We start from the raw sequence: 144,179 nt of genomic DNA, 5'->3' as shown, positions 1-144,179 counted from the left end.
TGAATTTGCAAGATAGAAGCTGCCCACAAACTCTATCAGAGATAAAGAAGTGACTACTTGTCAATGGAGAAGGCCACTTGAGCCTTGTTGGAATTTAACCTGGGTTTCTCATGCCTATGTTCAAACTGTTGGCTGGCTGGTAAAGTCAGAGTCAAACCCACAAATACATAGAAACTATCAGATCTAAAGAATATTTGTTTGCTTCCTTCAAAACCCAAAGACACTCTTCGCATCTGCTGTATTATTTGCTAATTTTATGTCCAGGAATTTTTCTTACATTTGATCTTAAATGTCCAGCAAAACCCTTAAGCCCACATAAGCTATGAAGACTGCTTCAGGAGACATAAGAACAGTGATAAAATGAACAACCTACTGGCTTTGTAAAATTAAAAGTGAATTTGCAAGATAGAAGCTGCCCACAAACTCTATCAGAGATAAAGAAGTGACTACTTGTCAATGGAGAAGGCCACTTGAGCCTTGTTGGAATTTAACCTGGGTTTCTCATGCCTATGTTCAAACTGTTGGCTGGCTGGTAAAGTCAGAGTCAAACCCACAAATACATAGAAACTATCAGATCTAAAGAATATTTGTTTGCTTCCTTCAAAACCCAAAGACACTGTTCGCATCTGCTGTATTATTTGCTAATTTTATGTCCAGGAATCTTTCTTCAATTTGATCTAAAATGTCCAGCAAAAACCTTAAGCCCACATTAGCTATGAAGACTGCTTCAGGAGACATAGGAACAGTACTAAAATGAACAACCTACTGGCTTTGGAAAATTAAAAGTGAATTTGCAGGCTAGAAGCTGCCCACAAACTCTATCAGAGATAAAGAAGTGACTAAATATCAATGGAGAAGGCCACTTGAGCCTTGTTGGAATTGAACCTGGGTCTCCCATATGGGAGAACTAGTGCTCTAACCCCTAGACTACAGCTGATGTGTTGAAGAAAGGCTGCCAAAATCTGGTTCTGTCTATTGCTGCCTATGTACAAACTGTTGGCTGGCTGGTAAAGTCAGAGTAAAACCCACAAATACATAGAAACTATCAGATCTAAAGAAGATTTGTTTGCTTCTTTCAAAACCCAAAGACACTGTTTGCATCTGCTGTATTATTTGCTAATTTTATGTCCAGGAATCTTTCTTAAATTTGATCTAAAATGTCCAGCAAAAACCTTAAGCCCACATCAGCTATGAAGACTGCTTCAGGAGACATAGGAACAGTACTAAAATGAACAACCTACTGGCTTTGGAAAATTAAAAGTGAATTTGTAGGCTAGAAGCTGCCCACAAACTCTATCAGAGATAAAGAAGTGACTACTTGTCAATGGGGAAGGCCACTTGAGCCTTGTTGGAATTGAACCTGGGTCTCCATATGGGAGAACTAGTGGTCTAACCACTAGACTACAGCAGATATGTTGAAGCCAGGCTGCCAAAATCTGGTTCTGTCTACTGCTGCCTATGTACAAACTGTTGGCTGGCTGGTAAAGTCAGAGTCAAACCCACAAATACATGAAAACTATCAGATCTAAAGAATATTTGTTTGCTTCCTTCAAAACCCAAAGACACTGTTCGCATCTGCTGTATTATTTGCTAATTTTATGTCCAGGAATTTTTCTTACATTTGATCTTAAATGTCCAGCAAAACCCTTAAGCCCACATAAGCTATGAAGACTCCTTCAGGAGACATAAGAACAATACTAAAATGAACAACCTACTGGCTTTGGAAAATTAAAAGTGAATTTGCAAGATAGAAGCTGCCCACAAACTCTATCAGAGATTAGGGATGGCTTCCACGAAACTGACGTTTCGACACTGTGTCGAGATCCCGAAGCGTAAATGTTTCGAAACACTGCTCCGAAATGTGATTCGAAACACCCATGTCACGTGATGAAGTGATTAGAAACACCAAGCGGTGCATTTCACAAGTATTTCGAAAGGTGGCGTACCTGTCGAATCTGCTTCGAATCTTAAACTGACAGGGTAGGAAACAAAACTGACAATACCTGCGTTTTTGGCAAGATCAAATACTATAAATTACTGAAAATAAGTAATTTTTCCTCATAGGTATGTAACACTTAGGCTACTTACAAAAAATGCATGCCAGCAACAAGTGTCCCTTGTGTGAGAATGAGAATGTTTTTAAAGGCTGGAGAATTTATATGTAAAAAAGTAGCTGGTTGAGTTTATCAACACAGAACAATTTATATATTTGAATAAAGATCTTTATATGTAAACAATGTGGCATATTATGGCTTGATATATTTTATGAATCTCTTATTATTTATTTGGTATATCTCTATTCTATTATTTTTTTTTCATTAAATAGACCCGAATAGCCTATAGTTATCGACAATTGTGAGCCTAAAAGCTCATGTAGTTGTCAAACAGATGTTAAAACAACAACAAAAACCATTTTATTATGATGACGTAGCGCATGCATTTCCCAGGTTCGATCCTAAGATCTACGCATGAGAGTCGAGAGCACTATCCACTCTCCCATTCTATCACTTGTGTGTCAATCAAACAACATGTGGGATACAATTAGTCAGCGCTCGTCTAAAATCTTGTCAAGGCTGCTTCATGTAAAGACATGCAAACGACCGCTAGGTGTCACTGTGGAGGCGGTTTCGGATTGATGTTTCGAAGCCTCGAAACATACGGCACAATTGATTCAACTGTTTCAGTGTTTCACGAAGCCTCGCTCTGCCCACCACTATCAGAGATAAAGAAGTGATTAATTGTCAATGGAGAAGGCCACTTGAGCCTTGTTGGAATTGAACCTGGGTCTCCCATATGGGAGAACTAGTGCTCTAACCCCTAGACTACAGGCTGCCAAAATCTGTTTCTGTCTATTGCTGCCTATCTACAAACTGTTGGCTGGCTGGTAAAGTCAGAGTAAAACCCACAAATACATAGAAACTATCAGATCTAAAGATTTGTTTGCTTCTTTCAAAACCCAAAGACACTGTTTGCATCTGCTGTATTATTTGCTAATTTTATGTCCAGGAATCTTTCTTAAATTTGATCTAAAATGTCCAGCAAAAACCTTAAGCCCACATCAGCTATGAAGACTGCTTCAGGAGACATAGGAACAGTACTAAAATGAACAACCTACTGGCTTTGGAAAATTAAAAGTGAATTTGCAGGCTAGAAGCTGCCCACAAACTCTATCAGAGATAAAGAACTGACTACTTGTCAATGGGGAAGGCCACTTGAGCCTTGTTCGAATTGAACCTGGGTCTCCATATGGGAGAACTAGTGCTCTAACAACTAGACTACAGCAGATGTGTTGAAGCCAGGCTGCCAAAATCTGGTTCTGTCTACTGCTGCCTATGTACAAACTGTTGGCTGGCTGGTAAAGTCAGAGTCAAACCCACAAATACATGAAAAAATATCAGATCTAAAGAATATTTGTTTGCTTCCTTCAAAACCCAAAGACACTGTTCGCATCTGCTGTATTATTTGCTAATTTTATGTCCAGGAATTTTTCTTACATTTGATCTTAAATGTCCAGCAAAACCCTTAAGCCCACATAAGCTATGAAGACTGCTTCAGGAGACATAGGAACAGTACTAAAATGAACAACCTACTGGCTTTGGAAAATTAAAAGTGAATTTGCAAGATAGAAGCTGCCCACAAACTCTATCAGAGATAAAGAAGTGTCTACTTGTCAATGGAGAAGGCCACTTGAGCCTTGTTGGAATTTAACCTGGGTTTCTCATGCCTATGTTCAAACTATTGGCTGGCTGGTAAAGTCAGAGTCAACCCCACAAATACATAGAAACTATCAGATCTAAAGAATATTTGTTTGCTTCCTTCAAAACCCAAAGACACTGTTCGCATCTGCTGTATTATTTGCTAATTTTATGTCCAGGAATCTTTCTTCAATTTGATCTAAAATGTCCAGCAAAAACCTTAAGCCCACATTAGCTATGAAGACTGCTTCAGGAGACATAGGAACAGTACTAAAATGAACAACCTACTGAATTTGGAAAATTAAAAGTGAATTTGCAGGCTAGAAGCTGCCCACAAACTCTATCGGAGATAAAGAAGTGACTAATTTTCAATGGAGAAGGCCACTTGAGCCTTGTTGGAATTGAACCTGGGTCTCCCATATGGGAGAACTACTGCTCTAACCCCTAGACTACAGCAGATGGGTTGAAGCCAGGCTGCCAAAATCTGGTTCTGTCTATTGCTGCCTATGTACAAACTGTTGGCTGGCTGGTAAAGTCAGAATCAAACCCACAAATACATGAAAACTATCAGATCTAAAGAATATTTGTTTGCTTCATTCAAAACCCAAAGACACTGTTGGCATCTGCTGTATTATTTGCTAATTTTATGTCCAGGAATCTTTCTTCAATTTGATCTAAAATGTCCAGCAAAAACCTTAAGCCCACATCAGCTATGAAGACTGCTTCAGGAGACATATGAACAGTACTAAAATGAACAACCTACTGGCTTTGGAACATTAAAATTGAATTTGCAGGCTAGAAGCTGCCCACAAACTCTATCAGAGATAAAGAAGTGCCTACTTGTCAATGGGGAAGGCCACTTGAGCCTTGTTGGAATTGAACCTGGGTCTCGCATATGGGAGAACTAGTGCTGTAACCACTATACTACAGCAGATGTGTTGAAGGCAGGCTGCCAAAATCTGGTTCTGTCTATTGCTGCCTATCTACAAACTGTTGGCTGGCTGGTAAAGTCAGAGTAAAACCCACAAATACATAGAAACTATCAGATCTAAAGAAGATTTGTTTGCTTCTTTCAAAACCCAAAGACACTGTTTGCATCTGCTGTATTATTTGCTAATTTTATGTCCAGGAATCTTTCTTAAATTTGATCTAAAATGTCCAGCAAAAACCTTAAGCCCACATCAGCTATGAAGACTGCTTCAGGAGACATAAGAACAGTGATAAAATGAACAACCTACTGGCTTTGGAAAATTAAAAGTGAATTTGCAAGATAGAAGCTGCCCACAAACTCTATCAGAGATAAAGAAGTGACTACTTGTCAATGGAGAAGGCCACTTGAGCCTTGTTGGAATTTAACGTGGGTTTCTCATGCCTATGTTCAAACTGTTGGCTGGCTGGTAAAGTCAGAGTCAAACCCACAAATACATAGAAACTATCAGATCTAAAGAATATTTGTTTGCTTCCTTCAAAACCCAAAGACACTCTTCGCATCTGCTGTATTATTTGCTAATTTTATGTCCAGGAATTTTTCTTACATTTGATCTTAAATGTCCAGCAAAACCCTTAAGCCCACATAAGCTATGAAGACTGCTTCAGGAGACATAAGAACAGTGATAAAATGAACAACCTACTGGCTTTGTAAAATTAAAAGTGAATTTGCAAGATAGAAGCTGCCCACAAACTCTATCAGAGATAAAGAAGTGACTACTTGTCAATGGAGAAGGGCACTTGAGCCTTGCTGGAATTGAACCTGGGTCTCCCATATGGGAGAACTACTGCTCTAACCCCTAGACTACAGCAGATGTGTTGAAGCCAGGCTGCCAAAATCTGGTTCTGTCTATTGCTGCCTATGTACAAACTGTTGGCTGGCTGGTAAAGTCAGAGTCAACCCCACAAATACATAGAAACTATCAGATCTAAAGAAGATTTGTTTGCTTCTTTCAAAACCCAAAGACACTGTTTGCATCTGCTGTATTATTTGCTAATTTTATGTCCAGGAATCTTTCTTAAATTTGATCTAAAATGTCCAGCAAAAACCTTAAGCCCACATCAGCTATGAAGACTGCTTCAGGAGACATAGGAACAGTACTAAAATGAACAACCTACTGGCTTTGGAAAATTAAAAGTGAATTTGCAGGCTAGAAGCTGCCCACAAACTCTATCAGAGATAAAGAAGTGACTACTTGTCAATGCGGAAGGCCACTTGAGCCTTGTTGGAATTGAACCTGGGTCTCCATATGGGAGAACTAGTGCTCTAACCACTAGACTACAGCAGATGTGTTGAAGCCAGGCTGCCAAAATCTGGTTTTGTCTACTGCTGCCTATGTACAAACTGTTGGCTGGCTGGTAAAGTTAGAGTCAAACCCACAAATACATGAAAAAATATCAGATCTAAAGAATATTTGTTTGCTTCCTTCAAAACCCAAAGACACTCTTCGCATCTGCTGTATTTTTTGCTAATTTTATGTCCAGGAATTTTTCTTACATTTGATCTTAAATGTCCAGCCAAACCCTTAAGCCCACATAAGCTATGAAGACTGCTTCAGGAGACATAAGAACAGTGATAAAATGAACAACCTACTGGCTTTGGAAAATTAAAAGTGAATTTGCAAGATAGAAGCTGCCCACAAACTCTATCAGAGATAAAGAAGTGACTACTTGTCAATGGAGAAGGCCACTTGAGCCTTGTTGGAATTTAACGTGGGTTTCTCATGCCTATGTTCAAACTGTTGGCTGGCTGGTAAAGTCAGAGTCAAACCCACAAATACATAGAAACTATCAGATCTAAAGAATATTTGTTTGCTTCCTTCAAAACCCAAAGACACTCTTCGCATCTGCTGTATTATTTGCTAATTTTATGTCCAGGAATTTTTCTTACATTTGATCTTAAATGTCCAGCAAAACCCTTAAGCCCACATAAGCTATGAAGACTGCTTCAGGAGACATAAGAACAGTGATAAAATGAACAACCTACTGGCTTTGGAAAATTAAAAGTGAATTTGCAAGATAGAAGCTGCCCACAAACTCTATCAGAGATAAAGAAGTGACTACTTGTCAATGGAGAAGGCCACTTGAGCCTTGTTGGAATTTAACCTGGGTTTCTCATGCCTATGTTTAAGCTGTTGGCTGGCTGGTAAAGTCAGAGTCAAACCCACAAATGCATAGAAACTATCAGATCTAAAGAATATTTGTTTGCTTCCATCAAAACCCAAAGACACTGTTCGCATCTGCTGTATTATTTGCTTATTTTATGTCCAGGAATCTTTCTTCAATTTGATCTAAAATGTCCAGCAAAAACCTTAAGCCCACATTAGCTATGAAGACTGCTTCAGGAGACATAGGAACAGTACTAAAATGAACAACCTACTGGCTTTGGAAAATTAAAAGTGAATTTGTAGGCTAGAAGCTGCCCACAAACTCTATCAGAGATAAAGAAGTGAATAATTGTCAATGGAGAAGGCCACTTGAGCCTTGTTGGAATTGAACCTGGGTCTCCCATATGGGAGAACTAGTGCTCTAACCACTAGACTACAGCAGATGTGTTGTAGCCCGGCTGCCAAAATCTGGTTCTGTCTACTGCTGCCTATGTACAAACTGTTGGCTGGCTGGTAAAGTCAGAGTCAAACCCACAAATACATGAAAAAATATCAGATCTAAAGAATATTTGTTTGCTTCCTTCAAAACCCAAAGACACTCTTTGCATCTGCTGTATTATTTGCTAATTTTATGTCCAGGAATTTTTCTTACATTTGATCTTAAATGTCCAGCAAAACCCTTAAGCCCACATAAGCTATGAAGACTGCTTCAGGAGACATAAGAACAGTGATAAAATGAACAACCTACTGGCTTTGGAAAATTAAAAGTGAATTTGCAAGATAGAAGCTGCCCACAAACTCTATCAGAGATAAAGAAGTGACTACTTGTCAATGGAGAAGGCCACTTGAGCCTTATTGGAATTTAACCTGGGTTTCTCATGCCTATGTTCAAACTGTTGGCTGGCTGGTAAAGTCAGAGTCAAACCCACAAATACATAGAAACTATCAGATCTAAAGAATATTTGTTTGCTTCCTTCAAAACCCAAAGACACTGTTCGCATCTGCTGTATTATTTGCTAATTTTATGTCCAGGAATCTTTCTTCAATTTGATCTAAAATGTCCAGCAAAAACCTTAAGCCCACATTAGCTATGAAGACTGCTTCAGGAGACATAGGAACAGTACTAAAATGAACAACCTACTGGCTTTGGAAAATTAAAAGTGAATTTGCAGGCTAGAAGCTGCCCACAAACTCTATCAGAGATAAAGAAGTGACTAAATGTCAATGGAGAAGGCCACTTGAGCCTTGTTGGAATTGAACCTGGGTCTCCCATATGGGAGAACTAGTGCTCTAACCCCTAGACTACAGCTGATGTGTTGAAGAAAGGCTGCCAAAATCTGGTTCTGTCTATTGCTGCCTATGTACAAACTGTTGGCTGGCTGGTAAAGTCAGAGTAAAACCCACAAATACATAGAAACTATCAGATCTAAAGAAGATTTGTTTGCTTCTTTCAAAACCCAAAGACACTGTTTGCATCTGCTGTATTATTTGATAATTTTATGTCCAGGAATCTTTCTTAAATTTGATCTAAAATGTCCAGCAAAAACCTTAAGCCCACATCAGCTATGAAGACTGCTTCAGGAGACAGAGGAACAGTACTAAAATGAACAACCTACTGGCTTTGGAAAATTAAAAGTGAATTTGTAGGCTAGAAGCTGCCCACAAACTCTATCAGAGATAAAGAAGTGACTACTTGTCAATGGGGAAGGCCACTTGAGCCTTGTTGGAATTGAACCTGGGTCTCCATATGGGAGAACTAGCGGTCTAACCACTAGACTACAGCAGATATGTTGAAGCCAGGCTGCCAAAATCTGGTTCTGTCTACTGCTGCCTATGTACGAACTGTTGGCTGGCTGGTAAAGTCAGAGTCAAACCCACAAATACATGAAAACTATCAGATCTAAAGAATATTTGTTTGCTTCCTTCAAAACCCAAAGACACTGTTCGCATCTGCTGTATTATTTGCTAATTTTATGTCCAGGAATTTTTCTTACATTTGATCTTAAATGTCCAGCAAAACCCTTAAGCCCACATAAGCTATGAAGACTGCTTCAGGAGACATAAGAACAGTGATAAAATGAACAACCTACTGGCTTTGGAAAATTAAAAGTGAATTTGCAAGATAGAAGCTGCCCACAAACTCTATCAGAGATAAAGAAGTGATTAATTGTCAATGGAGAAGGCCACTTGAGCCTTATTGGAATTTAACCTGGGTTTCTCATGCCTATGTTCAAACTGTTGGCTGGCTGGTAAAGTCAGAGTCAAACCCACAAATACATAGAAACTATCAGATCTAAAGAATATTTGTTTGCTTCCTTCAAAACCCAAAGACACTGTTCGCATCTGCTGTATTATTTGCTAATTTTATGTCCAGGAATCTTTCTTCAATTTGATCTAAAATGTCCAGCAAAAACCTTAAGCCCACATTAGCTATGAAGACTGCTTCAGGAGACAGAGGAACAGTACTAAAATGAACAACCTACTGGCTTTGGAAAATTAAAAGTGAATTTGTAGGCTAGAAGCTGCCCACAAACTCTATCAGAGATAAAGAAGTGACTACTTGTCAATGGGGAAGGCCACTTGAGCCTTGTTGGAATTGAACCTGGGTCTCCATATGGGAGAACTAGCGGTCTAACCACTAGACTACAGCAGATATGTTGAAGCCAGGCTGCCAAAATCTGGTTCTGTCTACTGCTGCCTATGTACAAACTGTTGGCTGGCTGGTAAAGTCAGAGTCAAACCCACAAATACATGAAAACTATCAGATCTAAAGAATATTTGTTTGCTTCCTTCAAAACCCAAAGACACTGTTCGCATCTGCTGTATTATTTGCTAATTTTATGTCCAGGAATTTTTCTTACATTTGATCCTAAATGTCCAGCAAAACCCTTAAGCCCACATAAGCTATGAAGACTGCTTCAGGAGACATAAGAACAATACTAAAATGAACAACCTACTGGCTTTGGAAAATTAAAAGTGAATTTGCAAGATAGAAGCTGCCCACAAACTCTATCAGAGATAAAGAAGTGATTAATTGTCAATGGAGAAGGCCACTTGAGCCTTGTTGGAATTGAACCTGGGTCTCCCATATGGGAGAACTAGTGCTCTAACCCCTAGACTACAGGCTGCCAAAATCTATTTCTGTCTATTGCTGCCTATCTACAAACTGTTGGCTGGCTGGTAAAGTCAGAGTAAAACCCACAAATACATAGAAACTATCAGATCTAAAGATTTGTTTGCTTCTTTCAAAACCCAAAGACACTGTTTGCATCTGCTGTATTATTTGCTAATTTTATGTCCAGGAATCTTTCTTAAATTTGATCTAAAATGTCCAGCAAAAACCTTAAGCCCACATCAGCTATGAAGACTGCTTCAGGAGACATAGCAACAGTACTAAAATGAACAACCTACTGGCTTTGGAAAATTAAAAGTGAATTTGCAGGCTAGAAGCTGCCCACAAACTCTATCAGAGATAAAGAACTGACTACTTGTCAATGGGGAAGGCCACTTGAGCCTTGTTCGAATTGAACCTGGGTCTCCATATGGGAGAATTAGTGCTCTAACAACTAGACTACAGCAGATGTGTTGAAGCCAGGCTGCCAAAATCTGGTTCTGTCTACTGCTGCCTATGTACAAACTGTTGGCTGGCTGGTAAAGTCAGAGTCAAACCCACAAATACATGAAAAAATATCAGATCTAAAGAATATTTGTTTGCTTCCTTCAAAACCCAAAGACACTGTTCGCATCTGCTGTATTATTTGCTAATTTTATGTCCAGGAATTTTTCTTACATTTGATCTTAAATGTCCAGCAAAACCCTTAAGCCCACATAAGCTATGAAGACTGCTTCAGGAGACATAGGAACAGTACTAAAATGAACAACCTACTGGCTTTGGAAAATTAAAAGTGAATTTGCAAGATAGAAGCTGCCCACAAACTCTATCAGAGATAAAGAAGTGTCTACTTGTCAATGGAGAAGGCTACTTGAGCCTTGTTGGAATTTAACCTGGGTTTCTCATGCCTATGTTCAAACTGTTGGCTGGCTGGTAAAGTCAGAGTCAACCCCACAAATACATAGAAACTATCAGATCTAAAGAATATTTGTTTGCTTCCTTCAAAACCCAAAGACACTGTTCGCATCTGCTGTATTATTTGCTAATTTTATGTCCAGGAATCTTTCTTCAATTTGATCTAAAATGTCCAGCAAAAACCTTAAGCCCACATTAGCTATGAAGACTGCTTCAGGAGACATAGGAACAGTACTAAAATGAACAACCTACTGAATTTGGAAAATTAAAAGTGAATTTGCAGGCTAGAAGCTGCCCACAAACTCTATCGGAGATAAAGAAGTGACTAATTTTCAATGGAGAAGGGCACTTGAGCCTTGCTGGAATTGAACCTGGGTCTCCCATATGGGAGAACTACTGCTCTAACCCCTAGACTACAGCAGATGTGTTGAAGCCAGGCTGCCAAAATCTGGTTCTGTCTATTGCTGCCTATGTACAAACTGTTGGCTGGCTGGTAAAGTCAGAGTCAACCCCACAAATACATAGAAACTATCAGATCTAAAGAAGATTTGTTTGCTTCTTTCAAAACCCAAAGACACTGTTTGCATCTGCTGTATTATTTGCTAATTTTATGTCCAGGAATCTTTCTTAAATTTGATCTAAAATGTCCAGCAAAAACCTTAAGCCCACATCAGCTATGAAGACTGCTTCAGGAGACATAGGAACAGTACTAAAATGAACAACCTACTGGCTTTGGAAAATTAAAAGTGAATTTGCAGGCTAGAAGCTGCCCACAAACTCTATCAGAGATAAAGAAGTGACTACTTGTCAATGCGGAAGGCCACTTGAGCCTTGTTGGAATTGAACCTGGGTCTCCATATGGGAGAACTAGTGCTCTAACCACTAGACTACAGCAGATGTGTTGAAGCCAGGCTGCCAAAATCTGGTTTTGTCTACTGCTGCCTATGTACAAACTGTTGGCTGGCTGGTAAAGTTAGAGTCAAACCCACAAATACATGAAAAAATATCAGATCTAAAGAATATTTGTTTGCTTCCTTCAAAACCCAAAGACACTCTTCGCATCTGCTGTATTTTTTGCTAATTTTATGTCCAGGAATTTTTCTTACATTTGATCTTAAATGTCCAGCCAAACCCTTAAGCCCACATAAGCTATGACGACTGCTTCAGGAGACATAAGAACAGTGATAAAATGAACAACCTACTGGCTTTGGAAAATTAAAAGTGAATTTGCAAGATAGAAGCTGCCCACAAACTCTATCAGAGATAAAGAAGTGACTACTTGTCAATGGAGAAGGCCACTTGAGCCTTGTTGGAATTTAACGTGGGTTTCTCATGCCTATGTTCAAACTGTTGGCTGGCTGGTAAAGTCAGAGTCAAACCCACAAATACATAGAAACTATCAGATCTAAAGAATATTTGTTTGCTTCCTTCAAAACCCAAAGACACTCTTCGCATCTGCTGTATTATTTGCTAATTTTATGTCCAGGAATTTTTCTTACATTTGATCTTAAATGTCCAGCAAAACCCTTAAGCCCACATAAGCTATGAAGACTGCTTCAGGAGACATAAGAACAGTGATAAAATGAACAACCTACTGGCTTTGGAAAATTAAAAGTGAATTTGCAAGATAGAAGCTGCCCACAAACTCTATCAGAGATAAAGAAGTGACTACTTGTCAATGGAGAAGGCCACTTGAGCCTTGTTGGAATTTAACCTGGGTTTCTCATGCCTATGTTTAAGCTGTTGGCTGGCTGGTAAAGTCAGAGTCAAACCCACAAATGCATAGAAACTATCAGATCTAAAGAATATTTGTTTGCTTCCATCAAAACCCAAAGACACTGTTCGCATCTGCTGTATTATTTGCTAATTTTATGTCCAGGAATCTTTCTTAAATTTGATCTAAAATGTCCAGCAAAAACCTTAAGCCCACATTAGCTATGAAGACTGCTTCAGGAGACATAGCAACAGTACTAAAATGAACAACCTACTGGCTTTGGAAAATTAAAAGTGAATTTGCAGGCTAGAAGCTGCCCACAAACTCTATCGGAGATAAAGAAGTGACTAATTGTCAATGGAGAAGGCAACTTGAGCCTTGTTGGAATTGAACCTGGGTCTCCCATATGGGAGAACTAGTGCTCTAACCCCTAGAATACGACAGATGTGTTGAAGCCAGGCTGCCAAAATCTGGTTCTGTCTATTGCTGCCTATCTACAAACTGTTGGCAGGCTGGTAAAGTCAGAGTAAAACCCACAAATACATAGAAACTATCAGATCTAAAGAAGATTTGTTTGCTTCTTTCAAAACCCAAAGACACTGTTTGCATCTGCTGTATTATTTGCTAATTTTATGTCCAGGAATCTTTCTTAAATTTGATCTAAAATGTCCAGCAAAAACCTTAAGCCCACATCAGCTATGAAGACTGCTTCAGGAGACATAGGAACAGTACTAAAATGAACAACCTACTGGCTTTGGAAAATTAAAAGTGAATTTGCAGGCTAGAAGCTGCCCACAAACTCTATCAGAGATAAAGAAGTGACTACTTGTCAATGGGGAAGGCCACTTGAGCCTTGTTGGAATTGAACCTGGGTCTCCATATGGGAGAACTAGTGCTCTAACCACTAGACTACAACAGATGTGTGGAAACCAGGCTGCCAAAATCTGGTTCTGTCTACTGCTGCCTATGTACAAACTGTTGGCTGGCTGGTAAAGTCAGAGTCAAACCCACAAATACATGAAAACATATCAGATCTAAAGAATATTTGTTTGCTTCCTTCAAAACCCAAAGACACTGTTCGCATCTGCTGTATTATTTGCTAATTTTATTTCCAGGAATTTTTCTTACATTTGATCTTAAATGTCCAGCAAAACCCTTAAGCCCACATAAGCTATGAAGACTGCTTCAGGAGACATAAGAACAGTGATAAAATGAACAACCTACTGGCTTTGGAAAATTAAAAGTGAATTTGCAAGAGAGAAGCTGCCCACAAACTGTATCGGAGATAAAGAAGTGACTAATTGTCAATGGTGAAAGCCACTTGAGCCTTGTTGGAATTGAACCTGGGTGTCCCATATGGGAGAACTAGTGCTCTAACCCCTAGACTACAGCAGATGTGTTGAAGCCAGGCTGCCAAAATCTGGTTCTGTCTATTGGTGCCTATCTAAAAACTGTTGGCTGGCTGGTAAAGTCAGAGTAAAATCCACAAATACATAGAAACTATCAGATCTAAAGAAGATTTGTTTGCTTCCTTCAAAACCCAAAGACACTGTTTGCATCTGCTGTATTATTTGCTAATTTTATGTCCAGGAATTTTTCTTACATTTGATCTTAAATGTCCAGCAAAACCCTTAAGCCCACATAAGCTATGAAGACTGCTTCAGGAGACATAGGAACAGTGATAAAATGAACAACCTACTGGCTTTGGAAAATTAAAAGTGAATTTGCAAGATAGAAGCTGCCCACAAACTCTATCAGAGATAAAGAAGTGTCTACTTGTCAATGGAGAAGGCCACTTGAGCCTTGTTGGAATTTAACCTGGGTTTCTCATGCCTATGTTCAAACTGTTGGCTGGCTGGTAAAGTCAGAGTCAACCCCACAAATACATAGAAACTATCAGATCTAAAGAATATTTGTTTGCTTCCTTCAAAACCCAAAGACACTGTTCGCATCTGCTGTATTATTTGCTAATTTTATGTCCAGGAATCTTTCTTCAATTTGATCTAAAATGTCCAGCAAAAACCTTAAGCCCACATTAGCTATGAAGAATGCTTAAGGAGACATAGGAACAGTACTAAAATGAACAACCTACTGGCTTTGGAAAATTAAAAGTGAATTTGCAGGCTAGAAGCTGCCCACAAACTCTATCAGAGATAAAGAAGTGTCTACTTGTTAATGGAGAAGGCCACTTCAGCCTTGTTGGAATTTAACCTGGGTTTCTCATGCCTATGTACAAACTGTTGGCTGGCTGGTAAAGTCAGAGTCAACCCCACAAATACATAGAAACTATCAGATCTAAAGAAGATTTGTTTGCTTCTTTCAAAACCCAAAGACACTGTTTGCATCTGCTGTATTATTTGCTAATTTTATGTCCAGGAATCTTTCTTAAATTTGATCTAAAATGTCCAGCAAAAACCTTAAGCCCACAACAGCTATGAAGACTGCTTCAGGAGACATAGGAACAGTACTAAAATGAACAACCTACTGGCTTTGGAAAATTAAAAGTGAATTTGCAGGCTAGAAGCTGCCCACAAACTCTGTCAGAGATAAAGAAGTGACTACTTGTCAATGGGGAAGGCAACTTGAGCCTTGTTGGAATTGAACCTGGGTCTCCCATATGGGAGAACTAGTGCTCTAACCCCTAGAATACAACGGATGTGTTGAAGCCAGGCTGCCAAAATCTGGTTCTGTCTATTGCTGCCTATCTACAAACTGTTGGCAGGCTGGTAAAGTCAGAGTAAAACCCACAAATACATAGAAACTATCAGATCTAAAGAATATTTGTTTGCTTCCTTCAAAACCCAAAGACACTGTTCGCATCTGCTGTATTATTTGCTAATTTTATGTCCAGGAATCTTTCTTAAATTTGATCTAAAATGTCCAGCAAAAACTTTAAGCCCACATTAGCTATGAAGACTGCTTCAGGAGACATAGGAACAGTACTAAAATGAACAACCTACTGAATTTGGAAAATTAAAAGTGAATTTGCAGGCTAGAAGCTGCCCACAAACTCTATCGGAGATAAAGAAGTGACTAATTTTCAATGGAGAAGGCCACTTGAGCCTTGTTGGAATTGAACCTGGGTCTCCCATATGGGAGAACTACTACTCTAACCCCTAGACTACAGCTGATGTGTTGAAGAAAGGCTGCCAAAATCTGGTTCTGTCTATTGCTGCCTATGTACAAACTGTTGGCTGGCTGGTAAAGTCAGAGTAAAACCCACAAATACATAGAAACTATCAGATCTAAAGAAGATTTGTTTGCTTCTTTCAAAACCCAAAGACACTGTTTGCATCTGCTGTATTATTTGCTAATTTTATGTCCAGGAATCTTTCTTAAATTTGATCTAAAATGTCCAGCAAAAACCTTAAGCCCACATCAGCTATGAAGACTGCTTCAGGAGACATAGGAACAGTACTAAAATGAACAACCTACTGGCTTTGGAAAATTAAAAGTGAATTTGTAGGCTAGAAGCTGCCCACAAACTCTATCAGAGATAAAGAAGTGACTACTTGTCAATGGGGAAGGCCACTTGAGCCTTGTTGGAATTGAACCTGGGTCTCCATATGGGAGAACTAGTGGTCTAACCACTAGACTACAGCAGATATGTTGAAGCCAGGCTGCCAAAATCTGGTTCTGTCTACTGCTGCCTATGTACAAACTGTTGGCTGGCTGGTAAAGTCAGAGTCAAACCCACAAATACCTGAAAACTATCAGATCTAAAGAATATTTGTTTGCTTCCTTCAAAACCCAAAGACACTGTTCGCATCTGCTGTATTATTTGCTAATTTTATGTCCAGGAATTTTTCTTACATTTGATCTTAAATGTCCAGCAAAACCCTTAAGCCCACATAAGCTATGAAGACTGCTTCAGGAGACATAAGAACAATACTAAAATGAACAACCTACTGGCTTTGGAAAATTAAAAGTGAATTTGCAAGATAGAAGCTGCCCACAAACTCTATCAGAGATAAAGAAGTGATTAATTGTCAATGGAGAAGGCCACTTGAGCCTTGTTGGAATTGAACCTGGGTCTCCCATATGGGAGAACTAGTGCTCTAACCCCTAGACTACAGCGGATGTGTTGAAGCCAGGCTGCCAAAATCTGTTTCTGTCTATTGCTGCCTATCTACAAACTGTTGGCTGGCTGGTAAAGTCAGAGTAAAACCCACAAATACATAGAAACTATCAGATCTAAAGATTTGTTTGCTTCTTTCAAAACCCAAAGACACTGTTGGCATCTGCTGTATTATTTGCTAATTTTATGTCCAGGAATCTTTCTTAAATTTGATCTAAAATGTCCAGCAAAAACCTTAAGCCCACATCAGCTATGAAGACTGCTTCAGAGACATAGGAACAGTACTAAAATGAACAACCTACTGGCTTTGGAAAATTAAAAGTGAATTTGCAGGCTAGAAGCTGCCCACAAACTCTATCAGAGATAAAGAAGTGACTACTTGTCAATGGGGAAGGCCACTTGAGCCTTGTTGGAATTGAACCTGGGTCTCCCATATGGGAGAACTACTGCTCTAACCCCTAGACTACAGCAGATGTGTTGAAGCCAGGCTGCCAAAATCTGGTTCTGTCTATTGCTGCCTATGTACAAACTGTTGGCTGGCTGGTAAAGTCAGAATCAAACCCACAAATACATGAAAACTATCAGATCTAAAGATTATTTGTTTGCTTCATTCAAAACCCAAAGACACTGTTGGCATCTGCTGTATTATTTGCTAATTTTATGTCCAGGAATCTTTCTTAAATTTGATCTAAAATGTCCAGCAAAAACCTTAAGCCCACATCAGCTATGAAGACTGCTTCAGGAGACATAGGAACAGTACTAAAATGAACAACCTACTGGCTTTGGAAAATTAAAAGTGAATTTGCAGGCTAGAAGCTGCCCACAAACTCTATCAGAGATAAAGAAGTGACTACTTGTCAATGGGGAAGGCCACTTGAGCCTTGTTGGAATTGAACCTGGGTCTCCATATGGGAGAACTAGTGGTCTAACCACTAGACTACAGCAGATATGTTGAAGCCAGGCTGCCAAAATCTGGTTCTGTCTACTGCTGCCTATGTACAAACTGTTGGCTGGCTGGTAAAGTCAGAGTCAAACCCACAAATACATGAAAACTATCAGATCTAAAGAATATTTGTTTGCTTCCTTCAAAACCCAAAGACACTGTTCGCATCTGCTGTATTATTTGCTAATTTTATGTCCAGGAATTTTTCTTACATTTGATCTTAAATGTCCAGCAAAACCCTTAAGCCCACATAAGCTATGAAGACTGCTTCAGGAGACATAAGAACAATACTAAAATGAACAACCTACTGGCTTTGGAAAATTAAAAGTGAATTTGCAAGATAGAAGCTGCCCACAAACTCTATCAGAGATAAAGAAGTGATTAATTGTCAATGGAGAAGGCCACTTGAGCCTTGTTGGAATTGAACCTGGGTCTCCCATATGGGAGAACTAGTGCTCTAACCCCTAGACTACAGCGGATGTGTTGAAGCCAGGCTGCCAAAATCTGTTTCTGTCTATTGCTGCCTATCTACAAACTGTTGGCTGGCTGGTAAAGTCAGAGTAAAACCCACAAATACATAGAAACTATCAGATCTAAAGATTTGTTTGCTTCTTTCAAAACCCAAAGACACTGTTTGCATCTGCTGTATTATTTGCTAATTTTATGTCCAGGAATCTTTCTTAAATTTGATCTAAAATGTCCAGCAAAAACCTTAAGCCCACATCAGCTATGAAGACTGCTTCAGAGACATAGGAACAGTACTAAAATGAACAACCTACTGGCTTTGGAAAATTAAAAGTGAATTTGCAGGCTAGAAGCTGCCCACAAACTCTATCAGAGATAAAGAAGTGACTACTTGTCAATGGGGAAGGCCACTTGAGCCTTGTTGGAATTGAACCTGGGTCTCCCATATGGGAGAACTACTGCTCTAACCCCTAGACTACAGCAGATGTGTTGAAGCCAGGCTGCCAAAATCTGGTTCTGTCTATTGCTGCCTATGTACAAACTGTTGGCTGGCTGGTAAAGTCAGAATCAAACCCACAAATACATGTAAACTATCAGATCTAAAGATTATTTGTTTGCTTCATTCAAAACCCAAAGACACTGTTGGCATCTGCTGTATTATTTGCTAATTTTATGTCCAGGAATCTTTCTTAAATTTGATCTAAAATGTCCAGCAAAAACCTTAAGCCCACATCAGCTATGAAGACTGCTTCAGGAGACATAGGAACAGTACTAAAATGAACAACCTACTGGCTTTGGAAAATTAAAAGTGAATTTGCAGGCTAGAAGCTGCCCACAAACTCTATCAGAGATAAAGAAGTGACTACTTGTCAATGGGGAAGGCCACTTGAGCCTTGTTGGAATTGAACCTGGGTCTCCATATGGGAGAACTAGTGCTCTAACCACTAGACTACAACAGATGTGTGGAAACCAGGCTGCCAAAATCTGGTTCTGTCTACTGCTGCCTATGTACAAACTGTTGGCTGGCTGGTAAAGTCAGAGTCAAACCCACAAATACATGAAAACATATCAGATCTAAAGAATATTTGTTTGCTTCCTTCAAAACCCAAAGACACTGTTTGCATCTGCTGTATTATTTGCTAATTTTATGTCCAGGAATTTTTCTTACATTTGATCTTAAATGTCCAGCAAAACCCTTAAGCCCACATAAGCTATGAAGACTGCTTCAGGAGACATAGGAACAGTGATAAAATGAACAACCTACTGGCTTTGGAAAATTAAAAGTGAATTTGCAAGATAGAAGCTGCCCACAAACTCTATCAGAGATAAAGAAGTGTCTACTTGTCAATGGAGAAGGCCACTTGAGCCTTGTTGGAATTTAACCTGGGTTTCTCATGCCTATGTTCAAACTGTTGGCTGGCTGGTAAAGTCAGAGTCAACCCCACAAATACATAGAAACTATCAGATCTAAAGAATATTTGTTTGCTTCCTTCAAAACCCAAAGACACTGTTCGCATCTGCTGTATTATTTGCTAATTTTATGTCCAGGAATCTTTCTTCAATTTGATCTAAAATGTCCAGCAAAAACCTTAAGCCCACATTAGCTATGAAGAATGCTTAAGGAGACATAGGAACAGTACTAAAATGAACAACCTACTGGCTTTGGAAAATTAAAAGTGAATTTGCAGGCTAGAAGCTGCCCACAAACTCTATCAGAGATAAAGAAGTGTCTACTTGTTAATGGAGAAGGCCACTTCAGCCTTGTTGGAATTTAACCTGGGTTTCTCATGCCTATGTACAAACTGTTGGATGGCTGGTAAAGTCAGAGTCAACCCCACAAATACATAGAAACTATCAGATCTAAAGAAGATTTGTTTGCTTCTTTCAAAACCCAAAGACACTGTTTGCATCTGCTGTATTATTTGCTAATTTTATGTCCAGGAATCTTTCTTAAATTTGATCTAAAATGTCCAGCAAAAACCTTAAGCCCACAACAGCTATGAAGACTGCTTCAGGAGACATAGGAACAGTACTAAAATGAACAACCTACTGGCTTTGGAAAATTAAAAGTGAATTTGCAGGCTAGAAGCTGCCCACAAACTCTGTCAGAGATAAAGAAGTGACTACTTGTCAATGGGGAAGGCAACTTGAGCCTTGTTGGAATTGAACCTGGGTCTCCCATATGGGAGAACTAGTGCTCTAACCCCTAGAATACAACGGATGTGTTGAAGCCAGGCTGCCAAAATCTGGTTCTGTCTATTGCTGCCTATCTACAAACTGTTGGCAGGCTGGTAAAGTCAGAGTAAAACCCACAAATACATAGAAACTATCAGATCTAAAGAATATTTGTTTGCTTCCTTCAAAACCCAAAGACACTGTTCGCATCTGCTGTATTATTTGCTAATTTTATGTCCAGGAATCTTTCTTAAATTTGATCTAAAATGTCCAGCAAAAACTTTAAGCCCACATTAGCTATGAAGACTGCTTCAGGAGACATAGGAACAGTACTAAAATGAACAACCTACTGAATTTGGAAAATTAAAAGTGAATTTGCAGGCTAGAAGCTGCCCACAAACTCTATCGGAGATAAAGAAGTGACTAATTTTCAATGGAGAAGGCCACTTGAGCCTTGTTGGAATTGAACCTGGGTCTCCCATATGGGAGAACTACTACTCTAACCCCTAGACTACAGCTGATGTGTTGAAGAAAGGCTGCCAAAATCTGGTTCTGTCTATTGCTGCCTATGTACAAACTGTTGGCTGGCTGGTAAAGTCAGAGTAAAACCCACAAATACATAGAAACTATCAGATCTAAAGAAGATTTGTTTGCTTCTTTCAAAACCCAAAGACACTGTTTGCATCTGCTGTATTATTTGCTAATTTTATGTCCAGGAATCTTTCTTAAATTTGATCTAAAATGTCCAGCAAAAACCTTAAGCCCACATCAGCTATGAAGACTGCTTCAGGAGACATAGGAACAGTACTAAAATGAACAACCTACTGGCTTTGGAAAATTAAAAGTGAATTTGTAGGCTAGAAGCTGCCCACAAACTCTATCAGAGATAAAGAAGTGACTACTTGTCAATGGGGAAGGCCACTTGAGCCTTGTTGGAATTGAACCTGGGTCTCCATATGGGAGAACTAGTGGTCTAACCACTAGACTACAGCAGATATGTTGAAGCCAGGCTGCCAAAATCTGGTTCTGTCTACTGCTGCCTATGTACAAACTGTTGGCTGGCTGGTAAAGTCAGAGTCAAACCCACAAATACATGAAAACTATCAGATCTAAAGAATATTTGTTTGCTTCCTTCAAAACCCAAAGACACTGTTCGCATCTGCTGTATTATTTGCTAATTTTATGTCCAGGAATTTTTCTTACATTTGATCTTAAATGTCCAGCAAAACCCTTAAGCCCACATAAGCTATGAAGACTGCTTCAGGAGACATAAGAACAATACTAAAATGAACAACCTACTGGCTTTGGAAAATTAAAAGTGAATTTGCAAGATAGAAGCTGCCCACAAACTCTATCAGAGATAAAGAAGTGATTAATTGTCAATGGAGAAGGCCACTTGAGCCTTGTTGGAATTGAACCTGGGTCTCCCATATGGGAGAACTAGTGCTCTAACCCCTAGACTACAGCGGATGTGTTGAAGCCAGGCTGCCAAAATCTGTTTCTGTCTATTGCTGCCTATCTACAAACTGTTGGCTGGCTGGTAAAGTCAGAGTAAAACCCACAAATACATAGAAACTATCAGATCTAAAGATTTGTTTGCTTCTTTCAAAACCCAAAGACACTGTTTGCATCTGCTGTATTATTTGCTAATTTTATGTCCAGGAATCTTTCTTAAATTTGATCTAAAATGTCCAGCAAAAACCTTAAGCCCACATCAGCTATGAAGACTGCTTCAGAGACATAGGAACAGTACTAAAATGAACAACCTACTGGCTTTGGAAAATTAAAAGTGAATTTGCAGGCTAGAAGCTGCCCACAAACTCTATCAGAGATAAAGAAGTGACTACTTGTCAATGGGGAAGGCCACTTGAGCCTTGTTGGAATTGAACCTGGGTCTCCCATATGGGAGAACTACTGCTCTAACCCCTAGACTACAGCAGATGTGTTGAAGCCAGGCTGCCAAAATCTGGTTCTGTCTATTGCTGCCTATGTACAAACTGTTGGCTGGCTGGTAAAGTCAGAATCAAACCCACAAATACATGAAAACTATCAGATCTAAAGATTATTTGTTTGCTTCATTCAAAACCCAAAGACACTGTTGGCATCTGCTGTATTATTTGCTAATTTTATGTCCAGGAATCTTTCTTAAATTTGATCTAAAATGTCCAGCAAAAACCTTAAGCCCACATCAGCTATGAAGACTGCTTCAGGAGACATAGGAACAGTACTAAAATGAACAACCTACTGGCTTTGGAAAATTAAAAGTGAATTTGCAGGCTAGAAGCTGCCCACAAACTCTATCAGAGATAAAGAAGTGACTACTTGTCAATGGGGAAGGCCACTTGAGCCTTGTTGGAATTGAACCTGGGTCTCCATATGGGAGAACTAGTGCTCTAACCACTAGACTACAACAGATGTGTGGAAACCAGGCTGCCAAAATCTGGTTCTGTCTACCGCTGCCTATGTACAAACTGTTGGCTGGCTGGTAAAGTCAGAGTCAAATACATGAAAACATATCAGATCTAAAGAATATTTGTTTGCTTCCTTCAAAACCCAAAGACACTGTTCGCATCTGCTGTATTATTTGCTAATTTTATTTCCAGGAATTTTTCTTACATTTGATCTTAAATGTCCAGCAAAACCCTTAAGCCCACATAAGCTATGAAGACTGCTTCAGGAGACATAAGAACAGTGATAAAATGAACAACCTACTGGCTTTGGAAAATTAAAAGTGAATTTGCAAGAGAGAAGCTGCCCACAAACTGTATCGGAGATAAAGAAGTGACTAATTGTCAATGGTGAAAGCCACTTGAGCCTTGTTGGAATTGAACCTGGGTGTCCCATATGGGAGAACTAGTGCTCTAACCCCTAGACTACAGCAGATGTGTTGAAGCCAGGCTGCCAAAATCTGGTTCTGTCTATTGGTGCCTATCTAAAAACTGTTGGCTGGCTGGTAAAGTCAGAGTAAAATCCACAAATACATATAAACTATCAGATCTAAAGAAGATTTGTTTGCTTCCTTCAAAACCCAAAGACACTGTTTGCATCTGCTGTATTATTTGCTAATTTTATGTCCAGGAATTTTTCTTACATTTGATCTTAAATGTCCAGCAAAACCCTTAAGCCCACATAAGCTATGAAGACTGCTTCAGGAGACATAGGAACAGTGATAAAATGAACAACCTACTGGCTTTGGAAAATTAAAAGTGAATTTGCAAGATAGAAGCTGCCCACAAACTCTATCAGAGATAAAGAAGTGTCTACTTGTCAATGGAGAAGGCCACTTGAGCCTTGTTGGAATTTAACCTGGGTTTCTCATGCCTATGTTCAAACTGTTGGCTGGCTGGTAAAGTCAGAGTCAACCCCACAAATACATAGAAACTATCAGATCTAAAGAATATTTGTTTGCTTCCTTCAAAACCCAAAGACACTGTTCGCATCTGCTGTATTATTTGCTAATTTTATGTCCAGGAATCTTTCTTCAATTTGATCTAAAATGTCCAGCAAAAACCTTAAGCCCACATTAGCTATGAAGAATGCTTAAGGAGACATAGGAACAGTACTAAAATGAACAACCTACTGGCTTTGGAAAATTAAAAGTGAATTTGCAGGCTAGAAGCTGCCCACAAACTCTATCAGAGATAAAGAAGTGTCTACTTGTTAATGGAGAAGGCCACTTCAGCCTTGTTGGAATTTAACCTGGGTTTCTCATGCCTATGTACAAACTGTTGGCTGGCTGGTAAAGTCAGAGTCAACCCCACAAATACATAGAAACTATCAGATCTAAAGAAGATTTGTTTGCTTCTTTCAAAACCCAAAGACACTGTTTGCATCTGCTGTATTATTTGCTAATTTTATGTCCAGGAATCTTTCTTAAATTTGATCTAAAATGTCCAGCAAAAACCTTAAGCCCACAACAGCTATGAAGACTGCTTCAGGAGACATAGGAACAGTACTAAAATGAACAACCTACTGGCTTTGGAAAATTAAAAGTGAATTTGCAGGCTAGAAGCTGCCCACAAACTCTGTCAGAGATAAAGAAGTGACTACTTGTCAATGGGGAAGGCAACTTGAGCCTTGTTGGAATTGAACCTGGGTCTCCCATATGGGAGAACTAGTGCTCTAACCCCTAGAATACAACGGATGTGTTGAAGCCAGGCTGCCAAAATCTGGTTCTGTCTATTGCTGCCTATCTACAAACTGTTGGCAGGCTGGTAAAGTCAGAGTAAAACCCACAAATACATAGAAACTATCAGATCTAAAGAATATTTGTTTGCTTCCTTCAAAACCCAAAGACACTGTTCGCATCTGCTGTATTATTTGCTAATTTTATGTCCAGGAATCTTTCTTAAATTTGATCTAAAATGTCCAGCAAAAACTTTAAGCCCACATTAGCTATGAAGACTGCTTCAGGAGACATAGGAACAGTACTAAAATGAACAACCTACTGAATTTGGAAAATTAAAAGTGAATTTGCAGGCTAGAAGCTGCCCACAAACTCTATCGGAGATAAAGAAGTGACTAATTTTCAATGGAGAAGGCCACTTGAGCCTTGTTGGAATTGAACCTGGGTCTCCCATATGGGAGAACTACTACTCTAACCCCTAGACTACAGCTGATGTGTTGAAGAAAGGCTGCCAAAATCTGGTTCTGTCTATTGCTGCCTATGTACAAACTGTTGGCTGGCTGGTAAAGTCAGAGTAAAACCCACAAATACATAGAAACTATCAGATCTAAAGAAGATTTGTTTGCTTCTTTCAAAACCCAAAGACACTGTTTGCATCTGCTGTATTATTTGCTAATTTTATGTCCAGGAATCTTTCTTAAATTTGATCTAAAATGTCCAGCAAAAACCTTAAGCCCACATCAGCTATGAAGACTGCTTCAGGAGACATAGGAACAGTACTAAAATGAACAACCTACTGGCTTTGGAAAATTAAAAGTGAATTTGTAGGCTAGAAGCTGCCCACAAACTCTATCAGAGATAAAGAAGTGACTACTTGTCAATGGGGAAGGCCACTTGAGCCTTGTTGGAATTGAACCTGGGTCTCCATATGGGAGAACTAGTGGTCTAACCACTAGACTACAGCAGATATGTTGAAGCCAGGCTGCCAAAATCTGGTTCTGTCTACTGCTGCCTATGTACAAACTGTTGGCTGGCTGGTAAAGTCAGAGTCAAACCCACAAATACATGAAAACTATCAGATCTAAAGAATATTTGTTTGCTTCCTTCAAAACCCAAAGACACTGTTCGCATCTGCTGTATTATTTGCTAATTTTATGTCCAGGAATTTTTCTTACATTTGATCTTAAATGTCCAGCAAAACCCTTAAGCCCACATAAGCTATGAAGACTGCTTCAGGAGACATAAGAACAATACTAAAATGAACAACCTACTGGCTTTGGAAAATTAAAAGTGAATTTGCAAGATAGAAGCTGCCCACAAACTCTATCAGAGATAAAGAAGTGATTAATTGTCAATGGAGAAGGCCACTTGAGCCTTGTTGGAATTGAACCTGGGTCTCCCATATGGGAGAACTAGTGCTCTAACCCCTAGACTACAGCGGATGTGTTGAAGCCAGGCTGCCAAAATCTGTTTCTGTCTATTGCTGCCTATCTACAAACTGTTGGCTGGCTGGTAAAGTCAGAGTAAAACCCACAAATACATAGAAACTATCAGATCTAAAGATTTGTTTGCTTCTTTCAAAACCCAAAGACACTGTTTGCATCTGCTGTATTATTTGCTAATTTTATGTCCAGGAATCTTTCTTAAATTTGATCTAAAATGTCCAGCAAAAACCTTAAGCCCACATCAGCTATGAAGACTGCTTCTGAGACATAGGAACAGTACTAAAATGAACAACCTACTGGCTTTGGAAAATTAAAAGTGAATTTGCAGGCTAGAAGCTGCCCACAAACTCTATCAGAGATAAAGAAGTGACTACTTGTCAATGGGGAAGGCCACTTGAGCCTTGTTGGAATTGAACCTGGGTCTCCCATATGGGAGAACTACTGCTCTAACCCCTAGACTACAGCAGATGTGTTGAAGCCAGGCTGCCAAAATCTGGTTCTGTCTATTGCTGCCTATGTACAAACTGTTGGCTGGCTGGTAAAGTCAGAATCAAACCCACAAATACATGTAAACTATCAGATCTAAAGATTATTTGTTTGCTTCATTCAAAACCCAAAGACACTGTTGGCATCTGCTGTATTATTTGCTAATTTTATGTCCAGGAATCTTTCTTAAATTTGATCTAAAATGTCCAGCAAAAACCTTAAGCCCACATCAGCTATGAAGACTGCTTCAGGAGACATAGGAACAGTACTAAAATGAACAACCTACTGGCTTTGGAAAATTAAAAGTGAATTTGCAGGCTAGAAGCTGCCCACAAACTCTATCAGAGATAAAGAAGTGACTACTTGTCAATGGGGAAGGCCACTTGAGCCTTGTTGGAATTGAACCTGGGTCTCCATATGGGAGAACTAGTGCTCTAACCACTAGACTACAACAGATGTGTGGAAACCAGGCTGCCAAAATCTGGTTCTGTCTACTGCTGCCTATGTACAAACTGTTGGCTGGCTGGTAAAGTCAGAGTCAAACCCACAAATACATGAAAACATATCAGATCTAAAGAATATTTGTTTGCTTCCTTCAAAACCCAAAGACACTGTTCGCATCTGCTGTATTATTTGCTAATTTTATTTCCAGGAATTTTTCTTACATTTGATCTTAAATGTCCAGCAAAACCCTTAAGCCCACATAAGCTATGAAGACTGCTTCAGGAGACATAAGAACAGTGATAAAATGAACAACCTACTGGCTTTGGAAAATTAAAAGTGAATTTGCAAGAGAGAAGCTGCCCACAAACTGTATCGGAGATAAAGAAGTGACTAATTGTCAATGGTGAAAGCCACTTGAGCCTTGTTGGAATTGAACCTGGGTGTCCCATATGGGAGAACTAGTGCTCTAACCCCTAGACTACAGCAGATGTGTTGAAGCCAGGCTGCCAAAATCTGGTTCTGTCTATTGGTGCCTATCTAAAAACTGTTGGCTGGCTGGTAAAGTCAGAGTAAAATCCACAAATACATAGAAACTATCAGATCTAAAGAAGATTTGTTTGCTTCCTTCAAAACCCAAAGACACTGTTTGCATCTGCTGTATTATTTGCTAATTTTATGTCCAGGAATTTTTCTTACATTTGATCTTAAATGTCCAGCAAAACCCTTAAGCCCACATAAGCTATGAAGACTGCTTCAGGAGACATAGGAACAGTGATAAAATGAACAACCTACTGGCTTTGGAAAATTAAAAGTGAATTTGCAAGATAGAAGCTGCCCACAAACTCTATCAGAGATAAAGAAGTGTCTACTTGTCAATGGAGAAGGCCACTTGAGCCTTGTTGGAATTTAACCTGGGTTTCTCATGCCTATGTTCAAACTGTTGGCTGGCTGGTAAAGTCAGAGTCAACCCCACAAATACATAGAAACTATCAGATCTAAAGAATATTTGTTTGCTTCCTTCAAAACCCAAAGACACTGTTCGCATCTGCTGTATTATTTGCTAATTTTATGTCCAGGAATCTTTCTTCAATTTGATCTAAAATGTCCAGCAAAAACCTTAAGCCCACATTAGCTATGAAGAATGCTTAAGGAGACATAGGAACAGTACTAAAATGAACAACCTACTGGCTTTGGAAAATTAAAAGTGAATTTGCAGGCTAGAAGCTGCCCACAAACTCTATCAGAGATAAAGAAGTGTCTACTTGTTAATGGAGAAGGCCACTTCAGCCTTGTTGGAATTTAACCTGGGTTTCTCATGCCTATGTACAAACTGTTGGATGGCTGGTAAAGTCAGAGTCAACCCCACAAATACATAGAAACTATCAGATCTAAAGAAGATTTGTTTGCTTCTTTCAAAACCCAAAGACACTGTTTGCATCTGCTGTATTATTTGCTAATTTTATGTCCAGGAATCTTTCTTAAATTTGATCTAAAATGTCCAGCAAAAACCTTAAGCCCACAACAGCTATGAAGACTGCTTCAGGAGACATAGGAACAGTACTAAAATGAACAACCTACTGGCTTTGGAAAATTAAAAGTGAATTTGCAGGCTAGAAGCTGCCCACAAACTCTGTCAGAGATAAAGAAGTGACTACTTGTCAATGGGGAAGGCAACTTGAGCCTTGTTGGAATTGAACCTGGGTCTCCCATATGGGAGAACTAGTGCTCTAACCCCTAGAATACAACGGATGTGTTGAAGCCAGGCTGCCAAAATCTGGTTCTGTCTATTGCTGCCTATCTACAAACTGTTGGCAGGCTGGTAAAGTCAGAGTAAAACCCACAAATACATAGAAACTATCAGATCTAAAGAATATTTGTTTGCTTCCTTCAAAACCCAAAGACACTGTTCGCATCTGCTGTATTATTTGCTAATTTTATGTCCAGGAATCTTTCTTAAATTTGATCTAAAATGTCCAGCAAAAACTTTAAGCCCACATTAGCTATGAAGACTGCTTCAGGAGACATAGGAACAGTACTAAAATGAACAACCTACTGAATTTGGAAAATTAAAAGTGAATTTGCAGGCTAGAAGCTGCCCACAAACTCTATCGGAGATAAAGAAGTGACTAATTTTCAATGGAGAAGGCCACTTGAGCCTTGTTGGAATTGAACCTGGGTCTCCCATATGGGAGAACTACTACTCTAACCCCTAGACTACAGCTGATGTGTTGAAGAAAGGCTGCCAAAATCTGGTTCTGTCTATTGCTGCCTATGTACAAACTGTTGGCTGGCTGGTAAAGTCAGAGTAAAACCCACAAATACATAGAAACTATCAGATCTAAAGAAGATTTGTTTGCTTCTTTCAAAACCCAAAGACACTGTTTGCATCTGCTGTATTATTTGCTAATTTTATGTCCAGGAATCTTTCTTAAATTTGATCTAAAATGTCCAGCAAAAACCTTAAGCCCACATCAGCTATGAAGACTGCTTCAGGAGACATAGGAACAGTACTAAAATGAACAACCTACTGGCTTTGGAAAATTAAAAGTGAATTTGTAGGCTAGAAGCTGCCCACAAACTCTATCAGAGATAAAGAAGTGACTACTTGTCAATGGGGAAGGCCACTTGAGCCTTGTTGGAATTGAACCTGGGTCTCCATATGGGAGAACTAGTGGTCTAACCACTAGACTACAGCAGATATGTTGAAGCCAGGCTGCCAAAATCTGGTTCTGTCTACTGCTGCCTATGTACAAACTGTTGGCTGGCTGGTAAAGTCAGAGTCAAACCCACAAATACATGAAAACTATCAGATCTAAAGAATATTTGTTTGCTTCCTTCAAAACCCAAAGACACTGTTCGCATCTGCTGTATTATTTGCTAATTTTATGTCCAGGAATTTTTCTTACATTTGATCTTAAATGTCCAGCAAAACCCTTAAGCCCACATAAGCTATGAAGACTGCTTCAGGAGACATAAGAACAATACTAAAATGAACAACCTACTGGCTTTGGAAAATTAAAAGTGAATTTGCAAGATAGAAGCTGCCCACAAACTCTATCAGAGATAAAGAAGTGATTAATTGTCAATGGAGAAGGCCACTTGAGCCTTGTTGGAATTGAACCTGGGTCTCCCATATGGGAGAACTAGTGCTCTAACCCCTAGACTACAGCGGATGTGTTGAAGCCAGGCTGCCAAAATCTGTTTCTGTCTATTGCTGCCTATCTACAAACTGTTGGCTGGCTGGTAAAGTCAGAGTAAAACCCACAAATACATAGAAACTATCAGATCTAAAGATTTGTTTGCTTCTTTCAAAACCCAAAGACACTGTTTGCATCTGCTGTATTATTTGCTAATTTTATGTCCAGGAATCTTTCTTAAATTTGATCTAAAATGTCCAGCAAAAACCTTAAGCCCACATCAGCTATGAAGACTGCTTCAGAGACATAGGAACAGTACTAAAATGAACAACCTACTGGCTTTGGAAAATTAAAAGTGAATTTGCAGGCTAGAAGCTGCCCACAAACTCTATCAGAGATAAAGAAGTGACTACTTGTCAATGGGGAAGGCCACTTGAGCCTTGTTGGAATTGAACCTGGGTCTCCCATATGGGAGAACTACTGCTCTAACCCCTAGACTACAGCAGATGTGTTGAAGCCAGGCTGCCAAAATCTGGTTCTGTCTATTGCTGCCTATGTACAAACTGTTGGCTGGCTGGTAAAGTCAGAATCAAACCCACAAATACATGAAAACTATCAGATCTAAAGATTATTTGTTTGCTTCATTCAAAACCCAAAGACACTGTTGGCATCTGCTGTATTATTTGCTAATTTTATGTCCAGGAATCTTTCTTAAATTTGATCTAAAATGTCCAGCAAAAACCTTAAGCCCACATCAGCTATGAAGACTGCTTCAGGAGACATAGGAACAGTACTAAAATGAACAACCTACTGGCTTTGGAAAATTAAAAGTGAATTTGCAGGCTAGAAGCTGCCCACAAACTCTATCAGAGATAAAGAAGTGACTACTTGTCAATGGGGAAGGCCACTTGAGCCTTGTTGGAATTGAACCTGGGTCTCCATATGGGAGAACTAGTGCTCTAACCACTAGACTACAACAGATGTGTGGAAACCAGGCTGCCAAAATCTGGTTCTGTCTACCGCTGCCTATGTACAAACTGTTGGCTGGCTGGTAAAGTCAGAGTCAAATACATGAAAACATATCAGATCTAAAGAATATTTGTTTGCTTCCTTCAAAACCCAAAGACACTGTTCGCATCTGCTGTATTATTTGCTAATTTTATTTCCAGGAATTTTTCTTACATTTGATCTTAAATGTCCAGCAAAACCCTTAAGCCCACATAAGCTATGAAGACTGCTTCAGGAGACATAAGAACAGTGATAAAATGAACAACCTACTGGCTTTGGAAAATTAAAAGTGAATTTGCAAGAGAGAAGCTGCCCACAAACTGTATCGGAGATAAAGAAGTGACTAATTGTCAATGGTGAAAGCCACTTGAGCCTTGTTGGAATTGAACCTGGGTGTCCCATATGGGAGAACTAGTGCTCTAACCCCTAGACTACAGCAGATGTGTTGAAGCCAGGCTGCCAAAATCTGGTTCTGTCTATTGGTGCCTATCTAAAAACTGTTGGCTGGCTGGTAAAGTCAGAGTAAAATCCACAAATACATATAAACTATCAGATCTAAAGAAGATTTGTTTGCTTCCTTCAAAACCCAAAGACACTGTTTGCATCTGCTGTATTATTTGCTAATTTTATGTCCAGGAATTTTTCTTACATTTGATCTTAAATGTCCAGCAAAACCCTTAAGCCCACATAAGCTATGAAGACTGCTTCAGGAGACATAGGAACAGTGATAAAATGAACAACCTACTGGCTTTGGAAAATTAAAAGTGAATTTGCAAGATAGAAGCTGCCCACAAACTCTATCAGAGATAAAGAAGTGTCTACTTGTCAATGGAGAAGGCCACTTGAGCCTTGTTGGAATTTAACCTGGGTTTCTCATGCCTATGTTCAAACTGTTGGCTGGCTGGTAAAGTCAGAGTCAACCCCACAAATACATAGAAACTATCAGATCTAAAGAATATTTGTTTGCTTCCTTCAAAACCCAAAGACACTGTTCGCATCTGCTGTATTATTTGCTAATTTTATGTCCAGGAATCTTTCTTCAATTTGATCTAAAATGTCCAGCAAAAACCTTAAGCCCACATTAGCTATGAAGAATGCTTAAGGAGACATAGGAACAGTACTAAAATGAACAACCTACTGGCTTTGGAAAATTAAAAGTGAATTTGCAGGCTAGAAGCTGCCCACAAACTCTATCAGAGATAAAGAAGTGTCTACTTGTTAATGGAGAAGGCCACTTCAGCCTTGTTGGAATTTAACCTGGGTTTCTCATGCCTATGTACAAACTGTTGGCTGGCTGGTAAAGTCAGAGTCAACCCCACAAATACATAGAAACTATCAGATCTAAAGAAGATTTGTTTGCTTCTTTCAAAACCCAAAGACACTGTTTGCATCTGCTGTATTATTTGCTAATTTTATGTCCAGGAATCTTTCTTAAATTTGATCTAAAATGTCCAGCAAAAACCTTAAGCCCACAACAGCTATGAAGACTGCTTCAGGAGACATAGGAACAGTACTAAAATGAACAACCTACTGGCTTTGGAAAATTAAAAGTGAATTTGCAGGCTAGAAGCTGCCCACAAACTCTGTCAGAGATAAAGAAGTGACTACTTGTCAATGGGGAAGGCAACTTGAGCCTTGTTGGAATTGAACCTGGGTCTCCCATATGGGAGAACTAGTGCTCTAACCCCTAGAATACAACGGATGTGTTGAAGCCAGGCTGCCAAAATCTGGTTCTGTCTATTGCTGCCTATCTACAAACTGTTGGCAGGCTGGTAAAGTCAGAGTAAAACCCACAAATACATAGAAACTATCAGATCTAAAGAATATTTGTTTGCTTCCTTCAAAACCCAAAGACACTGTTCGCATCTGCTGTATTATTTGCTAATTTTATGTCCAGGAATCTTTCTTAAATTTGATCTAAAATGTCCAGCAAAAACTTTAAGCCCACATTAGCTATGAAGACTGCTTCAGGAGACATAGGAACAGTACTAAAATGAACAACCTACTGAATTTGGAAAATTAAAAGTGAATTTGCAGGCTAGAAGCTGCCCACAAACTCTATCGGAGATAAAGAAGTGACTAATTTTCAATGGAGAAGGCCACTTGAGCCTTGTTGGAATTGAACCTGGGTCTCCCATATGGGAGAACTACTACTCTAACCCCTAGACTACAGCTGATGTGTTGAAGAAAGGCTGCCAAAATCTGGTTCTGTCTATTGCTGCCTATGTACAAACTGTTGGCTGGCTGGTAAAGTCAGAGTAAAACCCACAAATACATAGAAACTATCAGATCTAAAGAAGATTTGTTTGCTTCTTTCAAAACCCAAAGACACTGTTTGCATCTGCTGTATTATTTGCTAATTTTATGTCCAGGAATCTTTCTTAAATTTGATCTAAAATGTCCAGCAAAAACCTTAAGCCCACATCAGCTATGAAGACTGCTTCAGGAGACATAGGAACAGTACTAAAATGAACAACCTACTGGCTTTGGAAAATTAAAAGTGAATTTGTAGGCTAGAAGCTGCCCACAAACTCTATCAGAGATAAAGAAGTGACTACTTGTCAATGGGGAAGGCCACTTGAGCCTTGTTGGAATTGAACCTGGGTCTCCATATGGGAGAACTAGTGGTCTAACCACTAGACTACAGCAGATATGTTGAAGCCAGGCTGCCAAAATCTGGTTCTGTCTACTGCTGCCTATGTACAAACTGTTGGCTGGCTGGTAAAGTCAGAGTCAAACCCACAAATACATGAAAACTATCAGATCTAAAGAATATTTGTTTGCTTCCTTCAAAACCCAAAGACACTGTTCGCATCTGCTGTATTATTTGCTAATTTTATGTCCAGGAATTTTTCTTACATTTGATCTTAAATGTCCAGCAAAACCCTTAAGCCCACATAAGCTATGAAGACTGCTTCAGGAGACATAGCAACAGTACTAAAATGAACAACCTACTGGCTTTGGAAAATTAAAAGTGAATTTGCAGGCTAGAAGCTGCCCACAAACTCTATCGGAGATAAAGAAGTGACTAATTGTCAATGGAGAAGGCAACTTGAGCCTTGTTGGAATTGAACCTGGGTCTCCCATATGGGAGAACTAGTGCTCTAACCCCTAGAATACGACAGATGTGTTGAAGCCAGGCTGCCAAAATCTGGTTCTGTCTATTGCTGCCTATCTACAAACTGTTGGCAGGCTGGTAAAGTCAGAGTAAAACCCACAAATACATAGAAACTATCAGATCTAAAGAAGATTTGTTTGCTTCTTTCAAAACCCAAAGACACTGTTTGCATCTGCTGTATTATTTGCTAATTTTATGTCCAGGAATCTTTCTTAAATTTGATCTAAAATGTCCAGCAAAAACCTTAAGCCCACATCAGCTATGAAGACTGCTTCAGGAGACATAGGAACAGTACTAAAATGAACAACCTACTGGCTTTGGAAAATTAAAAGTGAATTTGCAGGCTAGAAGCTGCCCACAAACTCTATCAGAGATAAAGAAGTGACTACTTGTCAATGGGGAAGGCCACTTGAGCCTTGTTGGAATTGAACCTGGGTCTCCATATGGGAGAACTAGTGCTCTAACCACTAGACTACAACAGATGTGTGGAAACCAGGCTGCCAAAATCTGGTTCTGTCTACTGCTGCCTATGTACAAACTGTTGGCTGGCTGGTAAAGTCAGAGTCAAACCCACAAATACATGAAAACATATCAGATCTAAAGAATATTTGTTTGCTTCCTTCAAAACCCAAAGACACTGTTCGCATCTGCTGTATTATTTGCTAATTTTATTTCCAGGAATTTTTCTTACATTTGATCTTAAATGTCCAGCAAAACCCTTAAGCCCACATAAGCTATGAAGACTGCTTCAGGAGACATAAGAACAGTGATAAAATGAACAACCTACTGGCTTTGGAAAATTAAAAGTGAATTTGCAAGAGAGAAGCTGCCCACAAACTCTATCAGAGATAAAGAAGTGACTACTTGTCAATGGAGAAGGCCACTTGAGCCTTGTTGGAATTTAACCTGGGTTTCTCATGCCTATGTTCAAACTGTTGGCTGGCTGGTAAAGTCAGAGTAAACCCCACAAATACATAGAAACTATCAGATCTAAAGAATATTTGTTTGCTTCCATCAAAACCCAAAGACACTGTTCGCATCTGCTGTATTATTTGCTAATTTTATGTCCAGGAATCTTTCTTCAATTTGATCTAAAATGTCCAGCAAAAACCTTAAGCCCACATTAGCTATGAAGACTGCTTCAGGAGACATAGGAACAGTACTAAAATGAACAACCTACTGGCTTTGGAAAATTAAAAGTGAATTTGCAGGCTAGAAGCTGCCCACAAACTCTATCAGAGATAAAGAAGTGAATAATTGTCAATGGAGAAGGCCACTTGAGCCTTGTTGGAATTGAACCTGGGTCTCCCATATGGGAGAACTAGTGCTCTAAGCACTAGACTACAGCAGATGTGTTGTAGCCCGGCTGCCAAAATCTGGTTCTGTCTACTGCTGCCTATGTACAAACTGTTGGCTGGCTGGTAAAGTCAGAGTCAAACCCACAAATACATGAAAAAATATCAGATCTAAAGAATATTTGTTTGCTTCCTTCAAAACCCAAAGACACTCTTTGCATCTGCTGTATTATTTGCTAATTTTATGTCCAGGAATTTTTCTTACATTTGATCTTAAATGTCCAGCAAAACCCTTAAGCCCACATAAGCTATGAAGACTGCTTCAGGAGACATAAGAACAGTGATAAAATGAACAACCTACTGGCTTTGGAAAATTAAAAGTGAATTTGCAAGATAGAAGCTGCGCACAAACTCTATCAGAGATAAAGAAGTGACTACTTGTCAATGGAGAAGGCCACTTGAGCCTTATTGGAATTTAACCTGGGTTTCTCATGCCTATGTTCAAACTGTTGGCTGGCTGGTAAAGTCAGAGTCAAACCCACAAATACATAGAAACTATCAGATCTAAAGAATATTTGTTTGCTTCCTTCAAACCCAAAGACACTGTTCGCATCTGCTGTATTATTTGCTAATTTTATGTCCAGGAATCTTTCTTCAATTTGATCTAAAATGTCCAGCAAAAACCTTAAGCCCACATTAGCTATGAAGACTGCTTCAGGAGACATAGGAACAGTACTAAAATGAACAACCTACTGGCTTTGGAAAATTAAAAGTGAATTTGCAGGCTAGAAGCTGCCCACAAACTCTATCAGAGATAAAGAAGTGACTAAATGTCAATGGAGAAGGCCACTTGAGCCTTGTTGGAATTGAACCTGGGTCTCCCATATGGGAGAACTAGTGCTCTAACCCCTAGACTACAGCTGATGTGTTGAAGAAAGGCTGCCAAAATCTGGTTCTGTCTATTGCTGCCTATGTACAAACTGTTGGCTGGCTGGTAAAGTCAGAGTAAAACCCACAAATACATAGAAACTATCAGATCTAAAGAAGATTTGTTTGCTTCTTTCAAAACCCAAAGACACTGTTTGCATCTGCTGTATTATTTGATAATTTTATGTCCAGGAATCTTTCTTAAATTTGATCTAAAATGTCCAGCAAAAACCTTAAGCCCACATCAGCTATGAAGACTGCTTCAGGAGACAGAGGAACAGTACTAAAATGAACAACCTACTGGCTTTGGAAAATTAAAAGTGAATTTGTAGGCTAGAAGCTGCCCACAAACTCTATCAGAGATAAAGAAGTGACTACTTGTCAATGGGGAAGGCCACTTGAGCCTTGTTGGAATTGAACCTGGGTCTCCATATGGGAGAACTAGCGGTCTAACCACTAGACTACAGCAGATATGTTGAAGCCAGGCTGCCAAAATCTGGTTCTGTCTACTGCTGCCTATGTACAAACTGTTGGCTGGCTGGTAAAGTCAGAGTCAAACCCACAAATACATGAAAACTATCAGATCTAAAGAATATTTGTTTGCTTCCTTCAAAACCCAAAGACACTGTTCGCATCTGCTGTATTATTTGCTAATTTTATGTCCAGGAATTTTTCTTACATTTGATCTTAAATGTCCAGCAAAACCCTTAAGCCCACATAAGCTATGAAGACTGCTTCAGGAGACATAAGAACAATACTAAAATGAACAACCTACTGGCTTTGGAAAATTAAAAGTGAATTTGCAAGATAGAAGCTGCCCACAAACTCTATCAGAGATAAAGAAGTGATTAATTGTCAATGGAGAAGGCCACTTGAGCCTTGTTGGAATTGAACCTGGGTCTCCCATATGGGAGAACTAGTGCTCTAACCCCTAGACTACAGGCTGCCAAAATCTGCTTCTGTCTATTGCTGCCTATCTACAAACTGTTGGCTGGCTGGTAAAGTCAGAGTAAAACCCACAAATACATAGAAACTATCAGATCTAAAGATTTGTTTGCTTCTTTCAAAACCCAAAGACACTGTTTGCATCTGCTGTATTATTTGCTAATTTTATGTCCAGGAATCTTTCTTAAATTTGATCTAAAATGTCCAGCAAAAACCTTAAGCCCACATCAGCTATGAAGACTGCTTCAGGAGACATAGGAACAGTACTAAAATGAACAACCTACTGGCTTTGGAAAATTAAAAGTGAATTTGCAGGCTAGAAGCTGCCCACAAACTCTATCAGAGATAAAGAACTGACTACTTGTCAATGGGGAAGGCCACTTGAGCCTTGTTCGAATTGAACCTGGGTCTCCATATGGGAGAACTAGTGCTCTAACAACTAGACTACAGCAGATGTGTTGAAGCCAGGCTGCCAAAATCTGGTTCTGTCTACTGCTGCCTATGTACAAACTGTTGGCTGGCTGGTAAAGTCAGAGTCAAACCCACAAATACATGAAAAAATATCAGATCTAAAGAATATTTGTTTGCTTCCTTCAAAACCCAAAGACACTGTTCGCATCTGCTGTATTATTTGCTAATTTTATGTCCAGGAATCTTTCTTCAATTTGATCTAAAATGTCCAGCAAAAACCTTAAGCCCACATTAGCTATGAAGACTGCTTCAGGAGACATAGGAACAGTACTAAAATGAACAACCTACTGAATTTGGAAAATTAAAAGTGAATTTGCAGGCTAGAAGCTGCCCACAAACTCTATCGGAGATAAAGAAGTGACTAATTTTCAATGGAGAAGGCCACTTGAGCCTTGTTGGAATTGAACCTGGGTCTCCCATATGGGAGAACTACTGCTCTAACCCCTAGACTACAGCAGATGTGTTGAAGCCAGGCTGCCAAAATCTGGTTCTGTCTATTGCTGCCTATGTACAAACTGTTGGCTGGCTGGTAAAGTCAGAGTCAACCCCACAAATACATAGAAACTATCAGATCTAAAGAAGATTTGTTTGCTTCTTTCAAAACCCAAAGACACTGTTTGCATCTGCTGTATTATTTGCTAATTTTATGTCCAGGAATCTTTCTTAAATTTGATCTAAAATGTCCAGCAAAAACCTTAAGCCCACATCAGCTATGAAGACTGCTTCAGGAGACATAGGAACAGTACTAAAATGAAAAACCTACTGGCTTTGGAAATATAAAAGTGAATTTGCAGGCTAGAAGCTGCCCACAAACTCTATCAGAGATAAAGAAGTGACTACTTGTCAATGCGGAAGGCCACTTGAGCCTTGTTGGAATTGTACCTGGGTCTCCATATGGGAGAACTAGTGCTCTAACCACTAGACTACAGCAGATGTGTTGAAGCCAGGCTGCCAAAATCTGGTTTTGTCTACTGCTGCCTATGTACAGACTGTTGGCTGGCTGGTAAAGTTAGAGTCAAACCCACAAATACATGAAAAAATATCAGATCTAAAGAATATTTGTTTGCTTCCTTCAAAACCCAAAGACACTCTTCGCATCTGCTGTATTTTTTGCTAATTTTATGTCCAGGAATTTTTCTTACATTTGACCTTAAATGTCCAGCAAAACCCTTAAGCCCACATAAGCTATGAAGACTGCTTCAGGAGACATAAGAACAGTGATAAAATGAACAACCTACTGGCTTTGGAAAATTAAAAGTGAATTTGCAAGATAGAAGCTGCCCACAAACTCTATCAGAGATAAAGAAGTGACTACTTGTCAATGGAGAAGGCCACTTGAGCCTTGTTGGAATTTAACCTGGGTTTCTCATGCCTATGTTCAAACTGTTGGCTGGCTGGTAAAGTCAGAGTCAAACCCACAAATACATAGAAACTATCAGATCTAAAGAATATTTGTTTGCTTCCTTCAAAACCCAAAGACACTCTTCGCATCTGCTGTATTATTTGCTAATTTTATGTCCAGGAATTTTTCTTACATTTGATCTTAAATGTCCAGCAAAACCCTTAAGCCCACATAAGCTATGAAGACTGCTTCAGGAGACATAAGAACAGTGATAAAATGAACAACCTACTGGCTTTGTAAAATTAAAAGTGAATTTGCAAGATAGAAGCTGCCCACAAACTCTATCAGAGATAAAGAAGTGACTACTTGTCAATGGAGAAGGCCACTTGAGCCTTGTTGGAATTTAACCTGGGTTTCTCATGCCTATGTTCAAACTGTTGGCTGGCTGGTAAAGTCAGAGTCAAACCCACAAATACATAGAAACTATCAGATCTAAAGAATATTTGTTTGCTTCCTTCAAAACCCAAAGACACTGTTCGCATCTGCTGTATTATTTGCTAATTTTATGTCCAGGAATCTTTCTTCAATTTGATCTAAAATGTCCAGCAAAAACCTTAAGCCCACATTAGCTATGAAGACTGCTTCAGGAGACATAGGAACAGTACTAAAATGAACAACCTACTGGCTTTGGAAAATTAAAAGTGAATTTGCAGGCTAGAAGCTGCCCACAAACTCTATCAGAGATAAAGAAGTGACTAAATGTCAATGGAGAAGGCCACTTGAGCCTTGTTGGAATTGAACCTGGGTCTCCCATATGGGAGAACTAGTGCTCTAACCCCTAGACTACAGCTGATGTGTTGAAGAAAGGCTGCCAAAATCTGGTTCTGTCTATTGCTGCCTATGTACAAACTGTTGGCTGGCTGGTAAAGTCAGAGTAAAACCCACAAATACATAGAAACTATCAGATCTAAAGAAGATTTGTTTGCTTCTTTCAAAACCCAAAGACACTGTTTGCATCTGCTGTATTATTTGATAATTTTATGTCCAGGAATCTTTCTTAAATTTGATCTAAAATGTCCAGCAAAAACCTTAAGCCCACATCAGCTATGAAGACTGCTTCAGGAGACAGAGGAACAGTACTAAAATGAACAACCTACTGGCTTTGGAAAATTAAAAGTGAATTTGTAGGCTAGAAGCTGCCCACAAACTCTATCAGAGATAAAGAAGTGACTACTTGTCAATGGGGAAGGCCACTTGAGCCTTGTTGGAATTGAACCTGGGTCTCCATATGGGAGAACTAGCGGTCTAACCACTAGACTACAGCAGATATGTTGAAGCCAGGCTGCCAAAATCTGGTTCTGTCTACTGCTGCCTATGTACAAACTGTTGGCTGGCTGGTAAAGTCAGAGTCAAACCCACAAATACATGAAAACTATCAGATCTAAAGAATATTTGTTTGCTTCCTTCAAAACCCAAAGACACTGTTCGCATCTGCTGTATTATTTGCTAATTTTATGTCCAGGAATTTTTCTTACATTTGATCTTAAATGTCCAGCAAAACCCTTAAGCCCACATAAGCTATGAAGACTGCTTCAGGAGACATAAGAACAATACTAAAATGAACAACCTACTGGCTTTGGAAAATTAAAAGTGAATTTGCAAGATAGAAGCTGCCCACAAACTCTATCAGAGATAAAGAAGTGATTAATTGTCAATGGAGAAGGCCACTTGAGCCTTGTTGGAATTGAACCTGGGTCTCCCATATGGGAGAACTAGTGCTCTAACCCCTAGACTACAGGCTGCCAAAATCTGCTTCTGTCTATTGCTGCCTATCTACAAACTGTTGGCTGGCTGGTAAAGTCAGAGTCAACCCCACAAATACATAGAAACTATCAGATCTAAAGAATATTTGTTTGCTTCCTTCAAAACCCAAAGACACTGTTCGCATCTGCTGTATTATTTGCTAATTTTATGTCCAGGAATCTTTCTTCAATTTGATCTAAAATGTCCAGCAAAAACCTTAAGCCCACATTAGCTATGAAGACTGCTTCAGGAGACATAGGAACAGTACTAAAATGAACAACCTACTGGCTTTGGAAAATTAAAAGTGAATTTGCAAGATAGAAGCTGCCCACAAACTCTATCAGAGATAAAGAAGTGTCTACTTGTCAATGGAGAAGGCTACTTGAGCCTTGTTGGAATTTAACCTGGGTTTCTCATGCCTATGTTCAAACTGTTGGCTGGCTGGTAAAGTCAGAGTCAACCCCACAAATACATAGAAACTATCAGATCTAAAGAATATTTGTTTGCTTCCTTCAAAACCCAAAGACACTGTTCGCATCTGCTGTATTATTTGCTAATTTTATGTCCAGGAATCTTTCTTCAATTTGATCTAAAATGTCCAGCAAAAACCTTAAGCCCACATTAGCTATGAAGACTGCTTCAGGAGACATAGGAACAGTACTAAAATGAACAACCTACTGGCTTTGGAAAATTAAAAGTGAATTTGCAGGCTAGAAGCTGCCCACAAACTCTATCAGAGATAAAGAAGTGACTACTTGTCAATGCGGAAGGCCACTTGAGCCTTGTTGGAATTGAACCTGGGTCTCCATATGGGAGAACTAGTGCTCTAACCACTAGACTACAGCAGATGTGTTGAAGCCAGGCTGCCAAAATCTGGTTTTGTCTACTGCTGCCTATGTACAAACTGTTGGCTGGCTGGTAAAGTTAGAGTCAAACCCACAAATACATGAAAAAATATCAGATCTAAAGAATATTTGTTTGCTTCCTTCAAAACCCAAAGACACTCTTCGCATCTGCTGTATTTTTTGCTAATTTTATGTCCAGGAATTTTTCTTACATTTGATCTTAAATGTCCAGCAAAACCCTTAAGCCCACATAAGCTATGAAGACTGCTTCAGGAGACATAAGAACAGTGATAAAATGAACAACCTACTGGCTTTGGAAAATTAAAAGTGAATTTGCAAGATAGAAGCTGCCCACAAACTCTATCAGAGATAAAGAAGTGACTACTTGTCAATGGAGAAGGCCACTTGAGCCTTGTTGGAATTTAACGTGGGTTTCTCATGCCTATGTTCAAACTGTTGGCTGGCTGGTAAAGTCAGAGTCAAACCCACAAATACATAGAAACTTTCAGATCTAAAGAATATTTGTTTGCTTCCTTCAAAACCCAAAGACACTCTTCGCATCTGCTGTATTATTTGCTAATTTTATGTCCAGGAATTTTTCTTACATTTGATCTTAAATGTCCAGCAAAACCCTTAAGCCCACATAAGCTATGAAGACTGCTTCAGGAGACATAAGAACAGTGATAAAATGAACAACCTACTGGCTTTGGAAAATTAAAAGTGAATTTGCAAGATAGAAGCTGCCCACAAACTCTATCAGAGATAAAGAAGTGACTACTTGTCAATGGAGAAGGCCACTTGAGCCTTGTTGGAATTTAACCTGGGTTTCTCATGCCTATGTTTAAACTGTTGGCTGGCTGGTAAAGTCAGAGAAATTTGCTTAGAAACTATCAGATCTAAAGAATATTTGTTTGCTTCCATCAAAACCCAAAGACACTGTTCGCATCTGCTGTATTATTTGCTAATTTTATGTCCAGGAATCTTTCTTCAATTTGATCTAAAATGTCCAGCAAAAACCTTAAGCCCACATTAGCTATGAAGACTGCTTCAGGAGACATAGGAACAGTACTAAAATGAACAACCTACTGGCTTTGGAAAATTAAAAGTGAATTTGCAGGCTAGAAGCTGCCCACAAACTCTATCAGAGATAAAGAAGTGAATAATTGTCAATGGAGAAGGCCACTTGAGCCTTGTTGGAATTGAACCTGGGTCTCCCATATGGGAGAACTAGTGCTCTAAGCACTAGACTACAGCAGATGTGTTGTAGCCCGGCTGCCAAAATCTGGTTCTGTCTACTGCTGCCTATGTACAAACTGTTGGCTGGCTGGTAAAGTCAGAGTCAAACCCACAAATACATGAAAAAATATCAGATCTAAAGAATATTTGTTTGCTTCCTTCAAAACCCAAAGACACTCTTTGCATCTGCTGTATTATTTGCTAATTTTATGTCCAGGAATTTTTCTTACATTTGATCTTAAATGTCCAGCAAAACCCTTAAGCCCACATAAGCTATGAAGACTGCTTCAGGAGACATAAGAACAGTGATAAAATGAACAACCTACTGGCTTTGGAAAATTAAAAGTGAATTTGCAAGATAGAAGCTGCCCACAAACTCTATCAGAGATAAAGAAGTGACTACTTGTCAATGGAGAAGGCCACTTGAGCCTTATTGGAATTTAACCTGGGTTTCTCATGCCTATGTTCAAACTGTTGGCTGGCTGGTAAAGTCAGAGTCAAACCCACAAATACATAGAAACTATCAGATCTAAAGAATATTTGTTTGCTTCCTTCAAAACCCAAAGACACTGTTCGCATCTGCTGTATTATTTGCTAATTTTATGTCCAGGAATCTTTCTTCAATTTGATCTAAAATGTCCAGCAAAAACCTTAAGCCCACATTAGCTATGAAGACTGCTTCAGGAGACATAGGAACAGTACTAAAATGAACAACCTACTGGCTTTGGAAAATTAAAAGTGATTTTGCAGGCTAGAAGCTGCCCACAAACTCTATCAGAGATAAAGAAGTGACTAAATGTCAATGGAGAAGGCCACTTGAGCCTTGTTGGAATTGAACCTGGGTCTCCCATATGGGAGAACTAGTGCTCTGACCCCTAGACTACAGCTGATGTGTTGAAGAAAGGCTGCCAAAATCTGGTTCTGTCTATTGCTGCCTATGTACAAACTGTTGGCTGGCTGGTAAAGTCAGAGTAAAACCCACAAATACATAGAAACTATCAGATCTAAAGAAGATTTGTTTGCTTCTTTCAAAACCCAAAGACACTGTTTGCATCTGCTGTATTATTTGATAATTTTATGTCCAGGAATCTTTCTTAAATTTGATCTAAAATGTCCAGCAAAAACCTTAAGCCCACATCAGCTATGAAGACTGCTTCAGGAGACAGAGGAACAGTACTAAAATGAACAACCTACTGGCTTTGGAAAATTAAAAGTGAATTTGTAGGCTAGAAGCTGCCCACAAACTCTATCAGAGATAAAGAAGTGACTACTTGTCAATGGGGAAGGCCACTTGAGCCTTGTTGGAATTGAACCTGGGTCTCCATATGGGAGAACTAGCGGTCTAACCACTAGACTACAGCAGATATGTTGAAGCCAGGCTGCCAAAATCTGGTTCTGTCTACTGCTGCCTATGTACGAACTGTTGGCTGGCTGGTAAAGTCAGAGTCAAACCCACAAATACATGAAAACTATCAGATCTAAAGAATATTTGTTTGCTTCCTTCAAAACCCAAAGACACTGTTCGCATCTGCTGTATTATTTGCTAATTTTATGTCCAGGAATTTTTCTTACATTTGATCTTAAATGTCCAGCAAAACCCTTAAGCCCACATAAGCTATGAAGACTGCTTCAGGAGACATAAGAACAATACTAAAATGAACAACCTACTGGCTTTGGAAAATTAAAAGGGAATTTGCAAGATAGAAGCTGCCCACAAACTCTATCAGAGATAAAGAAGTGATTAATTGTCAATGGAGAAGGCCACTTGAGCCTTGTTGGAATTGAACCTGGGTCTCCCATATGGGAGAACTAGTGCTCTAACCCCTAGACTACAGGCTGCCAAAATCTGCTTCTGTCTATTGCTGCCTATCTACAAACTGTTGGCTGGCTGGTAAAGTCAGAGTAAAACCCACAAATACATAGAAACTATCAGATCTAAAGATTTGTTTGCTTCTTTCAAAACCCAAAGACACTGTTTGCATCTGCTGTATTATTTGCTAATTTTATGTCCAGGAATCTTTCTTAAATTTGATCTAAAATGTCCAGCAAAAACCTTAAGCCCACATCAGCTATGAAGACTGCTTCAGGAGACATAGGAACAGTACTAAAATGAACAACCTACTGGCTTTGGAAAATTAAAAGTGAATTTGCAGGCTAGAAGCTGCCCACAAACTCTATCAGAGATAAAGAACTGACTACTTGTCAATGGGGAAGGCCACTTGAGCCTTGTTCGAATTGAACCTGGGTCTCCATATGGGAGAACTAGTGCTCTAACAACTAGACTACAGCAGATGTGTTGAAGCCAGGCTGCCAAAATCTGGTTCTGTCTACTGCTGCCTATGTACAAACTGTTGGCTGGCTGGTAAAGTCAGAGTCAAACCCACAAATACATGAAAAAATATCAGATCTAAAGAATATTTGTTTGCTTCCTTCAAAACCCAAAGACACTGTTCGCATCTGCTGTATTATTTGCTAATTTTATGTCCAGGAATCTTTCTTCAATTTGATCTAAAATGTCCAGCAAAAACCTTAAGCCCACATAAGCTATGAAGACTGCTTCAGGAGACATAAGAACAGTGATAAAATGAACAACCTACTGGCTTTGGAAAATTAAAAGTGAATTTGCAAGATAGAAGCTGCCCACAAACTCTATCAGAGATAAAGAAGTGACTACTTGTCAATGGAGAAGGCCACTTGAGCCTTGTTGGAATTTAACCTGGGTTTCTCATGCCTATGTTCAAACTGTTGGCTGGCTGGTAAAGTCAGAGTCAAACCCACAAATACATAGAAACTATCAGATCTAAAGAATATTTGTTTGCTTCCTTCAAAACCCAAAGACACTCTTCGCATCTGCTGTATTATTTGCTAATTTTATGTCCAGGAATTTTTCTTACATTTGATCTTAAATGTCCAGCAAAACCCTTAAGCCCACATAAGCTATGAAGACTGCTTCAGGAGACATAAGAACAGTGATAAAATGAACAACCTACTGGCTTTGTAAAATTAAAAGTGAATTTGCAAGATAGAAGCTGCCCACAAACTCTATCAGAGATAAAGAAGTGACTACTTGTCAATGGAGAAGGCCACTTGAGCCTTGTTGGAATTTAACCTGGGTTTCTCATGCCTATGTTCAAACTGTTGGCTGGCTGGTAAAGTCAGAGTCAAACCCACAAATACATAGAAACTATCAGATCTAAAGAATATTTGTTTGCTTCCTTCAAAACCCAAAGACACTGTTCGCATCTGCTGTATTATTTGCTAATTTTATGTCCAGGAATCTTTCTTCAATTTGATCTAAAATGTCCAGCAAAAACCTTAAGCCCACATTAGCTATGAAGACTGCTTCAGGAGACATAGGAACAGTACTAAAATGAACAACCTACTGGCTTTGGAAAATTAAAAGTGAATTTGCAGGCTAGAAGCTGCCCACAAACTCTATCAGAGATAAAGAAGTGACTAAATATCAATGGAGAAGGCCACTTGAGCCTTGTTGGAATTGAACCTGGGTCTCCCATATGGGAGAACTAGTGCTCTAACCCCTAGACTACAGCTGATGTGTTGAAGAAAGGCTGCCAAAATCTGGTTCTGTCTATTGCTGCCTATGTACAAACTGTTGGCTGGCTGGTAAAGTCAGAGTAAAACCCACAAATACATAGAAACTATCAGATCTAAAGAAGATTTGTTTGCTTCTTTCAAAACCCAAAGACACTGTTTGCATCTGCTGTATTATTTGCTAATTTTATGTCCAGGAATCTTTCTTAAATTTGATCTAAAATGTCCAGCAAAAACCTTAAGCCCACATCAGCTATGAAGACTGCTTCAGGAGACATAGGAACAGTACTAAAATGAACAACCTACTGGCTTTGGAAAATTAAAAGTGAATTTGTAGGCTAGAAGCTGCCCACAAACTCTATCAGAGATAAAGAAGTGACTACTTGTCAATGGGGAAGGCCACTTGAGCCTTGTTGGAATTGAACCTGGGTCTCCATATGGGAGAACTAGTGGTCTAACCACTAGACTACAGCAGATATGTTGAAGCCAGGCTGCCAAAATCTGGTTCTGTCTACTGCTGCCTATGTACAAACTGTTGGCTGGCTGGTAAAGTCAGAGTCAAACCCACAAATACATGAAAACTATCAGATCTAAAGAATATTTGTTTGCTTCCTTCAAAACCCAAAGACACTGTTCGCATCTGCTGTATTATTTGCTAATTTTATGTCCAGGAATTTTTCTTACATTTGATCTTAAATGTCCAGCAAAACCCTTAAGCCCACATAAGCTATGAAGACTCCTTCAGGAGACATAAGAACAATACTAAAATGAACAACCTACTGGCTTTGGAAAATTAAAAGTGAATTTGCAAGATAGAAGCTGCCCACAAACTCTATCAGAGATTAGGGATGGCTTCCACGAAACTGACGTTTCGACACTGTGTCGAGATCCCGAAGCGTAAATGTTTCGAAACACTGCTCCGAAATGTGATTCGAAACACCCATGTCACGTGATGAAGTGATTAGAAACACCAAGCGGTGCATTTCACAAGTATTTCGAAAGGTGGCGTACCTGTCGAATCTGCTTCGAATCTTAAACTGACAGGGTAGGAAACAAAACTGACAATACCTGCGTTTTTGGCAAGATCAAATACTATAAATTACTGAAAATAAGTAATTTTTCCTCATAGGTATGTAACACTTAGGCTACTTACAAAAAATGCATGCCAGCAACAAGTGTCCCTTGTGTGAGAATGAGAATGTTTTTAAAGGCTGGAGAATTTATATGTAAAAAAGTAGCTGGTTGAGTTTATCAACACAGAACAATTTATATATTTGAATAAAGATCTTTATATGTAAACAATGTGGCATATTATGGCTTGATATATTTTATGAATCTCTTATTATTTATTTGGTATATCTCTATTCTATTATTTTTTTTTCATTAAATAGACCCGAATAGCCTATAGTTATCGACAATTGTGAGCCTAAAAGCTCATGTAGTTGTCAAACAGATGTTAAAACAACAACAAAAACCATTTTATTATGATGACGTAGCGCATGCATTTCCCAGGTTCGATCCTAAGATCTACGCATGAGAGTCGAGAGCACTATCCACTCTCCCATTCTATCACTTGTGTGTCAATCAAACAACATGTGGGATACAATTAGTCAGCGCTCGTCTAAAATCTTGTCAAGGCTGCTTCATGTAAAGACATGCAAACGACCGCTAGGTGTCACTGTGGAGGCGGTTTCGGATTGATGTTTCGAAGCCTCGAAACATACGGCACAATTGATTCAACTGTTTCAGTGTTTCACGAAGCCTCGCTCTGCCCACCACTATCAGAGATAAAGAAGTGATTAATTGTCAATGGAGAAGGCCACTTGAGCCTTGTTGGAATTGAACCTGGGTCTCCCATATGGGAGAACTAGTGCTCTAACCCCTAGACTACAGGCTGCCAAAATCTGTTTCTGTCTATTGCTGCCTATCTACAAACTGTTGGCTGGCTGGTAAAGTCAGAGTAAAACCCACAAATACATAGAAACTATCAGATCTAAAGATTTGTTTGCTTCTTTCAAAACCCAAAGACACTGTTTGCATCTGCTGTATTATTTGCTAATTTTATGTCCAGGAATCTTTCTTAAATTTGATCTAAAATGTCCAGCAAAAACCTTAAGCCCACATCAGCTATGAAGACTGCTTCAGGAGACATAGGAACAGTACTAAAATGAACAACCTACTGGCTTTGGAAAATTAAAAGTGAATTTGCAGGCTAGAAGCTGCCCACAAACTCTATCAGAGATAAAGAACTGACTACTTGTCAATGGGGAAGGCCACTTGAGCCTTGTTCGAATTGAACCTGGGTCTCCATATGGGAGAACTAGTGCTCTAACAACTAGACTACAGCAGATGTGTTGAAGCCAGGCTGCCAAAATCTGGTTCTGTCTACTGCTGCCTATGTACAAACTGTTGGCTGGCTGGTAAAGTCAGAGTCAAACCCACAAATACATGAAAAAATATCAGATCTAAAGAATATTTGTTTGCTTCCTTCAAAACCCAAAGACACTGTTCGCATCTGCTGTATTATTTGCTAATTTTATGTCCAGGAATTTTTCTTACATTTGATCTTAAATGTCCAGCAAAACCCTTAAGCCCACATAAGCTATGAAGACTGCTTCAGGAGACATAGGAACAGTACTAAAATGAACAACCTACTGGCTTTGGAAAATTAAAAGTGAATTTGCAAGATAGAAGCTGCCCACAAACTCTATCAGAGATAAAGAAGTGTCTACTTGTCAATGGAGAAGGCCACTTGAGCCTTGTTGGAATTTAACCTGGGTTTCTCATGCCTATGTTCAAACTATTGGCTGGCTGGTAAAGTCAGAGTCAACCCCACAAATACATAGAAACTATCAGATCTAAAGAATATTTGTTTGCTTCCTTCAAAACCCAAAGACACTGTTCGCATCTGCTGTATTATTTGCTAATTTTATGTCCAGGAATCTTTCTTCAATTTGATCTAAAATGTCCAGCAAAAACCTTAAGCCCACATTAGCTATGAAGACTGCTTCAGGAGACATAGGAACAGTACTAAAATGAACAACCTACTGAATTTGGAAAATTAAAAGTGAATTTGCAGGCTAGAAGCTGCCCACAAACTCTATCGGAGATAAAGAAGTGACTAATTTTCAATGGAGAAGGCCACTTGAGCCTTGTTGGAATTGAACCTGGGTCTCCCATATGGGAGAACTACTGCTCTAACCCCTAGACTACAGCAGATGGGTTGAAGCCAGGCTGCCAAAATCTGGTTCTGTCTATTGCTGCCTATGTACAAACTGTTGGCTGGCTGGTAAAGTCAGAATCAAACCCACAAATACATGTAAACTATCAGATCTAAAGAATATTTGTTTGCTTCATTCAAAACCCAAAGACACTGTTGGCATCTGCTGTATTATTTGCTAATTTTATGTCCAGGAATCTTTCTTCAATTTGATCTAAAATGTCCAGCAAAAACCTTAAGCCCACATCAGCTATGAAGACTGCTTCAGGAGACATATGAACAGTACTAAAATGAACAACCTACTGGCTTTGGAACATTAAAATTGAATTTGCAGGCTAGAAGCTGCCCACAAACTCTATCAGAGATAAAGAAGTGCCTACTTGTCAATGGGGAAGGCCACTTGAGCCTTGTTGGAATTGAACCTGGGTCTCGCATATGGGAGAACTAGTGCTGTAACCACTATACTACAGCAGATGTGTTGAAGGCAGGCTGCCAAAATCTGGTTCTGTCTATTGCTGCCTATCTACAAACTGTTGGCTGGCTGGTAAAGTCAGAGTAAAACCCACAAATACATAGAAACTATCAGATCTAAAGAAGATTTGTTTGCTTCTTTCAAAACCCAAAGACACTGTTTGCATCTGCTGTATTATTTGCTAATTTTATGTCCAGGAATCTTTCTTAAATTTGATCTAAAATGTCCAGCAAAAACCTTAAGCCCACATCAGCTATGAAGACTGCTTCAGGAGACATAAGAACAGTGATAAAATGAACAACCTACTGGCTTTGGAAAATTAAAAGTGAATTTGCAGGCTAGAAGCTGCCCACAAACTCTATCAGAGATAAAGAAGTGACTAAATGTCAATGGAGAAGGCCACTTGAGCCTTGTTGGAATTGAACCTGGGTCTCCCATATGGGAGAACTAGTGCTCTAACCCCTAGACTACAGCTGATGTGTTGAAGAAAGGCTGCCAAAATCTGGTTCTGTCTATTGCTGCCTATGTACAAACTGTTGGCTGGCTGGTAAAGTCAGAGTAAAACCCACAAATACATAGAAACTATCAGATCTAAAGAAGATTTGTTTGCTTCTTTCAAAACCCAAAGACACTGTTTGCATCTGCTGTATTATTTGATAATTTTATGTCCAGGAATCTTTCTTAAATTTGATCTAAAATGTCCAGCAAAAACCTTAAGCCCACATCAGCTATGAAGACTGCTTCAGGAGACAGAGGAACAGTACTAAAATGAACAACCTACTGGCTTTGGAAAATTAAAAGTGAATTTGTAGGCTAGAAGCTGCCCACAAACTCTATCAGAGATAAAGAAGTGACTACTTGTCAATGGGGAAGGCCACTTGAGCCTTGTTGGAATTGAACCTGGGTCTCCATATGGGAGAACTAGCGGTCTAACCACTAGACTACAGCAGATATGTTGAAGCCAGGCTGCCAAAATCTGGTTCTGTCTACTGCTGCCTATGTACAAACTGTTGGCTGGCTGGTAAAGTCAGAGTCAAACCCACAAATACATGAAAACTATCAGATCTAAAGAATATTTGTTTGCTTCCTTCAAAACCCAAAGACACTGTTCGCATCTGCTGTATTATTTGCTAATTTTATGTCCAGGAATTTTTCTTACATTTGATCTTAAATGTCCAGCAAAACCCTTAAGCCCACATAAGCTATGAAGACTGCTTCAGGAGACATAAGAACAATACTAAAATGAACAACCTACTGGCTTTGGAAAATTAAAAGTGAATTTGCAAGATAGAAGCTGCCCACAAACTCTATCAGAGATAAAGAAGTGATTAATTGTCAATGGAGAAGGCCACTTGAGCCTTGTTGGAATTGAACCTGGGTCTCCCATATGGGAGAACTAGTGCTCTAACCCCTAGACTACAGGCTGCCAAAATCTGCTTCTGTCTATTGCTGCCTATCTACAAACTGTTGGCTGGCTGGTAAAGTCAGAGTAAAACCCACAAATACATAGAAACTATCAGATCTAAAGATTTGTTTGCTTCTTTCAAAACCCAAAGACACTGTTTGCATCTGCTGTATTATTTGCTAATTTTATGTCCAGGAATCTTTCTTAAATTTGATCTAAAATGTCCAGCAAAAACCTTAAGCCCACATCAGCTATGAAGACTGCTTCAGGAGACATAGGAACAGTACTAAAATGAACAACCTACTGGCTTTGGAAAATTAAAAGTGAATTTGCAGGCTAGAAGCTGCCCACAAACTCTATCAGAGATAAAGAACTGACTACTTGTCAATGGGGAAGGCCACTTGAGCCTTGTTCGAATTGAACCTGGGTCTCCATATGGGAGAACTAGTGCTCTAACAACTAGACTACAGCAGATGTGTTGAAGCCAGGCTGCCAAAATCTGGTTCTGTCTACTGCTGCCTATGTACAAACTGTTGGCTGGCTGGTAAAGTCAGAGTCAAACCCACAAATACATGAAAAAATATCAGATCTAAAGAATATTTGTTTGCTTCCTTCAAAACCCAAAGACACTGTTCGCATCTGCTGTATTATTTGCTAATTTTATGTCCAGGAATCTTTCTTCAATTTGATCTAAAATGTCCAGCAAAAACCTTAAGCCCACATTAGCTATGAAGACTGCTTCAGGAGACATAGGAACAGTACTAAAATGAACAACCTACTGAATTTGGAAAATTAAAAGTGAATTTGCAGGCTAGAAGCTGCCCACAAACTCTATCGGAGATAAAGAAGTGACTAATTTTCAATGGAGAAGGCCACTTGAGCCTTGTTGGAATTGAACCTGGGTCTCCCATATGGGAGAACTACTGCTCTAACCCCTAGACTACAGCAGATGTGTTGAAGCCAGGCTGCCAAAATCTGGTTCTGTCTATTGCTGCCTATGTACAAACTGTTGGCTGGCTGGTAAAGTCAGAGTCAACCCCACAAATACATAGAAACTATCAGATCTAAAGAAGATTTGTTTGCTTCTTTCAAAACCCAAAGACACTGTTTGCATCTGCTGTATTATTTGCTAATTTTATGTCCAGGAATCTTTCTTAAATTTGATCTAAAATGTCCAGCAAAAACCTTAAGCCCACATCAGCTATGAAGACTGCTTCAGGAGACATAGGAACAGTACTAAAATGAAAAACCTACTGGCTTTGGAAATATAAAAGTGAATTTGCAGGCTAGAAGCTGCCCACAAACTCTATCAGAGATAAAGAAGTGACTACTTGTCAATGCGGAAGGCCACTTGAGCCTTGTTGGAATTGTACCTGGGTCTCCATATGGGAGAACTAGTGCTCTAACCACTAGACTACAGCAGATGTGTTGAAGCCAGGCTGCCAAAATCTGGTTTTGTCTACTGCTGCCTATGTACAGACTGTTGGCTGGCTGGTAAAGTTAGAGTCAAACCCACAAATACATGAAAAAATATCAGATCTAAAGAATATTTGTTTGCTTCCTTCAAAACCCAAAGACACTCTTCGCATCTGCTGTATTTTTTGCTAATTTTATGTCCAGGAATTTTTCTTACATTTGACCTTAAATGTCCAGCAAAACCCTTAAGCCCACATAAGCTATGAAGACTGCTTCAGGAGACATAAGAACAGTGATAAAATGAACAACCTACTGGCTTTGGAAAATTAAAAGTGAATTTGCAAGATAGAAGCTGCCCACAAACTCTATCAGAGATAAAGAAGTGACTACTTGTCAATGGAGAAGGCCACTTGAGCCTTGTTGGAATTTAACCTGGGTTTCTCATGCCTATGTTCAAACTGTTGGCTGGCTGGTAAAGTCAGAGTCAAACCCACAAATACATAGAAACTATCAGATCTAAAGAATATTTGTTTGCTTCCTTCAAAACCCAAAGACACTCTTCGCATCTGCTGTATTATTTGCTAATTTTATGTCCAGGAATTTTTCTTACATTTGATCTTAAATGTCCAGCAAAACCCTTAAGCCCACATAAGCTATGAAGACTGCTTCAGGAGACATAAGAACAGTGATAAAATGAACAACCTACTGGCTTTGTAAAATTAAAAGTGAATTTGCAAGATAGAAGCTGCCCACAAACTCTATCAGAGATAAAGAAGTGACTACTTGTCAATGGAGAAGGCCACTTGAGCCTTGTTGGAATTTAACCTGGGTTTCTCATGCCTATGTTCAAACTGTTGGCTGGCTGGTAAAGTCAGAGTCAAACCCACAAATACATAGAAACTATCAGATCTAAAGAATATTTGTTTGCTTCCTTCAAAACCCAAAGACACTGTTCGCATCTGCTGTATTATTTGCTAATTTTATGTCCAGGAATCTTTCTTCAATTTGATCTAAAATGTCCAGCAAAAACCTTAAGCCCACATTAGCTATGAAGACTGCTTCAGGAGACATAGGAACAGTACTAAAATGAACAACCTACTGGCTTTGGAAAATTAAAAGTGAATTTGCAGGCTAGAAGCTGCCCACAAACTCTATCAGAGATAAAGAAGTGACTAAATGTCAATGGAGAAGGCCACTTGAGCCTTGTTGGAATTGAACCTGGGTCTCCCATATGGGAGAACTAGTGCTCTAACCCCTAGACTACAGCTGATGTGTTGAAGAAAGGCTGCCAAAATCTGGTTCTGTCTATTGCTGCCTATGTACAAACTGTTGGCTGGCTGGTAAAGTCAGAGTAAAACCCACAAATACATAGAAACTATCAGATCTAAAGAAGATTTGTTTGCTTCTTTCAAAACCCAAAGACACTGTTTGCATCTGCTGTATTATTTGATAATTTTATGTCCAGGAATCTTTCTTAAATTTGATCTAAAATGTCCAGCAAAAACCTTAAGCCCACATCAGCTATGAAGACTGCTTCAGGAGACAGAGGAACAGTACTAAAATGAACAACCTACTGGCTTTGGAAAATTAAAAGTGAATTTGTAGGCTAGAAGCTGCCCACAAACTCTATCAGAGATAAAGAAGTGACTACTTGTCAATGGGGAAGGCCACTTGAGCCTTGTTGGAATTGAACCTGGGTCTCCATATGGGAGAACTAGCGGTCTAACCACTAGACTACAGCAGATATGTTGAAGCCAGGCTGCCAAAATCTGGTTCTGTCTACTGCTGCCTATGTACAAACTGTTGGCTGGCTGGTAAAGTCAGAGTCAAACCCACAAATACATGAAAACTATCAGATCTAAAGAATATTTGTTTGCTTCCTTCAAAACCCAAAGACACTGTTCGCATCTGCTGTATTATTTGCTAATTTTATGTCCAGGAATTTTTCTTACATTTGATCTTAAATGTCCAGCAAAACCCTTAAGCCCACATAAGCTATGAAGACTGCTTCAGGAGACATAAGAACAATACTAAAATGAACAACCTACTGGCTTTGGAAAATTAAAAGTGAATTTGCAAGATAGAAGCTGCCCACAAACTCTATCAGAGATAAAGAAGTGATTAATTGTCAATGGAGAAGGCCACTTGAGCCTTGTTGGAATTGAACCTGGGTCTCCCATATGGGAGAACTAGTGCTCTAACCCCTAGACTACAGGCTGCCAAAATCTGCTTCTGTCTATTGCTGCCTATCTACAAACTGTTGGCTGGCTGGTAAAGTCAGAGTCAACCCCACAAATACATAGAAACTATCAGATCTAAAGAATATTTGTTTGCTTCCTTCAAAACCCAAAGACACTGTTCGCATCTGCTGTATTATTTGCTAATTTTATGTCCAGGAATCTTTCTTCAATTTGATCTAAAATGTCCAGCAAAAACCTTAAGCCCACATTAGCTATGAAGACTGCTTCAGGAGACATAGGAACAGTACTAAAATGAACAACCTACTGGCTTTGGAAAATTAAAAGTGAATTTGCAAGATAGAAGCTGCCCACAAACTCTATCAGAGATAAAGAAGTGTCTACTTGTCAATGGAGAAGGCTACTTGAGCCTTGTTGGAATTTAACCTGGGTTTCTCATGCCTATGTTCAAACTGTTGGCTGGCTGGTAAAGTCAGAGTCAACCCCACAAATACATAGAAACTATCAGATCTAAAGAATATTTGTTTGCTTCCTTCAAAACCCAAAGACACTGTTCGCATCTGCTGTATTATTTGCTAATTTTATGTCCAGGAATCTTTCTTCAATTTGATCTAAAATGTCCAGCAAAAACCTTAAGCCCACATTAGCTATGAAGACTGCTTCAGGAGACATAGGAACAGTACTAAAATGAACAACCTACTGGCTTTGGAAAATTAAAAGTGAATTTGCAGGCTAGAAGCTGCCCACAAACTCTATCAGAGATAAAGAAGTGACTACTTGTCAATGCGGAAGGCCACTTGAGCCTTGTTGGAATTGAACCTGGGTCTCCATATGGGAGAACTAGTGCTCTAACCACTAGACTACAGCAGATGTGTTGAAGCCAGGCTGCCAAAATCTGGTTTTGTCTACTGCTGCCTATGTACAAACTGTTGGCTGGCTGGTAAAGTTAGAGTCAAACCCACAAATACATGAAAAAATATCAGATCTAAAGAATATTTGTTTGCTTCCTTCAAAACCCAAAGACACTCTTCGCATCTGCTGTATTTTTTGCTAATTTTATGTCCAGGAATTTTTCTTACATTTGATCTTAAATGTCCAGCAAAACCCTTAAGCCCACATAAGCTATGAAGACTGCTTCAGGAGACATAAGAACAGTGATAAAATGAACAACCTACTGGCTTTGGAAAATTAAAAGTGAATTTGCAAGATAGAAGCTGCCCACAAACTCTATCAGAGATAAAGAAGTGACTACTTGTCAATGGAGAAGGCCACTTGAGCCTTGTTGGAATTTAACGTGGGTTTCTCATGCCTATGTTCAAACTGTTGGCTGGCTGGTAAAGTCAGAGTCAAACCCACAAATACATAGAAACTTTCAGATCTAAAGAATATTTGTTTGCTTCCTTCAAAACCCAAAGACACTCTTCGCATCTGCTGTATTATTTGCTAATTTTATGTCCAGGAATTTTTCTTACATTTGATCTTAAATGTCCAGCAAAACCCTTAAGCCCACATAAGCTATGAAGACTGCTTCAGGAGACATAAGAACAGTGATAAAATGAACAACCTACTGGCTTTGGAAAATTAAAAGTGAATTTGCAAGATAGAAGCTGCCCACAAACTCTATCAGAGATAAAGAAGTGACTACTTGTCAATGGAGAAGGCCACTTGAGCCTTGTTGGAATTTAACCTGGGTTTCTCATGCCTATGTTTAAACTGTTGGCTGGCTGGTAAAGTCAGAGAAATTTGCTTAGAAACTATCAGATCTAAAGAATATTTGTTTGCTTCCATCAAAACCCAAAGACACTGTTCGCATCTGCTGTATTATTTGCTAATTTTATGTCCAGGAATCTTTCTTCAATTTGATCTAAAATGTCCAGCAAAAACCTTAAGCCCACATTAGCTATGAAGACTGCTTCAGGAGACATAGGAACAGTACTAAAATGAACAACCTACTGGCTTTGGAAAATTAAAAGTGAATTTGCAGGCTAGAAGCTGCCCACAAACTCTATCAGAGATAAAGAAGTGAATAATTGTCAATGGAGAAGGCCACTTGAGCCTTGTTGGAATTGAACCTGGGTCTCCCATATGGGAGAACTAGTGCTCTAAGCACTAGACTACAGCAGATGTGTTGTAGCCCGGCTGCCAAAATCTGGTTCTGTCTACTGCTGCCTATGTACAAACTGTTGGCTGGCTGGTAAAGTCAGAGTCAAACCCACAAATACATGAAAAAATATCAGATCTAAAGAATATTTGTTTGCTTCCTTCAAAACCCAAAGACACTCTTTGCATCTGCTGTATTATTTGCTAATTTTATGTCCAGGAATTTTTCTTACATTTGATCTTAAATGTCCAGCAAAACCCTTAAGCCCACATAAGCTATGAAGACTGCTTCAGGAGACATAAGAACAGTGATAAAATGAACAACCTACTGGCTTTGGAAAATTAAAAGTGAATTTGCAAGATAGAAGCTGCCCACAAACTCTATCAGAGATAAAGAAGTGACTACTTGTCAATGGAGAAGGCCACTTGAGCCTTATTGGAATTTAACCTGGGTTTCTCATGCCTATGTTCAAACTGTTGGCTGGCTGGTAAAGTCAGAGTCAAACCCACAAATACATAGAAACTATCAGATCTAAAGAATATTTGTTTGCTTCCTTCAAAACCCAAAGACACTGTTCGCATCTGCTGTATTATTTGCTAATTTTATGTCCAGGAATCTTTCTTCAATTTGATCTAAAATGTCCAGCAAAAACCTTAAGCCCACATTAGCTATGAAGACTGCTTCAGGAGACATAGGAACAGTACTAAAATGAACAACCTACTGGCTTTGGAAAATTAAAAGTGATTTTGCAGGCTAGAAGCTGCCCACAAACTCTATCAGAGATAAAGAAGTGACTAAATGTCAATGGAGAAGGCCACTTGAGCCTTGTTGGAATTGAACCTGGGTCTCCCATATGGGAGAACTAGTGCTCTGACCCCTAGACTACAGCTGATGTGTTGAAGAAAGGCTGCCAAAATCTGGTTCTGTCTATTGCTGCCTATGTACAAACTGTTGGCTGGCTGGTAAAGTCAGAGTAAAACCCACAAATACATAGAAACTATCAGATCTAAAGAAGATTTGTTTGCTTCTTTCAAAACCCAAAGACACTGTTTGCATCTGCTGTATTATTTGATAATTTTATGTCCAGGAATCTTTCTTAAATTTGATCTAAAATGTCCAGCAAAAACCTTAAGCCCACATCAGCTATGAAGACTGCTTCAGGAGACAGAGGAACAGTACTAAAATGAACAACCTACTGGCTTTGGAAAATTAAAAGTGAATTTGTAGGCTAGAAGCTGCCCACAAACTCTATCAGAGATAAAGAAGTGACTACTTGTCAATGGGGAAGGCCACTTGAGCCTTGTTGGAATTGAACCTGGGTCTCCATATGGGAGAACTAGCGGTCTAACCACTAGACTACAGCAGATATGTTGAAGCCAGGCTGCCAAAATCTGGTTCTGTCTACTGCTGCCTATGTACGAACTGTTGGCTGGCTGGTAAAGTCAGAGTCAAACCCACAAATACATGAAAACTATCAGATCTAAAGAATATTTGTTTGCTTCCTTCAAAACCCAAAGACACTGTTCGCATCTGCTGTATTATTTGCTAATTTTATGTCCAGGAATTTTTCTTACATTTGATCTTAAATGTCCAGCAAAACCCTTAAGCCCACATAAGCTATGAAGACTGCTTCAGGAGACATAAGAACAATACTAAAATGAACAACCTACTGGCTTTGGAAAATTAAAAGGGAATTTGCAAGATAGAAGCTGCCCACAAACTCTATCAGAGATAAAGAAGTGATTAATTGTCAATGGAGAAGGCCACTTGAGCCTTGTTGGAATTGAACCTGGGTCTCCCATATGGGAGAACTAGTGCTCTAACCCCTAGACTACAGGCTGCCAAAATCTGCTTCTGTCTATTGCTGCCTATCTACAAACTGTTGGCTGGCTGGTAAAGTCAGAGTAAAACCCACAAATACATAGAAACTATCAGATCTAAAGATTTGTTTGCTTCTTTCAAAACCCAAAGACACTGTTTGCATCTGCTGTATTATTTGCTAATTTTATGTCCAGGAATCTTTCTTAAATTTGATCTAAAATGTCCAGCAAAAACCTTAAGCCCACATCAGCTATGAAGACTGCTTCAGGAGACATAGGAACAGTACTAAAATGAACAACCTACTGGCTTTGGAAAATTAAAAGTGAATTTGCAGGCTAGAAGCTGCCCACAAACTCTATCAGAGATAAAGAACTGACTACTTGTCAATGGGGAAGGCCACTTGAGCCTTGTTCGAATTGAACCTGGGTCTCCATATGGGAGAACTAGTGCTCTAACAACTAGACTACAGCAGATGTGTTGAAGCCAGGCTGCCAAAATCTGGTTCTGTCTACTGCTGCCTATGTACAAACTGTTGGCTGGCTGGTAAAGTCAGAGTCAAACCCACAAATACATGAAAAAATATCAGATCTAAAGAATATTTGTTTGCTTCCTTCAAAACCCAAAGACACTGTTCGCATCTGCTGTATTATTTGCTAATTTTATGTCCAGGAATCTTTCTTCAATTTGATCTAAAATGTCCAGCAAAAACCTTAAGCCCACATTAGCTATGAAGACTGCTTCAGGAGACATAGGAACAGTACTAAAATGAACAACCTACTGAATTTGGAAAATTAAAAGTGAATTTGCAGGCTAGAAGCTGCCCACAAACTCTATCGGAGATAAAGAAGTGACTAATTTTCAATGGAGAAGGCCACTTGAGCCTTGTTGGAATTGAACCTGGGTCTCCCATATGGGAGAACTACTGCTCTAACCCCTAGACTACAGCAGATGTGTTGAAGCCAGGCTGCCAAAATCTGGTTCTGTCTATTGCTGCCTATGTACAAACTGTTGGCTGGCTGGTAAAGTCAGAGTCAACCCCACAAATACATAGAAACTATCAGATCTAAAGAAGATTTGTTTGCTTCTTTCAAAACCCAAAGACACTGTTTGCATCTGCTGTATTATTTGCTAATTTTATGTCCAGGAATCTTTCTTAAATTTGATCTAAAATGTCCAGCAAAAACCTTAAGCCCACATCAGCTATGAAGACTGCTTCAGGAGACATAGGAACAGTACTAAAATGAAAAACCTACTGGCTTTGGAAATATAAAAGTGAATTTGCAGGCTAGAAGCTGCCCACAAACTCTATCAGAGATAAAGAAGTGACTACTTGTCAATGCGGAAGGCCACTTGAGCCTTGTTGGAATTGTACCTGGGTCTCCATATGGGAGAACTAGTGCTCTAACCACTAGACTACAGCAGATGTGTTGAAGCCAGGCTGCCAAAATCTGGTTTTGTCTACTGCTGCCTATGTACAGACTGTTGGCTGGCTGGTAAAGTTAGAGTCAAACCCACAAATACATGAAAAAATATCAGATCTAAAGAATATTTGTTTGCTTCCTTCAAAACCCAAAGACACTCTTCGCATCTGCTGTATTTTTTGCTAATTTTATGTCCAGGAATTTTTCTTACATTTGACCTTAAATGTCCAGCAAAACCCTTAAGCCCACATAAGCTATGAAGACTGCTTCAGGAGACATAAGAACAGTGATAAAATGAACAACCTACTGGCTTTGGAAAATTAAAAGTGAATTTGCAAGATAGAAGCTGCCCACAAACTCTATCAGAGATAAAGAAGTGACTACTTGTCAATGGAGAAGGCCACTTGAGCCTTGTTGGAATTTAACCTGGGTTTCTCATGCCTATGTTCAAACTGTTGGCTGGCTGGTAAAGTCAGAGTCAAACCCACAAATACATAGAAACTATCAGATCTAAAGAATATTTGTTTGCTTCCTTCAAAACCCAAAGACACTCTTCGCATCTGCTGTATTATTTGCTAATTTTATGTCCAGGAATTTTTCTTACATTTGATCTTAAATGTCCAGCAAAACCCTTAAGCCCACATAAGCTATGAAGACTGCTTCAGGAGACATAAGAACAGTGATAAAATGAACAACCTACTGGCTTTGTAAAATTAAAAGTGAATTTGCAAGATAGAAGCTGCCCACAAACTCTATCAGAGATAAAGAAGTGACTACTTGTCAATGGAGAAGGCCACTTGAGCCTTGTTGGAATTTAACCTGGGTTTCTCATGCCTATGTTCAAACTGTTGGCTGGCTGGTAAAGTCAGAGTCAAACCCACAAATACATAGAAACTATCAGATCTAAAGAATATTTGTTTGCTTCCTTCAAAACCCAAAGACACTGTTCGCATCTGCTGTATTATTTGCTAATTTTATGTCCAGGAATCTTTCTTCAATTTGATCTAAAATGTCCAGCAAAAACCTTAAGCCCACATTAGCTATGAAGACTGCTTCAGGAGACATAGGAACAGTACTAAAATGAACAACCTACTGGCTTTGGAAAATTAAAAGTGAATTTGCAGGCTAGAAGCTGCCCACAAACTCTATCAGAGATAAAGAAGTGACTAAATATCAATGGAGAAGGCCACTTGAGCCTTGTTGGAATTGAACCTGGGTCTCCCATATGGGAGAACTAGTGCTCTAACCCCTAGACTACAGCTGATGTGTTGAAGAAAGGCTGCCAAAATCTGGTTCTGTCTATTGCTGCCTATGTACAAACTGTTGGCTGGCTGGTAAAGTCAGAGTAAAACCCACAAATACATAGAAACTATCAGATCTAAAGAAGATTTGTTTGCTTCTTTCAAAACCCAAAGACACTGTTTGCATCTGCTGTATTATTTGCTAATTTTATGTCCAGGAATCTTTCTTAAATTTGATCTAAAATGTCCAGCAAAAACCTTAAGCCCACATCAGCTATGAAGACTGCTTCAGGAGACATAGGAACAGTACTAAAATGAACAACCTACTGGCTTTGGAAAATTAAAAGTGAATTTGTAGGCTAGAAGCTGCCCACAAACTCTATCAGAGATAAAGAAGTGACTACTTGTCAATGGGGAAGGCCACTTGAGCCTTGTTGGAATTGAACCTGGGTCTCCATATGGGAGAACTAGTGGTCTAACCACTAGACTACAGCAGATATGTTGAAGCCAGGCTGCCAAAATCTGGTTCTGTCTACTGCTGCCTATGTACAAACTGTTGGCTGGCTGGTAAAGTCAGAGTCAAACCCACAAATACATGAAAACTATCAGATCTAAAGAATATTTGTTTGCTTCCTTCAAAACCCAAAGACACTGTTCGCATCTGCTGTATTATTTGCTAATTTTATGTCCAGGAATTTTTCTTACATTTGATCTTAAATGTCCAGCAAAACCCTTAAGCCCACATAAGCTATGAAGACTCCTTCAGGAGACATAAGAACAATACTAAAATGAACAACCTACTGGCTTTGGAAAATTAAAAGTGAATTTGCAAGATAGAAGCTGCCCACAAACTCTATCAGAGATTAGGGATGGCTTCCACGAAACTGACGTTTCGACACTGTGTCGAGATCCCGAAGCGTAAATGTTTCGAAACACTGCTCCGAAATGTGATTCGAAACACCCATGTCACGTGATGAAGTGATTAGAAACACCAAGCGGTGCATTTCACAAGTATTTCGAAAGGTGGCGTACCTGTCGAATCTGCTTCGAATCTTAAACTGACAGGGTAGGAAACAAAACTGACAATACCTGCGTTTTTGGCAAGATCAAATACTATAAATTACTGAAAATAAGTAATTTTTCCTCATAGGTATGTAACACTTAGGCTACTTACAAAAAATGCATGCCAGCAACAAGTGTCCCTTGTGTGAGAATGAGAATGTTTTTAAAGGCTGGAGAATTTATATGTAAAAAAGTAGCTGGTTGAGTTTATCAACACAGAACAATTTATATATTTGAATAAAGATCTTTATATGTAAACAATGTGGCATATTATGGCTTGATATATTTTATGAATCTCTTATTATTTATTTGGTATATCTCTATTCTATTATTTTTTTTTCATTAAATAGACCCGAATAGCCTATAGTTATCGACAATTGTGAGCCTAAAAGCTCATGTAGTTGTCAAACAGATGTTAAAACAACAACAAAAACCATTTTATTATGATGACGTAGCGCATGCATTTCCCAGGTTCGATCCTAAGATCTACGCATGAGAGTCGAGAGCACTATCCACTCTCCCATTCTATCACTTGTGTGTCAATCAAACAACATGTGGGATACAATTAGTCAGCGCTCGTCTAAAATCTTGTCAAGGCTGCTTCATGTAAAGACATGCAAACGACCGCTAGGTGTCACTGTGGAGGCGGTTTCGGATTGATGTTTCGAAGCCTCGAAACATACGGCACAATTGATTCAACTGTTTCAGTGTTTCACGAAGCCTCGCTCTGCCCACCACTATCAGAGATAAAGAAGTGATTAATTGTCAATGGAGAAGGCCACTTGAGCCTTGTTGGAATTGAACCTGGGTCTCCCATATGGGAGAACTAGTGCTCTAACCCCTAGACTACAGGCTGCCAAAATCTGTTTCTGTCTATTGCTGCCTATCTACAAACTGTTGGCTGGCTGGTAAAGTCAGAGTAAAACCCACAAATACATAGAAACTATCAGATCTAAAGATTTGTTTGCTTCTTTCAAAACCCAAAGACACTGTTTGCATCTGCTGTATTATTTGCTAATTTTATGTCCAGGAATCTTTCTTAAATTTGATCTAAAATGTCCAGCAAAAACCTTAAGCCCACATCAGCTATGAAGACTGCTTCAGGAGACATAGGAACAGTACTAAAATGAACAACCTACTGGCTTTGGAAAATTAAAAGTGAATTTGCAGGCTAGAAGCTGCCCACAAACTCTATCAGAGATAAAGAACTGACTACTTGTCAATGGGGAAGGCCACTTGAGCCTTGTTCGAATTGAACCTGGGTCTCCATATGGGAGAACTAGTGCTCTAACAACTAGACTACAGCAGATGTGTTGAAGCCAGGCTGCCAAAATCTGGTTCTGTCTACTGCTGCCTATGTACAAACTGTTGGCTGGCTGGTAAAGTCAGAGTCAAACCCACAAATACATGAAAAAATATCAGATCTAAAGAATATTTGTTTGCTTCCTTCAAAACCCAAAGACACTGTTCGCATCTGCTGTATTATTTGCTAATTTTATGTCCAGGAATTTTTCTTACATTTGATCTTAAATGTCCAGCAAAACCCTTAAGCCCACATAAGCTATGAAGACTGCTTCAGGAGACATAGGAACAGTACTAAAATGAACAACCTACTGGCTTTGGAAAATTAAAAGTGAATTTGCAAGATAGAAGCTGCCCACAAACTCTATCAGAGATAAAGAAGTGTCTACTTGTCAATGGAGAAGGCCACTTGAGCCTTGTTGGAATTTAACCTGGGTTTCTCATGCCTATGTTCAAACTATTGGCTGGCTGGTAAAGTCAGAGTCAACCCCACAAATACATAGAAACTATCAGATCTAAAGAATATTTGTTTGCTTCCTTCAAAACCCAAAGACACTGTTCGCATCTGCTGTATTATTTGCTAATTTTATGTCCAGGAATCTTTCTTCAATTTGATCTAAAATGTCCAGCAAAAACCTTAAGCCCACATTAGCTATGAAGACTGCTTCAGGAGACATAGGAACAGTACTAAAATGAACAACCTACTGAATTTGGAAAATTAAAAGTGAATTTGCAGGCTAGAAGCTGCCCACAAACTCTATCGGAGATAAAGAAGTGACTAATTTTCAATGGAGAAGGCCACTTGAGCCTTGTTGGAATTGAACCTGGGTCTCCCATATGGGAGAACTACTGCTCTAACCCCTAGACTACAGCAGATGGGTTGAAGCCAGGCTGCCAAAATCTGGTTCTGTCTATTGCTGCCTATGTACAAACTGTTGGCTGGCTGGTAAAGTCAGAATCAAACCCACAAATACATGTAAACTATCAGATCTAAAGAATATTTGTTTGCTTCATTCAAAACCCAAAGACACTGTTGGCATCTGCTGTATTATTTGCTAATTTTATGTCCAGGAATCTTTCTTCAATTTGATCTAAAATGTCCAGCAAAAACCTTAAGCCCACATCAGCTATGAAGACTGCTTCAGGAGACATATGAACAGTACTAAAATGAACAACCTACTGGCTTTGGAACATTAAAATTGAATTTGCAGGCTAGAAGCTGCCCACAAACTCTATCAGAGATAAAGAAGTGCCTACTTGTCAATGGGGAAGGCCACTTGAGCCTTGTTGGAATTGAACCTGGGTCTCGCATATGGGAGAACTAGTGCTGTAACCACTATACTACAGCAGATGTGTTGAAGGCAGGCTGCCAAAATCTGGTTCTGTCTATTGCTGCCTATCTACAAACTGTTGGCTGGCTGGTAAAGTCAGAGTAAAACCCACAAATACATAGAAACTATCAGATCTAAAGAAGATTTGTTTGCTTCTTTCAAAACCCAAAGACACTGTTTGCATCTGCTGTATTATTTGCTAATTTTATGTCCAGGAATCTTTCTTAAATTTGATCTAAAATGTCCAGCAAAAACCTTAAGCCCACATCAGCTATGAAGACTGCTTCAGGAGACATAAGAACAGTGATAAAATGAACAACCTACTGGCTTTGGAAAATTAAAAGTGAATTTGCAAGATAGAAGCTGCCCACAAACTCTATCAGAGATAAAGAAGTGACTACTTGTCAATGGAGAAGGCCACTTGAGCCTTGTTGGAATTTAACGTGGGTTTCTCATGCCTATGTTCAAACTGTTGGCTGGCTGGTAAAGTCAGAGTCAAACCCACAAATACATAGAAACTATCAGATCTAAAGAATATTTGTTTGCTTCCTTCAAAACCCAAAGACACTCTTCGCATCTGCTGTATTATTTGCTAATTTTATGTCCAGGAATTTTTCTTACATTTGATCTTAAATGTCCAGCAAAACCCTTAAGCCCACATAAGCTATGAAGACTGCTTCAGGAGACATAAGAACAGTGATAAAATGAACAACCTACTGGCTTTGTAAAATTAAAAGTGAATTTGCAAGATAGAAGCTGCCCACAAACTCTATCAGAGATAAAGAAGTGACTACTTGTCAATGGAGAAGGGCACTTGAGCCTTGCTGGAATTGAACCTGGGTCTCCCATATGGGAGAACTACTGCTCTAACCCCTAGACTACAGCAGATGTGTTGAAGCCAGGCTGCCAAAATCTGGTTCTGTCTATTGCTGCCTATGTACAAACTGTTGGCTGGCTGGTAAAGTCAGAGTCAACCCCACAAATACATAGAAACTATCAGATCTAAAGAAGATTTGTTTGCTTCTTTCAAAACCCAAAGACACTGTTTGCATCTGCTGTATTATTTGCTAATTTTATGTCCAGGAATCTTTCTTAAATTTGATCTAAAATGTCCAGCAAAAACCTTAAGCCCACATCAGCTATGAAGACTGCTTCAGGAGACATAGGAACAGTACTAAAATGAACAACCTACTGGCTTTGGAAAATTAAAAGTGAATTTGCAGGCTAGAAGCTGCCCACAAACTCTATCAGAGATAAAGAAGTGACTACTTGTCAATGCGGAAGGCCACTTGAGCCTTGTTGGAATTGAACCTGGGTCTCCATATGGGAGAACTAGTGCTCTAACCACTAGACTACAGCAGATGTGTTGAAGCCAGGCTGCCAAAATCTGGTTTTGTCTACTGCTGCCTATGTACAAACTGTTGGCTGGCTGGTAAAGTTAGAGTCAAACCCACAAATACATGAAAAAATATCAGATCTAAAGAATATTTGTTTGCTTCCTTCAAAACCCAAAGACACTCTTCGCATCTGCTGTATTTTTTGCTAATTTTATGTCCAGGAATTTTTCTTACATTTGATCTTAAATGTCCAGCCAAACCCTTAAGCCCACATAAGCTATGAAGACTGCTTCAGGAGACATAAGAACAGTGATAAAATGAACAACCTACTGGCTTTGGAAAATTAAAAGTGAATTTGCAAGATAGAAGCTGCCCACAAACTCTATCAGAGATAAAGAAGTGACTACTTGTCAATGGAGAAGGCCACTTGAGCCTTGTTGGAATTTAACGTGGGTTTCTCATGCCTATGTTCAAACTGTTGGCTGGCTGGTAAAGTCAGAGTCAAACCCACAAATACATAGAAACTATCAGATCTAAAGAATATTTGTTTGCTTCCTTCAAAACCCAAAGACACTCTTCGCATCTGCTGTATTATTTGCTAATTTTATGTCCAGGAATTTTTCTTACATTTGATCTTAAATGTCCAGCAAAACCCTTAAGCCCACATAAGCTATGAAGACTGCTTCAGGAGACATAAGAACAGTGATAAAATGAACAACCTACTGGCTTTGGAAAATTAAAAGTGAATTTGCAAGATAGAAGCTGCCCACAAACTCTATCAGAGATAAAGAAGTGACTACTTGTCAATGGAGAAGGCCACTTGAGCCTTGTTGGAATTTAACCTGGGTTTCTCATGCCTATGTTTAAGCTGTTGGCTGGCTGGTAAAGTCAGAGTCAAACCCACAAATGCATAGAAACTATCAGATCTAAAGAATATTTGTTTGCTTCCATCAAAACCCAAAGACACTGTTCGCATCTGCTGTATTATTTGCTTATTTTATGTCCAGGAATCTTTCTTCAATTTGATCTAAAATGTCCAGCAAAAACCTTAAGCCCACATTAGCTATGAAGACTGCTTCAGGAGACATAGGAACAGTACTAAAATGAACAACCTACTGGCTTTGGAAAATTAAAAGTGAATTTGTAGGCTAGAAGCTGCCCACAAACTCTATCAGAGATAAAGAAGTGAATAATTGTCAATGGAGAAGGCCACTTGAGCCTTGTTGGAATTGAACCTGGGTCTCCCATATGGGAGAACTAGTGCTCTAACCACTAGACTACAGCAGATGTGTTGTAGCCCGGCTGCCAAAATCTGGTTCTGTCTACTGCTGCCTATGTACAAACTGTTGGCTGGCTGGTAAAGTCAGAGTCAAACCCACAAATACATGAAAAAATATCAGATCTAAAGAATATTTGTTTGCTTCCTTCAAAACCCAAAGACACTCTTTGCATCTGCTGTATTATTTGCTAATTTTATGTCCAGGAATTTTTCTTACATTTGATCTTAAATGTCCAGCAAAACCCTTAAGCCCACATAAGCTATGAAGACTGCTTCAGGAGACATAAGAACAGTGATAAAATGAACAACCTACTGGCTTTGGAAAATTAAAAGTGAATTTGCAAGATAGAAGCTGCCCACAAACTCTATCAGAGATAAAGAAGTGACTACTTGTCAATGGAGAAGGCCACTTGAGCCTTATTGGAATTTAACCTGGGTTTCTCATGCCTATGTTCAAACTGTTGGCTGGCTGGTAAAGTCAGAGTCAAACCCACAAATACATAGAAACTATCAGATCTAAAGAATATTTGTTTGCTTCCTTCAAAACCCAAAGACACTGTTCGCATCTGCTGTATTATTTGCTAATTTTATGTCCAGGAATCTTTCTTCAATTTGATCTAAAATGTCCAGCAAAAACCTTAAGCCCACATTAGCTATGAAGACTGCTTCAGGAGACATAGGAACAGTACTAAAATGAACAACCTACTGGCTTTGGAAAATTAAAAGTGAATTTGTAGGCTAGAAGCTGCCCACAAACTCTATCAGAGATAAAGAAGTGAATAATTGTCAATGGAGAAGGCCACTTGAGCCTTGTTGGAATTGAACCTGGGTCTCCCATATGGGAGAACTAGTGCTCTAACCACTAGACTACAGCAGATGTGTTGTAGCCCGGCTGCCAAAATCTGGTTCTGTCTACTGCTGCCTATGTACAAACTGTTGGCTGGCTGGTAAAGTCAGAGTCAAACCCACAAATACATGAAAAAATATCAGATCTAAAGAATATTTGTTTGCTTCCTTCAAAACCCAAAGACACTCTTTGCATCTGCTGTATTATTTGCTAATTTTATGTCCAGGAATTTTTCTTACATTTGATCTTAAATGTCCAGCAAAACCCTTAAGCCCACATAAGCTATGAAGACTGCTTCAGGAGACATAAGAACAGTGATAAAATGAACAACCTACTGGCTTTGGAAAATTAAAAGTGAATTTGCAAGATAGAAGCTGCCCACAAACTCTATCAGAGATAAAGAAGTGACTACTTGTCAATGGAGAAGGCCACTTGAGCCTTATTGGAATTTAACCTGGGTTTCTCATGCCTATGTTCAAACTGTTGGCTGGCTGGTAAAGTCAGAGTCAAACCCACAAATACATAGAAACTATCAGATCTAAAGAATATTTGTTTGCTTCCTTCAAAACCCAAAGACACTGTTCGCATCTGCTGTATTATTTGCTAATTTTATGTCCAGGAATCTTTCTTCAATTTGATCTAAAATGTCCAGCAAAAACCTTAAGCCCACATTAGCTATGAAGACTGCTTCAGGAGACATAGGAACAGTACTAAAATGAACAACCTACTGGCTTTGGAAAATTAAAAGTGAATTTGCAGGCTAGAAGCTGCCCACAAACTCTATCAGAGATAAAGAAGTGACTAAATGTCAATGGAGAAGGCCACTTGAGCCTTGTTGGAATTGAACCTGGGTCTCCCATATGGGAGAACTAGTGCTCTAACCCCTAGACTACAGCTGATGTGTTGAAGAAAGGCTGCCAAAATCTGGTTCTGTCTATTGCTGCCTATGTACAAACTGTTGGCTGGCTGGTAAAGTCAGAGTAAAACCCACAAATACATAGAAACTATCAGATCTAAAGAAGATTTGTTTGCTTCTTTCAAAACCCAAAGACACTGTTTGCATCTGCTGTATTATTTGATAATTTTATGTCCAGGAATCTTTCTTAAATTTGATCTAAAATGTCCAGCAAAAACCTTAAGCCCACATCAGCTATGAAGACTGCTTCAGGAGACAGAGGAACAGTACTAAAATGAACAACCTACTGGCTTTGGAAAATTAAAAGTGAATTTGTAGGCTAGAAGCTGCCCACAAACTCTATCAGAGATAAAGAAGTGACTACTTGTCAATGGGGAAGGCCACTTGAGCCTTGTTGGAATTGAACCTGGGTCTCCATATGGGAGAACTAGCGGTCTAACCACTAGACTACAGCAGATATGTTGAAGCCAGGCTGCCAAAATCTGGTTCTGTCTACTGCTGCCTATGTACGAACTGTTGGCTGGCTGGTAAAGTCAGAGTCAAACCCACAAATACATGAAAACTATCAGATCTAAAGAATATTTGTTTGCTTCCTTCAAAACCCAAAGACACTGTTCGCATCTGCTGTATTATTTGCTAATTTTATGTCCAGGAATTTTTCTTACATTTGATCTTAAATGTCCAGCAAAACCCTTAAGCCCACATAAGCTATGAAGACTGCTTCAGGAGACATAAGAACAGTGATAAAATGAACAACCTACTGGCTTTGGAAAATTAAAAGTGAATTTGCAAGATAGAAGCTGCCCACAAACTCTATCAGAGATAAAGAAGTGATTAATTGTCAATGGAGAAGGCCACTTGAGCCTTATTGGAATTTAACCTGGGTTTCTCATGCCTATGTTCAAACTGTTGGCTGGCTGGTAAAGTCAGAGTCAAACCCACAAATACATAGAAACTATCAGATCTAAAGAATATTTGTTTGCTTCCTTCAAAACCCAAAGACACTGTTCGCATCTGCTGTATTATTTGCTAATTTTATGTCCAGGAATCTTTCTTCAATTTGATCTAAAATGTCCAGCAAAAACCTTAAGCCCACATTAGCTATGAAGACTGCTTCAGGAGACAGAGGAACAGTACTAAAATGAACAACCTACTGGCTTTGGAAAATTAAAAGTGAATTTGTAGGCTAGAAGCTGCCCACAAACTCTATCAGAGATAAAGAAGTGACTACTTGTCAATGGGGAAGGCCACTTGAGCCTTGTTGGAATTGAACCTGGGTCTCCATATGGGAGAACTAGCGGTCTAACCACTAGACTACAGCAGATATGTTGAAGCCAGGCTGCCAAAATCTGGTTCTGTCTACTGCTGCCTATGTACAAACTGTTGGCTGGCTGGTAAAGTCAGAGTCAAACCCACAAATACATGAAAACTATCAGATCTAAAGAATATTTGTTTGCTTCCTTCAAAACCCAAAGACACTGTTCGCATCTGCTGTATTATTTGCTAATTTTATGTCCAGGAATTTTTCTTACATTTGATCCTAAATGTCCAGCAAAACCCTTAAGCCCACATAAGCTATGAAGACTGCTTCAGGAGACATAAGAACAATACTAAAATGAACAACCTACTGGCTTTGGAAAATTAAAAGTGAATTTGCAAGATAGAAGCTGCCCACAAACTCTATCAGAGATAAAGAAGTGATTAATTGTCAATGGAGAAGGCCACTTGAGCCTTGTTGGAATTGAACCTGGGTCTCCCATATGGGAGAACTAGTGCTCTAACCCCTAGACTACAGGCTGCCAAAATCTATTTCTGTCTATTGCTGCCTATCTACAAACTGTTGGCTGGCTGGTAAAGTCAGAGTAAAACCCACAAATACATAGAAACTATCAGATCTAAAGATTTGTTTGCTTCTTTCAAAACCCAAAGACACTGTTTGCATCTGCTGTATTATTTGCTAATTTTATGTCCAGGAATCTTTCTTAAATTTGATCTAAAATGTCCAGCAAAAACCTTAAGCCCACATCAGCTATGAAGACTGCTTCAGGAGACATAGCAACAGTACTAAAATGAACAACCTACTGGCTTTGGAAAATTAAAAGTGAATTTGCAGGCTAGAAGCTGCCCACAAACTCTATCAGAGATAAAGAACTGACTACTTGTCAATGGGGAAGGCCACTTGAGCCTTGTTCGAATTGAACCTGGGTCTCCATATGGGAGAATTAGTGCTCTAACAACTAGACTACAGCAGATGTGTTGAAGCCAGGCTGCCAAAATCTGGTTCTGTCTACTGCTGCCTATGTACAAACTGTTGGCTGGCTGGTAAAGTCAGAGTCAAACCCACAAATACATGAAAAAATATCAGATCTAAAGAATATTTGTTTGCTTCCTTCAAAACCCAAAGACACTGTTCGCATCTGCTGTATTATTTGCTAATTTTATGTCCAGGAATTTTTCTTACATTTGATCTTAAATGTCCAGCAAAACCCTTAAGCCCACATAAGCTATGAAGACTGCTTCAGGAGACATAGGAACAGTACTAAAATGAACAACCTACTGGCTTTGGAAAATTAAAAGTGAATTTGCAAGATAGAAGCTGCCCACAAACTCTATCAGAGATAAAGAAGTGTCTACTTGTCAATGGAGAAGGCTACTTGAGCCTTGTTGGAATTTAACCTGGGTTTCTCATGCCTATGTTCAAACTGTTGGCTGGCTGGTAAAGTCAGAGTCAACCCCACAAATACATAGAAACTATCAGATCTAAAGAATATTTGTTTGCTTCCTTCAAAACCCAAAGACACTGTTCGCATCTGCTGTATTATTTGCTAATTTTATGTCCAGGAATCTTTCTTCAATTTGATCTAAAATGTCCAGCAAAAACCTTAAGCCCACATTAGCTATGAAGACTGCTTCAGGAGACATAGGAACAGTACTAAAATGAACAACCTACTGAATTTGGAAAATTAAAAGTGAATTTGCAGGCTAGAAGCTGCCCACAAACTCTATCGGAGATAAAGAAGTGACTAATTTTCAATGGAGAAGGGCACTTGAGCCTTGCTGGAATTGAACCTGGGTCTCCCATATGGGAGAACTACTGCTCTAACCCCTAGACTACAGCAGATGTGTTGAAGCCAGGCTGCCAAAATCTAGTTCTGTCTATTGCTGCCTATGTACAAACTGTTGGCTGGCTGGTAAAGTCAGAGTCAACCCCACAAATACATAGAAACTATCAGATCTAAAGAAGATTTGTTTGCTTCTTTCAAAACCCAAAGACACTGTTTGCATCTGCTGTATTATTTGCTAATTTTATGTCCAGGAATCTTTCTTAAATTTGATCTAAAATGTCCAGCAAAAACCTTAAGCCCACATCAGCTATGAAGACTGCTTCAGGAGACATAGGAACAGTACTAAAATGAACAACCTACTGGCTTTGGAAAATTAAAAGTGAATTTGCAGGCTAGAAGCTGCCCACAAACTCTATCAGAGATAAAGAAGTGACTACTTGTCAATGCGGAAGGCCACTTGAGCCTTGTTGGAATTGAACCTGGGTCTCCATATGGGAGAACTAGTGCTCTAACCACTAGACTACAGCAGATGTGTTGAAGCCAGGCTGCCAAAATCTGGTTTTGTCTACTGCTGCCTATGTACAAACTGTTGGCTGGCTGGTAAAGTTAGAGTCAAACCCACAAATACATGAAAAAATATCAGATCTAAAGAATATTTGTTTGCTTCCTTCAAAACCCAAAGACACTCTTCGCATCTGCTGTATTTTTTGCTAATTTTATGTCCAGGAATTTTTCTTACATTTGATCTTAAATGTCCAGCCAAACCCTTAAGCCCACATAAGCTATGACGACTGCTTCAGGAGACATAAGAACAGTGATAAAATGAACAACCTACTGGCTTTGGAAAATTAAAAGTGAATTTGCAAGATAGAAGCTGCCCACAAACTCTATCAGAGATAAAGAAGTGACTACTTGTCAATGGAGAAGGCCACTTGAGCCTTGTTGGAATTTAACGTGGGTTTCTCATGCCTATGTTCAAACTGTTGGCTGGCTGGTAAAGTCAGAGTCAAACCCACAAATACATAGAAACTATCAGATCTAAAGAATATTTGTTTGCTTCCTTCAAAACCCAAAGACACTCTTCGCATCTGCTGTATTATTTGCTAATTTTATGTCCAGGAATTTTTCTTACATTTGATCTTAAATGTCCAGCAAAACCCTTAAGCCCACATAAGCTATGAAGACTGCTTCAGGAGACATAAGAACAGTGATAAAATGAACAACCTACTGGCTTTGTAAAATTAAAAGTGAATTTGCAAGATAGAAGCTGCCCACAAACTCTATCAGAGATAAAGAAGTGACTACTTGTCAATGGAGAAGGCCACTTGAGCCTTGTTGGAATTTAACCTGGGTTTCTCATGCCTATGTTCAAACTGTTGGCTGGCTGGTAAAGTCAGAGTCAAACCCACAAATACATAGAAACTATCAGATCTAAAGAATATTTGTTTGCTTCCTTCAAAACCCAAAGACACTGTTCGCATCTGCTGTATTATTTGCTAATTTTATGTCCAGGAATCTTTCTTCAATTTGATCTAAAATGTCCAGCAAAAACCTTAAGCCCACATTAGCTATGAAGACTGCTTCAGGAGACATAGGAACAGTACTAAAATGAACAACCTACTGGCTTTGGAAAATTAAAAGTGAATTTGCAGGCTAGAAGCTGCCCACAAACTCTATCAGAGATAAAGAAGTGACTAAATATCAATGGAGAAGGCCACTTGAGCCTTGTTGGAATTGAACCTGGATCTCCCATATGGGAGAACTAGTGCTCTAACCCCTAGACTACAGCTGATGTGTTGAAGAAAGGCTGCCAAAATCTGGTTCTGTCTATTGCTGCCTATGTACAAACTGTTGGCTGGCTGGTAAAGTCAGAGTAAAACCCACAAATACATAGAAACTATCAGATCTAAAGAAGATTTGTTTGCTTCTTTCAAAACCCAAAGACACTGTTTGCATCTGCTGTATTATTTGCTAATTTTATGTCCAGGAATCTTTCTTAAATTTGATCTAAAATGTCCAGCAAAAACCTTAAGCCCACATCAGCTATGAAGACTGCTTCAGGAGACATAGGAACAGTACTAAAATGAACAACCTACTGGCTTTGGAAAATTAAAAGTGAATTTGTAGGCTAGAAGCTGCCCACAAACTCTATCAGAGATAAAGAAGTGACTACTTGTCAATGGGGAAGGCCACTTGAGCCTTGTTGGAATTGAACCTGGGTCTCCATATGGGAGAACTAGTGGTCTAACCACTAGACTACAGCAGATATGTTGAAGCCAGGCTGCCAAAATCTGGTTCTGTCTACTGCTGCCTATGTACAAACTGTTGGCTGGCTGGTAAAGTCAGAGTCAAACCCACAAATACATGAAAACTATCAGATCTAAAGAATATTTGTTTGCTTCCTTCAAAACCCAAAGACACTGTTCGCATCTGCTGTATTATTTGCTAATTTTATGTCCAGGAATTTTTCTTACATTTGATCTTAAATGTCCAGCAAAACCCTTAAGCCCACATAAGCTATGAAGACTCCTTCAGGAGACATAAGAACAATACTAAAATGAACAACCTACTGGCTTTGGAAAATTAAAAGTGAATTTGCAAGATAGAAGCTGCCCACAAACTCTATCAGAGATTAGGGATGGCTTCCACGAAACTGACGTTTCGACACTGTGTCGAGATCCCGAAGCGTAAATGTTTCGAAACACTGCTCCGAAATGTGATTCGAAACACCCATGTCACGTGATGAAGTGATTAGAAACACCAAGCGGTGCATTTCACAAGTATTTCGAAAGGTGGCGTACCTGTCGAATCTGCTTCGAATCTTAAACTGACAGGGTAGGAAACAAAACTGACAATACCTGCGTTTTTGGCAAGATCAAATACTATAAATTACTGAAAATAAGTAATTTTTCCTCATAGGTATGTAACACTTAGGCTACTTACAAAAAATGCATGCCAGCAACAAGTGTCCCTTGTGTGAGAATGAGAATGTTTTTAAAGGCTGGAGAATTTATATGTAAAAAAGTAGCTGGTTGAGTTTATCAACACAGAACAATTTATATATTTGAATAAAGATCTTTATATGTAAACAATGTGGCATATTATGGCTTGATATATTTTATGAATCTCTTATTATTTATTTGGTATATCTCTATTCTATTATTTTTTTTTCATTAAATAGACCCGAATAGCCTATAGTTATCGACAATTGTGAGCCTAAAAGCTCATGTAGTTGTCAAACAGATGTTAAAACAACAACAAAAACCATTTTATTATGATGACGTAGCGCATGCATTTCCCAGGTTCGATCCTAAGATCTACGCATGAGAGTCGAGAGCACTATCCACTCTCCCATTCTATCACTTGTGTGTCAATCAAACAACATGTGGGATACAATTAGTCAGCGCTCGTCTAAAATCTTGTCAAGGCTGCTTCATGTAAAGACATGCAAACGACCGCTAGGTGTCACTGTGGAGGCGGTTTCGGATTGATGTTTCGAAGCCTCGAAACATACGGCACAATTGATTCAACTGTTTCAGTGTTTCACGAAGCCTCGCTCTGCCCACCACTATCAGAGATAAAGAAGTGATTAATTGTCAATGGAGAAGGCCACTTGAGCCTTGTTGGAATTGAACCTGGGTCTCCCATATGGGAGAACTAGTGCTCTAACCCCTAGACTACAGGCTGCCAAAATCTGTTTCTGTCTATTGCTGCCTATCTACAAACTGTTGGCTGGCTGGTAAAGTCAGAGTAAAACCCACAAATACATAGAAACTATCAGATCTAAAGATTTGTTTGCTTCTTTCAAAACCCAAAGACACTGTTTGCATCTGCTGTATTATTTGCTAATTTTATGTCCAGGAATCTTTCTTAAATTTGATCTAAAATGTCCAGCAAAAACCTTAAGCCCACATCAGCTATGAAGACTGCTTCAGGAGACATAGGAACAGTACTAAAATGAACAACCTACTGGCTTTGGAAAATTAAAAGTGAATTTGCAGGCTAGAAGCTGCCCACAAACTCTATCAGAGATAAAGAACTGACTACTTGTCAATGGGGAAGGCCACTTGAGCCTTGTTCGAATTGAACCTGGGTCTCCATATGGGAGAACTAGTGCTCTAACAACTAGACTACAGCAGATGTGTTGAAGCCAGGCTGCCAAAATCTGGTTCTGTCTACTGCTGCCTATGTACAAACTGTTGGCTGGCTGGTAAAGTCAGAGTCAAACCCACAAATACATGAAAAAATATCAGATCTAAAGAATATTTGTTTGCTTCCTTCAAAACCCAAAGACACTGTTCGCATCTGCTGTATTATTTGCTAATTTTATGTCCAGGAATTTTTCTTACATTTGATCTTAAATGTCCAGCAAAACCCTTAAGCCCACATAAGCTATGAAGACTGCTTCAGGAGACATAGGAACAGTACTAAAATGAACAACCTACTGGCTTTGGAAAATTAAAAGTGAATTTGCAAGATAGAAGCTGCCCACAAACTCTATCAGAGATAAAGAAGTGTCTACTTGTCAATGGAGAAGGCCACTTGAGCCTTGTTGGAATTTAACCTGGGTTTCTCATGCCTATGTTCAAACTATTGGCTGGCTGGTAAAGTCAGAGTCAACCCCACAAATACATAGAAACTATCAGATCTAAAGAATATTTGTTTGCTTCCTTCAAAACCCAAAGACACTGTTCGCATCTGCTGTATTATTTGCTAATTTTATGTCCAGGAATCTTTCTTCAATTTGATCTAAAATGTCCAGCAAAAACCTTAAGCCCACATTAGCTATGAAGACTGCTTCAGGAGACATAGGAACAGTACTAAAATGAACAACCTACTGAATTTGGAAAATTAAAAGTGAATTTGCAGGCTAGAAGCTGCCCACAAACTCTATCGGAGATAAAGAAGTGACTAATTTTCAATGGAGAAGGCCACTTGAGCCTTGTTGGAATTGAACCTGGGTCTCCCATATGGGAGAACTACTGCTCTAACCCCTAGACTACAGCAGATGGGTTGAAGCCAGGCTGCCAAAATCTGGTTCTGTCTATTGCTGCCTATGTACAAACTGTTGGCTGGCTGGTAAAGTCAGAATCAAACCCACAAATACATGTAAACTATCAGATCTAAAGAATATTTGTTTGCTTCATTCAAAACCCAAAGACACTGTTGGCATCTGCTGTATTATTTGCTAATTTTATGTCCAGGAATCTTTCTTCAATTTGATCTAAAATGTCCAGCAAAAACCTTAAGCCCACATCAGCTATGAAGACTGCTTCAGGAGACATATGAACAGTACTAAAATGAACAACCTACTGGCTTTGGAACATTAAAATTGAATTTGCAGGCTAGAAGCTGCCCACAAACTCTATCAGAGATAAAGAAGTGCCTACTTGTCAATGGGGAAGGCCACTTGAGCCTTGTTGGAATTGAACCTGGGTCTCGCATATGGGAGAACTAGTGCTGTAACCACTATACTACAGCAGATGTGTTGAAGGCAGGCTGCCAAAATCTGGTTCTGTCTATTGCTGCCTATCTACAAACTGTTGGCTGGCTGGTAAAGTCAGAGTAAAACCCACAAATACATAGAAACTATCAGATCTAAAGAAGATTTGTTTGCTTCTTTCAAAACCCAAAGACACTGTTTGCATCTGCTGTATTATTTGCTAATTTTATGTCCAGGAATCTTTCTTAAATTTGATCTAAAATGTCCAGCAAAAACCTTAAGCCCACATCAGCTATGAAGACTGCTTCAGGAGACATAAGAACAGTGATAAAATGAACAACCTACTGGCTTTGGAAAATTAAAAGTGAATTTGCAAGATAGAAGCTGCCCACAAACTCTATCAGAGATAAAGAAGTGACTACTTGTCAATGGAGAAGGCCACTTGAGCCTTGTTGGAATTTAACGTGGGTTTCTCATGCCTATGTTCAAACTGTTGGCTGGCTGGTAAAGTCAGAGTCAAACCCACAAATACATAGAAACTATCAGATCTAAAGAATATTTGTTTGCTTCCTTCAAAACCCAAAGACACTCTTCGCATCTGCTGTATTATTTGCTAATTTTATGTCCAGGAATTTTTCTTACATTTGATCTTAAATGTCCAGCAAAACCCTTAAGCCCACATAAGCTATGAAGACTGCTTCAGGAGACATAAGAACAGTGATAAAATGAACAACCTACTGGCTTTGTAAAATTAAAAGTGAATTTGCAAGATAGAAGCTGCCCACAAACTCTATCAGAGATAAAGAAGTGACTACTTGTCAATGGAGAAGGGCACTTGAGCCTTGCTGGAATTGAACCTGGGTCTCCCATATGGGAGAACTACTGCTCTAACCCCTAGACTACAGCAGATGTGTTGAAGCCAGGCTGCCAAAATCTGGTTCTGTCTATTGCTGCCTATGTACAAACTGTTGGCTGGCTGGTAAAGTCAGAGTCAAACCCACAAATACATGAAAAAATATCAGATCTAAAGAATATTTGTTTGCTTCCTTCAAAACCCAAAGACACTCTTCGCATCTGCTGTATTTTTTGCTAATTTTATGTCCAGGAATTTTTCTTACATTTGATCTTAAATGTCCAGCCAAACCCTTAAGCCCACATAAGCTATGAAGACTGCTTCAGGAGACATAAGAACAGTGATAAAATGAACAACCTACTGGCTTTGGAAAATTAAAAGTGAATTTGCAAGATAGAAGCTGCCCACAAACTCTATCAGAGATAAAGAAGTGACTACTTGTCAATGGAGAAGGCCACTTGAGCCTTGTTGGAATTTAACGTGGGTTTCTCATGCCTATGTTCAAACTGTTGGCTGGCTGGTAAAGTCAGAGTCAAACCCACAAATACATAGAAACTATCAGATCTAAAGAATATTTGTTTGCTTCCTTCAAAACCCAAAGACACTCTTCGCATCTGCTGTATTATTTGCTAATTTTATGTCCAGGAATTTTTCTTACATTTGATCTTAAATGTCCAGCAAAACCCTTAAGCCCACATAAGCTATGAAGACTGCTTCAGGAGACATAAGAACAGTGATAAAATGAACAACCTACTGGCTTTGGAAAATTAAAAGTGAATTTGCAAGATAGAAGCTGCCCACAAACTCTATCAGAGATAAAGAAGTGACTACTTGTCAATGGAGAAGGCCACTTGAGCCTTGTTGGAATTTAACCTGGGTTTCTCATGCCTATGTTTAAGCTGTTGGCTGGCTGGTAAAGTCAGAGTCAAACCCACAAATGCATAGAAACTATCAGATCTAAAGAATATTTGTTTGCTTCCATCAAAACCCAAAGACACTGTTCGCATCTGCTGTATTATTTGCTTATTTTATGTCCAGGAATCTTTCTTCAATTTGATCTAAAATGTCCAGCAAAAACCTTAAGCCCACATTAGCTATGAAGACTGCTTCAGGAGACATAGGAACAGTACTAAAATGAACAACCTACTGGCTTTGGAAAATTAAAAGTGAATTTGTAGGCTAGAAGCTGCCCACAAACTCTATCAGAGATAAAGAAGTGAATAATTGTCAATGGAGAAGGCCACTTGAGCCTTGTTGGAATTGAACCTGGGTCTCCCATATGGGAGAACTAGTGCTCTAACCACTAGACTACAGCAGATGTGTTGTAGCCCGGCTGCCAAAATCTGGTTCTGTCTACTGCTGCCTATGTACAAACTGTTGGCTGGCTGGTAAAGTCAGAGTCAAACCCACAAATACATGAAAAAATATCAGATCTAAAGAATATTTGTTTGCTTCCTTCAAAACCCAAAGACACTCTTTGCATCTGCTGTATTATTTGCTAATTTTATGTCCAGGAATTTTTCTTACATTTGATCTTAAATGTCCAGCAAAACCCTTAAGCCCACATAAGCTATGAAGACTGCTTCAGGAGACATAAGAACAGTGATAAAATGAACAACCTACTGGCTTTGGAAAATTAAAAGTGAATTTGCAAGATAGAAGCTGCCCACAAACTCTATCAGAGATAAAGAAGTGACTACTTGTCAATGGAGAAGGCCACTTGAGCCTTATTGGAATTTAACCTGGGTTTCTCATGCCTATGTTCAAACTGTTGGCTGGCTGGTAAAGTCAGAGTCAAACCCACAAATACATAGAAACTATCAGATCTAAAGAATATTTGTTTGCTTCCTTCAAAACCCAAAGACACTGTTCGCATCTGCTGTATTATTTGCTAATTTTATGTCCAGGAATCTTTCTTCAATTTGATCTAAAATGTCCAGCAAAAACCTTAAGCCCACATTAGCTATGAAGACTGCTTCAGGAGACATAGGAACAGTACTAAAATGAACAACCTACTGGCTTTGGAAAATTAAAAGTGAATTTGTAGGCTAGAAGCTGCCCACAAACTCTATCAGAGATAAAGAAGTGAATAATTGTCAATGGAGAAGGCCACTTGAGCCTTGTTGGAATTGAACCTGGGTCTCCCATATCGGAGAACTAGTGCTCTAACCACTAGACTACAGCAGATGTGTTGTAGCCCGGCTGCCAAAATCTGGTTCTGTCTACTGCTGCCTATGTACAAACTGTTGGCTGGCTGGTAAAGTCAGAGTCAAACCCACAAATACATGAAAAAATATCAGATCTAAAGAATATTTGTTTGCTTCCTTCAAAACCCAAAGACACTCTTTGCATCTGCTGTATTATTTGCTAATTTTATGTCCAGGAATTTTTCTTACATTTGATCTTAAATGTCCAGCAAAACCCTTAAGCCCACATAAGCTATGAAGACTGCTTCAGGAGACATAAGAACAGTGATAAAATGAACAACCTACTGGCTTTGGAAAATTAAAAGTGAATTTGCAAGATAGAAGCTGCCCACAAACTCTATCAGAGATAAAGAAGTGACTACTTGTCAATGGAGAAGGCCACTTGAGCCTTATTGGAATTTAACCTGGGTTTCTCATGCCTATGTTCAAACTGTTGGCTGGCTGGTAAAGTCAGAGTCAAACCCACAAATACATAGAAACTATCAGATCTAAAGAATATTTGTTTGCTTCCTTCAAAACCCAAAGACACTGTTCGCATCTGCTGTATTATTTGCTAATTTTATGTCCAGGAATCTTTCTTCAATTTGATCTAAAATGTCCAGCAAAAACCTTAAGCCCACATTAGCTATGAAGACTGCTTCAGGAGACATAGGAACAGTACTAAAATGAACAACCTACTGGCTTTGGAAAATTAAAAGTGAATTTGCAGGCTAGAAGCTGCCCACAAACTCTATCAGAGATAAAGAAGTGACTAAATGTCAATGGAGAAGGCCACTTGAGCCTTGTTGGAATTGAACCTGGGTCTCCCATATGGGAGAACTAGTGCTCTAACCCCTAGACTACAGCTGATGTGTTGAAGAAAGGCTGCCAAAATCTGGTTCTGTCTATTGCTGCCTATGTACAAACTGTTGGCTGGCTGGTAAAGTCAGAGTAAAACCCACAAATACATAGAAACTATCAGATCTAAAGAAGATTTGTTTGCTTCTTTCAAAACCCAAAGACACTGTTTGCATCTGCTGTATTATTTGATAATTTTATGTCCAGGAATCTTTCTTAAATTTGATCTAAAATGTCCAGCAAAAACCTTAAGCCCACATCAGCTATGAAGACTGCTTCAGGAGACAGAGGAACAGTACTAAAATGAACAACCTACTGGCTTTGGAAAATTAAAAGTGAATTTGTAGGCTAGAAGCTGCCCACAAACTCTATCAGAGATAAAGAAGTGACTACTTGTCAATGGGGAAGGCCACTTGAGCCTTGTTGGAATTGAACCTGGGTCTCCATATGGGAGAACTAGCGGTCTAACCACTAGACTACAGCAGATATGTTGAAGCCAGGCTGCCAAAATCTGGTTCTGTCTACTGCTGCCTATGTACGAACTGTTGGCTGGCTGGTAAAGTCAGAGTCAAACCCACAAATACATGAAAACTATCAGATCTAAAGAATATTTGTTTGCTTCCTTCAAAACCCAAAGACACTGTTCGCATCTGCTGTATTATTTGCTAATTTTATGTCCAGGAATTTTTCTTACATTTGATCTTAAATGTCCAGCAAAACCCTTAAGCCCACATAAGCTATGAAGACTGCTTCAGGAGACATAAGAACAGTGATAAAATGAACAACCTACTGGCTTTGGAAAATTAAAAGTGAATTTGCAAGATAGAAGCTGCCCACAAACTCTATCAGAGATAAAGAAGTGATTAATTGTCAATGGAGAAGGCCACTTGAGCCTTATTGGAATTTAACCTGGGTTTCTCATGCCTATGTTCAAACTGTTGGCTGGCTGGTAAAGTCAGAGTCAAACCCACAAATACATAGAAACTATCAGATCTAAAGAATATTTGTTTGCTTCCTTCAAAACCCAAAGACACTGTTCGCATCTGCTGTATTATTTGCTAATTTTATGTCCAGGAATCTTTCTTCAATTTGATCTAAAATGTCCAGCAAAAACCTTAAGCCCACATTAGCTATGAAGACTGCTTCAGGAGACAGAGGAACAGTACTAAAATGAACAACCTACTGGCTTTGGAAAATTAAAAGTGAATTTGTAGGCTAGAAGCTGCCCACAAACTCTATCAGAGATAAAGAAGTGACTACTTGTCAATGGGGAAGGCCACTTGAGCCTTGTTGGAATTGAACCTGGGTCTCCATATGGGAGAACTAGCGGTCTAACCACTAGACTACAGCAGATATGTTGAAGCCAGGCTGCCAAAATCTGGTTCTGTCTACTGCTGCCTATGTACAAACTGTTGGCTGGCTGGTAAAGTCAGAGTCAAACCCACAAATACATGAAAACTATCAGATCTAAAGAATATTTGTTTGCTTCCTTCAAAACCCAAAGACACTGTTCGCATCTGCTGTATTATTTGCTAATTTTATGTCCAGGAATTTTTCTTACATTTGATCCTAAATGTCCAGCAAAACCCTTAAGCCCACATAAGCTATGAAGACTGCTTCAGGAGACATAAGAACAATACTAAAATGAACAACCTACTGGCTTTGGAAAATTAAAAGTGAATTTGCAAGATAGAAGCTGCCCACAAACTCTATCAGAGATAAAGAAGTGATTAATTGTCAATGGAGAAGGCCACTTGAGCCTTGTTGGAATTGAACCTGGGTCTCCCATATGGGAGAACTAGTGCTCTAACCCCTAGACTACAGGCTGCCAAAATCTATTTCTGTCTATTGCTGCCTATCTACAAACTGTTGGCTGGCTGGTAAAGTCAGAGTAAAACCCACAAATACATAGAAACTATCAGATCTAAAGATTTGTTTGCTTCTTTCAAAACCCAAAGACACTGTTTGCATCTGCTGTATTATTTGCTAATTTTATGTCCAGGAATCTTTCTTAAATTTGATCTAAAATGTCCAGCAAAAACCTTAAGCCCACATCAGCTATGAAGACTGCTTCAGGAGACATAGCAACAGTACTAAAATGAACAACCTACTGGCTTTGGAAAATTAAAAGTGAATTTGCAGGCTAGAAGCTGCCCACAAACTCTATCAGAGATAAAGAACTGACTACTTGTCAATGGGGAAGGCCACTTGAGCCTTGTTCGAATTGAACCTGGGTCTCCATATGGGAGAATTAGTGCTCTAACAACTAGACTACAGCAGATGTGTTGAAGCCAGGCTGCCAAAATCTGGTTCTGTCTACTGCTGCCTATGTACAAACTGTTGGCTGGCTGGTAAAGTCAGAGTCAAACCCACAAATACATGAAAAAATATCAGATCTAAAGAATATTTGTTTGCTTCCTTCAAAACCCAAAGACACTGTTTGCATCTGCTGTATTATTTGCTAATTTTATGTCCAGGAATTTTTCTTACATTTGATCTTAAATGTCCAGCAAAACCCTTAAGCCCACATAAGCTATGAAGACTGCTTCAGGAGACATAGGAACAGTACTAAAATGAACAACCTACTGGCTTTGGAAAATTAAAAGTGAATTTGCAAGATAGAAGCTGCCCACAAACTCTATCAGAGATAAAGAAGTGTCTACTTGTCAATGGAGAAGGCTACTTGAGCCTTGTTGGAATTTAACCTGGGTTTCTCATGCCTATGTTCAAACTGTTGGCTGGCTGGTAAAGTCAGAGTCAACCCCACAAATACATAGAAACTATCAGATCTAAAGAATATTTGTTTGCTTCCTTCAAAACCCAAAGACACTGTTCGCATCTGCTGTATTATTTGCTAATTTTATGTCCAGGAATCTTTCTTCAATTTGATCTAAAATGTCCAGCAAAAACCTTAAGCCCACATTAGCTATGAAGACTGCTTCAGGAGACATAGGAACAGTACTAAAATGAACAACCTACTGAATTTGGAAAATTAAAAGTGAATTTGCAGGCTAGAAGCTGCCCACAAACTCTATCGGAGATAAAGAAGTGACTAATTTTCAATGGAGAAGGGCACTTGAGCCTTGCTGGAATTGAACCTGGGTCTCCCATATGGGAGAACTACTGCTCTAACCCCTAGACTACAGCAGATGTGTTGAAGCCAGGCTGCCAAAATCTAGTTCTGTCTATTGCTGCCTATGTACAAACTGTTGGCTGGCTGGTAAAGTCAGAGTCAACCCCACAAATACATAGAAACTATCAGATCTAAAGAAGATTTGTTTGCTTCTTTCAAAACCCAAAGACACTGTTTGCATCTGCTGTATTATTTGCTAATTTTATGTCCAGGAATCTTTCTTAAATTTGATCTAAAATGTCCAGCAAAAACCTTAAGCCCACATCAGCTATGAAGACTGCTTCAGGAGACATAGGAACAGTACTAAAATGAACAACCTACTGGCTTTGGAAAATTAAAAGTGAATTTGCAGGCTAGAAGCTGCCCACAAACTCTATCAGAGATAAAGAAGTGACTACTTGTCAATGCGGAAGGCCACTTGAGCCTTGTTGGAATTGAACCTGGGTCTCCATATGGGAGAACTAGTGCTCTAACCACTAGACTACAGCAGATGTGTTGAAGCCAGGCTGCCAAAATCTGGTTTTGTCTACTGCTGCCTATGTACAAACTGTTGGCTGGCTGGTAAAGTTAGAGTCAAACCCACAAATACATGAAAAAATATCAGATCTAAAGAATATTTGTTTGCTTCCTTCAAAACCCAAAGACACTCTTCGCATCTGCTGTATTTTTTGCTAATTTTATGTCCAGGAATTTTTCTTACATTTGATCTTAAATGTCCAGCCAAACCCTTAAGCCCACATAAGCTATGACGACTGCTTCAGGAGACATAAGAACAGTGATAAAATGAACAACCTACTGGCTTTGGAAAATTAAAAGTGAATTTGCAAGATAGAAGCTGCCCACAAACTCTATCAGAGATAAAGAAGTGACTACTTGTCAATGGAGAAGGCCACTTGAGCCTTGTTGGAATTTAACGTGGGTTTCTCATGCCTATGTTCAAACTGTTGGCTGGCTGGTAAAGTCAGAGTCAAACCCACAAATACATAGAAACTATCAGATCTAAAGAATATTTGTTTGCTTCCTTCAAAACCCAAAGACACTCTTCGCATCTGCTGTATTATTTGCTAATTTTATGTCCAGGAATTTTTCTTACATTTGATCTTAAATGTCCAGCAAAACCCTTAAGCCCACATAAGCTATGAAGACTGCTTCAGGAGACATAAGAACAGTGATAAAATGAACAACCTACTGGCTTTGGAAAATTAAAAGTGAATTTGCAAGATAGAAGCTGCCCACAAACTCTATCAGAGATAAAGAAGTGACTACTTGTCAATGGAGAAGGCCACTTGAGCCTTGTTGGAATTTAACCTGGGTTTCTCATGCCTATGTTTAAGCTGTTGGCTGGCTGGTAAAGTCAGAGTCAAACCCACAAATGCATAGAAACTATCAGATCTAAAGAATATTTGTTTGCTTCCATCAAAACCCAAAGACACTGTTTGCATCTGCTGTATTATTTGCTAATTTTATGTCCAGGAATCTTTCTTAAATTTGATCTAAAATGTCCAGCAAAAACCTTAAGCCCACATCAGCTATGAAGACTGCTTCAGGAGACATAGGAACAGTACTAAAATGAACAACCTACTGGCTTTGGAAAATTAAAAGTGAATTTGCAGGCTAGAAGCTGCCCACAAACTCTATCAGAGATAAAGAAGTGACTACTTGTCAATGGGGAAGGCCACTTGAGCCTTGTTGGAATTGAACCTGGGTCTCCATATGGGAGAACTAGTGCTCTAACCACTAGACTACAACAGATGTGTGGAAACCAGGCTGCCAAAATCTGGTTCTGTCTACTGCTGCCTATGTACAAACTGTTGGCTGGCTGGTAAAGTCAGAGTCAAACCCACAAATACATGAAAACATATCAGATCTAAAGAATATTTGTTTGCTTCCTTCAAAACCCAAAGACACTGTTCGCATCTGCTGTATTATTTGCTAATTTTATTTCCAGGAATTTTTCTTACATTTGATCTTAAATGTCCAGCAAAACCCTTAAGCCCACATAAGCTATGAAGACTGCTTCAGGAGACATAAGAACAGTGATAAAATGAACAACCTACTGGCTTTGGAAAATTAAAAGTGAATTTGCAAGAGAGAAGCTGCCCACAAACTGTATCGGAGATAAAGAAGTGACTAATTGTCAATGGTGAAAGCCACTTGAGCCTTGTTGGAATTGAACCTGGGTGTCCCATATGGGAGAACTAGTGCTCTAACCCCTAGACTACAGCAGATGTGTTGAAGCCAGGCTGCCAAAATCTGGTTCTGTCTATTGGTGCCTATCTAAAAACTGTTGGCTGGCTGGTAAAGTCAGAGTAAAATCCACAAATACATAGAAACTATCAGATCTAAAGAAGATTTGTTTGCTTCCTTCAAAACCCAAAGACACTGTTTGCATCTGCTGTATTATTTGCTAATTTTATGTCCAGGAATTTTTCTTACATTTGATCTTAAATGTCCAGCAAAACCCTTAAGCCCACATAAGCTATGAAGACTGCTTCAGGAGACATAGGAACAGTGATAAAATGAACAACCTACTGGCTTTGGAAAATTAAAAGTGAATTTGCAAGATAGAAGCTGCCCACAAACTCTATCAGAGATAAAGAAGTGTCTACTTGTCAATGGAGAAGGCCACTTGAGCCTTGTTGGAATTTAACCTGGGTTTCTCATGCCTATGTTCAAACTGTTGGCTGGCTGGTAAAGTCAGAGTCAACCCCACAAATACATAGAAACTATCAGATCTAAAGAATATTTGTTTGCTTCCTTCAAAACCCAAAGACACTGTTCGCATCTGCTGTATTATTTGCTAATTTTATGTCCAGGAATCTTTCTTCAATTTGATCTAAAATGTCCAGCAAAAACCTTAAGCCCACAACAGCTATGAAGACTGCTTCAGGAGACATAGGAACAGTACTAAAATGAACAACCTACTGGCTTTGGAAAATTAAAAGTGAATTTGCAGGCTAGAAGCTGCCCACAAACTCTGTCAGAGATAAAGAAGTGACTACTTGTCAATGGGGAAGGCAACTTGAGCCTTGTTGGAATTGAACCTGGGTCTCCCATATGGGAGAACTAGTGCTCTAACCCCTAGAATACAACGGATGTGTTGAAGCCAGGCTGCCAAAATCTGGTTCTGTCTATTGCTGCCTATCTACAAACTGTTGGCAGGCTGGTAAAGTCAGAGTAAAACCCACAAATACATAGAAACTATCAGATCTAAAGAATATTTGTTTGCTTCCTTCAAAACCCAAAGACACTGTTCGCATCTGCTGTATTATTTGCTAATTTTATGTCCAGGAATCTTTCTTAAATTTGATCTAAAATGTCCAGCAAAAACTTTAAGCCCACATTAGCTATGAAGACTGCTTCAGGAGACATAGGAACAGTACTAAAATGAACAACCTACTGAATTTGGAAAATTAAAAGTGAATTTGCAGGCTAGAAGCTGCCCACAAACTCTATCGGAGATAAAGAAGTGACTAATTTTCAATGGAGAAGGCCACTTGAGCCTTGTTGGAATTGAACCTGGGTCTCCCATATGGGAGAACTACTACTCTAACCCCTAGACTACAGCTGATGTGTTGAAGAAAGGCTGCCAAAATCTGGTTCTGTCTATTGCTGCCTATGTACAAACTGTTGGCTGGCTGGTAAAGTCAGAGTAAAACCCACAAATACATAGAAACTATCAGATCTAAAGAAGATTTGTTTGCTTCTTTCAAAACCCAAAGACACTGTTTGCATCTGCTGTATTATTTGCTAATTTTATGTCCAGGAATCTTTCTTAAATTTGATCTAAAATGTCCAGCAAAAACCTTAAGCCCACATCAGCTATGAAGACTGCTTCAGGAGACATAGGAACAGTACTAAAATGAACAACCTACTGGCTTTGGAAAATTAAAAGTGAATTTGTAGGCTAGAAGCTGCCCACAAACTCTATCAGAGATAAAGAAGTGACTACTTGTCAATGGGGAAGGCCACTTGAGCCTTGTTGGAATTGAACCTGGGTCTCCATATGGGAGAACTAGTGGTCTAACCACTAGACTACAGCAGATATGTTGAAGCCAGGCTGCCAAAATCTGGTTCTGTCTACTGCTGCCTATGTACAAACTGTTGGCTGGCTGGTAAAGTCAGAGTCAAACCCACAAATACCTGAAAACTATCAGATCTAAAGAATATTTGTTTGCTTCCTTCAAAACCCAAAGACACTGTTCGCATCTGCTGTATTATTTGCTAATTTTATGTCCAGGAATTTTTCTTACATTTGATCTTAAATGTCCAGCAAAACCCTTAAGCCCACATAAGCTATGAAGACTGCTTCAGGAGACATAAGAACAATACTAAAATGAACAACCTACTGGCTTTGGAAAATTAAAAGTGAATTTGCAAGATAGAAGCTGCCCACAAACTCTATCAGAGATAAAGAAGTGATTAATTGTCAATGGAGAAGGCCACTTGAGCCTTGTTGGAATTGAACCTGGGTCTCCCATATGGGAGAACTAGTGCTCTAACCCCTAGACTACAGCGGATGTGTTGAAGCCAGGCTGCCAAAATCTGTTTCTGTCTATTGCTGCCTATCTACAAACTGTTGGCTGGCTGGTAAAGTCAGAGTAAAACCCACAAATACATAGAAACTATCAGATCTAAAGATTTGTTTGCTTCTTTCAAAACCCAAAGACACTGTTGGCATCTGCTGTATTATTTGCTAATTTTATGTCCAGGAATCTTTCTTAAATTTGATCTAAAATGTCCAGCAAAAACCTTAAGCCCACATCAGCTATGAAGACTGCTTCAGAGACATAGGAACAGTACTAAAATGAACAACCTACTGGCTTTGGAAAATTAAAAGTGAATTTGCAGGCTAGAAGCTGCCCACAAACTCTATCAGAGATAAAGAAGTGACTACTTGTCAATGGGGAAGGCCACTTGAGCCTTGTTGGAATTGAACCTGGGTCTCCCATATGGGAGAACTACTGCTCTAACCCCTAGACTACAGCAGATGTGTTGAAGCCAGGCTGCCAAAATCTGGTTCTGTCTATTGCTGCCTATGTACAAACTGTTGGCTGGCTGGTAAAGTCAGAATCAAACCCACAAATACATGAAAACTATCAGATCTAAAGATTATTTGTTTGCTTCATTCAAAACCCAAAGACACTGTTGGCATCTGCTGTATTATTTGCTAATTTTATGTCCAGGAATCTTTCTTAAATTTGATCTAAAATGTCCAGCAAAAACCTTAAGCCCACATCAGCTATGAAGACTGCTTCAGGAGACATAGGAACAGTACTAAAATGAACAACCTACTGGCTTTGGAAAATTAAAAGTGAATTTGCAGGCTAGAAGCTGCCCACAAACTCTATCAGAGATAAAGAAGTGACTACTTGTCAATGGGGAAGGCCACTTGAGCCTTGTTGGAATTGAACCTGGGTCTCCATATGGGAGAACTAGTGCTCTAACCACTAGACTACAACAGATGTGTGGAAACCAGGCTGCCAAAATCTGGTTCTGTCTACTGCTGCCTATGTACAAACTGTTGGCTGGCTGGTAAAGTCAGAGTCAAACCCACAAATACATGAAAACATATCAGATCTAAAGAATATTTGTTTGCTTCCTTCAAAACCCAAAGACACTGTTCGCATCTGCTGTATTATTTGCTAATTTTATGTCCAGGAATTTTTCTTACATTTGATCTTAAATGTCCAGCAAAACCCTTAAGCCCACATAAGCTATGAAGACTGCTTCAGGAGACATAAGAACAGTGATAAAATGAACAACCTACTGGCTTTGGAAAATTAAAAGTGAATTTGTAGGCTAGAAGCTGCCCACAAACTCTATCAGAGATAAAGAAGTGACTACTTGTCAATGGGGAAGGCCACTTGAGCCTTGTTGGAATTGAACCTGGGTCTCCATATGGGAGAACTAGTGGTCTAACCACTAGACTACAGCAGATATGTTGAAGCCAGGCTGCCAAAATCTGGTTCTGTCTACTGCTGCCTATGTACAAACTGTTGGCTGGCTGGTAAAGTCAGAGTCAAACCCACAAATACATGAAAACTATCAGATCTAAAGAATATTTGTTTGCTTCCTTCAAAACCCAAAGACACTGTTCGCATCTGCTGTATTATTTGCTAATTTTATGTCCAGGAATTTTTCTTACATTTGATCTTAAATGTCCAGCAAAAACCTTAAGCCCACATCAGCTATGAAGACTGCTTCAGGAGACATAGGAACAGTACTAAAATGAACAACCTACTGGCTTTGGAAAATTAAAAGTGAATTAGCAGGCTAGAAGCTGCCCACAAACTCTATCAGAGATAAAGAAGTGACTACTTGTCAATGGGGAAGGCCACTTGAGCCTTGTTGGAATTGAACCTGGGTCTCCATATGGGAGAACTAGTGCTCTAACCACTAGACTACAACAGATGTGTGGAAACCAGGCTGCCAAAATCTGGTTCTGTCTACTGCTGCCTATGTACAAACTGTTGGCTGGCTGGTAAAGTCAGAGTCAAACCCACAAATACATGAAAACATATCAGATCTAAAGAATATTTGTTTGCTTCCTTCAAAACCCAAAGACACTGTTCGCATCTGCTGTATTATTTGCTAATTTTATGTCCAGGAATTTTTCTTACATTTGATCTTAAATGTCCAGCAAAACCCTTAAGCCCACATAAGCTATGAAGACTGCTTCAGGAGACATAAGAACAGTGATAAAATGAACAACCTACTGGCTTTGGAAAATTAAAAGTGAATTTGTAGGCTAGAAGCTGCCCACAAACTCTATCAGAGATAAAGAAGTGACTACTTGTCAATGGGGAAGGCCACTTGAGCCTTGTTGGAATTGAACCTGGGTCTCCATATGGGAGAACTAGTGGTCTAACCACTAGACTACAGCAGATATGTTGAAGCCAGGCTGCCAAAATCTGGTTCTGTCTACTGCTGCCTATGTACAAACTGTTGGCTGGCTGGTAAAGTCAGAGTCAAACCCACAAATACATGAAAACTATCAGATCTAAAGAATATTTGTTTGCTTCCTTCAAAACCCAAAGACACTGTTCGCATCTGCTGTATTATTTGCTAATTTTATGTCCAGGAATTTTTCTTACATTTGATCTTAAATGTCCAGCAAAACCCTTAAGCCCACATAAGCTATGAAGACTGCTTCAGGAGACATAAGAACAATACTAAAATGAACAACCTACTGGCTTTGGAAAATTAAAAGTGAATTTGCAAGATAGAAGCTGCCCACAAACTCTATCAGAGATAAAGAAGTGATTAATTGTCAATGGAGAAGGCCACTTGAGCCTTGTTGGAATTGAACCTGGGTCTCCCATATGGGAGAACTAGTGCTCTAACCCCTAGACTACAGCGGATGTGTTGAAGCCAGGCTGCCAAAATCTGTTTCTGTCTATTGCTGCCTATCTACAAACTGTTGGCTGGCTGGTAAAGTCAGAGTAAAACCCACAAATACATAGAAACTATCAGATCTAAAGATTTGTTTGCTTCTTTCAAAACCCAAAGACACTGTTTGCATCTGCTGTATTATTTGCTAATTTTATGTCCAGGAATCTTTCTTAAATTTGATCTAAAATGTCCAGCAAAAACCTTAAGCCCACATCAGCTATGAAGACTGCTTCAGAGACATAGGAACAGTACTAAAATGAACAACCTACTGGCTTTGGAAAATTAAAAGTGAATTTGCAGGCTAGAAGCTGCCCACAAACTCTATCAGAGATAAAGAAGTGACTACTTGTCAATGGGGAAGGCCACTTGAGCCTTGTTGGAATTGAACCTGGGTCTCCCATATGGGAGAACTACTGCTCTAACCCCTAGACTACAGCAGATGTGTTGAAGCCAGGCTGCCAAAATCTGGTTCTGTCTATTGCTGCCTATGTACAAACTGTTGGCTGGCTGGTAAAGTCAGAATCAAACCCACAAATACATGTAAACTATCAGATCTAAAGATTATTTGTTTGCTTCATTCAAAACCCAAAGACACTGTTGGCATCTGCTGTATTATTTGCTAATTTTATGTCCAGGAATCTTTCTTAAATTTGATCTAAAATGTCCAGCAAAAACCTTAAGCCCACATCAGCTATGAAGACTGCTTCAGGAGACATAGGAACAGTACTAAAATGAACAACCTACTGGCTTTGGAAAATTAAAAGTGAATTTGCAGGCTAGAAGCTGCCCACAAACTCTATCAGAGATAAAGAAGTGACTACTTGTCAATGGGGAAGGCCACTTGAGCCTTGTTGGAATTGAACCTGGGTCTCCATATGGGAGAACTAGTGCTCTAACCACTAGACTACAACAGATGTGTGGAAACCAGGCTGCCAAAATCTGGTTCTGTCTACTGCTGCCTATGTACAAACTGTTGGCTGGCTGGTAAAGTCAGAGTCAAACCCACAAATACATGAAAACATATCAGATCTAAAGAATATTTGTTTGCTTCCTTCAAAACCCAAAGACACTGTTCGCATCTGCTGTATTATTTGCTAATTTTATTTCCAGGAATTTTTCTTACATTTGATCTTAAATGTCCAGCAAAACCCTTAAGCCCACATAAGCTATGAAGACTGCTTCAGGAGACATAAGAACAGTGATAAAATGAACAACCTACTGGCTTTGGAAAATTAAAAGTGAATTTGCAAGAGAGAAGCTGCCCACAAACTGTATCGGAGATAAAGAAGTGACTAATTGTCAATGGTGAAAGCCACTTGAGCCTTGTTGGAATTGAACCTGGGTGTCCCATATGGGAGAACTAGTGCTCTAACCCCTAGACTACAGCAGATGTGTTGAAGCCAGGCTGCCAAAATCTGGTTCTGTCTATTGGTGCCTATCTAAAAACTGTTGGCTGGCTGGTAAAGTCAGAGTAAAATCCACAAATACATAGAAACTATCAGATCTAAAGAAGATTTGTTTGCTTCCTTCAAAACCCAAAGACACTGTTTGCATCTGCTGTATTATTTGCTAATTTTATGTCCAGGAATTTTTCTTACATTTGATCTTAAATGTCCAGCAAAACCCTTAAGCCCACATAAGCTATGAAGACTGCTTCAGGAGACATAGGAACAGTGATAAAATGAACAACCTACTGGCTTTGGAAAATTAAAAGTGAATTTGCAAGATAGAAGCTGCCCACAAACTCTATCAGAGATAAAGAAGTGTCTACTTGTCAATGGAGAAGGCCACTTGAGCCTTGTTGGAATTTAACCTGGGTTTCTCATGCCTATGTTCAAACTGTTGGCTGGCTGGTAAAGTCAGAGTCAACCCCACAAATACATAGAAACTATCAGATCTAAAGAATATTTGTTTGCTTCCTTCAAAACCCAAAGACACTGTTCGCATCTGCTGTATTATTTGCTAATTTTATGTCCAGGAATCTTTCTTCAATTTGATCTAAAATGTCCAGCAAAAACCTTAAGCCCACATTAGCTATGAAGAATGCTTAAGGAGACATAGGAACAGTACTAAAATGAACAACCTACTGGCTTTGGAAAATTAAAAGTGAATTTGCAGGCTAGAAGCTGCCCACAAACTCTATCAGAGATAAAGAAGTGTCTACTTGTTAATGGAGAAGGCCACTTCAGCCTTGTTGGAATTTAACCTGGGTTTCTCATGCCTATGTACAAACTGTTGGATGGCTGGTAAAGTCAGAGTCAACCCCACAAATACATAGAAACTATCAGATCTAAAGAAGATTTGTTTGCTTCTTTCAAAACCCAAAGACACTGTTTGCATCTGCTGTATTATTTGCTAATTTTATGTCCAGGAATCTTTCTTAAATTTGATCTAAAATGTCCAGCAAAAACCTTAAGCCCACAACAGCTATGAAGACTGCTTCAGGAGACATAGGAACAGTACTAAAATGAACAACCTACTGGCTTTGGAAAATTAAAAGTGAATTTGCAGGCTAGAAGCTGCCCACAAACTCTGTCAGAGATAAAGAAGTGACTACTTGTCAATGGGGAAGGCAACTTGAGCCTTGTTGGAATTGAACCTGGGTCTCCCATATGGGAGAACTAGTGCTCTAACCCCTAGAATACAACGGATGTGTTGAAGCCAGGCTGCCAAAATCTGGTTCTGTCTATTGCTGCCTATCTACAAACTGTTGGCAGGCTGGTAAAGTCAGAGTAAAACCCACAAATACATAGAAACTATCAGATCTAAAGAATATTTGTTTGCTTCCTTCAAAACCCAAAGACACTGTTCGCATCTGCTGTATTATTTGCTAATTTTATGTCCAGGAATCTTTCTTAAATTTGATCTAAAATGTCCAGCAAAAACTTTAAGCCCACATTAGCTATGAAGACTGCTTCAGGAGACATAGGAACAGTACTAAAATGAACAACCTACTGAATTTGGAAAATTAAAAGTGAATTTGCAGGCTAGAAGCTGCCCACAAACTCTATCGGAGATAAAGAAGTGACTAATTTTCAATGGAGAAGGCCACTTGAGCCTTGTTGGAATTGAACCTGGGTCTCCCATATGGGAGAACTACTACTCTAACCCCTAGACTACAGCTGATGTGTTGAAGAAAGGCTGCCAAAATCTGGTTCTGTCTATTGCTGCCTATGTACAAACTGTTGGCTGGCTGGTAAAGTCAGAGTAAAACCCACAAATACATAGAAACTATCAGATCTAAAGAAGATTTGTTTGCTTCTTTCAAAACCCAAAGACACTGTTTGCATCTGCTGTATTATTTGCTAATTTTATGTCCAGGAATCTTTCTTAAATTTGATCTAAAATGTCCAGCAAAAACCTTAAGCCCACATCAGCTATGAAGACTGCTTCAGGAGACATAGGAACAGTACTAAAATGAACAACCTACTGGCTTTGGAAAATTAAAAGTGAATTTGTAGGCTAGAAGCTGCCCACAAACTCTATCAGAGATAAAGAAGTGACTACTTGTCAATGGGGAAGGCCACTTGAGCCTTGTTGGAATTGAACCTGGGTCTCCATATGGGAGAACTAGTGGTCTAACCACTAGACTACAGCAGATATGTTGAAGCCAGGCTGCCAAAATCTGGTTCTGTCTACTGCTGCCTATGTACAAACTGTTGGCTGGCTGGTAAAGTCAGAGTCAAACCCACAAATACATGAAAACTATCAGATCTAAAGAATATTTGTTTGCTTCCTTCAAAACCCAAAGACACTGTTCGCATCTGCTGTATTATTTGCTAATTTTATGTCCAGGAATTTTTCTTACATTTGATCTTAAATGTCCAGCAAAACCCTTAAGCCCACATAAGCTATGAAGACTGCTTCAGGAGACATAAGAACAATACTAAAATGAACAACCTACTGGCTTTGGAAAATTAAAAGTGAATTTGCAAGATAGAAGCTGCCCACAAACTCTATCAGAGATAAAGAAGTGATTAATTGTCAATGGAGAAGGCCACTTGAGCCTTGTTGGAATTGAACCTGGGTCTCCCATATGGGAGAACTAGTGCTCTAACCCCTAGACTACAGCGGATGTGTTGAAGCCAGGCTGCCAAAATCTGTTTCTGTCTATTGCTGCCTATCTACAAACTGTTGGCTGGCTGGTAAAGTCAGAGTAAAACCCACAAATACATAGAAACTATCAGATCTAAAGATTTGTTTGCTTCTTTCAAAACCCAAAGACACTGTTTGCATCTGCTGTATTATTTGCTAATTTTATGTCCAGGAATCTTTCTTAAATTTGATCTAAAATGTCCAGCAAAAACCTTAAGCCCACATCAGCTATGAAGACTGCTTCAGAGACATAGGAACAGTACTAAAATGAACAACCTACTGGCTTTGGAAAATTAAAAGTGAATTTGCAGGCTAGAAGCTGCCCACAAACTCTATCAGAGATAAAGAAGTGACTACTTGTCAATGGGGAAGGCCACTTGAGCCTTGTTGGAATTGAACCTGGGTCTCCCATATGGGAGAACTACTGCTCTAACCCCTAGACTACAGCAGATGTGTTGAAGCCAGGCTGCCAAAATCTGGTTCTGTCTATTGCTGCCTATGTACAAACTGTTGGCTGGCTGGTAAAGTCAGAATCAAACCCACAAATACATGAAAACTATCAGATCTAAAGATTATTTGTTTGCTTCATTCAAAACCCAAAGACACTGTTGGCATCTGCTGTATTATTTGCTAATTTTATGTCCAGGAATCTTTCTTAAATTTGATCTAAAATGTCCAGCAAAAACCTTAAGCCCACATCAGCTATGAAGACTGCTTCAGGAGACATAGGAACAGTACTAAAATGAACAACCTACTGGCTTTGGAAAATTAAAAGTGAATTTGCAGGCTAGAAGCTGCCCACAAACTCTATCAGAGATAAAGAAGTGACTACTTGTCAATGGGGAAGGCCACTTGAGCCTTGTTGGAATTGAACCTGGGTCTCCATATGGGAGAACTAGTGCTCTAACCACTAGACTACAACAGATGTGTGGAAACCAGGCTGCCAAAATCTGGTTCTGTCTACCGCTGCCTATGTACAAACTGTTGGCTGGCTGGTAAAGTCAGAGTCAAATACATGAAAACATATCAGATCTAAAGAATATTTGTTTGCTTCCTTCAAAACCCAAAGACACTGTTCGCATCTGCTGTATTATTTGCTAATTTTATTTCCAGGAATTTTTCTTACATTTGATCTTAAATGTCCAGCAAAACCCTTAAGCCCACATAAGCTATGAAGACTGCTTCAGGAGACATAAGAACAGTGATAAAATGAACAACCTACTGGCTTTGGAAAATTAAAAGTGAATTTGCAAGAGAGAAGCTGCCCACAAACTGTATCGGAGATAAAGAAGTGACTAATTGTCAATGGTGAAAGCCACTTGAGCCTTGTTGGAATTGAACCTGGGTGTCCCATATGGGAGAACTAGTGCTCTAACCCCTAGACTACAGCAGATGTGTTGAAGCCAGGCTGCCAAAATCTGGTTCTGTCTATTGGTGCCTATCTAAAAACTGTTGGCTGGCTGGTAAAGTCAGAGTAAAATCCACAAATACATATAAACTATCAGATCTAAAGAAGATTTGTTTGCTTCCTTCAAAACCCAAAGACACTGTTTGCATCTGCTGTATTATTTGCTAATTTTATGTCCAGGAATTTTTCTTACATTTGATCTTAAATGTCCAGCAAAACCCTTAAGCCCACATAAGCTATGAAGACTGCTTCAGGAGACATAGGAACAGTGATAAAATGAACAACCTACTGGCTTTGGAAAATTAAAAGTGAATTTGCAAGATAGAAGCTGCCCACAAACTCTATCAGAGATAAAGAAGTGTCTACTTGTCAATGGAGAAGGCCACTTGAGCCTTGTTGGAATTTAACCTGGGTTTCTCATGCCTATGTTCAAACTGTTGGCTGGCTGGTAAAGTCAGAGTCAACCCCACAAATACATAGAAACTATCAGATCTAAAGAATATTTGTTTGCTTCCTTCAAAACCCAAAGACACTGTTCGCATCTGCTGTATTATTTGCTAATTTTATGTCCAGGAATCTTTCTTCAATTTGATCTAAAATGTCCAGCAAAAACCTTAAGCCCACATTAGCTATGAAGAATGCTTAAGGAGACATAGGAACAGTACTAAAATGAACAACCTACTGGCTTTGGAAAATTAAAAGTGAATTTGCAGGCTAGAAGCTGCCCACAAACTCTATCAGAGATAAAGAAGTGTCTACTTGTTAATGGAGAAGGCCACTTCAGCCTTGTTGGAATTTAACCTGGGTTTCTCATGCCTATGTACAAACTGTTGGCTGGCTGGTAAAGTCAGAGTCAACCCCACAAATACATAGAAACTATCAGATCTAAAGAAGATTTGTTTGCTTCTTTCAAAACCCAAAGACACTGTTTGCATCTGCTGTATTATTTGCTAATTTTATGTCCAGGAATCTTTCTTAAATTTGATCTAAAATGTCCAGCAAAAACCTTAAGCCCACAACAGCTATGAAGACTGCTTCAGGAGACATAGGAACAGTACTAAAATGAACAACCTACTGGCTTTGGAAAATTAAAAGTGAATTTGCAGGCTAGAAGCTGCCCACAAACTCTGTCAGAGATAAAGAAGTGACTACTTGTCAATGGGGAAGGCAACTTGAGCCTTGTTGGAATTGAACCTGGGTCTCCCATATGGGAGAACTAGTGCTCTAACCCCTAGAATACAACGGATGTGTTGAAGCCAGGCTGCCAAAATCTGGTTCTGTCTATTGCTGCCTATCTACAAACTGTTGGCAGGCTGGTAAAGTCAGAGTAAAACCCACAAATACATAGAAACTATCAGATCTAAAGAATATTTGTTTGCTTCCTTCAAAACCCAAAGACACTGTTCGCATCTGCTGTATTATTTGCTAATTTTATGTCCAGGAATCTTTCTTAAATTTGATCTAAAATGTCCAGCAAAAACTTTAAGCCCACATTAGCTATGAAGACTGCTTCAGGAGACATAGGAACAGTACTAAAATGAACAACCTACTGAATTTGGAAAATTAAAAGTGAATTTGCAGGCTAGAAGCTGCCCACAAACTCTATCGGAGATAAAGAAGTGACTAATTTTCAATGGAGAAGGCCACTTGAGCCTTGTTGGAATTGAACCTGGGTCTCCCATATGGGAGAACTACTACTCTAACCCCTAGACTACAGCTGATGTGTTGAAGAAAGGCTGCCAAAATCTGGTTCTGTCTATTGCTGCCTATGTACAAACTGTTGGCTGGCTGGTAAAGTCAGAGTAAAACCCACAAATACATAGAAACTATCAGATCTAAAGAAGATTTGTTTGCTTCTTTCAAAACCCAAAGACACTGTTTGCATCTGCTGTATTATTTGCTAATTTTATGTCCAGGAATCTTTCTTAAATTTGATCTAAAATGTCCAGCAAAAACCTTAAGCCCACATCAGCTATGAAGACTGCTTCAGGAGACATAGGAACAGTACTAAAATGAACAACCTACTGGCTTTGGAAAATTAAAAGTGAATTTGTAGGCTAGAAGCTGCCCACAAACTCTATCAGAGATAAAGAAGTGACTACTTGTCAATGGGGAAGGCCACTTGAGCCTTGTTGGAATTGAACCTGGGTCTCCATATGGGAGAACTAGTGGTCTAACCACTAGACTACAGCAGATATGTTGAAGCCAGGCTGCCAAAATCTGGTTCTGTCTACTGCTGCCTATGTACAAACTGTTGGCTGGCTGGTAAAGTCAGAGTCAAACCCACAAATACATGAAAACTATCAGATCTAAAGAATATTTGTTTGCTTCCTTCAAAACCCAAAGACACTGTTCGCATCTGCTGTATTATTTGCTAATTTTATGTCCAGGAATTTTTCTTACATTTGATCTTAAATGTCCAGCAAAACCCTTAAGCCCACATAAGCTATGAAGACTGCTTCAGGAGACATAGCAACAGTACTAAAATGAACAACCTACTGGCTTTGGAAAATTAAAAGTGAATTTGCAGGCTAGAAGCTGCCCACAAACTCTATCGGAGATAAAGAAGTGACTAATTGTCAATGGAGAAGGCAACTTGAGCCTTGTTGGAATTGAACCTGGGTCTCCCATATGGGAGAACTAGTGCTCTAACCCCTAGAATACGACAGATGTGTTGAAGCCAGGCTGCCAAAATCTGGTTCTGTCTATTGCTGCCTATCTACAAACTGTTGGCAGGCTGGTAAAGTCAGAGTAAAACCCACAAATACATAGAAACTATCAGATCTAAAGAAGATTTGTTTGCTTCTTTCAAAACCCAAAGACACTGTTTGCATCTGCTGTATTATTTGCTAATTTTATGTCCAGGAATCTTTCTTAAATTTGATCTAAAATGTCCAGCAAAAACCTTAAGCCCACATCAGCTATGAAGACTGCTTCAGGAGACATAGGAACAGTACTAAAATGAACAACCTACTGGCTTTGGAAAATTAAAAGTGAATTTGCAGGCTAGAAGCTGCCCACAAACTCTATCAGAGATAAAGAAGTGACTACTTGTCAATGGGGAAGGCCACTTGAGCCTTGTTGGAATTGAACCTGGGTCTCCATATGGGAGAACTAGTGCTCTAACCACTAGACTACAACAGATGTGTGGAAACCAGGCTGCCAAAATCTGGTTCTGTCTACTGCTGCCTATGTACAAACTGTTGGCTGGCTGGTAAAGTCAGAGTCAAACCCACAAATACATGAAAACATATCAGATCTAAAGAATATTTGTTTGCTTCCTTCAAAACCCAAAGACACTGTTCGCATCTGCTGTATTATTTGCTAATTTTATTTCCAGGAATTTTTCTTACATTTGATCTTAAATGTCCAGCAAAACCCTTAAGCCCACATAAGCTATGAAGACTGCTTCAGGAGACATAAGAACAGTGATAAAATGAACAACCTACTGGCTTTGGAAAATTAAAAGTGAATTTGCAAGAGAGAAGCTGCCCACAAACTCTATCAGAGATAAAGAAGTGACTACTTGTCAATGGAGAAGGCCACTTGAGCCTTGTTGGAATTTAACCTGGGTTTCTCATGCCTATGTTCAAACTGTTGGCTGGCTGGTAAAGTCAGAGTAAACCCCACAAATACATAGAAACTATCAGATCTAAAGAATATTTGTTTGCTTCCATCAAAACCCAAAGACACTGTTCGCATCTGCTGTATTATTTGCTAATTTTATGTCCAGGAATCTTTCTTCAATTTGATCTAAAATGTCCAGCAAAAACCTTAAGCCCACATTAGCTATGAAGACTGCTTCAGGAGACATAGGAACAGTACTAAAATGAACAACCTACTGGCTTTGGAAAATTAAAAGTGAATTTGCAGGCTAGAAGCTGCCCACAAACTCTATCAGAGATAAAGAAGTGAATAATTGTCAATGGAGAAGGCCACTTGAGCCTTGTTGGAATTGAACCTGGGTCTCCCATATGGGAGAACTAGTGCTCTAAGCACTAGACTACAGCAGATGTGTTGTAGCCCGGCTGCCAAAATCTGGTTCTGTCTACTGCTGCCTATGTACAAACTGTTGGCTGGCTGGTAAAGTCAGAGTCAAACCCACAAATACATGAAAAAATATCAGATCTAAAGAATATTTGTTTGCTTCCTTCAAAACCCAAAGACACTCTTTGCATCTGCTGTATTATTTGCTAATTTTATGTCCAGGAATTTTTCTTACATTTGATCTTAAATGTCCAGCAAAACCCTTAAGCCCACATAAGCTATGAAGACTGCTTCAGGAGACATAAGAACAGTGATAAAATGAACAACCTACTGGCTTTGGAAAATTAAAAGTGAATTTGCAAGATAGAAGCTGCGCACAAACTCTATCAGAGATAAAGAAGTGACTACTTGTCAATGGAGAAGGCCACTTGAGCCTTATTGGAATTTAACCTGGGTTTCTCATGCCTATGTTCAAACTGTTGGCTGGCTGGTAAAGTCAGAGTCAAACCCACAAATACATAGAAACTATCAGATCTAAAGAATATTTGTTTGCTTCCTTCAAAACCCAAAGACACTGTTCGCATCTGCTGTATTATTTGCTAATTTTATGTCCAGGAATCTTTCTTCAATTTGATCTAAAATGTCCAGCAAAAACCTTAAGCCCACATTAGCTATGAAGACTGCTTCAGGAGACATAGGAACAGTACTAAAATGAACAACCTACTGGCTTTGGAAAATTAAAAGTGAATTTGCAGGCTAGAAGCTGCCCACAAACTCTATCAGAGATAAAGAAGTGACTAAATGTCAATGGAGAAGGCCACTTGAGCCTTGTTGGAATTGAACCTGGGTCTCCCATATGGGAGAACTAGTGCTCTAACCCCTAGACTACAGCTGATGTGTTGAAGAAAGGCTGCCAAAATCTGGTTCTGTCTATTGCTGCCTATGTACAAACTGTTGGCTGGCTGGTAAAGTCAGAGTAAAACCCACAAATACATAGAAACTATCAGATCTAAAGAAGATTTGTTTGCTTCTTTCAAAACCCAAAGACACTGTTTGCATCTGCTGTATTATTTGATAATTTTATGTCCAGGAATCTTTCTTAAATTTGATCTAAAATGTCCAGCAAAAACCTTAAGCCCACATCAGCTATGAAGACTGCTTCAGGAGACAGAGGAACAGTACTAAAATGAACAACCTACTGGCTTTGGAAAATTAAAAGTGAATTTGTAGGCTAGAAGCTGCCCACAAACTCTATCAGAGATAAAGAAGTGACTACTTGTCAATGGGGAAGGCCACTTGAGCCTTGTTGGAATTGAACCTGGGTCTCCATATGGGAGAACTAGCGGTCTAACCACTAGACTACAGCAGATATGTTGAAGCCAGGCTGCCAAAATCTGGTTCTGTCTACTGCTGCCTATGTACAAACTGTTGGCTGGCTGGTAAAGTCAGAGTCAAACCCACAAATACATGAAAACTATCAGATCTAAAGAATATTTGTTTGCTTCCTTCAAAACCCAAAGACACTGTTCGCATCTGCTGTATTATTTGCTAATTTTATGTCCAGGAATTTTTCTTACATTTGATCTTAAATGTCCAGCAAAACCCTTAAGCCCACATAAGCTATGAAGACTGCTTCAGGAGACATAAGAACAATACTAAAATGAACAACCTACTGGCTTTGGAAAATTAAAAGTGAATTTGCAAGATAGAAGCTGCCCACAAACTCTATCAGAGATAAAGAAGTGATTAATTGTCAATGGAGAAGGCCACTTGAGCCTTGTTGGAATTGAACCTGGGTCTCCCATATGGGAGAACTAGTGCTCTAACCCCTAGACTACAGGCTGCCAAAATCTGCTTCTGTCTATTGCTGCCTATCTACAAACTGTTGGCTGGCTGGTAAAGTCAGAGTAAAACCCACAAATACATAGAAACTATCAGATCTAAAGATTTGTTTGCTTCTTTCAAAACCCAAAGACACTGTTTGCATCTGCTGTATTATTTGCTAATTTTATGTCCAGGAATCTTTCTTAAATTTGATCTAAAATGTCCAGCAAAAACCTTAAGCCCACATCAGCTATGAAGACTGCTTCAGGAGACATAGGAACAGTACTAAAATGAACAACCTACTGGCTTTGGAAAATTAAAAGTGAATTTGCAGGCTAGAAGCTGCCCACAAACTCTATCAGAGATAAAGAACTGACTACTTGTCAATGGGGAAGGCCACTTGAGCCTTGTTCGAATTGAACCTGGGTCTCCATATGGGAGAACTAGTGCTCTAACAACTAGACTACAGCAGATGTGTTGAAGCCAGGCTGCCAAAATCTGGTTCTGTCTACTGCTGCCTATGTACAAACTGTTGGCTGGCTGGTAAAGTCAGAGTCAAACCCACAAATACATGAAAAAATATCAGATCTAAAGAATATTTGTTTGCTTCCTTCAAAACCCAAAGACACTGTTCGCATCTGCTGTATTATTTGCTAATTTTATGTCCAGGAATCTTTCTTCAATTTGATCTAAAATGTCCAGCAAAAACCTTAAGCCCACATTAGCTATGAAGACTGCTTCAGGAGACATAGGAACAGTACTAAAATGAACAACCTACTGAATTTGGAAAATTAAAAGTGAATTTGCAGGCTAGAAGCTGCCCACAAACTCTATCGGAGATAAAGAAGTGACTAATTTTCAATGGAGAAGGCCACTTGAGCCTTGTTGGAATTGAACCTGGGTCTCCCATATGGGAGAACTACTGCTCTAACCCCTAGACTACAGCAGATGTGTTGAAGCCAGGCTGCCAAAATCTGGTTCTGTCTATTGCTGCCTATGTACAAACTGTTGGCTGGCTGGTAAAGTCAGAGTCAACCCCACAAATACATAGAAACTATCAGATCTAAAGAAGATTTGTTTGCTTCTTTCAAAACCCAAAGACACTGTTTGCATCTGCTGTATTATTTGCTAATTTTATGTCCAAGAATCTTTCTTAAATTTGATCTAAAATGTCCAGCAAAAACCTTAAGCCCACATCAGCTATGAAGACTGCTTCAGGAGACATAGGAACAGTACTAAAATGAAAAACCTACTGGCTTTGGAAATATAAAAGTGAATTTGCAGGCTAGAAGCTGCCCACAAACTCTATCAGAGATAAAGAAGTGACTACTTGTCAATGCGGAAGGCCACTTGAGCCTTGTTGGAATTGTACCTGGGTCTCCATATGGGAGAACTAGTGCTCTAACCACTAGACTACAGCAGATGTGTTGAAGCCAGGCTGCCAAAATCTGGTTTTGTCTACTGCTGCCTATGTACAGACTGTTGGCTGGCTGGTAAAGTTAGAGTCAAACCCACAAATACATGAAAAAATATCAGATCTAAAGAATATTTGTTTGCTTCCTTCAAAACCCAAAGACACTCTTCGCATCTGCTGTATTTTTTGCTAATTTTATGTCCAGGAATTTTTCTTACATTTGACCTTAAATGTCCAGCAAAACCCTTAAGCCCACATAAGCTATGAAGACTGCTTCAGGAGACATAAGAACAGTGATAAAATGAACAACCTACTGGCTTTGGAAAATTAAAAGTGAATTTGCAAGATAGAAGCTGCCCACAAACTCTATCAGAGATAAAGAAGTGACTACTTGTCAATGGAGAAGGCCACTTGAGCCTTGTTGGAATTTAACCTGGGTTTCTCATGCCTATGTTCAAACTGTTGGCTGGCTGGTAAAGTCAGAGTCAAACCCACAAATACATAGAAACTATCAGATCTAAAGAATATTTGTTTGCTTCCTTCAAAACCCAAAGACACTCTTCGCATCTGCTGTATTATTTGCTAATTTTATGTCCAGGAATTTTTCTTACATTTGATCTTAAATGTCCAGCAAAACCCTTAAGCCCACATAAGCTATGAAGACTGCTTCAGGAGACATAAGAACAGTGATAAAATGAACAACCTACTGGCTTTGTAAAATTAAAAGTGAATTTGCAAGATAGAAGCTGCCCACAAACTCTATCAGAGATAAAGAAGTGACTACTTGTCAATGGAGAAGGCCACTTGAGCCTTGTTGGAATTTAACCTGGGTTTCTCATGCCTATGTTCAAACTGTTGGCTGGCTGGTAAAGTCAGAGTCAAACCCACAAATACATAGAAACTATCAGATCTAAAGAATATTTGTTTGCTTCCTTCAAAACCCAAAGACACTGTTCGCATCTGCTGTATTATTTGCTAATTTTATGTCCAGGAATCTTTCTTCAATTTGATCTAAAATGTCCAGCAAAAACCTTAAGCCCACATTAGCTATGAAGACTGCTTCAGGAGACATAGGAACAGTACTAAAATGAACAACCTACTGGCTTTGGAAAATTAAAAGTGAATTTGCAGGCTAGAAGCTGCCCACAAACTCTATCAGAGATAAAGAAGTGACTAAATATCAATGGAGAAGGCCACTTGAGCCTTGTTGGAATTGAACCTGGGTCTCCCATATGGGAGAACTAGTGCTCTAACCCCTAGACTACAGCTGATGTGTTGAAGAAAGGCTGCCAAAATCTGGTTCTGTCTATTGCTGCCTATGTACAAACTGTTGGCTGGCTGGTAAAGTCAGAGTAAAACCCACAAATACATAGAAACTATCAGATCTAAAGAAGATTTGTTTGCTTCTTTCAAAACCCAAAGACACTGTTTGCATCTGCTGTATTATTTGCTAATTTTATGTCCAGGAATCTTTCTTAAATTTGATCTAAAATGTCCAGCAAAAACCTTAAGCCCACATCAGCTATGAAGACTGCTTCAGGAGACATAGGAACAGTACTAAAATGAACAACCTACTGGCTTTGGAAAATTAAAAGTGAATTTGTAGGCTAGAAGCTGCCCACAAACTCTATCAGAGATAAAGAAGTGACTACTTGTCAATGGGGAAGGCCACTTGAGCCTTGTTGGAATTGAACCTGGGTCTCCATATGGGAGAACTAGTGGTCTAACCACTAGACTACAGCAGATATGTTGAAGCCAGGCTGCCAAAATCTGGTTCTGTCTACTGCTGCCTATGTACAAACTGTTGGCTGGCTGGTAAAGTCAGAGTCAAACCCACAAATACATGAAAACTATCAGATCTAAAGAATATTTGTTTGCTTCCTTCAAAACCCAAAGACACTGTTCGCATCTGCTGTATTATTTGCTAATTTTATGTCCAGGAATTTTTCTTACATTTGATCTTAAATGTCCAGCAAAACCCTTAAGCCCACATAAGCTATGAAGACTCCTTCAGGAGACATAAGAACAATACTAAAATGAACAACCTACTGGCTTTGGAAAATTAAAAGTGAATTTGCAAGATAGAAGCTGCCCACAAACTCTATCAGAGATTAGGGATGGCTTCCACGAAACTGACGTTTCGACACTGTGTCGAGATCCCGAAGCGTAAATGTTTCGAAACACTGCTCCGAAATGTGATTCGAAACACCCATGTCACGTGATGAAGTGATTAGAAACACCAAGCGGTGCATTTCACAAGTATTTCGAAAGGTGGCGTACCTGTCGAATCTGCTTCGAATCTTAAACTGACAGGGTAGGAAACAAAACTGACAATACCTGCGTTTTTGGCAAGATCAAATACTATAAATTACTGAAAATAAGTAATTTTTCCTCATAGGTATGTAACACTTAGGCTACTTACAAAAAATGCATGCCAGCAACAAGTGTCCCTTGTGTGAGAATGAGAATGTTTTTAAAGGCTGGAGAATTTATATGTAAAAAAGTAGCTGGTTGAGTTTATCAACACAGAACAATTTATATATTTGAATAAAGATCTTTATATGTAAACAATGTGGCATATTATGGCTTGATATATTTTATGAATCTCTTATTATTTATTTGGTATATCTCTATTCTATTATTTTTTTTTCATTAAATAGACCCGAATAGCCTATAGTTATCGACAATTGTGAGCCTAAAAGCTCATGTAGTTGTCAAACAGATGTTAAAACAACAACAAAAACCATTTTATTATGATGACGTAGCGCATGCATTTCCCAGGTTCGATCCTAAGATCTACGCATGAGAGTCGAGAGCACTATCCACTCTCCCATTCTATCACTTGTGTGTCAATCAAACAACATGTGGGATACAATTAGTCAGCGCTCGTCTAAAATCTTGTCAAGGCTGCTTCATGTAAAGACATGCAAACGACCGCTAGGTGTCACTGTGGAGGCGGTTTCGGATTGATGTTTCGAAGCCTCGAAACATACGGCACAATTGATTCAACTGTTTCAGTGTTTCACGAAGCCTCGCTCTGCCCACCACTATCAGAGATAAAGAAGTGATTAATTGTCAATGGAGAAGGCCACTTGAGCCTTGTTGGAATTGAACCTGGGTCTCCCATATGGGAGAACTAGTGCTCTAACCCCTAGACTACAGGCTGCCAAAATCTGTTTCTGTCTATTGCTGCCTATCTACAAACTGTTGGCTGGCTGGTAAAGTCAGAGTAAAACCCACAAATACATAGAAACTATCAGATCTAAAGATTTGTTTGCTTCTTTCAAAACCCAAAGACACTGTTTGCATCTGCTGTATTATTTGCTAATTTTATGTCCAGGAATCTTTCTTAAATTTGATCTAAAATGTCCAGCAAAAACCTTAAGCCCACATCAGCTATGAAGACTGCTTCAGGAGACATAGGAACAGTACTAAAATGAACAACCTACTGGCTTTGGAAAATTAAAAGTGAATTTGCAGGCTAGAAGCTGCCCACAAACTCTATCAGAGATAAAGAACTGACTACTTGTCAATGGGGAAGGCCACTTGAGCCTTGTTCGAATTGAACCTGGGTCTCCATATGGGAGAACTAGTGCTCTAACAACTAGACTACAGCAGATGTGTTGAAGCCAGGCTGCCAAAATCTGGTTCTGTCTACTGCTGCCTATGTACAAACTGTTGGCTGGCTGGTAAAGTCAGAGTCAAACCCACAAATACATGAAAAAATATCAGATCTAAAGAATATTTGTTTGCTTCCTTCAAAACCCAAAGACACTGTTCGCATCTGCTGTATTATTTGCTAATTTTATGTCCAGGAATCTTTCTTCAATTTGATCTAAAATGTCCAGCAAAAACCTTAAGCCCACATTAGCTATGAAGACTGCTTCAGGAGACATAGGAACAGTACTAAAATGAACAACCTACTGAATTTGGAAAATTAAAAGTGAATTTGCAGGCTAGAAGCTGCCCACAAACTCTATCGGAGATAAAGAAGTGACTAATTTTCAATGGAGAAGGCCACTTGAGCCTTGTTGGAATTGAACCTGGGTCTCCCATATGGGAGAACTACTGCTCTAACCCCTAGACTACAGCAGATGTGTTGAAGCCAGGCTGCCAAAATCTGGTTCTGTCTATTGCTGCCTATGTACAAACTGTTGGCTGGCTGGTAAAGTCAGAGTCAACCCCACAAATACATAGAAACTATCAGATCTAAAGAAGATTTGTTTGCTTCTTTCAAAACCCAAAGACACTGTTTGCATCTGCTGTATTATTTGCTAATTTTATGTCCAGGAATCTTTCTTAAATTTGATCTAAAATGTCCAGCAAAAACCTTAAGCCCACATCAGCTATGAAGACTGCTTCAGGAGACATAGGAACAGTACTAAAATGAAAAACCTACTGGCTTTGGAAATATAAAAGTGAATTTGCAGGCTAGAAGCTGCCCACAAACTCTATCAGAGATAAAGAAGTGACTACTTGTCAATGCGGAAGGCCACTTGAGCCTTGTTGGAATTGTACCTGGGTCTCCATATGGGAGAACTAGTGCTCTAACCACTAGACTACAGCAGATGTGTTGAAGCCAGGCTGCCAAAATCTGGTTTTGTCTACTGCTGCCTATGTACAGACTGTTGGCTGGCTGGTAAAGTTAGAGTCAAACCCACAAATACATGAAAAAATATCAGATCTAAAGAATATTTGTTTGCTTCCTTCAAAACCCAAAGACACTCTTCGCATCTGCTGTATTTTTTGCTAATTTTATGTCCAGGAATTTTTCTTACATTTGACCTTAAATGTCCAGCAAAACCCTTAAGCCCACATAAGCTATGAAGACTGCTTCAGGAGACATAAGAACAGTGATAAAATGAACAACCTACTGGCTTTGGAAAATTAAAAGTGAATTTGCAAGATAGAAGCTGCCCACAAACTCTATCAGAGATAAAGAAGTGACTACTTGTCAATGGAGAAGGCCACTTGAGCCTTGTTGGAATTTAACCTGGGTTTCTCATGCCTATGTTCAAACTGTTGGCTGGCTGGTAAAGTCAGAGTCAAACCCACAAATACATAGAAACTATCAGATCTAAAGAATATTTGTTTGCTTCCTTCAAAACCCAAAGACACTCTTCGCATCTGCTGTATTATTTGCTAATTTTATGTCCAGGAATTTTTCTTACATTTGATCTTAAATGTCCAGCAAAACCCTTAAGCCCACATAAGCTATGAAGACTGCTTCAGGAGACATAAGAACAGTGATAAAATGAACAACCTACTGGCTTTGTAAAATTAAAAGTGAATTTGCAAGATAGAAGCTGCCCACAAACTCTATCAGAGATAAAGAAGTGACTACTTGTCAATGGAGAAGGCCACTTGAGCCTTGTTGGAATTTAACCTGGGTTTCTCATGCCTATGTTCAAACTGTTGGCTGGCTGGTAAAGTCAGAGTCAAACCCACAAATACATAGAAACTATCAGATCTAAAGAAGATTTGTTTGCTTCCTTCAAAACCCAAAGACACTGTTCGCATCTGCTGTATTATTTGCTAATTTTATGTCCAGGAATCTTTCTTCAATTTGATCTAAAATGTCCAGCAAAAACCTTAAGCCCACATTAGCTATGAAGACTGCTTCAGGAGACATAGGAACAGTACTAAAATGAACAACCTACTGGCTTTGGAAAATTAAAAGTGAATTTGCAGGCTAGAAGCTGCCCACAAACTCTATCAGAGATAAAGAAGTGACTAAATATCAATGGAGAAGGCCACTTGAGCCTTGTTGGAATTGAACCTGGGTCTCCCATATGGGAGAACTAGTGCTCTAACCCCTAGACTACAGCTGATGTGTTGAAGAAAGGCTGCCAAAATCTGGTTCTGTCTATTGCTGCCTATGTACAAACTGTTGGCTGGCTGGTAAAGTCAGAGTAAAACCCACAAATACATAGAAACTATCAGATCTAAAGAAGATTTGTTTGCTTCTTTCAAAACCCAAAGACACTGTTTGCATCTGCTGTATTATTTGCTAATTTTATGTCCAGGAATCTTTCTTAAATTTGATCTAAAATGTCCAGCAAAAACCTTAAGCCCACATCAGCTATGAAGACTGCTTCAGGAGACATAGGAACAGTACTAAAATGAACAACCTACTGGCTTTGGAAAATTAAAAGTGAATTTGTAGGCTAGAAGCTGCCCACAAACTCTATCAGAGATAAAGAAGTGACTACTTGTCAATGGGGAAGGCCACTTGAGCCTTGTTGGAATTGAACCTGGGTCTCCATATGGGAGAACTAGTGGTCTAACCACTAGACTACAGCAGATATGTTGAAGCCAGGCTGCCAAAATCTGGTTCTGTCTACTGCTGCCTATGTACAAACTGTTGGCTGGCTGGTAAAGTCAGAGTCAAACCCACAAATACATGAAAACTATCAGATCTAAAGAATATTTGTTTGCTTCCTTCAAAACCCAAAGACACTGTTCGCATCTGCTGTATTATTTGCTAATTTTATGTCCAGGAATTTTTCTTACATTTGATCTTAAATGTCCAGCAAAACCCTTAAGCCCACATAAGCTATGAAGACTCCTTCAGGAGACATAAGAACAATACTAAAATGAACAACCTACTGGCTTTGGAAAATTAAAAGTGAATTTGCAAGATAGAAGCTGCCCACAAACTCTATCAGAGATTAGGGATGGCTTCCACGAAACTGACGTTTCGACACTGTGTCGAGATCCCGAAGCGTAAATGTTTCGAAACACTGCTCCGAAATGTGATTCGAAACACCCATGTCACGTGATGAAGTGATTAGAAACACCAAGCGGTGCATTTCACAAGTATTTCGAAAGGTGGCGTACCTGTCGAATCTGCTTCGAATCTTAAACTGACAGGGTAGGAAACAAAACTGACAATACCTGCGTTTTTGGCAAGATCAAATACTATAAATTACTGAAAATAAGTAATTTTTCCTCATAGGTATGTAACACTTAGGCTACTTACAAAAAATGCATGCCAGCAACAAGTGTCCCTTGTGTGAGAATGAGAATGTTTTTAAAGGCTGGAGAATTTATATGTAAAAAAGTAGCTGGTTGAGTTTATCAACACAGAACAATTTATATATTTGAATAAAGATCTTTATATGTAAACAATGTGGCATATTATGGCTTGATATATTTTATGAATCTCTTATTATTTATTTGGTATATCTCTATTCTATTATTTTTTTTTCATTAAATAGACCCGAATAGCCTATAGTTATCGACAATTGTGAGCCTAAAAGCTCATGTAGTTGTCAAACAGATGTTAAAACAACAACAAAAACCATTTTATTATGATGACGTAGCGCATGCATTTCCCAGGTTCGATCCTAAGATCTACGCATGAGAGTCGAGAGCACTATCCACTCTCCCATTCTATCACTTGTGTGTCAATCAAACAACATGTGGGATACAATTAGTCAGCGCTCGTCTAAAATCTTGTCAAGGCTGCTTCATGTAAAGACATGCAAACGACCGCTAGGTGTCACTGTGGAGGCGGTTTCGGATTGATGTTTCGAAGCCTCGAAACATACGGCACAATTGATTCAACTGTTTCAGTGTTTCACGAAGCCTCGCTCTGCCCACCACTATCAGAGATAAAGAAGTGATTAATTGTCAATGGAGAAGGCCACTTGAGCCTTGTTGGAATTGAACCTGGGTCTCCCATATGGGAGAACTAGTGCTCTAACCCCTAGACTACAGGCTGCCAAAATCTGTTTCTGTCTATTGCTGCCTATCTACAAACTGTTGGCTGGCTGGTAAAGTCAGAGTAAAACCCACAAATACATAGAAACTATCAGATCTAAAGATTTGTTTGCTTCTTTCAAAACCCAAAGACACTGTTTGCATCTGCTGTATTATTTGCTAATTTTATGTCCAGGAATCTTTCTTAAATTTGATCTAAAATGTCCAGCAAAAACCTTAAGCCCACATCAGCTATGAAGACTGCTTCAGGAGACATAGGAACAGTACTAAAATGAACAACCTACTGGCTTTGGAAAATTAAAAGTGAATTTGCAGGCTAGAAGCTGCCCACAAACTCTATCAGAGATAAAGAACTGACTACTTGTCAATGGGGAAGGCCACTTGAGCCTTGTTCGAATTGAACCTGGGTCTCCATATGGGAGAACTAGTGCTCTAACAACTAGACTACAGCAGATGTGTTGAAGCCAGGCTGCCAAAATCTGGTTCTGTCTACTGCTGCCTATGTACAAACTGTTGGCTGGCTGGTAAAGTCAGAGTCAAACCCACAAATACATGAAAAAATATCAGATCTAAAGAATATTTGTTTGCTTCCTTCAAAACCCAAAGACACTGTTCGCATCTGCTGTATTATTTGCTAATTTTATGTCCAGGAATTTTTCTTACATTTGATCTTAAATGTCCAGCAAAACCCTTAAGCCCACATAAGCTATGAAGACTGCTTCAGGAGACATAGGAACAGTACTAAAATGAACAACCTACTGGCTTTGGAAAATTAAAAGTGAATTTGCAAGATAGAAGCTGCCCACAAACTCTATCAGAGATAAAGAAGTGTCTACTTGTCAATGGAGAAGGCCACTTGAGCCTTGTTGGAATTTAACCTGGGTTTCTCATGCCTATGTTCAAACTATTGGCTGGCTGGTAAAGTCAGAGTCAACCCCACAAATACATAGAAACTATCAGATCTAAAGAATATTTGTTTGCTTCCTTCAAAACCCAAAGACACTGTTCGCATCTGCTGTATTATTTGCTAATTTTATGTCCAGGAATCTTTCTTCAATTTGATCTAAAATGTCCAGCAAAAACCTTAAGCCCACATTAGCTATGAAGACTGCTTCAGGAGACATAGGAACAGTACTAAAATGAACAACCTACTGAATTTGGAAAATTAAAAGTGAATTTGCAGGCTAGAAGCTGCCCACAAACTCTATCGGAGATAAAGAAGTGACTAATTTTCAATGGAGAAGGCCACTTGAGCCTTGTTGGAATTGAACCTGGGTCTCCCATATGGGAGAACTACTGCTCTAACCCCTAGACTACAGCAGATGGGTTGAAGCCAGGCTGCCAAAATCTGGTTCTGTCTATTGCTGCCTATGTACAAACTGTTGGCTGGCTGGTAAAGTCAGAATCAAACCCACAAATACATGTAAACTATCAGATCTAAAGAATATTTGTTTGCTTCATTCAAAACCCAAAGACACTGTTGGCATCTGCTGTATTATTTGCTAATTTTATGTCCAGGAATCTTTCTTCAATTTGATCTAAAATGTCCAGCAAAAACCTTAAGCCCACATCAGCTATGAAGACTGCTTCAGGAGACATATGAACAGTACTAAAATGAACAACCTACTGGCTTTGGAACATTAAAATTGAATTTGCAGGCTAGAAGCTGCCCACAAACTCTATCAGAGATAAAGAAGTGCCTACTTGTCAATGGGGAAGGCCACTTGAGCCTTGTTGGAATTGAACCTGGGTCTCGCATATGGGAGAACTAGTGCTGTAACCACTATACTACAGCAGATGTGTTGAAGGCAGGCTGCCAAAATCTGGTTCTGTCTATTGCTGCCTATCTACAAACTGTTGGCTGGCTGGTAAAGTCAGAGTAAAACCCACAAATACATAGAAACTATCAGATCTAAAGAAGATTTGTTTGCTTCTTTCAAAACCCAAAGACACTGTTTGCATCTGCTGTATTATTTGCTAATTTTATGTCCAGGAATCTTTCTTAAATTTGATCTAAAATGTCCAGCAAAAACCTTAAGCCCACATCAGCTATGAAGACTGCTTCAGGAGACATAAGAACAGTGATAAAATGAACAACCTACTGGCTTTGGAAAATTAAAAGTGAATTTGCAAGATAGAAGCTGCCCACAAACTCTATCAGAGATAAAGAAGTGACTACTTGTCAATGGAGAAGGCCACTTGAGCCTTGTTGGAATTTAACGTGGGTTTCTCATGCCTATGTTCAAACTGTTGGCTGGCTGGTAAAGTCAGAGTCAAACCCACAAATACATAGAAACTATCAGATCTAAAGAATATTTGTTTGCTTCCTTCAAAACCCAAAGACACTCTTCGCATCTGCTGTATTATTTGCTAATTTTATGTCCAGGAATTTTTCTTACATTTGATCTTAAATGTCCAGCAAAACCCTTAAGCCCACATAAGCTATGAAGACTGCTTCAGGAGACATAAGAACAGTGATAAAATGAACAACCTACTGGCTTTGTAAAATTAAAAGTGAATTTGCAAGATAGAAGCTGCCCACAAACTCTATCAGAGATAAAGAAGTGACTACTTGTCAATGGAGAAGGCCACTTGAGCCTTGTTGGAATTTAACCTGGGTTTCTCATGCCTATGTTCAAACTGTTGGCTGGCTGGTAAAGTCAGAGTCAAACCCACAAATACATAGAAACTATCAGATCTAAAGAATATTTGTTTGCTTCCTTCAAAACCCAAAGACACTGTTCGCATCTGCTGTATTATTTGCTAATTTTATGTCCAGGAATCTTTCTTCAATTTGATCTAAAATGTCCAGCAAAAACCTTAAGCCCACATTAGCTATGAAGACTGCTTCAGGAGACATAGGAACAGTACTAAAATGAACAACCTACTGGCTTTGGAAAATTAAAAGTGAATTTGCAGGCTAGAAGCTGCCCACAAACTCTATCAGAGATAAAGAAGTGACTAAATGTCAATGGAGAAGGCCACTTGAGCCTTGTTGGAATTGAACCTGGGTCTCCCATATGGGAGAACTAGTGCTCTAACCCCTAAACTACAGCTGATGTGTTGAAGAAAGGCTGCCAAAATCTGGTTCTGTCTATTGCTGCCTATGTACAAACTGTTGGCTGGCTGGTAAAGTCAGAGTAAAACCCACAAATACATAGAAACTATCAGATCTAAAGAAGATTTGTTTGCTTCTTTCAAAACCCAAAGACACTGTTTGCATCTGCTGTATTATTTGCTAATTTTATGTCCAGGAATCTTTCTTAAATTTGATCTAAAATGTCCAGCAAAAACCTTAAGCCCACATCAGCTATGAAGACTGCTTCAGGAGACATAGGAACAGTACTAAAATGAACAACCTACTGGCTTTGGAAAATTAAAAGTGAATTTGTAGGCTAGAAGCTGCCCACAAACTCTATCAGAGATAAAGAAGTGACTACTTGTCAATGGGGAAGGCCACTTGAGCCTTGTTGGAATTGAACCTGGGTCTCCATATGGGAGAACTAGCGGTCTAACCACTAGACTACAGCAGATATGTTGAAGCCAGGCTGCCAAAATCTGGTTCTGTCTACTGCTGCCTATGTACAAACTGTTGGCTGGCTGGTAAAGTCAGAGTCAAACCCACAAATACATGAAAACTATCAGATCTAAAGAATATTTGTTTGCTTCCTTCAAAACCCAAAGACACTGTTCGCATCTGCTGTATTATTTGCTAATTTTATGTCCAGGAATTTTTCTTACATTTGATCCTAAATGTCCAGCAAAACCCTTAAGCCCACATAAGCTATGAAGACTGCTTCAGGAGACATAAGAACAATACTAAAATGAACAACCTACTGGCTTTGGAAAATTAAAAGTGAATTTGCAAGATAGAAGCTGCCCACAAACTCTATCAGAGATAAAGAAGTGATTAATTGTCAATGGAGAAGGCCACTTGAGCCTTGTTGGAATTGAACCTGGGTCTCCCATATGGGAGAACTAGTGCTCTAACCCCTAGACTACAGGCTGCCAAAATCTATTTCTGTCTATTGCTGCCTATCTACAAACTGTTGGCTGGCTGGTAAAGTCAGAGTAAAACCCACAAATACATAGAAACTATCAGATCTAAAGATTTGTTTGCTTCTTTCAAAACCCAAAGACACTGTTTGCATCTGCTGTATTATTTGCTAATTTTATGTCCAGGAATCTTTCTTAAATTTGATCTAAAATGTCCAGCAAAAACCTTAAGCCCACATCAGCTATGAAGACTGCTTCAGGAGACATAGGAACAGTACTAAAATGAACAACCTACTGGCTTTGGAAAATTAAAAGTGAATTTGCAGGCTAGAAGCTGCCCACAAACTCTATCAGAGATAAAGAACTGACTACTTGTCAATGGGGAAGGCCACTTGAGCCTTGTTCGAATTGAACCTGGGTCTCCATATGGGAGAACTAGTGCTCTAACAACTAGACTACAGCAGATGTGTTGAAGCCAGGCTGCCAAAATCTGGTTCTGTCTACTGCTGCCTATGTACAAACTGTTGGCTGGCTGGTAAAGTCAGAGTCAAACCCACAAATACATGAAAAAATATCAGATCTAAAGAATATTTGTTTGCTTCCTTCAAAACCCAAAGACACTGTTCGCATCTGCTGTATTATTTGCTAATTTTATGTCCAGGAATTTTTCTTACATTTGATCTTAAATGTCCAGCAAAACCCTTAAGCCCACATAAGCTATGAAGACTGCTTCAGGAGACATAGGAACAGTACTAAAATGAACAACCTACTGGCTTTGGAAAATTAAAAGTGAATTTGCAAGATAGAAGCTGCCCACAAACTCTATCAGAGATAAAGAAGTGTCTACTTGTCAATGGAGAAGGCTACTTGAGCCTTGTTGGAATTTAACCTGGGTTTCTCATGCCTATGTTCAAACTGTTGGCTGGCTGGTAAAGTCAGAGTCAACCCCACAAATACATAGAAACTATCAGATCTAAAGAATATTTGTTTGCTTCCTTCAAAACCCAAAGACACTGTTCGCATCTGCTGTATTATTTGCTAATTTTATGTCCAGGAATCTTTCTTCAATTTGATCTAAAATGTCCAGCAAAAACCTTAAGCCCACATTAGCTATGAAGACTGCTTCAGGAGACATAGGAACAGTACTAAAATGAACAACCTACTGAATTTGGAAAATTAAAAGTGAATTTGCAGGCTAGAAGCTGCCCACAAACTCTATCGGAGATAAAGAAGTGATTAATTGTCAATGGAGAAGGCCACTTGAGCCTTGTTGGAATTGAACCTGGGTCTCCCATATGGGAGAACTAGTGCTCTAACCCCTAGACTACAGGCTGCCAAAATCTATTTCTGTCTATTGCTGCCTATCTACAAACTGTTGGCTGGCTGGTAAAGTCAGAGTAAAACCCACAAATACATAGAAACTATCAGATCTAAAGATTTGTTTGCTTCTTTCAAAACCCAAAGACACTGTTTGCATCTGCTGTATTATTTGCTAATTTTATGTCCAGGAATCTTTCTTAAATTTGATCTAAAATGTCCAGCAAAAACCTTAAGCCCACATCAGCTATGAAGACTGCTTCAGGAGACATAGGAACAGTACTAAAATGAACAACCTACTGGCTTTGGAAAATTAAAAGTGAATTTGCAGGCTAGAAGCTGCCCACAAACTCTATCAGAGATAAAGAACTGACTACTTGTCAATGCGGAAGGCCACTTGAGCCTTGTTGGAATTGAACCTGGGTCTCCATATGGGAGAACTAGTGCTCTAACCACTAGACTACAGCAGATGTGTTGAAGCCAGGCTGCCAAAATCTGGTTTTGTCTACTGCTGCCTATGTACAAACTGTTGGCTGGCTGGTAAAGTTAGAGTCAAACCCACAAATACATGAAAAAATATCAGATCTAAAGAATATTTGTTTGCTTCCTTCAAAACCCAAAGACACTCTTCGCATCTGCTGTATTTTTTGCTAATTTTATGTCCAGGAATTTTTCTTACATTTGATCTTAAATGTCCAGCCAAACCCTTAAGCCCACATAAGCTATGAAGACTGCTTCAGGAGACATAAGAACAGTGATAAAATGAACAACCTACTGGCTTTGGAAAATTAAAAGTGAATTTGCAAGATAGAAGCTGCCCACAAACTCTATCAGAGATAAAGAAGTGACTACTTGTCAATGGAGAAGGCCACTTGAGCCTTGTTGGAATTTAACCTGGGTTTCTCATGCCTATGTTTAAGCTGTTGGCTGGCTGGTAAAGTCAGAGTCAAACCCACAAATGCATAGAAACTATCAGATCTAAAGAATATTTGTTTGCTTCCATCAAAACCCAAAGACACTGTTCGCATCTGCTGTATTATTTGCTAATTTTATGTCCAGGAATCTTTCTTCAATTTGATCTAAAATGTCCAGCAAAAACCTTAAGCCCACATTAGCTATGAAGACTGCTTCAGGAGACATAGGAACAGTACTAAAATGAACAACCTACTGGCTTTGGAAAATTAAAAGTGAATTTGTAGGCTAGAAGCTGCCCACAAACTCTATCAGAGATAAAGAAGTGAATAATTGTCAATGGAGAAGGCCACTTGAGCCTTGTTGGAATTGAACCTGGGTCTCCCATATGGGAGAACTAGTGCTCTAACCACTAGACTACAGCAGATATGTTGTAGCCCGGCTGCCAAAATCTGGTTCTGTCTACTGCTGCCTATGTACAAACTGTTGGCTGGCTGGTAAAGTCAGAGTCAAACCCACAAATACATGAAAAAATATCAGATCTAAAGAATATTTGTTTGCTTCCTTCAAAACCCAAAGACACTCTTTGCATCTGCTGTATTATTTGCTAATTTTATGTCCAGGAATTTTTCTTACATTTGATCTTAAATGTCCAGCAAAACCCTTAAGCCCACATAAGCTATGAAGACTGCTTCAGGAGACATAAGAACAGTGATAAAATGAACAACCTACTGGCTTTGGAAAATTAAAAGTGAATTTGCAAGATAGAAGCTGCCCACAAACTCTATCAGAGATAAAGAAGTGACTACTTGTCAATGGAGAAGGCCACTTGAGCCTTATTGGAATTTAACCTGGGTTTCTCATGCCTATGTTCAAACTGTTGGCTGGCTGGTAAAGTCAGAGTCAAACCCACAAATACATAGAAACTATCAGATCTAAAGAATATTTGTTTGCTTCCTTCAAAACCCAAAGACACTGTTCGCATCTGCTGTATTATTTGCTAATTTTATGTCCAGGAATCTTTCTTCAATTTGATCTAAAATGTCCAGCAAAAACCTTAAGCCCACATTAGCTATGAAGACTGCTTCAGGAGACATAGGAACAGTACTAAAATGAACAACCTACTGGCTTTGGAAAATTAAAAGTGAATTTGCAGGCTAGAAGCTGCCCACAAACTCTATCAGAGATAAAGAAGTGACTAAATGTCAATGGAGAAGGCCACTTGAGCCTTGTTGGAATTGAACCTGGGTCTCCCATATGGGAGAACTAGTGCTCTAACCCCTAGACTACAGCTGATGCGTTGAAGAAAGGCTGCCAAAATCTGGTTCTGTCTATTGCTGCCTATGTACAAACTGTTGGCTGGCTGGTAAAGTCAGAGTAAAACCCACAAATACATAGAAACTATCAGATCTAAAGAAGATTTGTTTGCTTCTTTCAAAACCCAAAGACACTGTTTGCATCTGCTGTATTATTTGATAATTTTATGTCTAGGAATCTTTCTTAAATTTGATCTAAAATGTCCAGCAAAAACCTTAAGCCCACATCAGCTATGAAGACTGCTTCAGGAGACAGAGGAACAGTACTAAAATGAACAACCTACTGGCTTTGGAAAATTAAAAGTGAATTTGTAGGCTAGAAGCTGCCCACAAACTCTATCAGAGATAAAGAAGTGACTACTTGTCAATGGGGAAGGCCACTTGAGCCTTGTTGGAATTGAACCTGGGTCTCCATATGGGAGAACTAGCGGTCTAACCACTAGACTACAGCAGATATGTTGAAGCCAGGCTGCCAAAATCTGGTTCTGTCTACTGCTGCCTATGTACGAACTGTTGGCTGGCTGGTAAAGTCAGAGTCAAACCCACAAATACATGAAAACTATCAGATCTAAAGAATATTTGTTTGCTTCCTTCAAAACCCAAAGACACTGTTCGCATCTGCTGTATTATTTGCTAATTTTATGTCCAGGAATTTTTCTTACATTTGATCTTAAATGTCCAGCAAAACCCTTAAGCCCACATAAGCTATGAAGACTGCTTCAGGAGACATAAGAACAATACTAAAATGAACAACCTACTGGCTTTGGAAAATTAAAAGGGAATTTGCAAGATAGAAGCTGCCCACAAACTCTATCAGAGATAAAGAAGTGATTAATTGTCAATGGAGAAGGCCACTTGAGCCTTATTGGAATTTAACCTGGGTTTCTCATGCCTATGTTCAAACTGTTGGCTGGCTGGTAAAGTCAGAGTCAAACCCACAAATACATAGAAACTATCAGATCTAAAGAATATTTGTTTGCTTCCTTCAAAACCCAAAGACACTGTTCGCATCTGCTGTATTATTTGCTAATTTTATGTCCAGGAATCTTTCTTCAATTTGATCTAAAATGTCCAGCAAAAACCTTAAGCCCACATTAGCTATGAAGACTGCTTCAGGAGACATAGGAACAGTACTAAAATGAACAACCTACTGGCTTTGGAAAATTAAAAGTGAATTTGCAAGATAGAAGCTGCCCACAAACTCTATCAGAGATAAAGAAGTGTCTACTTGTCAATGGAGAAGGCTACTTGAGCCTTGTTGGAATTGAACCTGGGTCTCCATATGGGAGAACTAGTGCTCTAACCCCTAGACTACAGCTAATGTGTTGAAGAAAGGCTGCCAAAATCTGGTTCTGTTTATTGCTGCCTATGTACAAACTGTTGGCTGGCTGGTAAAGTCAGAGTAAAACCCACAAATACATAGAAACTATCAGATCTAAAGAAGATTTGTTTGCTTCTTTCAAAACCCAAAGACACTGTTTGCATCTGCTGTATTATTTGATAATTTTATGTCCAGGAATCTTTCTTAAATTTGATCTAAAATGTCCAGCAAAAACCTTAAGCCCACATCAGCTATGAAGACTGCTTCAGGAGACATAGGAACAGTACTAAAATGAACAACCTACTGGCTTTGGAAAATTAAAAGTGAATTTGTAGGCTAGAAGCTGCCCACAAACTCTATCAGAGATAAAGAAGTGACTACTTGTCAATGGGGAAGGCCACTTGAGCCTTGTTGGAATTGAACCTGGGTCTCCATATGGGAGAACTAGCGGTCTAACCACTAGACTACAGCAGATATGTTGAAGCCAGGCTGCCAAAATCTGGTTCTGTCTACTGCTGCCTATGTACAAACTGTTGGCTGGCTGGTAAAGTCAGAGTCAAACCCACAAATACATGAAAACTATCAGATCTAAAGAATATTTGTTTGCTTCCTTCAAAACCCAAAGACACTGTTCGCATCTGCTGTATTATTTGCTAATTTTATGTCCAGGAATTTTTCTTACATTTGATCCTAAATGTCCAGCAAAACCCTTAAGCCCACATAAGCTATGAAGACTGCTTCAGGAGACATAAGAACAATACTAAAATGAACAACCTACTGGCTTTGGAAAATTAAAAGTGAATTTGCAAGATAGAAGCTGCCCACAAACTCTATCAGAGATAAAGAAGTGATTAATTGTCAATGGAGAAGGCCACTTGAGCCTTGTTGGAATTGAACCTGGGTCTCCCATATGGGAGAACTAGTGCTCTAACCCCTAGACTACAGGCTGCCAAAATCTATTTCTGTCTATTGCTGCCTATCTACAAACTGTTGGCTGGCTGGTAAAGTCAGAGTCAAACCCACAAATACATGAAAAAATATCAGATCTAAAGAATATTTGTTTGCTTCCTTCAAAACCCAAAGACACTGTTCGCATCTGCTGTATTATTTGCTAATTTTATGTCCAGGAATTTTTCTTACATTTGATCTTAAATGTCCAGCAAAACCCTTAAGCCCACATAAGCTATGAAGACTGCTTCAGGAGACATAGGAACAGTACTAAAATGAACAACCTACTGGCTTTGGAAAATTAAAAGTGAATTTGCAAGATAGAAGCTGCCCACAAACTCTATCAGAGATAAAGAAGTGTCTACTTGTCAATGGAGAAGGCTACTTGAGCCTTGTTGGAATTTAACCTGGGTTTCTCATGCCTATGTTCAAACTGTTGGCTGGCTGGTAAAGTCAGAGTCAACCCCACAAATACATAGAAACTATCAGATCTAAAGAATATTTGTTTGCTTCCTTCAAAACCCAAAGACACTGTTCGCATCTGCTGTATTATTTGCTAATTTTATGTCCAGGAATCTTTCTTCAATTTGATCTAAAATGTCCAGCAAAAACCTTAAGCCCACATTAGCTATGAAGACTGCTTCAGGAGACATAGGAACAGTACTAAAATGAACAACCTACTGAATTTGGAAAATTAAAAGTGAATTTGCAGGCTAGAAGCTGCCCACAAACTCTATCGGAGATAAAGAAGTGACTAATTTTCAATGGAGAAGGGCACTTGAGCCTTGCTGGAATTGAACCTGGGTCTCCCATATGGGAGAACTACTGCTCTAACCCCTAGACTACAGCAGATGTGTTGAAGCCAGGCTGCCAAAATCTGGTTCTGTCTATTGCTGCCTATGTACAAACTGTTGGCTGGCTGGTAAAGTCAGAGTCAACCCCACAAATACATAGAAACTATCAGATCTAAAGAAGATTTGTTTGCTTCTTTCAAAACCCAAAGACACTGTTTGCATCTGCTGTATTATTTGCTAATTTTATGTCCAGGAATCTTTCTTAAATTTGATCTAAAATGTCCAGCAAAAACCTTAAGCCCACATCAGCTATGAAGACTGCTTCAGGAGACATAGGAACAGTACTAAAATGAACAACCTACTGGCTTTGGAAAATTAAAAGTGAATTTGCAGGCTAGAAGCTGCCCACAAACTCTATCAGAGATAAAGAAGTGACTACTTGTCAATGCGGAAGGCCACTTGAGCCTTGTTGGAATTGAACCTGGGTCTCCATATGGGAGAACTAGTGCTCTAACCACTAGACTACAGCAGATGTGTTGAAGCCAGGCTGCCAAAATCTGGTTTTGTCTACTGCTGCCTATGTACAAACTGTTGGCTGGCTGGTAAAGTTAGAGTCAAACCCACAAATACATGAAAAAATATCAGATCTAAAGAATATTTGTTTGCTTCCTTCAAAACCCAAAGACACTCTTCGCATCTGCTGTATTTTTTGCTAATTTTATGTCCAGGAATTTTTCTTACATTTGATCTTAAATGTCCAGCCAAACCCTTAAGCCCACATAAGCTATGAAGACTGCTTCAGGAGACATAAGAACAGTGATAAAATGAACAACCTACTGGCTTTGGAAAATTAAAAGTGAATTTGCAAGATAGAAGCTGCCCACAAACTCTATCAGAGATAAAGAAGTGACTACTTGTCAATGGAGAAGGCCACTTGAGCCTTGTTGGAATTTAACGTGGGTTTCTCATGCCTATGTTCAAACTGTTGGCTGGCTGGTAAAGTCAGAGTCAAACCCACAAATACATAGAAACTATCAGATCTAAAGAATATTTGTTTGCTTCCTTCAAAACCCAAAGACACTCTTCGCATCTGCTGTATTATTTGCTAATTTTATGTCCAGGAATTTTTCTTACATTTGATCTTAAATGTCCAGCAAAACCCTTAAGCCCACATAAGCTATGAAGACTGCTTCAGGAGACATAAGAACAGTGATAAAATGAACAACCTACTGGCTTTGGAAAATTAAAAGTGAATTTGCAAGATAGAAGCTGCCCACAAACTCTATCAGAGATAAAGAAGTGACTACTTGTCAATGGAGAAGGCCACTTGAGCCTTGTTGGAATTTAACCTGGGTTTCTCATGCCTATGTTTAAGCTGTTGGCTGGCTGGTAAAGTCAGAGTCAAACCCACAAATGCATAGAAACTATCAGATCTAAAGAATATTTGTTTGCTTCCATCAAAACCCAAAGACACTGTTCGCATCTGCTGTATTATTTGCTAATTTTATGTCCAGGAATCTTTCTTCAATTTGATCTAAAATGTCCAGCAAAAACCTTAAGCCCACATTAGCTATGAAGACTGCTTCAGGAGACATAGGAACAGTACTAAAATGAACAACCTACTGGCTTTGGAAAATTAAAAGTGAATTTGCAGGCTAGAAGCTGCCCACAAACTCTATCAGAGATAAAGAAGTGAATAATTGTCAATGGAGAAGGCCACTTGAGCCTTGTTGGAATTGAACCTGGGTCTCCCATATGGGAGAACTAGTGCTCTAACCACTAGACTACAGCAGATGTGTTGTAGCCCGGCTGCCAAAATCTGGTTCTGTCTACTGCTGCCTATGTACAAACTGTTGGCTGGCTGGTAAAGTCAGAGTCAAACCCACAAATACATGAAAAAATATCAGATCTAAAGAATATTTGTTTGCTTCCTTCAAAACCCAAAGACACTCTTTGCATCTGCTGTATTATTTGCTAATTTTATGTCCAGGAATTTTTCTTACATTTGATCTTAAATGTCCAGCAAAACCCTTAAGCCCACATAAGCTATGAAGACTGCTTCAGGAGACATAAGAACAGTGATAAAATGAACAACCTACTGTCTTTGGAAAATTAAAAGTGAATTTGCAAGATAGAAGCTGCCCACAAACTCTATCAGAGATAAAGAAGTGACTACTTGTCAATGGAGAAGGCCACTTGAGCCTTATTGGAATTTAACCTGGGTTTCTCATGCCTATGTTCAAACTGTTGGCTGGCTGGTAAAGTCAGAGTCAAACCCACAAATACATAGAAACTATCAGATCTAAAGAATATTTGTTTGCTTCCTTCAAAACCCAAAGACACTGTTCGCATCTGCTGTATTATTTGCTAATTTTATGTCCAGGAATCTTTCTTCAATTTGATCTAAAATGTCCAGCAAAAACCTTAAGCCCACATTTGCTATGAAGACTGCTTCAGGAGACATAGGAACAGTACTAAAATGAACAACCTACTGGCTTTGGAAAATTAAAAGTGAATTTGCAGGCTAGAAGCTGCCCACAAACTCTATCAGAGATAAAGAAGTGACTAAATGTCAATGGAGAAGGCCACTTGAGCCTTGTTGGAATTGAACCTGGGTCTCCCATATGGGAGAACTAGTGCTCTAACCCCTAGACTACAGCTGATGTGTTGAAGAAAGGCTGCCAAAATCTGGTTCTGTCTATTGCTGCCTATGTACAAACTGTTGGCTGGCTGGTAAAGTCAGAGTAAAACCCACAAATACATAGAAACTATCAGATCTAAAGAAGATTTGTTTGCTTCTTTCAAAACCCAAAGACACTGTTTGCATCTGCTGTATTATTTGATAATTTTATGTCCAGGAATCTTTCTTAAATTTGATCTAAAATGTCCAGCAAAAACCTTAAGCCCACATCAGCTATGAAGACTGCTTCAGGAGACAGAGGAACAGTACTAAAATGAACAACCTACTGGCTTTGGAAAATTAAAAGTGAATTTGTAGGCTAGAAGCTGCCCACAAACTCTATCAGAGATAAAGAAGTGACTACTTGTCAATGGGGAAGGCCACTTGAGCCTTGTTGGAATTGAACCTGGGTCTCCATATGGGAGAACTAGCGGTCTAACCACTAGACTACAGCAGATATGTTGAAGCCAGGCTGCCAAAATCTGGTTCTGTCTACTGCTGCCTATGTACGAACTGTTGGCTGGCTGGTAAAGTCAGAGTCAAACCCACAAATACATGAAAACTATCAGATCTAAAGAATATTTGTTTGCTTCCTTCAAAACCCAAAGACACTGTTCGCATCTGCTGTATTATTTGCTAATTTTATGTCCAGGAATTTTTCTTACATTTGATCTTAAATGTCCAGCAAAACCCTTAAGCCCACATAAGCTATGAAGACTGCTTCAGGAGACATAGGAACAGTACTAAAATGAACAACCTACTGGCTTTGGAAAATTAAAAGTGAATTTGCAAGATAGAAGCTGCCCACAAACTCTATCAGAGATAAAGAAGTGATTAATTGTCAATGGAGAAGGCCACTTGAGCCTTATTGGAATTTAACCTGGGTTTCTCATGCCTATGTTCAAACTGTTGGCTGGCTGGTAAAGTCAGAGTCAAACCCACAAATACATAGAAACTATCAGATCTAAAGAATATTTGTTTGCTTCCTTCAAAACCCAAAGACACTGTTCGCATCTGCTGTATTATTTGCTAATTTTATGTCCAGGAATCTTTCTTCAATTTGATCTAAAATGTCCAGCAAAAACCTTAAGCCCACATTAGCTATGAAGACTGCTTCAGGAGACATAGGAACAGTACTAAAATGAACAACCTACTGGCTTTGGAAAATTAAAAGTGAATTTGCAAGATAGAAGCTGCCCACAAACTCTATCAGAGATAAAGAAGTGTCTACTTGTCAATGGAGAAGGCTACTTGAGCCTTGTTGGAATTGAACCTGGGTCTCCATATGGGAGAACTAGCGGTCTAACCACTAGACTACAGCAGATATGTTGAAGCCAGGCTGCCAAAATCTGGTTCTGTCTACTGCTGCCTATGTACAAACTGTTGGCTGGCTGGTAAAGTCAGAGTCAAACCCACAAATACATGAAAACTATCAGATCTAAAGAATATTTGTTTGCTTCCTTCAAAACCCAAAGACACTGTTCGCATCTGCTGTATTATTTGCTAATTTTATGTCCAGGAATTTTTCTTACATTTGATCTTAAATGTCCAGCAAAACCCTTAAGCCCACATAAGCTATGAAGACTGCTTCAGGAGACATAAGAACAATACTAAAATGAACAACCTACTGGCTTTGGAAAATTAAAAGTGAATTTGCAAGATAGAAGCTGCCCACAAACTCTATCAGAGATAAAGAAGTGATTAATTGTCAATGGAGAAGGCCACTTGAGCCTTGTTGGAATTGAACCTGGGTCTCCCATATGGGAGAACTAGTGCTCTAACCCCTAGACTACAGGCTGCCAAAATCTGTTTCTGTCTATTGCTGCCTATCTACAAACTGTTGGCTGGCTGGTAAAGTCAGAGTAAAACCCACAAATACATAGAAACTATCAGATCTAAAGATTTGTTTGCTTCTTTAAAAACCCAAAGACACTGTTTGCATCTGCTGTATTATTTGCTAATTTTATGTCCAGGAATCTTTCTTAAATTTGATCTAAAATGTCCAGCAAAAACCTTAAGCCCACATCAGCTATGAAGACTGCTTCAGGAGACATAGGAACAGTACTAAAATGAACAACCTACTGGCTTTGGAAAATTAAAAGTGAATTTGCAGGCTAGAAGCTGCCCACAAACTCTATCAGAGATAAAGAACTGACTACTTGTCAATGGGGAAGGCCACTTGAGCCTTGTTCGAATTGAACCTGGGTCTCCATATGGGAGAACTAGTGCTCTAACAACTAGACTACAGCAGATGTGTTGAAGCCAGGCTGCCAAAATCTGGTTCTGTCTACTGCTGCCTATGTACAAACTGTTGGCTGGCTGGTAAAGTCAGAGTCAAACCCACAAATACATGAAAAAATATCAGATCTAAAGAATATTTGTTTGCTTCCTTCAAAACCCAAAGACACTGTTCGCATCTGCTGTATTATTTGCTAATTTTATGTCCAGGAATTTTTCTTACATTTGATCTTAAATGTCCAGCAAAACCCTTAAGCCCACATAAGCTATGAAGACTGCTTCAGGAGACATAGGAACAGTACTAAAATGAACAACCTACTGGCTTTGGAAAATTAAAAGTGAATTTGCAAGATAGAAGCTGCCCACAAACTCTATCAGAGATAAAGAAGTGTCTACTTGTCAATGGAGAAGGCTACTTGAGCCTTGTTGGAATTTAACCTGGGTTTCTCATGCCTATGTTCAAACTGTTGGCTGGCTGGTAAAGTCAGAGTCAACCCCACAAATACATAGAAACTATCAGATCTAAAGAATATTTGTTTGCTTCCTTCAAAACCCAAAGACACTGTTCGCATCTGCTGTATTATTTGCTAATTTTATGTCCAGGAATCTTTCTTCAATTTGATCTAAAATGTCCAGCAAAAACCTTAAGCCCACATTAGCTATGAAGACTGCTTCAGGAGACATAGGAACAGTACTAAAATGAACAACCTACTGGCTTTGGAAAATTAAAAGTGAATTTGCAGGCTAGAAGCTGCCCACAAACTCTATCAGAGATAAAGAAGTGACTACTTGTCAATGCGGAAGGCCACTTGAGCCTTGTTGGAATTGAACCTGGGTCTCCATATGGGAGAACTAGTGCTCTAACCACTAGACTACAGCAGATGTGTTGAAGCCAGGCTGCCAAAATCTGGTTTTGTCTACTGCTGCCTATGTACAAACTGTTGGCTGGCTGGTAAAGTTAGAGTCAAACCCACAAATACATGAAAAAATATCAGATCTAAAGAATATTTGTTTGCTTCCTTCAAAACCCAAAGACACTCTTCGCATCTGCTGTATTTTTTGCTAATTTTATGTCCAGGAATTTTTCTTACATTTGATCTTAAATGTCCAGCAAAACCCTTAAGCCCACATAAGCTATGAAGACTGCTTCAGGAGACATAAGAACAGTGATAAAATGAACAACCTACTGGCTTTGGAAAATTAAAAGTGAATTTGCAAGATAGAAGCTGCCCACAAACTCTATCAGAGATAAAGAAGTGACTACTTGTCAATGGAGAAGGCCACTTGAGCCTTGTTGGAATTTAACGTGGGTTTCTCATGCCTATGTTCAAACTGTTGGCTGGCTGGTAAAGTCAGAGTCAAACCCACAAATACATAGAAACTATCAGATCTAAAGAATATTTGTTTGCTTCCTTCAAAACCCAAAGACACTCTTCGCATCTGCTGTATTATTTGCTAATTTTATGTCCAGGAATTTTTCTTACATTTGATCTTAAATGTCCAGCAAAACCCTTAAGCCCACATAAGCTATGAAGACTGCTTCAGGAGACATAAGAACAGTGATAAAATGAACAACCTACTGGCTTTGGAAAATTAAAAGTGAATTTGCAAGATAGAAGCTGCCCACAAACTCTATCAGAGATAAAGAAGTGATTAATTGTCAATGGAGAAGGCCACTTGAGCCTTGTTGGAATTGAACCTGGGTCTCCCATATGGGAGAACTAGTGCTCTAACCCCTAGACTACAGGCTGCCAAAATCTGTTTCTGTCTATTGCTGCCTATCTACAAACTGTTGGCTGGCTGGTAAAGTCAGAGTAAAACCCACAAATACATAGAAACTATCAGATCTAAAGAATATTTGTTTGCTTCCATCAAAACCCAAAGACACTGTTCGCATCTGCTGTATTATTTGCTAATTTTATGTCCAGGAATCTTTCTTAAATTTGATCTAAAATGTCCAGCAAAAACCTTAAGCCCACATCAGCTATGAAGACTGCTTCAGGAGACATAGGAACAGTACTAAAATGAACAACCTACTGGCTTTGGAAAATTAAAAGTGAATTTGCAGGCTAGAAGCTGCCCACAAACTCTATCAGAGATAAAGAAGTGAATAATTGTCAATGGAGAAGGCCACTTGAGCCTTGTTGGAATTGAACCTGGGTCTCCCATATGGGAGAACTAGTGCTCTAACCACTAGACTACAGCAGATGTGTTGTAGCCCGGCTGCCAAAATCTGGTTCTGTCTACTGCTGCCTATGTACAAACTGTTGGCTGGCTGGTAAAGTCAGAGTCAAACCCACAAATACATGAAAAAATATCAGATCTAAAGAATATTTGTTTGCTTCCTTCAAAACCCAAAGACACTCTTTGCATCTGCTGTATTATTTGCTAATTTTATGTCCAGGAATTTTTCTTACATTTGATCTTAAATGTCCAGCAAAACCCTTAAGCCCACATAAGCTATGAAGACTGCTTCAGGAGACATAAGAACAGTGATAAAATGAACAACCTACTGGCTTTGGAAAATTAAAAGTGAATTTGCAAGATAGAAGCTGCCCACAAACTCTATCAGAGATAAAGAAGTGACTACTTGTCAATGGAGAAGGCCACTTGAGCCTTATTGGAATTTAACCTGGGTTTCTCATGCCTATGTTCAAACTGTTGGCTGGCTGGTAAAGTCAGAGTCAAACCCACAAATACATAGAAACTATCAGATCTAAAGAATATTTGTTTGCTTCCTTCAAAACCCAAAGACACTGTTCGCATCTGCTGTATTATTTGCTAATTTTATGTCCAGGAATCTTTCTTCAATTTGATCTAAAATGTCCAGCAAAAACCTTAAGCCCACATTTGCTATGAAGACTGCTTCAGGAGACATAGGAACAGTACTAAAATGAACAACCTACTGGCTTTGGAAAATTAAAAGTGAATTTGCAGGCTAGAAGCTGCCCACAAACTCTATCAGAGATAAAGAAGTGACTAAATGTCAATGGAGAAGGCCACTTGAGCCTTGTTGGAATTGAACCTGGGTCTCCCATATGGGAGAATTAGTGCTCTAACCCCTAGACTACAGCTGATGTGTTGAAGAAAGGCTGCCAAAATCTGGTTCTGTCTATTGCTGCCTATGTACAAACTGTTGGCTGGCTGGTAAAGTCAGAGTAAAACCCACAAATACATAGAAACTATCAGATCTAAAGAAGATTTGTTTGCTTCTTTCAAAACCCAAAGACACTGTTTGCATCTGCTGTATTATTTGATAATTTTATGTCCAGGAATCTTTCTTAAATTTGATCTAAAATGTCCAGCAAAAACCTTAAGCCCACATCAGCTATGAAGACTGCTTCAGGAGACAGAGGAACAGTACTAAAATGAACAACCTACTGGCTTTGGAAAATTAAAAGTGAATTTGTAGGCTAGAAGCTGCCCACAAACTCTATCAGAGATAAAGAAGTGACTACTTGTCAATGGGGAAGGCCACTTGAGCCTTGTTGGAATTGAACCTGGGTCTCCATATGGGAGAACTAGCGGTCTAACCACTAGACTACAGCAGATATGTTGAAGCCAGGCTGCCAAAATCTGGTTCTGTCTACTGCTGCCTATGTACGAACTGTTGGCTGGCTGGTAAAGTCAGAGTCAAACCCACAAATACATGAAAACTATCAGATCTAAAGAATATTTGTTTGCTTCCTTCAAAACCCAAAGACACTGTTCGCATCTGCTGTATTATTTGCTAATTTTATGTCCAGGAATTTTTCTTACATTTGATCTTAAATGTCCAGCAAAACCCTTAAGCCCACATAAGCTATGAAGACTGCTTCAGGAGACATAAGAACAATACTAAAATGAACAACCTACTGGCTTTGGAAAATTAAAAGTGAATTTGCAAGATAGAAGCTGCCCACAAACTCTATCAGAGATAAAGAAGTGATTAATTGTCAATGGAGAAGGCCACTTGAGCCTTATTGGAATTTAACCTGGGTTTCTCATGCCTATGTTCAAACTGTTGGCTGGCTGGTAAAGTCAGAGTCAAACCCACAAATACATAGAAACTATCAGATCTAAAGAATATTTGTTTGCTTCCTTCAAAACCCAAAGACACTGTTCGCATCTGCTGTATTATTTGCTAATTTTATGTCCAGGAATCTTTCTTCAATTTGATCTAAAATGTCCAGCAAAAACCTTAAGCCCACATTAGCTATGAAGACTGCTTCAGGAGACATAGGAACAGTACTAAAATGAACAACCTACTGGCTTTGGAAAATTAAAAGTGAATTTGCAAGATAGAAGCTGCCCACAAACTCTATCAGAGATAAAGAAGTGTCTACTTGTCAATGGAGAAGGCTACTTGAGCCTTGTTGGAATTGAACCTGGGTCTCCATATGGGAGAACTAGCGGTCTAACCACTAGACTACAGCAGATATGTTGAAGCCAGGCTGCCAAAATCTGGTTCTGTCTACTGCTGCCTATGTACAAACTGTTGGCTGGCTGGTAAAGTCAGAGTCAAACCCACAAATACATGAAAACTATCAGATCTAAAGAATATTTGTTTGCTTCCTTCAAAACCCAAAGACACTGTTCGCATCTGCTGTATTATTTGCTAATTTTATGTCCAGGAATTTTTCTTACATTTGATCTTAAATGTCCAGCAAAACCCTTAAGCCCACATAAGCTATGAAGACTGCTTCAGGAGACATAAGAACAATACTAAAATGAACAACCTACTGGCTTTGGAAAATTAAAAGTGAATTTGCAAGATAGAAGCTGCCCACAAACTCTATCAGAGATAAAGAAGTGATTAATTGTCAATGGAGAAGGCCACTTGAGCCTTGTTGGAATTGAACCTGGGTCTCCCATATGGGAGAACTAGTGCTCTAACCCCTAGACTACAGGCTGCCAAAATCTGTTTCTGTCTATTGCTGCCTATCTACAAACTGTTGGCTGGCTGGTAAAGTCAGAGTAAAACCCACAAATACATAGAAACTATCAGATCTAAAGATTTGTTTGCTTCTTTAAAAACCCAAAGACACTGTTTGCATCTGCTGTATTATTTGCTAATTTTATGTCCAGGAATCTTTCTTAAATTTGATCTAAAATGTCCAGCAAAAACCTTAAGCCCACATCAGCTATGAAGACTGCTTCAGGAGACATAGGAACAGTACTAAAATGAACAACCTACTGGCTTTGGAAAATTAAAAGTGAATTTGCAGGCTAGAAGCTGCCCACAAACTCTATCAGAGATAAAGAACTGACTACTTGTCAATGGGGAAGGCCACTTGAGCCTTGTTCGAATTGAACCTGGGTCTCCATATGGGAGAACTAGTGCTCTAACAACTAGACTACAGCAGATGTGTTGAAGCCAGGCTGCCAAAATCTGGTTCTGTCTACTGCTGCCTATGTACAAACTGTTGGCTGGCTGGTAAAGTCAGAGTCAAACCCACAAATACATGAAAAAATATCAGATCTAAAGAATATTTGTTTGCTTCCTTCAAAACCCAAAGACACTGTTCGCATCTGCTGTATTATTTGCTAATTTTATGTCCAGGAATTTTTCTTACATTTGATCTTAAATGTCCAGCAAAACCCTTAAGCCCACATAAGCTATGAAGACTGCTTCAGGAGACATAGGAACAGTACTAAAATGAACAACCTACTGGCTTTGGAAAATTAAAAGTGAATTTGCAAGATAGAAGCTGCCCACAAACTCTATCAGAGATAAAGAAGTGTCTACTTGTCAATGGAGAAGGCTACTTGAGCCTTGTTGGAATTTAACCTGGGTTTCTCATGCCTATGTTCAAACTGTTGGCTGGCTGGTAAAGTCAGAGTCAACCCCACAAATACATAGAAACTATCAGATCTAAAGAATATTTGTTTGCTTCCTTCAAAACCCAAAGACACTGTTCGCATCTGCTGTATTATTTGCTAATTTTATGTCCAGGAATCTTTCTTCAATTTGATCTAAAATGTCCAGCAAAAACCTTAAGCCCACATTAGCTATGAAGACTGCTTCAGGAGACATAGGAACAGTACTAAAATGAACAACCTACTGGCTTTGGAAAATTAAAAGTGAATTTGCAGGCTAGAAGCTGCCCACAAACTCTATCAGAGATAAAGAAGTGACTACTTGTCAATGCGGAAGGCCACTTGAGCCTTGTTGGAATTGAACCTGGGTCTCCATATGGGAGAACTAGTGCTCTAACCACTAGACTACAGCAGATGTGTTGAAGCCAGGCTGCCAAAATCTGGTTTTGTCTACTGCTGCCTATGTACAAACTGTTGGCTGGCTGGTAAAGTTAGAGTCAAACCCACAAATACATGAAAAAATATCAGATCTAAAGAATATTTGTTTGCTTCCTTCAAAACCCAAAGACACTCTTCGCATCTGCTGTATTTTTTGCTAATTTTATGTCCAGGAATTTTTCTTACATTTGATCTTAAATGTCCAGCAAAACCCTTAAGCCCACATAAGCTATGAAGACTGCTTCAGGAGACATAAGAACAGTGATAAAATGAACAACCTACTGGCTTTGGAAAATTAAAAGTGAATTTGCAAGATAGAAGCTGCCCACAAACTCTATCAGAGATAAAGAAGTGACTACTTGTCAATGGAGAAGGCCACTTGAGCCTTGTTGGAATTTAACGTGGGTTTCTCATGCCTATGTTCAAACTGTTGGCTGGCTGGTAAAGTCAGAGTCAAACCCACAAATACATAGAAACTATCAGATCTAAAGAATATTTGTTTGCTTCCTTCAAAACCCAAAGACACTCTTCGCATCTGCTGTATTATTTGCTAATTTTATGTCCAGGAATTTTTCTTACATTTGATCTAAAATGTCCAGCAAAAACCTTAAGCCCACATTAGCTATGAAGACTGCTTCAGGAGACATAGGAACAGTACTAAAATGAACAACCTACTGGCTTTGGAAAATTAAAAGTGAATTTGCAGGCTAGAAGCTGCCCACAAACTCTATCAGAGATAAAGAAGTGACTAAATGTCAATGGAGAAGGCCACTTGAGCCTTGTTGGAATTGAACCTGGGTCTCCCATATGGGAGAACTAGTGCTCTAACCCCTAGACTACAGCTGATGTGTTGAAGAAAGGCTGCCAAAATCTGGTTCTGTCTATTGCTGCCTATGTACAAACTGTTGGCTGGCTGGTAAAGTCAGAGTAAAACCCACAAATACATAGAAACTATCAGATCTAAAGAAGATTTGTTTGCTTCTTTCAAAACCCAAAGACACTGTTTGCATCTGCTGTATTATTTGATAATTTTATGTCCAGGAATCTTTCTTAAATTTGATCTAAAATGTCCAGCAAAAACCTTAAGCCCACATCAGCTATGAAGACTGCTTCAGGAGACAGAGGAACAGTACTAAAATGAACAACCTACTGGCTTTGGAAAATTAAAAGTGAATTTGTAGGCTAGAAGCTGCCCACAAACTCTATCAGAGATAAAGAAGTGACTACTTGTCAATGGGGAAGGCCACTTGAGCCTTGTTGGAATTGAACCTGGGTCTCCATATGGGAGAACTAGCGGTCTAACCACTAGACTACAGCAGATATGTTGAAGCCAGGCTGCCAAAATCTGGTTCTGTCTACTGCTGCCTATGTACAAACTGTTGGCTGGCTGGTAAAGTCAGAGTCAAACCCACAAATACATGAAAACTATCAGATCTAAAGAATATTTGTTTGCTTCCTTCAAAACCCAAAGACACTGTTCGCATCTGCTGTATTATTTGCTAATTTTATGTCCAGGAATTTTTCTTACATTTGATCTTAAATGTCCAGCAAAACCCTTAAGCCCACATAAGCTATGAAGACTGCTTCAGGAGACATAAGAACAATACTAAAATGAACAACCTACTGGCTTTGGAAAATTAAAAGTGAATTTGCAAGATAGAAGCTGCCCACAAACTCTATCAGAGATAAAGAAGTGATTAATTGTCAATGGAGAAGGCCACTTGAGCCTTGTTGGAATTGAACCTGGGTCTCCCATATGGGAGAACTAGTGCTCTAACCCCTAGACTACAGGCTGCCAAAATCTGCTTCTGTCTATTGCTGCCTATCTACAAACTGTTGGCTGGCTGGTAAAGTCAGAGTCAACCCCACAAATACATAGAAACTATCAGATCTAAAGAATATTTGTTTGCTTCCTTCAAAACCCAAAGACACTGTTCGCATCTGCTGTATTATTTGCTAATTTTATGTCCAGGAATCTTTCTTCAATTTGATCTAAAATGTCCAGCAAAAACCTTAAGCCCACATTAGCTATGAAGACTGCTTCAGGAGACATAGGAACAGTACTAAAATGAACAACCTACTGGCTTTGGAAAATTAAAAGTGAATTTGCAAGATAGAAGCTGCCCACAAACTCTATCAGAGATAAAGAAGTGTCTACTTGTCAATGGAGAAGGCTACTTGAGCCTTGTTGGAATTTAACCTGGGTTTCTCATGCCTATGTTCAAACTGTTGGCTGGCTGGTAAAGTCAGAGTCAACCCCACAAATACTTAGAAACTATCAGATCTAAAGAATATTTGTTTGCTTCCTTCAAAACCCAAAGACACTGTTCGCATCTGCTGTATTATTTGCTAATTTTATGTCCAGGAATCTTTCTTCAATTTGATCTAAAATGTCCAGCAAAAACCTTAAGCCCACATTAGCTATGAAGACTGCTTCAGGAGACATAGGAACAGTACTAAAATGAACAACCTACTGGCTTTGGAAAATTAAAAGTGAATTTGCAGGCTAGAAGCTGCCCACAAACTCTATCAGAGATAAAGAAGTGACTACTTGTCAATGCGGAGGGCACTTGAGCCTTGTTGGAATTGAACCTGGGTCTCCATATGGGAGAACTAGTGCTCTAACCACTAGACTACAGCAGATGTGTTGAAGCCAGGCTGCCAAATCTGGTTTTGTCTACTGCTGCCTATGTACAAACTGTTGGCTGGCTGGTAAAGTTAGAGTCAAACCCACAAATACATGAAAAAATATCAGATCTAAAGAATATTTGTTTGCTTCCTTCAAAACCCAAAGACACTCTTCGCATCTGCTGTATTTTTTGCTAATTTTATGTCCAGGAATTTTTCTTACATTTGATCTTAAATGTCCAGCAAAACCCTTAAGCCCACATAAGCTATGAAGACTGCTTCAGGAGACATAAGAACAGTGATAAAATGAACAACCTACTGGCTTTGGAAAATTAAAAGTGAATTTGCAAGATAGAAGCTGCCCACAAACTCTATCAGAGATAAAGAAGTGACTACTTGTCAATGGAGAAGGCCACTTGAGCCTTGTTGGAATTTAACGTGGGTTTCTCATGCCTATGTTCAAACTGTTGGCTGGCTGGTAAAGTCAGAGTCAAACCCACAAATACATAGAAACTATCAGATCTAAAGAATATTTGTTTGCTTCCTTCAAAACCCAAAGACACTCTTCGCATCTGCTGTATTATTTGCTAATTTTATGTCCAGGAATTTTTCTTACATTTGATCTTAAATGTCCAGCAAAACCCTTAAGCCCACATAAGCTATGAAGACTGCTTCAGGAGACATAAGAACAGTGATAAAATGAACAACCTACTGGCTTTGGAAAATTAAAAGTGAATTTGCAAGATAGAAGCTGCCCACAAACTCTATCAGAGATAAAGAAGTGACTACTTGTCAATGGAGAAGGCCACTTGAGCCTTGTTGGAATTTAACCTGGGTTTCTCATGCCTATGTTTAAACTGTTGGCTGGCTGGTAAAGTCAGAGAAATTTGCTTAGAAACTATCAGATCTAAAGAATATTTGTTTGCTTCCATCAAAACCCAAAGACACTGTTCGCATCTGCTGTATTATTTGCTAATTTTATGTCCAGGAATCTTTCTTCAATTTGATCTAAAATGTCCAGCAAAAACCTTAAGCCCACATTAGCTATGAAGACTGCTTCAGGAGACATAGGAACAGTACTAAAATGAACAACCTACTGGCTTTGGAAAATTAAAAGTGAATTTGCAGGCTAGAAGCTGCCCACAAACTCTATCAGAGATAAAGAAGTGAATAATTGTCAATGGAGAAGGCCACTTGAGCCTTGTTGGAATTGAACCTGGGTCTCCCATATGGGAGAACTAGTGCTCTAAGCACTAGACTACAGCAGATGTGTTGTAGCCCGGCTGCCAAAATCTGGTTCTGTCTACTGCTGCCTATGTACAAACTGTTGGCTGGCTGGTAAAGTCAGAGTCAAACCCACAAATACATGAAAAAATATCAGATCTAAAGAATATTTGTTTGCTTCCTTCAAAACCCAAAGACACTCTTTGCATCTGCTGTATTATTTGCTAATTTTATGTCCAGGAATTTTTCTTACATTTGATCTTAAATGTCCAGCAAAACCCTTAAGCCCACATAAGCTATGAAGACTGCTTCAGGAGACATAAGAACAGTGATAAAATGAACAACCTACTGGCTTTGGAAAATTAAAAGTGAATTTGCAAGATAGAAGCTGCCCACAAACTCTATCAGAGATAAAGAAGTGACTACTTGTCAATGGAGAAGGCCACTTGAGCCTTATTGGAATTTAACCTGGGTTTCTCATGCCTATGTTCAAACTGTTGGCTGGCTGGTAAAGTCAGAGTCAAACCCACAAATACATAGAAACTATCAGATCTAAAGAATATTTGTTTGCTTCCTTCAAAACCCAAAGACACTGTTCGCATCTGCTGTATTATTTGCTAATTTTATGTCCAGGAATCTTTCTTCAATTTGATCTAAAATGTCCAGCAAAAACCTTAAGCCCACATTAGCTATGAAGACTGCTTCAGGAGACATAGGAACAGTACTAAAATGAACAACCTACTGGCTTTGGAAAATTAAAAGTGAATTTGCAGGCTAGAAGCTGCCCACAAACTCTATCAGAGATAAAGAAGTGACTAAATGTCAATGGAGAAGGCCACTTGAGCCTTGTTGGAATTGAACCTGGGTCTCCCATATGGGAGAACTAGTGCTCTAACCCCTAGACTACAGCTGATGTGTTGAAGAAAGGCTGCCAAAATCTGGTTCTGTCTATTGCTGCCTATGTACAAACTGTTGGCTGGCTGGTAAAGTCAGAGTAAAACCCACAAATACATAGAAACTATCAGATCTAAAGAAGATTTGTTTGCTTCTTTCAAAACCCAAAGACACTGTTTGCATCTGCTGTATTATTTGATAATTTTATGTCCAGGAATCTTTCTTAAATTTGATCTAAAATGTCCAGCAAAAACCTTAAGCCCACATCAGCTATGAAGACTGCTTCAGGAGACAGAGGAACAGTACTAAAATGAACAACCTACTGGCTTTGGAAAATTAAAAGTGAATTTGTAGGCTAGAAGCTGCCCACAAACTCTATCAGAGATAAAGAAGTGACTACTTGTCAATGGGGAAGGCCACTTGAGCCTTGTTGGAATTGAACCTGGGTCTCCATATGGGAGAACTAGCGGTCTAACCACTAGACTACAGCAGATATGTTGAAGCCAGGCTGCCAAAATCTGGTTCTGTCTACTGCTGCCTATGTACAAACTGTTGGCTGGCTGGTAAAGTCAGAGTCAAACCCACAAATACATGAAAACTATCAGATCTAAAGAATATTTGTTTGCTTCCTTCAAAACCCAAAGACACTGTTCGCATCTGCTGTATTATTTGCTAATTTTATGTCCAGGAATTTTTCTTACATTTGATCTTAAATGTCCAGCAAAACCCTTAAGCCCACATAAGCTATGAAGACTGCTTCAGGAGACATAAGAACAATACTAAAATGAACAACCTACTGGCTTTGGAAAATTAAAAGTGAATTTGCAAGATAGAAGCTGCCCACAAACTCTATCAGAGATAAAGAAGTGATTAATTGTCAATGGAGAAGGCCACTTGAGCCTTGTTGGAATTGAACCTGGGTCTCCCATATGGGAGAACTAGTGCTCTAACCCCTAGACTACAGGCTGCCAAAATCTGCTTCTGTCTATTGCTGCCTATCTACAAACTGTTGGCTGGCTGGTAAAGTCAGAGTAAAACCCACAAATACATAGAAACTATCAGATCTAAAGATTTGTTTGCTTCTTTCAAAACCCAAAGACACTGTTTGCATCTGCTGTATTATTTGCTAATTTTATGTCCAGGAATCTTTCTTAAATTTGATCTAAAATGTCCAGCAAAAACCTTAAGCCCACATCAGCTATGAAGACTGCTTCAGGAGACATAGGAACAGTACTAAAATGAACAACCTACTGGCTTTGGAAAATTAAAAGTGAATTTGCAGGCTAGAAGCTGCCCACAAACTCTATCAGAGATAAAGAACTGACTACTTGTCAATGGGGAAGGCCACTTGAGCCTTGTTCGAATTGAACCTGGGTCTCCATATGGGAGAACTAGTGCTCTAACAACTAGACTACAGCAGATGTGTTGAAGCCAGGCTGCCAAAATCTGGTTCTGTCTACTGCTGCCTATGTACAAACTGTTGGCTGGCTGGTAAAGTCAGAGTCAAACCCACAAATACATGAAAAAATATCAGATCTAAAGAATATTTGTTTGCTTCCTTCAAAACCCAAAGACACTGTTCGCATCTGCTGTATTATTTGCTAATTTTATGTCCAGGAATCTTTCTTCAATTTGATCTAAAATGTCCAGCAAAAACCTTAAGCCCACATTAGCTATGAAGACTGCTTCAGGAGACATAGGAACAGTACTAAAATGAACAACCTACTGAATTTGGAAAATTAAAAGTGAATTTGCAGGCTAGAAGCTGCCCACAAACTCTATCGGAGATAAAGAAGTGACTAATTTTCAATGGAGAAGGCCACTTGAGCCTTGTTGGAATTGAACCTGGGTCTCCCATATGGGAGAACTACTGCTCTAACCCCTAGACTACAGCAGATGTGTTGAAGCCAGGCTGCCAAAATCTGGTTCTGTCTATTGCTGCCTATGTACAAACTGTTGGCTGGCTGGTAAAGTCAGAGTCAACCCCACAAATACATAGAAACTATCAGATCTAAAGAAGATTTGTTTGCTTCTTTCAAAACCCAAAGACACTGTTTGCATCTGCTGTATTATTTGCTAATTTTATGTCCAGGAATCTTTCTTAAATTTGATCTAAAATGTCCAGCAAAAACCTTAAGCCCACATCAGCTATGAAGACTGCTTCAGGAGACATAGGAACAGTACTAAAATGAAAAACCTACTGGCTTTGGAAATATAAAAGTGAATTTGCAGGCTAGAAGCTGCCCACAAACTCTATCAGAGATAAAGAAGTGACTACTTGTCAATGCGGAAGGCCACTTGAGCCTTGTTGGAATTGTACCTGGGTCTCCATATGGGAGAACTAGTGCTCTAACCACTAGACTACAGCAGATGTGTTGAAGCCAGGCTGCCAAAATCTGGTTTTGTCTACTGCTGCCTATGTACAGACTGTTGGCTGGCTGGTAAAGTTAGAGTCAAACCCACAAATACATGAAAAAATATCAGATCTAAAGAATATTTGTTTGCTTCCTTCAAAACCCAAAGACACTCTTCGCATCTGCTGTATTTTTTGCTAATTTTATGTCCAGGAATTTTTCTTACATTTGACCTTAAATGTCCAGCAAAACCCTTAAGCCCACATAAGCTATGAAGACTGCTTCAGGAGACATAAGAACAGTGATAAAATGAACAACCTACTGGCTTTGGAAAATTAAAAGTGAATTTGCAAGATAGAAGCTGCCCACAAACTCTATCAGAGATAAAGAAGTGACTACTTGTCAATGGAGAAGGCCACTTGAGCCTTGTTGGAATTTAACCTGGGTTTCTCATGCCTATGTTCAAACTGTTGGCTGGCTGGTAAAGTCAGAGTCAAACCCACAAATACATAGAAACTATCAGATCTAAAGAATATTTGTTTGCTTCCTTCAAAACCCAAAGACACTCTTCGCATCTGCTGTATTATTTGCTAATTTTATGTCCAGGAATTTTTCTTACATTTGATCTTAAATGTCCAGCAAAACCCTTAAGCCCACATAAGCTATGAAGACTGCTTCAGGAGACATAAGAACAGTGATAAAATGAACAACCTACTGGCTTTGTAAAATTAAAAGTGAATTTGCAAGATAGAAGCTGCCCACAAACTCTATCAGAGATAAAGAAGTGACTACTTGTCAATGGAGAAGGCCACTTGAGCCTTGTTGGAATTTAACCTGGGTTTCTCATGCCTATGTTCAAACTGTTGGCTGGCTGGTAAAGTCAGAGTCAAACCCACAAATACATAGAAACTATCAGATCTAAAGAATATTTGTTTGCTTCCTTCAAAACCCAAAGACACTGTTCGCATCTGCTGTATTATTTGCTAATTTTATGTCCAGGAATCTTTCTTCAATTTGATCTAAAATGTCCAGCAAAAACCTTAAGCCCACATTAGCTATGAAGACTGCTTCAGGAGACATAGGAACAGTACTAAAATGAACAACCTACTGGCTTTGGAAAATTAAAAGTGAATTTGCAGGCTAGAAGCTGCCCACAAACTCTATCAGAGATAAAGAAGTGACTAAATATCAATGGAGAAGGCCACTTGAGCCTTGTTGGAATTGAACCTGGGTCTCCCATATGGGAGAACTAGTGCTCTAACCCCTAGACTACAGCTGATGTGTTGAAGAAAGGCTGCCAAAATCTGGTTCTGTCTATTGCTGCCTATGTACAAACTGTTGGCTGGCTGGTAAAGTCAGAGTAAAACCCACAAATACATAGAAACTATCAGATCTAAAGAAGATTTGTTTGCTTCTTTCAAAACCCAAAGACACTGTTTGCATCTGCTGTATTATTTGCTAATTTTATGTCCAGGAATCTTTCTTAAATTTGATCTAAAATGTCCAGCAAAAACCTTAAGCCCACATCAGCTATGAAGACTGCTTCAGGAGACATAGGAACAGTACTAAAATGAACAACCTACTGGCTTTGGAAAATTAAAAGTGAATTTGTAGGCTAGAAGCTGCCCACAAACTCTATCAGAGATAAAGAAGTGACTACTTGTCAATGGGGAAGGCCACTTGAGCCTTGTTGGAATTGAACCTGGGTCTCCATATGGGAGAACTAGTGGTCTAACCACTAGACTACAGCAGATATGTTGAAGCCAGGCTGCCAAAATCTGGTTCTGTCTACTGCTGCCTATGTACAAACTGTTGGCTGGCTGGTAAAGTCAGAGTCAAACCCACAAATACATGAAAACTATCAGATCTAAAGAATATTTGTTTGCTTCCTTCAAAACCCAAAGACACTGTTCGCATCTGCTGTATTATTTGCTAATTTTATGTCCAGGAATTTTTCTTACATTTGATCTTAAATGTCCAGCAAAACCCTTAAGCCCACATAAGCTATGAAGACTCCTTCAGGAGACATAAGAACAATACTAAAATGAACAACCTACTGGCTTTGGAAAATTAAAAGTGAATTTGCAAGATAGAAGCTGCCCACAAACTCTATCAGAGATTAGGGATGGCTTCCACGAAACTGACGTTTCGACACTGTGTCGAGATCCCGAAGCGTAAATGTTTCGAAACACT

The sequence above is a fragment of the Paramisgurnus dabryanus genome, chromosome 8, assembly GCF_030506205.2.
Source record: "Paramisgurnus dabryanus chromosome 8, PD_genome_1.1, whole genome shotgun sequence".
In the NCBI taxonomy this organism is placed as follows: Eukaryota; Metazoa; Chordata; class Actinopteri; order Cypriniformes; family Cobitidae; genus Paramisgurnus; species Paramisgurnus dabryanus.
This window is presented reverse-complemented; position numbering follows the sequence as displayed.